Here is a 144,179-nt window from a genome sequence, read left to right on the forward strand (position 1 = left end):
TGATTCGGTTACAACTTCATATCCCCAAATTGAGTTGTTTCGAGTGATTTGAAATAAGTCCTGGCCTCTCGAATAGTACTAGAACTATTCTTGCCTTAGCTTGTATTGTCAGCTTGTTTAGAGGATTGTGAGACGTGAGCTTGATCTCTCGTGTTACCTTCCCGACTACCTCTCAATTCAATAGAGTCCAGTTTATCCCCATTAATATAGATGTACATTTATCAAGAGAGCGCGATTCAAGAGAGGAGAAACCTATGTGAGGATATACCCTTGTTATTTTACATTTTTTCTTTGATGGCAGGTGAAGGACACCTAGACGCGCGCCCTGATCCTCAATCGCAGCGCTATCCGAAGCATTGGAAGCATAATTCACAAAGAAACTTACTGATGAGATGGACACCGTACACTCGATGTTGGTTGATCTTGCTCAATCTATTCAGGAATTGACAATTGAGCATCAGCAGGGCCGACCCGCCCCCGACGCTAGTCGATCTGCAATGCGGAATCCTATATACCGAGGTAGGGAAGACTCTTCTGAAAATTTTGATGAAGAATGGGAACCACCCTCTCCAAATAGAGAAAACCAAAATCAAGATCCTATGAGGAACTTGAAGATCAGCATCCCTACTTTCAATGGGAATTTGGACCCGGATGTTTATCTTGATTGGGAGAGAAAGATAGAGTTGATTCGAGATTGCTTTACATATGATGATGAGCAATGGACGAGAATTGTTGTAATCGATTTCACCGACTATGCCCTTAATTGGTGGGAACAACTGAGTACGAAACAAAGACGAGAAAAGAAGGCCCGGATCACCACATGCGATGAGCTCAAAAAGGCTATTAGGAAACAATTTGTACCATCCTGGTATAGGAGAGAGCTGCACAAACGAGTTCAACAAATGTCTCAAGGTAATAGAAGTGTAAAGGAGTATTACAAAGAGCTTGAGACAGCCATGATGTGGGCTGATATTGTGGAGGACCCTAAAGCAACCATGGCTCAATTCATGAGTGGAATCAACCGAGATTTGAGGGATACTCTAGAGCTACAACCATATGTTGACTTATCAGAATTGCTCCAACGTATAATTTTATTGGAGAAACAACTCAAGAAAAAAGGGCGAGCTGATTCTTTCAATCGACCACCACCCCGGTCCACCCAAACTATCCTGGAGCCCCGAGGTATCCCCAATACTAACCTCAATAAATTTTCTAATGTTGACAAAGGAAAAAGAGTTGTGCATGCTGGCACAACTCAAAACCCCCAAAAGGAATATGTCCATGGCAAGAATCCCCGCAACTGTGAAATTACCTATTTTTGGTGTCAAGGGAAAGGGCATTATGCCTCTGAGTGTCCGAACAAGAAGGCCATGATCTAGATGGATGCGGGTGAAGTCATCACCGATGATGAAGGAGATGTAGATGGTGAGCAAATTCTTGAATGTGAGGAAAGTACTGCTGCAGAAGATGATTAAATTCCAAAATCATGGTGGTAACTCTGCGGTGTCTTAGTACATTTCAAAAGAAGGAAACAACCCAAATGCAAAGGGAGAACATCTTCCACTGTCGTTTCAAAATCGAAGGCAAGATTTGCAGCATGATAATTGATAACGGAAGCTGCACCAATGTGGTTAGTGAGACATTGGTCAAAAAGTTGAACCTTGTCACCAAGCCCCATCCGCGACCCTATCGATTGAAGTGGTTGACCAATAATGGGGAACTACAAGTAAATAAAAAAGTTGAGGTAACCTTCCAAATTTGTGGTTATATGGACCAGGTTCTATGCGATGTTGTGCCGATGTAGGCTTGCCACATACTACTTGGACGGCCTTGGCAATTCGATCACAGTGTCACCTACTTTGGGAAGGAGAATACTTTTACGCTCACACATGCGGGCAAAAAGATCACTTTGACTCCCCTTATCCCACAAGAAGCCCATACGGATCAGAAAATGATACAAAAAAACCATGTTCAAGAAATGATGGCTATGAAGAATGTCTCAAAATTAGCGGGAACTCAAAGCCCCGTACAAGAGGCAGACATAAATTCCATGGCAAGTTCGTCTACGACCGCCCCATTGCATGTTCCAAGAGTTATTCCCTCAGAAAAACGAGAGAAAAATAAGGGAGTACCTACCAAAGATACTCTTTCCCAAATGGGAAGGAACAGTGACCAGACCATATTTCTCACTTGAAAGGATATTAGATCCATTGGAGAGGATGAGAGTGATAGGATTTACATTTTACTTTGTAAGTTTAATTTCCTTACAACGCATGATTTGCAATCTAACCTGCCTCTAGAGTTCTATCCTAAGGAATTTTATGATGTATTACCCAAGGAACTACCAAGCGAGTTGCCGCCAGTCCGTGGTATTGAACATCAGATTGATTTCATACCTGGCGCTCAATTGCCTAATAGGCCGGCATATAGGGCAAACCCAGATGAGACCAAAGAGATCCAAAGTCAAATCCAAGACTTGTTAGATAAAGGTTGGGTGCGTGAGATTCTTAGTCCATGTTCTGTACCGGTACTTCTCGTTCCAAAGAAGGATAGTAAGTGGCGTATGTGTGTAGATTGTAGAGCAATAAATGTGATTACCATTAAGTATAGACATCCTATTCCTAGATTAGATGATATGCTTGATGAACTTCAGGGTGCTGCTCTTTTTACAAAAATTGATCTTAAAAGTGGTTACCATCAGATAAGAATTAGAGAAGGAGATGAGTGGAAAACTGCTTTCAAAACTAAACTAGGGCTGTATGAGTGGACTGTCATGCCTTTTGGCTTAACTAATGCCTCTAGTACCTTTATGAGAATGAATGATGTTCTTAGATCTTGCATAGGAAAGTTTGTGGTTGTTTACTTTGATGACATCTTGATCTATAATAAGGACTTGTCTGCACACATTGAGCATGTGAGAGAAGTGTTCACTTTATTGCGGCAGAATAAACTATACGCAAATGTTGAAAAATGTGCATTTTGTGTTTCTAGTTGTCTATTACTTGGCTATGTTGTTAGCGCACATAGAATACAAGTCGATGAGGAGAATGATCAGAACCATCCAGGAGTGGCTTGTCCCTACTACTGTTCATGAAGTTCGTAGTTTCCATGGCTTGGCGGGATTCTACCGAAGGTTTATTCATGATTTCAACACTATTGTTGCCCCTCTCACTGTTGTTATTCGCAAGGATGAACTGTTATTCGTGAGAAGATCATTACAGAATCAGACCCAATCATAATTCCTCCTGGACCAATCACTAGGAGCCGAGTCCATAAATTTCAATTGGCAATTACAAAGTGTGCCAAATTTCAAATGGATGCCACTTCTGAACTCTACACCGAGGATCTAAATAAACCATGCATTCTTCTGGAATTGGACCATAAGTCCCAAGGACCATAAGCTCAGGAGCACCTTACAAGGCATTGGACTTCCCCTAAATTACTATCCCTAATTGAAGGGATCCCGTGAATCAATATCCCCTAAAAAGGTTCTAAGAAGATGGTCAACACAATGGTTGAGTAAGTGCAATCAATGGAAGATAAATTAATATGGTATAATGCCACAAAGTCATTTGAAGAAGATAATTGAATAAGATGACACGTATCACATAAGGGGAACTCACACACACGAGTCTTTTAGCGCCTCCCTTATATCTCCTTTTCATTCTCAAATAATAGTGATGAGCACATCACGAAGAAAATTCCACTAGGCCTTAATCAAGGCCGGCTCGACCCGGTTTTCCAACCTTATTACTTCGTATGACATGTCACGTAGTTTCACATAACAAACATAAGGTCACAACCCTCAAGGAAAACTCCACAATGTGCATATAAGGGTTTGAAACCCAAAGTACACGTAAATCAATTTATTATTAGTTTGCGAGGGGCGCCAAACAGCCCACAACCCTCTAGTCTCCAATATAACATACCAAGAGTGGATTGTATGCAATCCATCCCTCCATCTATCACGGATGACGGTCTAAAGACCTTTTCGTCGTGAATGACAGGCACCTCGGAATCACCCAAAAAGGGAACCCACCATCTCGATCCCTTGACCTAGCCCATTTGGGTTCTAGTTCGAGGTTAACTATTTATCTTAAAATACCAGTATACCCTCACGTGTTTGCAAGGCACAGAGGTTGAAGGCTATGCCTTATCATCCAAACGATCGACGAGTTGATCGGACTCGATGGGTAGTTTCAATTGCTAATTTGACCAAATACTCAACATGCTCTTAGAAAAATTTCAAAAAGAGTATTTTTAACTCAAAATATTCCAATTGTCAACATTTAACCATGCAAAAGTAGGATATTAGACCCAACAAGTTCGTTATAATCTGACTTTATTTCACCAAATAAACATTTGAAAAATATGTCAAACACAATAGGCATGGTCTAACTCCAAAAATCAGAATATTTAATTATAATTGTAAATTTTTTCCAAAAACCATAACTAGGTTAGGGCAAAACTAGAGCTTCAAACCCATCCCATAAATTCTACGATTTTCAATTTAAAATACAATAATAATGTTCACATAAGCCTTAGATGACATTATAATCAACTTTCTAGAAAAAATTGGTAAAATCTAACACTTTTAGGGCAAATCTATTTGACAATAATTTTGAAAAAATATCAATATAAGGGGTCTAGGAATTAGAACATATCATCTATCTAAGATTAATCCCACTTGCCTTAAGAGAAGAGACCAAAAGGAAGAGTTTTGGAGAAGAAAAATTCCAAGGAAGAAAAGGGGGCTGGCGGCGCACGAGCGTGTCTGCTGCTCTATTCTTTTTTTTTCTTTTTTTATTTTATGTTTTATTAAACATAAAAGACTTGGACTCATCCTCTATATATATAGGCACTTTAACTTGAATACGCTATATTTTAACAAACTATGGATACGCTATATCTTATCAAATCCACACTTGGATATGATATATCTTAACAAATTACGGATAAAGATATCTAAATCAAGAGATACGGATAAACTAAATCTAGTTTATTATTTATTTTACCCCAAACTCAATTTTACTCCTAATTTAAAGCCAATTCCTTAATTTCTTACACCAAAAGCCCAAAATAAATTAGGCCCAAAATAATATTGTCCGACTCCAGCGTCAAACTCCGGCAAGTTTCAGCAAACTTCCAGCGAGTATTTTTACAGGGTATTACAGAGAGGGTCAAGGCCGGTTCATGGAAGGCTGTTTGAATTTCCTCCTGAATCTGAGTTTGAGGGATGTTGACCGAGATGGTGACCAACTTGTCCACGCCTCCCGGAGTTGTGGATGATTCGTCATGGGTAAATTCTCCGGAGATGCGTGGTGCTAAAGTTTCGCTGGTGATTTCTTTTTCCTTTGACATTGTGATTTTCTCCGGAGACGGTAGCTTACGATTCCTTAATCGCATAAAAGGGTGTGAGACTCGTTAGAGTCCCACTAGGCGTGCCAATCTGTTGTCATTGAAATTGATCGATGACGGTCTAATGGAATTAAGTCGATTGAAATCGACAAAGATTCGGGTTCCCCAGCCTACTCAAGAAACTATCCAGGCTGGTCTCGCAATTAAAATAAATCGTCGAAGGAGATATAGGCGTTGCTTTACTGAATTATAAAAAAGACAAAGAAGAAAATGTAGAAGGAAATAATTAAGGTAGAACTTGAATAAATGATTTAAGCAAGAATTTAGGAACAAGAATTTTAAATGAAAAAAAAATGCAGAAATTAGGAATTGAATTATGCAGGCTTTGATTGGATGATGTTCTCTTTTTATCTCTGTTCCCTTTTGCCTTTATATAGGCATTTCCCAAGATTTCATCCACCTTCCCCCATTTTTAGGAACAACTTCTTCCCACTTTTCCACTTTTCTTTATCCATAGCTGCAAGACTCCTTCTCCAAGCTTGGTCTTACTAGGGTTCTTAGGCCTGTTTTAGGGCTTCTGGCTGGACCAAACATCCTGCTTTTTGGGCCTGTCTGCTTGGGCTGCCAATTGGACTCTTATACGAACTGGGCTTTCTCCTTCGGGCTAGTTTTGTGAAGCTTTGGCCTATTTTTGGTTCATCCGGGATGGACTTAAAATTGTTCTTGTAGAATAACAATCACATTAATAACTATTTATATTATATCAAATAACTATTCAAATTAATTTTTTTTTAGTAATTCTAAATTCAAATCCAAAATCCTGATCAAAACAGTGTTTATTAATATAGAATATATTATATAAAATGTTACAATTGCTTGAGTTCAATTTTTTATGTCATACCTGAGTTGGATTTTTGGGACATGTCTATTTTTCCCGTCTTAATTAAATATAATTAAAAATATGGATAGTTCAATACGGTATACGAAAAATATCGAGTCATACCGTATATTGTACTGAATCTTTTATGTTAAAAATATATATTGATACCATACCAAGAATTTCGGCTTAGTAAAATAAATATATACACCGTATCGTTTTATACCAAAATACCGAATTATTGAAAACATTTTTTCATACTGAAATATTGATATTAAAAATATTTATATAATCTTAGAAAAATTGAAAAATAATAATTTTAATACCCAATTATAAAAATCAAAATATATACGGTATTTTTTATATATAGCAAAATACCAAGATACCGAAACAATTTTGGTATTTTGGTATAGTGGAAATATAAAAATAATATTGATATCGTACTAAATATTTTGGTATTTTTCGTTACGATATGTGTGGTATTTCAGCAAATCGGTGTCTTTTCATCCTTAATCAAAAATAAATACTTAAAATAATTATAATTAAAATTCTTATGGTGTGTTGCCTGCAAAAAACTTCTAACATACTTCACACACTACTAAAAAAATTGTCATTTGTAGCGGCTTTAAAACCGCTACAAATGGCCATTTTTTGTTATAAAAAGCTATTTGTAACGATTTTGTACCGGATTTTGGCCGGTGCATATAATTGAGCTACAAAAAGTCTCTGTACCGACTTTTTCCGTAACAAAAAGTGGGTGGTCAACGCACTTATAAAGCGCATGGGAAATGTTGTAACGGTTTTTGTACCGTCAGCATTGTATTTTTTATTTATTTGTAGGGGAACTTTTTTGTAATAAAAGAATCGTTACAATACATATTCATCCATTTGTAACGGCTTTTGTTACAGTATAAATTTTGTTACAACAGTTGATTGTCAGAAAAATATTTTAAATGACATTTATATTTTTTGTACCGGTATCTGTAACGGCCATAATTTCGTAACAAAAAGAGTATCCTTATTTTTCAATAATACCAAAACATTAGTATCGGAATCGAAAAACCTGTACGATGTGAGAAAATACTGCGAACTGACATTACCAAATATAAAAATATTTTAGCAAATTTGTATCACCATCAGTTGCACCTACTACGCACTATCTAGGAACATATCTATTTCGCAATACAGCCTAACATATACAGCCAAACATAGCAACAAACACACAAAATGAAGTAGGAAATGCAAGTTCAACCAACGGAAAAGACTCAGTCAGCATCAATCCATAAACAAAAGTTAATCATCATAGAATCACGTGCTATGCTGCAACGCCAAGTGGCAGACAAAGGCTTCTGTGTTTATGTCAGCCCAGTTTCCGCTTTGAGTAATAAGATTCAATGAGTCATTTTTATGCAGAGACCAACTGAAAGATATGAAATTAATTAACATTTAAACTAAGATAATAAAAAATAAAAATAAGATAGTTCTCTTTCTAATTTACCATCATTCGGTGCTAAGTTAATGTTTGGATTTGAATGTTGCCATGAGAGCTCTTCATAGACAGGTTCAAGTCCATTAATGCTGTTGATAGAAGCTGAAAAAAAGGTCTTTTCTAGCCGACCTAAAACAAGTAAAATACTCAATAATTTGGTTTAAGTTTTAAAAAATTATATCTATATATGCATAGTATTATTAGTGATGCTTCTTAACATAGGCCAATAGATAGTGTTTGTAATAGTATTGTAAGTAATAAATCATAATTTGGTGTATTTAAAATAGTAATGCTTACTATCCAGAACTGATGTCTAAATTGTGAGAGATGCCCTAGTCTATCACGATCAGTTCACTTCAATCCCCTAAATGATTTGCTGCTTTTGTTGAGGTTGAGTTGAACTGTCCTTACTTATTGGCATCATTCTTCTTACTAAACAGAGAACTTTGCAAGGTCGTGTATAAGCTTGTTAAAAGTAGAACCAAACTCAAATAAAGATATATAATTGGCTTGCCACAATCGAATTGAGCAACCACCTGAGAAGATCCAACAAAAACAACTAGGATCATTTAGTACCTAACTGCTTTAAAACCTTGACAACCTTACCTTCCATAAATCTTGGATTAACATAGAAAATACAATTCCAACAACAGATCTTCTTTGCACGACAAATATAAATCCTAAGAAATACGTAGCAACACCACTAAATGATCACAACTAATATCACAATAATTATACATATATATGAAAAGTACAAGTTTGAAAGCATACTAGACTGCAACATTATATGAATATAGTACCTCCTATTTTCACATATTCTACATAGATATATATATAGAATTACAATATATATATTAAGAAAATAGGTAAAAATAATGAAGATTAGTAAAAGAAATAATTAATTATTTATTTAAGTTTGAACTTGGCATCTTTGATAGCGTTGCGGTACACCGCAGAGCCTCGATTATTCTCTTTATGCCAATTAAGCTACAATTGTATAATGCAGAAATAGAATAGTTGAGAAGAAAGGAAAAGTTTATATAATTGTTCCCAAAAATGAAGTTTCAAAATCCAATCAAAACTAAACTGAAGCCACAAAAATCAATTCCAGATGAAGCGCAAAAAAAAAATTGAATGACTTAGAATGCAATGACAGAAATATGAATAGTTTATGTGTGTGTGTGTGCAGAATTCATCATCAAACAACTCTGAAAGTAAAGTTAAGCATCGTAAGTTAATACAAGTACAAAATTTCATCCATTTATAGTTTTACACGTAATAATCATAGAAAAGCATCAGTTTCGAATAATAAGAGACCATCGAAACATACTTGAAGCTTTCCATTGCTAGTTTCAACTACAAGATTCATGCCACGTCCAACCGAGCAAAAACTGCTATATGTTCCCAAATCGCACATCTTAACCACTTGCTTAAACATGAAAAACATCAATTTTAACATCCCAAGTAGGTAATTGAAAGAATAGAAATACAATAAACCAACAAAGTAGTACCTTGTTGCTAGATGTGTGTCATAAACAAACACAATTTCCCAACTTGACACCCAACACATTATGTGAAGATCAATCTACACGATTAAGGTCAAAATCATCTTGCAACACAAGAGCATCCAGAATCTATGCGAAGTGGCCATTACAAAACAATACATCACATCAACAAGTAACTGACACATAATTCAGCATTAGAAACATTATTGAAATACTATTTCCAACAAAACCCTCCAATTAGTGTATGCAAACAAAAATTATCAATCTTAAAATAAGAAACTAACTTCAAATCCTCAAAACCGTGGCGAAAATTTCGAAGCAAGAAACCCAAAAGGTAAATCGTATTTTAATAGAACACCCAAAATGTAAATCATTGCAAAAAGAATAAAATAAAATAAAAACCATGAGACACTATCGACAAGGGAAGAAAATATTTTGGTATACACTTTAAATCGATTTTAACAAAAATCTGAAATATGAAATATTGCAGCAAAAAAAGATAAACTACCTTCAAAGCGGCATGGAGAAGGAAAGGAAGAACATCGATGTTGATTTGGAAGCGATGATGCACCATTAGCACCTTTAGTCGAAGTCGAAAAATGAGTAGGCAAGTGGATCGATCGAAGGGAAGAACTACGGCTGGTGTTTGAGCGTAGTCAATGGCCGAGGAAAGTGGAGAAGGAGCACGTTTCAAGGGTGCAGAGCAGCGCACAGCACCGAAGGTGAAGGAAGACGTATGGAAAGGAGAAGAAAAAAAAAAAGAAGGAGAAGAAAAGAACGAAGAAGAAAAGACGAAGAAGAAGATCAAAGAAGAAAGAATAAACATTGAGGGGGGGGGGGACGCATTAAGGAAAATGTTGAAGTTTTTATTTTAATTTTAATTTTTAATTGTATATAATAATTTAAATTTTAAATAAATAATTATTTTAATTTTAATCTGCATATATTAATGTATAAGTATTATATATGTATATATAATATATTATTTAAGAGTACTTTAGATTAGTTTGAAATTAAAATTAAAATTAAAATTACTGTAGTTGTAATGAAAAAAATACCGCAACAAAAGAAAAAAAGCTGACCATACCAAAAAATTTATTTGTTACGAAAATATTCAGAACAAAAAAGAGCTTTTGTAACGAAAAATTTGTTGCGGATAAGATTTTGCTACAAATGGCCATTTTTTTTTTTTTTTTGTAGTGACAATTACTATTATAAAAATAAAATGTAACACACATTTTCACAATAAATACTTAGAAAATATATACTCTATAAACTCATAAAAAATGAATAATTCAACACAAAGTATTATTATTTATATTACAGACATGATTCTACATTCTTAACTTTAAAAAATACTTCAAACTAAAAATAATAAACAAACACACTCTAAATAGATTAATTTGAATTAATAAAGATTCATGTATTTTTTTTTTCATTTTATAGAAAGTGGTATATTTGGGTGGGACAACTAAACAATGAAAGGTAATATATTTGGTGAGATGATGGAAGTATATTTTTTAAGGGTCAGGATCACCTTACAAGAATGAGTTGTTTGTTGGACGCCTACTAATAATCAAACCTAAGAGTCCGTTTGGATTTTTTTAAGAAAACAAAAATAAAAATAGAAGTAGAAGTAGCAGTCAAAACTAAAATCGATTATATATTTGGATACATTTTTATAACCGCAATGTTTTTGAAAAAAAAAAAAAAACGGTTTGGATATAATAAATTTAAAAGTGCTTTTAAATCATAAAAAAATTACCCAAATGGACATATTGTTAATAAAATTATATTTTTATATTAAACTTTAATAATTATTTTTAAATTTTATTAATTATATTTAAAAATTTTAAGTTATCATAGAAACTATTTCATTCCATCATGCTGGCTTTTTTTTATTGTTAATTTTCATTTTAGCAAAAAAATATGTCATTTTTTGTATTTTTTTACTATAAAAAATAAGAAGTAATAATTATTTTATTTTTATTCAAACTATTTTCAAGTCCTTGAGCATACATTTAAAGTTTTAATTGATGGATAATATGCAAATAAAAAATAAAATTATAATTTAATATTTGCTGCAGCAATGCAACATTGGATTTCTTGATATCATATGTTTGTTGCAACCATGCTACATTGAATTTCTTGAGAGCGATATGGCAAATTTATTATCACAAAATATTGATATTAGTGCATCTTGCTTGTGTTGCAAAAACTTTAGAATTCTTCTGAGCCATACTGCATGAGTTGAAAATTTTGTTGCTGCAATATACTCCGTTTCTGCTGTGGAGAGCTCTACTACTGGTTGTTTTTTAGTTGACCAGATAAAATAGTTGACCCAAGATAAAATGCATATCCAGATGTACTTTTCTTAGTTTCAATGTCTTCAGCCCAATCACTTTATATGTATCCAACAAGTTCAAAAATTTTATTAGTAGAGTAAAAAATTCGTTTTGCTTGCAACGCAGTGTAATTCTTTTGGTTTCTGATAAACCTACTCAGCAATCCAAGTCCAAAGGAAATATCTAGCTTTGTACCAAGTATCTGAAGCTACCAATTAAGCTTTTATATGTTATCGTATCTACATTCCTCTATGTTCCATCCTTGGGCGGCTTTAACTTTTTGGCGATTGGAGTTAAGACTGGCTTCGAACTCACCATGCTGAATTTTTTTAAGATATCTCCTTCATACTTCCTTTGAGATAAAAAAAATTCCAATCATTTTTTTGTTGCACTTCAAAGCCAAGAAACTAGGACACATATTCTTCTGGTGTTTTATTTTGAACAATTTTTGTTGAACACCTATCAGCACACAAACAACACATATTGTAGCCTCTACCAAAAACTCCTTACGAAAATTTTTTATTAAGCATACATCTCACCATATCCATGATTTTTCAATTTTTCCTCTCAACTACTCTATTTTGTTGAAGAGTATATCTTGTTGTAAATTGATGTTATATTCCACTTTTAAAAATTTCATCACACCCAATATATTATGTTCCTCTATCAGTTCTCAAGATCTTTATTTCTAAACCACTCTCTTTCTCCATGGAACACTTAAATTCTTTGAAAGCATGGCATGCTTAGACTTATGCTTTAAAATATAAATCTATGTTTTTCTACTCAAATCATCGATGAAAGTAATAAAAGTACTTACTACCTCCATGTGATGGAACCTCAAATGAAAATAAGTCTGAGTGAACAATATCAAGGTGTTTTGCTGCTCTTCTTGACTTCCCAATTAGAAAGGAATCTATGTGTTTCTTTCCAATCTCAAAAATTTCACAAACACGATTAAGAACATTAACAATTGACAAGACTGACACAAGGTTATTTCTCAAAAGAAATTTCAATCCTGAGAAATGGAAGTGCCCACAACGCATATGCCACAGCCAGTTATCATTGGCAATATCAATTTTAGCACAAAAGAGATATGAATATTGAATATGCAAAGGGAACAACCCATTTTTAGACATATTTACCTTTGTTATCAACTTTCCTTTGTTATCTGCAATGTAGCAAGTTCCATGTTCAACAATAATTTTATACCTTTTTTTGCTAATTGTCCCACTTAAAATATTTTGATGAAGATCTTAAACATAAAAGACATTGGATATAAAATTCAGGTCCCATCTTTTAACCGTATTCCAACTTTGCCCTTTTCCCAAAATTGGGACCTTTGATTTATTCCCAAAGGTTACCTCTGAATGAATGGATTGATCCAATTTGTAGAATAACTCTTTGTTCCCACACATATGGTTACTGCATTTGATATATATATATATAAAAAAATCATGTGTTCTTATTTGCATAAACCATATCACTAGCTAACAATAGAGTTTCAGCCTCTTTAACGTATTCACCAGAGTTCTCGGCAAGATGTTCTTGGTTCTTAAAATTCCTTTTCCAACAATATGCAATCATGTGTCCATACTTGGCACAATTATAACTATGAAAAGAAATTTATCTTGGTTGTTACCTCTTTCCCTATTATGTGATGTGTTATTCCCATGGCCTCGTCCCCAGAAATTTCCTCTTTCTCTTTCATGGTCTCTGTTCAGCCCTTCCATGTTTGAATAATCATTTGAGTCCAAATTAATTTGGAATTTCAAGGCTTCTTCAATTGGTATTTCTGTTTTTGCTGCAATTTGATTGATGTGGCTCTCAATCATGCTTTTCAGCTCCACAACAGATAAGAATTCAGTATCATGGGACTCAATTATAGAGGCCACAACATGATCATATTTCCTCGGCAGGGTTCGAAGAACTTTCTTAACTACAGTGCTGTGTGTAATTTTTTCTTCATTTAACCTCATATTGTAGATGATATCAATGAGATGAGAGAAGTATTGTTCCACTGTCTCTGTAGTTGTCAACTTGCATCGATCATACAATCTTCTCAACAACTGCAATTTAGACTTTTGAGCTTGATCAACTTCTTTGTATGACATCTTAAACATGTCCCATGTTTCCTTTGTTGTTTTTGCACTTGCGATTTGCTCGAAAATAGAGTAATCAACACCTTGATGGATTTGACCTAGAGAAAGTTTGTCTCGTCATTAAGAATTTGCATATGCTTCATTTGTAAGTCCCAACTCAACAAAATACCACGCCTTCAGATGTGTAGAGATGATTATTTCTCAATAATTGTAGTCGAAATTCCTATCTAATTTGGGACCCGTCCACACAATGTTGATGTTGGTTGTCATTTCTTACAAAAAAGGAAGATACTAATGGAGGAAGTATGATTTATGCCTTTTGTGAGTTAAGAAAGGAAAAAATGAAGGAAAAATTCAGATTTGGGAGAATTGGAAGGCAAAAGAAAAATTAGGTTTTTTGTGGTTCTAATACCAATCTAAAGTAATTTAATATCGAATTGCATTTACTCATGTACTAACTCTATTCTAGAATAAATGACTATCACTAAGTTATATATGAAAGGAAGTTACTGATAGTTTCTAAAATAAGCCAATGATTCTGCAACAAATCCACAATTAACATAAATTATTTTGATTTAAAAAATAAAAAGAAAAGCATTATTTGACTTGGTTTAGCACATTGGTAATTTCTAAAAGTACAACATTTTAATTTATTGAATTTGATTAATATCAACATTAGTCTCAAGTTTTTGTAATTATGTCATCATTAGATGGTTTAAAAGTAATATTAATGTTCCATATTGATTTTCAAAATAAATGCATGAAAGGCAATTATCTATTCATTTTTTACGAAACTTACGCATTCAAATTAAAATATAAGTTATGTAAATAATATATCTAAAATAAATTATTGTAAACTATGTAATACTCACCTGTCCTTAAGATAATGTCACAGTTGCTATAAACATGAGAATTTAAAAAGAACATAATTAGTAAATAATTAACAATATATTAATAAAATTGATTATTGTATAATATAAATAATTATATATTAATATTAAAATAACTAATTAGTCTAGTTAGAATTAAAAAATTAGAAATTATAAAATTTAAAATATAATTAAATTGTGCAATTCTTTAAAGGCTAAATTGCACAAAATCCATCCGTGGTTTCATGAAATTGCACCAAATCCTCCATACTTCTAAAACTGCGTCAAACTTCCTCGTGGTTTCATAAACTTTGCGTCTAACCCCCTCAACGGTCCTTATTTAACGGTATTTGACCTAAATGCGCTCAAACTGCAAATAAATTTTAAAATCTCAATTTCTAAACCCCAAAATTACAAATATATTTTTTTATATTAGCCTAAAAAAATAGTAAAAATAAACTCTTAAAACCTGAGAAAAATAACTATTTTTTAGTATATTTACTATTTTTTTAGGGTAAATATAAAAAAAAATAAATATATTTGTAATTTTAGGGGTTTAAAAATTGAGATTCGAAAATTTATTCGCAGTTTGAGTGCATTCAGGTCAAATACCGTTAAATAAGGACCGCTAAGGGGGTTAGACGCAAAGTTTATGAAACCACGATGCAGTTTGACACAGTTTTAAAAGTATGGAGGATTTGGTGCAATTTTATGAAATCATGGGTGGATTTTGTGCAATTTAGCCTTCTTTAAAAGTAAAAAGAAAAAATAACAAGAGATGTACGATGGAGAAAAATGAAAACTATAATATAATATATGAGACGAATAGAGTAAAAAATAAGATGAAAAATACAAACAAACAAGTACACCGTAAAACTAAAATAATGAATCTAACACAAAACTACTCAAGCTAGGTAGGCAAGCATGGCATTATAAAAATAATATTAATTTAAATTTCATAGTTTTTTGCTAAACTTTTGGAAAAAAAAAAAAAAAAAAAAAAAAAATTGGTCCCATTGAAGCAAAAACAATTAATTTTAGTCAAATTTTAAAAATTCATCAATTTTATTCTATTCCAAAAAATTCTGACATGAATATAATTAATTTAAATCAATACGGTCATGTTTACATAAATACGAGTGTGTAAAAAAAATAGATATGAAGCTTCTGTGCTTGCTCGACAACTTGAGCCATTTCTTCAAGGAGAAGAAGCTCAACGCTGGAGAGGTCGTCTCCTTCCAGCGGTGCGTCAGCGAGTTGGAAAAGGATCGTCTCTTCATCAAATGGCTCCACCACCCCTGACATTCCGGAATCCCTCCGGCAGCCCTTTCAATCCCCAACCAATTCTCCTTCCTCCGCTCTTCGATTCAACCATTGACCCTCCTCCTATTTCATTTTCATTGAAAATAGCATCTCTACTAATAAGAGTTTTAAATCCGTGCTTAGATTTTAACCATAATCTATACCCTATAACTCTTTCCAAGTAATCCCACCAAACGCACTTTTCAGTTCTAGGGTCTAATGTGGCATTGTTAACTCATATCAAAGTCGAACACCCAAACACTTGAATATTAGAAATCTCAATTTTTCTACCAATCCACTTAGATTCGGGGCATGCACTATTTAAGGGAATTGAGGGTAATCTATTGACTACATAAACTGTCGTAATAACAGCTTCACTCCAAAATGATTTAGAAAAACCAAATGAAGTCAAAAGGCTTCTAACCCTCTCTAAGATGGTCCTATTCATCCTCTCGGCCACTCCATTTTTTTGGGGTGTGTAAGAGACAATCTTATGCCTATTTATACCAGTTTCTAGACAATATTCATCACATCATGAGTTATATATTTCTAAACCGTTATTCATTCTAAGAATTTTTTTTTTTTTTAGTTTGATCACTTTAATTTTTTTCAATTTTTTAAAATCTCAAATACATTAGATTTACTTTTTTATAATAAATATCCAATTCTTTCTAGAAAAATTCATAAATTATGGATAAAAAATATATATAGACGCACCATGTGTGAGGTCACTAGCTAGGCCCTACACATCATCATGTAAATAATCCAAAATAGATTTAGACAAATCATATTTTTCACTAGAGGATGAGGAAATTGAACTTTATGATGCTTACCATGTGTACAGTTATCAAAAAAGGATATAGATTTAAATTTTACATTTTCAAAATAACTATTTTCATGTAAAATTTCTTAGTTTTTATTGCTTAAGTGTCCTAGTCTTTTATGCCACAAATCACTACTTGCTGAAAAAGAATTTATAGTGTTTATAGATATATTTATTGGTTCAGCACAAGTAACATATAAGTTGTTATGAATTACACCATTTTGACACGACTAAAGTAATTTTCACACAATCATTTCTCAATTTCCCTTAACCCTAAATCAGCTAGGGCTGTAACACCCCAGCCGGTTCAAACCGGAGTGTCACCGCCACGCCACACCGGAAGGTTCGTTCATCGACCAACGAGCCATATGTTGTGGCGCTAAGGATAAAATAATGAATACAAACAACTAAATAGGGATTTAAAATTAAAGCGCACCGGCTTATCAATTAAATAAGTAATGTTCGAGTAAAAAACATAAGTTGGAAACAGTTCAAAAGACATCAGTCCTTAGACATAATTAATGAATTTCAAAAGAATTCTAGAAGATAAATTAGTTATAGTTCCCCCCAATGGATCATATGGTGTAGATACATCATATAGGTATAACAGAAGCACCATCACCCTCAAAAAGGTTGTAGGAAGAGGGTCAACACAACGGTTGAGTAAGCACAATTAATCGAAGATAAATTAGTACGGTATAAGTCATAATTAACGTGTAAATGCCAAAAAATAATTTGAAGAAGATAATTTGAATAAAATGTGACATATCACATAAGGATAACTCACACAGACAAGTCTTTTAGCTTCTCTCTTACGTCTCCCTTTTATTCTCAAGTAATTGTGATGAACACATCACGAAAAAAAAAAACTTCACTAGGCCTTAATTAGGGCCGGATCGACCCAATTTTCCAACCTTATTAATTTTTATGACACGTCACATAATTACACATAACAACTATAGGGTCACAACCCTCAAGAAAAGCTCCACCATATGTACATAAGGGTTCGAAGCCCAAAGTACAAGTAAGTCAATTTCTTTATTAGTTTGAGAGGGGCGCCAAACGACCCACAACCCTCTAGTCTCCAACATAACATACCAAGAGGAGATTGTACACAATCCATCCCTCCATCACGGATGACGGTCTAAAGACCTTTTCATCGGGAATGACGGGCACCTCGGAATCACCCAAAAAGGGAACCCGCCATCTCGATCCATCGGCCTAGCCCATTCGTGTTGTAGTTTGAGGTTAGCTAGTTATCCTAAAATACCGGTATATCCTCACATTTTTGCAAGGCACTGAGGTGGAAGACTATGCCTTATCATCCAAGCAATCGACGAGTTGATCGGACTCGACGTGTAGTTTCAGTTACCAATTTGACCCAATACTCAACATGCTATTAGGCAAATTTTAAAGAGAGCTTTAAACTTAAACCTTTCTAATTGACGAAATTTAACCAAGCATAAAGTAGAATATTAAAACTCAACAAGTTCGTTATAATCTCACTTTATTTCGCCAAATAAACATTTGAATAATATGTCCATCCCAATAGGCATAATATAACTCCAAAAATCATAATATTTAAACATAATCATAAATCTTTTCCAAAAAAAAACCATAACTAGGTTAGGACAAAACTAGGGTTTCAAACCCATTCCACAAATTCTACGACTATTAACTTAAAATACTATAACAATCTTCACATAAGGCTTAGGGGACGTTATAATCAACTTTTTAGAAGAAATTAGTAAAAATTTATCACTTTTAGGACAAATCCATTTAAAAATAATTTTGAAAAATATCAACAAAAGGGGTCTAGAGATTACAACATATCATTTAGCTAAGATTCATCTCACTTACCTTAAAAGAAGATACCAAAAGAAAGAGTTTTGGAGAAGAAGAATTCAAGGAAGAAGAAAAAGAAGATTCCAGGCGGCGGCTAGAGAGGAATCGTTGCTTTGCTTCGTGTTCTGCCTCTCTATTCTTTAAAATAATAGACTTGGGCCCTTCTAAATTTTTGGGCCCAAAATGGGCCAAAATACAAATCTATTTACTACACCACTTAAATTAAATCCTTCAACTCCTAAAATAAAAATATTTCATAAGTCCAAAATAAGTTAGATCTAAAATAAAATTTGTCCGACCACACCTCGAACTCCGGAAAGTTCCAGCAAACTTTCAGCGATTATTTTTACGGGGTATTACAAGGGCAGCACATGATAACAAATTATTTAATAAACTAGGAACATTTCTCATGTTGTTTAATTTCAATAAAGAAATCAGTATTAAATTTTAAATTTATACTACCAATTTCAAGCACATTAAAAACACTATTATCAGCCTTAGAACTAGTGGAATTTTCTAAGGTTATGTACTCACAAAAATTGATTTTAAATAGTCATATGATAAGTACAATCAGAATCAATAAGTCATTCATTCAAACAAACATTGTTTATATTTAAGCAGTCGAAAATAACATCAAACACCTCACTACAATTCTAATCAAGTAATGTCACATTGGCTAATTCATTAATATGTTGTTTTTTACTATTATTACTATTATTATTTTCTTTGGACAACACAAACAAAGCGATTAAGATCACCATAATTAAAATATTTTTTACCTCATCTATTATGGGTTTTAGACCTGGTTTTACCTCTACTTTTAGATCTAAGAACTTGCTTTTATTAAGAAAAACCAAGGAAAATAGATAAAAACTTTCACTATGATTTGGTGGAATGCTCAACCCCTAAATCACCCAAAATGTACAAAATCAACACAAACACAAATCAAAGCGCAACAAACACACCGAAAATGGCCAAAACCCACAAATCAAAGAAGAAAAACCCCACATAAGAGAACTAAGGCTGACGATACAAACCGATAACAATCGAAGGCCAATACAGTCGAAACGAGCCCATTGCAGTTCAAAACAAGAGACACATTGGGGGAGAAAAAGTGCCACGGAACTGAAGACAAAATAGGATGAAGGAACGCCGTCGTTCACCCATAAAAGTCGCCCAAAAGGGTGAAAAAATAGAGGAGTGTATGTGTTTAAAAAGAGAAAGAAAGATATAGAATAAAAATGAATAGATGGAATGACGACTCTCTCTCTATCAAGATATATATATATATATCAAGGGTTAGAAAAATAAAAGATAAGGATTAGAATCCTATAATGAAAGTCCAAAATTGCGTCTCACATAATAGATGTGGATCATGATTGAGATGGGTCGGGCGGCAGCAGGTCACGGGTCATAATCATGGGCAGGGCCATGAATCCAGTGGGCCACTAAATTTGAGTGTATTTGTGTTTGGCGTTTGGATTAAATTGATTGAGGCTCTATTTATCTGGACATAAAAATATAACAAATCCTACACCTAATTTTTGGTCCAAGTGGTTGGGGTCATCATCGTCCAAATATTGGATTACTTTTCTGCACAAAGAAAATATAAATAAAAGCTTAGGAACTGAATCAAACTTTTATCATCAACTAATGAGTTTTTATCTTTTTTTAACATAAAATATTGAGACTTATTCTTAGTATTAATTGTTTTCCTAACAGTCATAGACTCATAGATTCATCCAAATATAAGTCTTCAAACATATTACAAAATAAAGAAGATAAATCAAAATTGTCAAACATATAAAATATTTTTAGAATTATTCCTAACCTCATCTAGATATATTTCTATCTCATTACTATTATCAAAATCATTTCCAAATGACTTTTAATTTCAGAAATTGTATTTTAAATTTTATTCAAAACAGGCTGCCCAACAACAGATAAATCCCGAAAGTCACTAAAAAAATATCAATTTCACTATCTAATACAAGCTCCACTCCATTCTGATTATTATCAGAAGCATAATTATTTTCTCTCTCAAAATTGATATTCTCAATTTCAGCATCAATTTGCACACATTTAGCATATTGAACACAAAGTTCATCAAAGCTTGAATTAATATCATCAATATTAAAAAAAAAATAATGTAGATTTATTGAATTAACCTTGTCAAATAATAGTTTTGTGATCTAACTTGACCGCGATCAGACGGTATACATGAAATCAGTACCTTGCTGACGCATAAGGTAACCGCCACTATTTTGATTTATAACAGTCATCTTGACTAACTCACTTGCTTATGCATTATTATTATTATTGTTGTTGTTGTTATTGAAATATTTCTTAGGACAGTTTCTAACAAAGTGCGAAGGATCACTACAATTAAAATATTTTTTTCCTCTTCTATTAGGAGTTTTAGATCTATTTTTATTCTTATTTTATTTTTATTTTTATTATCAGAATTTCCAAAATTATTATTCTTATTAGATATAAATGGAGACCTACCTCTAATAAACATAATTTCATCAAAATTATTAGATTTATTTACTCGTAAATCTAATCCGTTACTTTCAACATTAACAACCACATCTAAAGTCACATAATCACACTCATTTTTAATTGCATATTTTAAATCATAGTATGAACTCGGAATAGCATTCAAAAGAACTATAGCAATATAATAATCTATATTTCTATCACTGGTAAGCTTAATATTTTGAATTAATTTTTGAAAAACATCAAGAATTTTCATCAATAGTTTTAGAAACATCAAGTTTAAAACTAAAAAGCTTTTCTAACAAATAAAAACTATTAGGTGAAAAAGTTTGAGTGTATAGTTCATCCAATTTATCCATAAAGCCAAAGAAAATTCTTACCTATCAACCTTACGAATCACATGATCAACTAAATTTAAAATTATACTAAATGAAGTCATTTTATCCAACTCAGCCCTCTTTTCGAGAGGGACTTGAGTTGCATGGTCTGACCCCACAGCCCTAACTAAGTTTTGAGAAACCAATATACTTCTCATTTTTTTGTTTCCAAATAGTAAAATCTATTTTTTTTTCATCAAAATGTTAGATATTATAAAATATTTGTATATATTTAGGTGTGTTTACTTTGAATGACGTATAATAATACCTAGATTATTTCAATGGATTATATAATCAATAGACTAATTAATATAATATTTATACTCCCTTCGTCCGCCTCTAAGGATCACATTTACCTTTTGTGTCATTATACTTAACATTAAAAATATCGTTATATTTTTATAATTTTTTGTACAAATGTCCTTCTATTAGTATTATAAGACACTTATGAAAATAGTTTTTCAATTTTTCCTTAATTTGTACTACGTTTTGATATAATAATTAATATTCAAATATCAACATGCAAAAAGTAAATGAGACCCTTAGAGTCGGACGGAGATATTATTTACTTTATTTGATTATATGGTATGATTATTTTTTCTTACCCAAAACACTCTTAATCATGTTATTATAAATTATTGTAATACAATATAATTTATTTTATATATTTTTCCTTTCTAATTATAGCAATATAATATGTAACATTATTAAAATTTAATTGAGTTATTGTCATTACATAATATGTATATAATTTAATATATATTTATTATTTATTTAATTTATTCCTCAAAATTATAAATTAAGTTTTAATAACATATTTTATAGCATTTTTATCACTTATTTATTAAAAAAAAATTAAAAATTACATTTCAAATGAAACAAAATTTGTATATTAATAAACAAAAAAATTGTTATTATATTTATATAAAATATTTTTAAGTGTTTAAAGAGAAGGGTAATTTAGATAATGAAATAAATATGATTAACTAATACTATGGGTTAGATTGTATCAATAATTCTATAAATTAGTATAATTGTAACAAACTTTAATTATATAAGACTCTAATACATTAAAAGAAATATGAGATTAAATCGGATAAAATAATATTATCCATCAAAGTAAATGCACTCTTAATGTAATATTAATAATATTAAAAATAAATATATTATTTATACATACATATATTTCATAACATAACAGATTCACCGATTAGCCTCCCAATTAATTACGCCTACACCACCAGCGTCAATAATTAATGTACTTGAGATTGAGATCCACATCCAGCTGGGCGTGGCGTGGGAGCAAATGGTGTTCAACTCAGTGCCGGTGGTCTAAGCTAAGGAAAGGAAAAGCTGCACCAGCACTGAAGCTTCATATTAAAATCAGTAACTCTTCAGGTAGCGGCTGCGATTCCCACGTCATAAAAAAAATAATAATAAATCAGTAGCTCTGATTGTAACCAAATTAAAGATAAATCACAACCAATATGCTAAATCCATTTTCAAATGATTAAAAGCCACAAAATAATGGAATTAGTTAAAAATCCAATTAAAAATATACATATAAGAACATCACTTTTTAACACTGAAAAAAAATACTAAGATAAATAGGAGAAAATGTCATATTAATTTAATTCAACATGTATATTATATAGTTACACTACAAAAAAAAAAAAAAAATGGCCCTTCACCACGGCCCGAGGATTCGTAACAACATCATAAAAAATAGTGGTTTTAGTTACGTGAGTATCCGTGAAAAAAAAATATCCTCCTGGTCAACGTTTCAAGTTTATTAGTTACACAAAAAAAATGTAACAAATAGGGAGATTGTAGACTTTGGTCAAAATAACATTAGTTATGATAGTTGTAGGTTGGCACCCGTGTGCTTATATTATCTCGTACCGGAGAGAAGAAAGTTGTTGCTGAGGGACTTCTGCTCTCCCCCCTGCACCAGATTCGTGGAATTGTGTCTTAAATTTTTTCTTTTAAACCCTTCAATATGATGTTCATACCGCATTGTCGATGCTGTGACCGTACATGTCTCATAGTCCAGTTGATTATGGTTTTATTGAGTATGGGCATATTTAATTTGACATATGTGGCAGTTAGAATATTATGTATATATAGGTTGTTAATGTAGGGACAGTGGCTATGTTGGTGTAATGCCGATCTGTGCTGATCTTATATTTTTTATCATTCACATGATATTGTTTATGGTTATGTTGTTATTATACTATTTCGGTGCACACTACAGTCCCAAAACTGATAAATGATTGCTTTATTATTGAGTATTTGTGTAGCCCCGACCTGCACACAATAGATTTTTATGTGATGAGGATCACTAACATATAATTTGATTTATCAGTGGTCGATACTCTGAACTTGAACTCATCTGTGGGGGTCTGCTCATATTTAGTGCATAAATGATAATTAATCTCCAATGGCATGATACTACGACACATACATGGAGCAGTCCTATTTAGGGGTAACCATAAGGATTTATTAATTATTGAAATTATTATTATAATATTGTACATGATCTCCTGCTTTACGTAGGTTTTATTGGTGGATGGTTAGTTTATATTTCAAGTTGCAAATGCATTGAAAATTAGAAAGTAGTGTAGTTTGGTGCCTAATTAATGGGTCAAATACCATGTATTGTAGTACATGTCCGAATGTACATACTCGTGCTACATGAGTTGGGAAATATACACTTCAAATGAGTTATGACATGTTTATACATACAGTTTGATCATGTGTTGATATATACGGTGAACTACATACTTTTAAATTGTTCTTGTGAATGTTGTAGGTGACACACTTTCCCTCGTCAAGGTGTTCGTTACATCCGCCTCAGTCCCAGACACACCCCTTATTTTGCCAACAATTGCTGAGGCGACTACCTTTCGCGAGGTTGTCGGTGATGATCTTATTGGGTGGAACTATAAGGATGTACGGATCTACTTTCATAACTTTCAAGTATTGACTTCCAAAATTAAAAGAAATATTACTTAAACTAAACCTTATTCTATTGATAATTGCAGCTCAAGCGCCACCCCTGAAGCATATCGACCGATTCCTTTGGATGGTAAGTTATAATGGCTATGTGAAATAGATATGGAATAGATGCATAGACATTTGGAGTTATCTTTTGTGTGGTGAGAATTGTTGCTATGGATTGATGGATTTTCCCATTTACTTATTACTAGGTTGGATGTTTGAAATGCATGCGTTTTGCGGAACATAATGTCAAAGTGGAGATGTTGCTAGGCTTGTTTGATGGGTTACTTTATTTTTTTGTTTGGTGGTGGACATCGACTAGTAAATACTATTATGTTAATATCCTATGTTGGGATTCCCTTATAGTGTTTATTGTTTGCAGTTATGGCCGATCGTAATATTTATAGCATGGTTGTATACATAATTTCCTTTGGTATAAGAAAGATCACAGCAGGTTAATTTGTTACGCACAATTTCAAGTGTACCATAACTACATTTTGTTTTATGAGACGCTATTTTTTTGTAGCAAAAGGAAGAAATACCATAACAAAATATATTTTTGGATGTTTTTGGTTACGACCGGTTTTCTGACCGTAAGAATGGATAGTTTTGTTAAGGGTTCAATGACGTAACAAAAAAATAAAATGACATAAAACAAATGAAATGACGTAACAAAAAGAGGTTTTTGGACATAACAAATATGAAGGGATAATTTTTTGTTACGGCCGGTTTCCTGACCATAAGAAATATATTGTTTATTACGGCTTCATTGATGCAACAAAATATCGTAACAAAAAGCGTACTCTGACAAGTGGTCATAGTAAATTTTTTGGTAACGCGAGGAGCTTTTTGTAACAAATATCGTGACTAAAAGTCCTGGCACACGCGTGGAAAGCTCGACTTTTTATTATAAGAGAATATTCGTAACAACTATCGTAACAAAAACCTTGTCATAAGGAACATTGACTGAGAGTAGTAGTTACGAAAATGTGCGTGGCAAAAAACATTTGTTACGAGAGTACACATTACCGATAAAAGTCATCACTAAGGCGTAGAAAATACGCAAATTGCACAAAAATTGATTTTTTGTTACGAATTTCCGGCCGTAGCAGAAAACTGTTTTTTTTTTTTTTTTTTTTTGTAGTGTTAGGGTGACCTTTTTATAATATAAGCAAATGAAAATCTTCTAAAAAAGAAAAAATATAATTATTACTACATATAAAAATATTAATATTTATTGTATAAATTAGATGAAGACTAATCCCATCATGATTAAGGTGAGATTAATTTCCTTGAATTAATTTGGAAGTCAAGCCCTTCAACCAAAGAGATGGAGTAAATCTTCCTATCTAATTAATCCCTTTAATTTTTTAATAAGGTGATGATGAGACTTGGTGGAAGAGTTGATATTTCTTTGTAGGATTATCCAGGTTCATGCCAGTTATACATATTGTCATTTGTGAGAAGTAAAAAAAAATAAAATCTGTAGACTTCTTTATCCACATACAAGTGTCAGTTCAATATAATACAACGACATTCTTATGAATGATCTATCTTATATGCATGTGGATTTTTCAGATTAATTAGGAGGTTTGCATCAGTGGTTTTCAATTGAAACCATCAAGCTCGACACCTAGTGATTGATCCAGTATTACTGTAGTATGATTTAATATGGCTTAGTCATGATTTTACATTCTCAATGTACGTAGTATTTTAGGCGATCCTCCCAATGCTCTAGCTGGAAAATCCTAGGCCAAGCCTCGTCTGGTGCAAACTCTTTCTTAAAAAAAGTTCTATTGAACATTCTCCACGTGGTGATGCCCTTTTCCTCACCATGTGCTCTTTCGTTCCTTCTTCGCTAAGTACGTGTCAGTCAATCTCTTCAAATATTAGGAAGCAGTACCTACTTTAGTCTCATCTCCAAGCATGCCAATGTCCTCAAAGTATTTCTTCATGTTATAAAGAAAGTCATTAAGGCTCAAGCTTTCTATTCTTCCACATAACTCTCCCAACACAAAGTATTTTCTGTCGGAGTTGCTGGGGCAACATCATTCATCCTTCTTGCCCTCAATTCAGCTGCACTTCTCTCACTACAGTCAATTCTTTCCGAATATTTGAAGGCTCAGCAACTATAATATTCTCCAACTTCGCAATCTTGACCTTACATCCTGCAAGTTCATGATTGTGACTATTAATGCCTCATTGAGTGTGACAACCTCAATCCTTAATGCATTGCCAAGCTCCTGCATCGCCTATCTTACTTCAAGACTCATCCATCGTGACATTGACTAAGGACAATATATCTTCTTGCAACTCACCTCTCTCGAGTTTGCAGATATGTTGCTCCATCTCGTAATATTTTCTTGTGATGGTCACCCACGTCAGCTCCACATTAGGCAACTTTTTTTTCAAAAGATCCTATGAGATAGTCGAACTTGTCTCTCGCGTTACTCCCCTCTTCAGGTTCTCAGGCTCTAGCACGTAGTTTTTGTACTTTTCGGTGTCATTCCCTCTATACATAGCTCTTATATCATTTGTAACGGACCGGATGATTCATTCTCAAACACCTTTCCATCAATTTGGAAATTCCTTGAGAACTTTTTCAATAAAATCTCATGTTTCTAGCACAAAAAGCAAACTAAGAGTACAAGAAAGCAATAACACAGAAGCTCATTGAATTTACTGACTGAGAGTAATTGTATTTCTTTATCAAATGTGAGTTAAAAATAAAATGAGACTCCCCTATTTATATATATAATTTTTGTCGCTGAAATTCGTCGATTACGGTCTAATAAAATTAAGTCTGTCGAAATCAACAAAGAATCGGGTTCCCTGACCTAAAGTATCCGAGCTAAGTCTCGCGATAAAAATATATTGAAATGCGTAGGATTTGAATTATGAAAATTGAATTACTGGATGAAGAAAGAAAAAAAATATATAAGAATGAAAGAGTTGAAGTAAATTGAAAGCAACAAGAATTTAGGATAAAAGCAATAATTGTGCAGGAATGGAAAATAAGGGAGGGAATTGGGTTATGCTAGTGTTGATCTGATTTTTTTTTTATCTTGCCTTTTGCCTTTATATAGGCATTTCCCAAGATTTTCTCCACCTTTCCCCATTTTAAGGAGTCCACTCAGCCACATCTTCTATTATTTAAAGTTTTAATTGTGCTTTCTTTGACAAAGCCTCATTATTGGACTATCGATGTCTGTTTGAGCTGTTGATTAAGATGGGTTGTTCTTTCTCTTTGCCGGCCTAATCTTCAATGGTTGAGTACTTGTGGTGGGATTCTGGACTGAGTTTAAAATTATTTTTGTAGGATAACAAATGCCCCCATAAAAATATTTTGAATAAAAGTGTCTTTTTCAGTTCAAAATTATTATTATTAATATTTGTGCCCTGATATGATTTGAACAACGCTCAAGCCATTATCGGCTCCTCTGCTCCGTCTCTGGAAAAATTCTTCATTACTCTTCTTTCCATTGTTTCCCCCGGAGTTTTGCTTCCTCTAAATTCCTTTGGCCCTAGGTCATCCAATTTTCTTTTGTTGCCGATTGCTCGCTCCTAAACCGATGCTACTGCTCTTCGTTTATGTAATGGCGAGCACTATTTTTTTGAAATCGTGTGTCGTCAAGGGTTCTTCTGAAGTCCCATCCCGTCCGCCAACCGCCAAGAATGCGAGGGAAAAATCGTCCTTTACTGCTCAGCACGTCGGTCTGTCGGCGGTCCTTTCATCTGAGCTCACGAAGATTCACGGTCATTGGGCTCTTCAACCTAACTCCGAAGATGAAGATCTTTCCGGAGTCGTTCCGGCCGAAGTCTTTGGACGAGGTAACCTTTGCCTTACTCAACCTTTGTTATAATTTTCCCGTATCCCTTCCCGAATGACGCGATTGTTAAACCCGGAGGATTTGAAGTCTTGGGGTTCTTTGGTTGATAGGCTAGACCCTGTTTTTGGCAACATGTGGGATTCATAGAGCATTAGGAATATGATATTATTAAGCAAGGCAATCCCTTTTCAGAGTAGTGTGTTAGCGAAAGCTTTGTTTGGGTTTTTGAGTTCTCATATGAACGCATTTGTCCTCCCGTTTGGCATTCTAACTCCTACCATTTTAGACGTTGCGGTGATTTTAGGCTTGCCTGTAGATGAAGTTGAACCCCCTTCTTCGTCTTTCTATACTATGGAACCACTAGCGATGCCTTCGTCATATGATAGTAACACCAAGCTAGTTGATTTCTTGCAATCAAATTGCATTTTTGGTAGTTGTAGTCCGGAGGAGAATATCGCCCTTTCGTTCATTTGGTTCAATAGGTTTTTTTGCTTGTTTTGCCTCTAAGGGTTTCCTTCAGGAAGCCGAACCTGCTGTTAATGCCATTGTTTCCAGTGCTCCGCTTGATCTTGTGTCGTAGTTTTTGAGCTTTCTTTATCGTGGTTTAAATGACCTTCTTTCCAAACTAGCTAATTCGTTTTCGCGTGATATCCAAGGCATCGGTCCTCTTTGGTTCTTGGAGTTTTGGGCCCATCTTTACTTTCCACATTTAGCCAATATAGCTTTCGATATCACTTGTGTTCCAAGGGGCTCTTGCCTTGGCTTTTCATTGTCTGACTTTCCTCTCCTGAAGGGGAACCTTTCCGGGTGTTTATCTACCCTCCTTCGCGAAACTTCTCATCCTTCTGCTGATTTTTGCCCGTTGTCGACACGTGTTTGTGAACCAACTTTGTTTACCCTAGTTGGCCGAGATCACGACTCTTCCACTGATGTTGTCAACTTTTTAAGTTGTTGGGGAAAATGTGCCTCAGCCCGTGTTATATTCAGTGGACTAAGCTTGGGTTGCCAGTTTAATTCATTGGTCGGAGAAGTGTATCAACCTCAGTTCTGCAGGCGGCAATTAGGATTTATGCAGGAAGTTCCCACCGTTGGTTTTTTGCTATCTTTGCCGAATTATTTATCAGGGGAAATCAAGAATGGATGAAGCTACGGCATGGCACTCGTATGTTTATAGATCTAGTCCGGCCATCCCGTCACTCTACCTAGTTGACCCGCGGACGACGACGGCCTATAATGGATGGTGGCATGCAATGTGGGGGGTGATTGATTTTGATACGTCACGAAGCTCTATTGCTGACCTTACTAGTGATAGTTCTGAGAGTAGAACAACTTCTGATCCGATACCCGCGCAATCAGAGTTGGTTTCAGGACCGCCTGTTTTGGGTAAGTCTCCGATTTTCTCGGGGTATTTGTTTTGCATGATATAGCTTATGTGTTTGTTTCTGAACTTTTCAGCTACGGCCTTGAGATATAAAAGGACCTTACATCCGCTGCCGCTGCCGCTGCCACTGCCCCTGCTGTCATGCCTAGTACATGGAGATCTGCTCGACTTTCCATCCCGTTTGCTATTCTGAAGTCATAGTCTGCAGAACGGAAAAAACATCAAGCTTCCCAGATGTCATCTGATTAGGTAGTCATGATGGTTTGTTCCATAGAGCTTTCAGATCTGACCTAATGTTGCATTGATTGTGGCAGGTTCCGTCGAAGAAGGATACGGTACCTTCATCTCCCGAGATTTCCACGCCGTCTTTGGTTTCCACGGCTGCCTCACCTTCGTTGGCGCCTGCCATGGATTTGGAGACTTGAGATGTTGTTGTTAATCCTATTCCCTAGTTGGGGGACTCACCATTGCGCTCAATTTCCCCGGCTGTCCCAATTGAGGTAGAAGAATACTTCGCCCGAGGTTTGCCCACCCCTTCGCGTTGATCCCTGCCGCAAAGAACATCTGTGGCACTGGGTAAGACTCTGTTGGGCAAGTATTCTTTGTCTCTGCTTGATGATCAAGGAGCTTTTGAGTCAATGCAATTATCAGTCCTAGTTGCAGCGGCACGTGAAGGCTTAGATTCTTCCAGAAAGTGTTGGTTAGAGCATTGGCGGTTAGGTTAGGCAAAGTGGCAGACCGTCTTCAATTTTGCCGAGCCCTCCACAAAGTCACCAGTGAAAAGTTATGAGAGTTGGCTTCATTTGAAGAACGAAGGAAGGCCTATGCTGAGTTTTACGAGAAGGAGAGGCGCAAGGCAGAGGAGGAAAAATCCTATATTGACGGCCTTCGGAAAGAACAGATTTTCCTCCAAGCCGAAATGGAACAAATTCAAGCGCGATTGAATGGGATCCCCCCGGAAATTGAGAGAGCATCCGAAAGCCTGGTTGAAAGGGCTGCCCGCCGCCTTGAGTTGTATGATTTAACGCGGGCTGTCAATGGTCCTTTGTTGGCGTTGGCTGGGTGTCGGACGATGTTGCAGCAAAATTTCGGTCGGGCGGAATGGAGCCTAGTCGAACTTAGGCAGCCCTAGGTTGGCGTCATAACCGATTGGACCGCTCTTCATCCCGTGAGTCCGGATGCTGCCGACGGCCAGGAGCTTCCAGGGAAGCTGCCTTCTGGTTTGGTGTCTCGCATTCTCACGACTATCCAAAACCTACCGTCGTTGGGATGTCTTTGGCCGGGAATAGCTCCTTACATGATATCCAAGTGGATCAGGGTGACAACTGATCTTGTCTAGCAGCTTTCCTTTATTTTATTTTCTTTTATCACTGATATCTCACGCTGCTATAATGTCTTTTGAACCAGTCTTTGTAGGCAAAACTTGACATATATCAGCACTGGTCCTTCTTTTGAATGTTTTTCTTGTTTGTGTGTCCTTCTATATAAATGACGAATATACCTATTCCACCTTTCTGAAATCCCAAGGGTACAAAGGTTTCAAATATCGTCCGTTGATGAATGTTTTTTATTCATCGCCGTCGGGCTCCATTAGTCTATACGCTCTGCGGTATAATTTTGTTGTGACGATGTAGGGGCCCGTCCAATTGGATGACCATTTACCCAGTTGCAGATCCTTGGGACCTTCTGGAAGTATCACTTTCCACACCAAGTTTCCTTCTTGGAAAGACCGTGGCCGAACCTATCATTGGAAGGTTCGTTCGGCCTTCTTCTTTTGAAGCCGGAGGTGTTCGAGGGCTTGAAATTGTTCCTCCAGGAGGCTGTCCAACTCATGCAACAATGCCCGGTCCAGTTCCTCCATTGGCATTTCATTTTGTTTCAGAATGCGAAGTGAGGGTACCACGATTTCGAGAGGTAGCACTGCGCCTTGTCCGTAAGTTAACCTATAGGGCGTGCTTCCAGTCATGGTGGACTTAGCGTTCCAATAGGCCCACAAGGCCTCCTCCAACATCTCATTCCATGCCCTTGGATTATCTTCCATGCCCTTGGATTATCTTCCAGCGCCTTTTTATGATGGCGATGAACGTCTTGTTATTGGCTTTGGCTTGCCCATTGGCTTGCGGATAATACGGAGAAGAATGTACCAAACGGATGACGTATCGCACCACAAAGGCCTTGAGTTTCCTGCTAGTGAACACTATTCCTTGGTCGGTCGTAATGGTCTTTGGTATGCCGAACTAGTGAATAATATTACTCTTGATGAATTGAATAACATGATTCAGCCGTACCTGGACCAACGGGACAACCTTTACCCATTTCTTGAAGTAATTGGTTGCCACAAGGATGAATGCGTATCCTTTCAATGATGGTGGATGGATTTTACCGATGGCGTCCATTGCCCATCCTCGAAAGGGCCACAGTTTGAGAATCGAATGAAGTTCCTCGACTGGGGTGCGTTGTAGAAGTCCGTGGTGCTGGCACGATGGGCAGCCTTGTGCGTAGTCGATGCAATCTTGTGAGATTCGGGGCCAAAAGTATCCATATTGGAGGATGGTCCATCTCATAATTGGGCTAGCCCTATGTGTGCCTCTGATTCTTCCGTGTACTTCGGCCATCATTTTTATTGCTTCATCTCGCCCCAAACATCGCGCCAAAGTTCCATCAGCTCATTGGCGATAGAGTTTGCCGTCAGTACATGTATATTTCAGAAGTTGCTCCCACATGTGTCTCAATCTAGATTTTTTGGGTTATGCCAATGTCTCGAGGAGCTTCGTGCACCAATCTACATCTCTGTTGGTGGTTAGGCATTCAAATTTAGTGGTTGGTTCCTTCATTTGATACCTGGACGCCCATCGAGCGAGATTGTTTGCCTCCGAATTCTTTTCTCGGGAGATGTCATCCAACATCACCTCTGTAAATCGCTGGATCAGACCGTGCACTTCCCAAAGGAGTTCCTGAGTCATGGATATTTGTATTTAAATCCTTAAATGCTTTGTGGATGACCAGCTGGGAGTCGCCCCGGATCAGGACGTTTTTACCTTGTCTCGCGGCGAGAAAATCCAACGCCAGCAAGAGAGCTTCATACTCCGCCGGGTTGTTGGTTATTCCATGCGGGAGCTGATGTGCGAAACTCCAAATTTCTCCTTGGGGACTAGTTATTTCGACTCCAGCCCCTGCTACTCCTCCAGTGCTCGAACCATCGAATGTAACTTGCCATGGTTCCAGTCTGATGTATCCCATAGGGGAGGCTTCGATCATTCCGGGGTAATCGGCCAAAAAATCGGCAATGGCCTGCCCTTTCATTGCTTTTAGAGGCTGATATCTTAAGATGAATGATGCTAGTTTCATTGCCCACTTAACTGGGCGGCCTCGGAGGACCGGCCTGCTCATCAAATTTTTCAGCAAGTCGACTTTGGATAATACAATGGTTTCGACAGGCATCGAATAATGCTCCAACTTCATGCATGCATAATATAAAGATAAGCATAGTTTCTCGATACATGTATAACGAGTTTCATCATTGTTCAGAGTCTTACTAAGATAATAAAATGCCCTTTCACGACCTGACTCATCATCTTGAGCGAGAAGGCAGCAGATAGTGTCTTTCGTCACCGAAATATAAAGTTTCAGCTCATTCTCCGAGATCGGTAGCACCAGCACCGGTGGTGATATAAGGGCCTGCTAGATCTGTTCCAAAGAAGCTTGTTGCACTGTTTCCCATTCGAAAACCTCCTGACTTCCGCACCGCAACACGAAAAATGCTTTCATCTTTCCGGCGGTGTTGGCGATGAATCGCGCAAAAAGTTGATCTTGCCCATCAAACTATGTAATTCCTTGAGGTTACGTGGGGGTCCCAACTCCTGGATCACTTTTGCCTTATTCTAATTAATTTCAATCCCCTTCTCGTGGACGAGAAAACCTAGGAAATTACCTGCTTGAACATCAAACGCGCACTTTGTGGGATTCATTTTAAGGTCGTGCTGCCTTATCAGGGTGAAGGCCCTCCGGAGGTCAGCGAGATGGTGGTCAAATACTCTAAATCTTACAACGACGTCGTCAATATATACTTCCATACACTCGCCGATTAAGTCATGGAAGATCGCATTTATGGCTCTTTGATAGGTTGCTCCGGCATTCTTCAATCGGAACGGCATCATAATCCACTCGAATATGCTGCTCGCCCCCGGACATCGGAACGTTGTTTTGTGGGCATCCTCCTTGGCTAAGTATATATGATTTGATTGTACCCTGACTATTCATCCATGAAAGACAAGATCTCATATTCAGACGTTGAGTCGACAAGTATGTCGGCAATCGGCATGACATACTCATTTTTGGGCATTGCCAAGGTCAGGTTGCAAAAGTCGATACATACTTGGATCTTCCCATTTTCTTTATCACGGGCACGATGTTGGATATCCATTCCGGATATCGGCAAATACGAATAAAACTGGCCTTAAGCAATTTTTTCTCCTTTTTGTTTACCTTCGGCATCAACTCCGGGTTGAAACGCCGTGGGGGTTGTTTGTGAGGTTTGAACGATGGCTTGGTAGGCAACCAATGTTCGACCAATTTTTTAGACAGGCCTCGAATCTTGTGCTATTCCCACGTGAAACAGTCTCGATATTCTCGTATTAAATTCATAACCCGTTGTTTCTGGTCTAGGGGCAGCAAAGAACTGATTCACCAAAAGTTCATCCTATCACCTGAGGCTGGTCGGTTCCTCCTCGATGCGGCCTGCTCAGAGTTTGGCCTATCACCCGAGGCTGGTCGGTTCCTCCTTTGTGCGGCCTGCTCCAAGTTCGGCCTATCACCCGAGGTTGGTCGTTTTTTCCTTCCAAGCCAGAGACCCACCGCATTAATTTGAGTCGGGAATGGCTCCGTATCGATCTTCATTTCTAACTTGTCGGCCAGGCGTAGGTGGCCTTCCTTGATAGCCTTTTTTACTGCATTTCAGAAAGTGATACAGCTCCCGACCTGGTGTCAAAACAAGCCATGCCATATTGCAATAGGCTTTTCCACCCAACTCATCGTCGGATGGCATTTTATGGCCTTCTTTAAATCAGAGTTGATTATCCTTCAAAAAAAAAGTCAAAGATTTGCTTAGTTTTGGATATAGCGAAGGCATACTATATTTTGGGATTGGTCTCCTTCCTCCGCGGTACTTGAGCGCCGGGCAAATATACGCCTTTCCTTGTGATATTTCCACCAGGAACGTCTCATTTCCGGGCAGTCTGATTCATCCTCTTGGACTTGGACAAGATGTGCACCACTTCTGAATTTCTGCCTAGCTGTCTGAGAGTCTCGAAGGAGTTGTTCCTCCTTAACCGCTTTTCCAACAAGCTGTCTGAGGTCATTATATTCCTGCAATGCCAGCTTCTCCCGGAGCTGGTGTGTCATAATATCAATAATCATATTGATAACTTGATTTTCAGGTATCCGGACCTAGCACCGCCCCTGGGCCCTGCGAAATCTCTTCAAAAATTGTTCCACCGGTTCATCGTGCTTTTCTCGTAGGTTGGAAAGGTTTGAGACCGTCACCTCCAGCAGCGGGCTATAAAAGCGTTTGTGGAACGCCATTTTGAGATCCTTCCATGTATTTCATGAATTTAGCGGTAAAGACGCATACCATGTAAATATCGGTCCTGTGAGGGACAACGAGAATAGTTGGAGCTTTAACCAATTGTTGGTCCCGAACTCTCCTCCGGATTAAGCTGTGAACCGCCTAATGTGTTCAATGGTGCACCGTGAATCTTCGCATAAGAACAACGTGATTCTGGGACCCGTGTATTCCGGGAAGCAGATGGTCAATGACAACCTAATCTAGGAACAGCCGTTGATAATGCAGCCGAGCGGGAAGCCGGATAGAATCACCATACAACCTCCAAATTGCTTCTTCGATGACCTGCGGATTAATAATCGATCACGGTGGAGGAGTAACTTCGCCGTATCCTTTAGGCTGTCCCAAGCTTGGCTGGGCGCGAGGAAAATATTGTTGATGGTCCTGTGGAGGGTGAGCCGGAGGTGGACCTCCTCGATTCCCTTTGGCCGGTACTCGCGGAGGTGCTTCCGGTGGAGGGACGTAATTCCCAAAATAGACCCGAGGACCCTGTTGTGCAGGTCCATACCCCTATTGTGCGGCTGGTCTGGCAGGGGGAGCTTCCTGGTATATGTTGTCTGCCCCCCGGGAGGAGGCGGCAAGGTCGGAACCTGTGCACCCGAGCCCCAAGCAACTAGCACAGCCGATGGAGCTGACCCCCACGAACCTGGAGGAGCAAAAGCTGCCCCCCAAGGCAGATTCGGAGGTAGGGCGGATGTCCCTCAAGTCATCCCCGGAGCGGGACGAGTGGCAAGAGATGTTGAGGCTGCGGTTGGCCGTGCCCCCCCAAGGGTTAGCTGCTTCTCCCCCGGCAGGGACGTTACCTTGCCAGTTCGCCCCCGCGGACAATGTGGGCGCGCTCACGCAACCGAACAAAGGATTATTTTTCCATTGGACAGCTAGTGGTGTGTACCCGTTCTTCCTCGGATGTCCTTGATGTGGTGGCGGCCTTAAGATGGTCTGCCCTGAGGACCGCCAAGGTCTTTCAGCCACTGTCTCGTCCGGGAGATTTTTATTTTCAATTTCCTTGCTTAGTATGGTGACGTTACTATACTGGAGCATCGCTGGAGGGTGTCTAGACGTGCCCCTTATGGCACCTTTGTCGGAGGTGTGTTTTCATTATCTCCGGGACCGGCTGCCGGCGCTTTCTTTTTGCACAGTTCCTCCTCTCTCGCCCATGCAATCTCGTTTTGGATAGTTGGTTTCAGGACGTCTGCGAGATATTGGGAAAGTGTCAACACCGACTTATGGAAGACCGTTTGGATCTCCCCACGGATCTGATTTTAGAGGAAGCTTACAGGAATGGACAACTTCCTTTCTCCACTCCCCAGAGCAGCAGAGGACTCATCCTGCGTGAGTTCTCCGGGCGCACGCGACGCCGAAGTTTCACCGGCTGTTTCCTTATCTTTCGACATTGCTGATTTCTCCGACGATGGTAATTTGTGACTCCTCAGTTGCATAAAAAGTGTGAGACTCGTCGGAGTCCAACTGGGCGTGCCAATCTGTTGTCGTTGATATTCGTCGATGACTTCCTAATAAAATTAAGCCTGTCGAAATTGACAAAGAATCGGGTTCTCCGACCTACTCAAAAAAGTATCCGGGCTAAGTCTCGCGATAAAATAATTGAAATGTGTAGGATATAAATTATAGAAATTGAATTACTAGATGAAGAAAGAAAAAAACTTAGGAATGAAATAGTTGAAATGATTGAAAGCAACAAGAGTACCATCACTTCCGGAAGCTAATGCCAAAAACTGCGAAAGCCGAACGGCTCATAAAAGAGGCACAAGCAGCCCAGAATCATAATTTTCAAAGCGGGAACCACCCTGCTCATTCCCAGGAAGAAGCTTCCGAAGCCGAGGATGAACCGAATGAGACTTTTCTAGTTGAATCCCGGAGGGAAGCCATCAAGGAAGTCCTCCACCAGCTGGTCGAGAAGACTAAATGAAGATTGATACTAAATTATTTCCCATAGAAAACACCGTCAGAATAAATCCAACAGGGCCTGGAAGGTCGGCATCAGGATCTAGAAAAAATAATAGAAAGACTGAGCCTCGAAAACCATTGTCTGAAAGGCTTGGAAGGTCAATTAAACCTCCGAGAAGGAGTTCGGTGTGCAACAAACTTTCCCTCGCTAATACGGTTTCCGAAGTGAATTTCGAAAAGGGTGGCGAGGTCTGGCGAGTGACCTCCATGGATCAGGTGGTGATTACACTACATCAAACCTGCTTTCCTAGGAAGGCTCCCGACAATGGAAGCTGGACCAGGAGCAAGTGGTGCAACCTCCTACTAGGACCCACAAGAGGAGAATGCAGCGACAACGCTTGGCCGCTCGCCTTTCCCAGAAGGATCAGGCTGGGAGCCAGCAGGCTTACGACCACGAAGGTCAGACTAAGGGGCAGCAGGCCGAGAATCAGGAAGGAGCTGTTGCTGGAAGGTCGAAATTAAATAGGGAGGACTTGTACCATCAGCTTCTGGCCTGGAAAGAGTGGAGGCTGAATGGTGTTTTACCTAATGATTATTGTCTTGTTAATTCGCAGGGTCAGACTGGGGGCAGCATGTCGAGAATCAGAAAAGAGTTTCCGCTAGAATGTCAAAATTAAAAAGGATGGACTTGTGCCACCAACTTGGGACCCGGAAAGAGTGGAGGCCGAAGCGTGTTTTAATTAACAATGATTGTATTGTTAATTTTCAGGGCCACGCAGTACTTGAAACAGCCGAGACCCCAGGGGATGAGCCGATGATCGGAGCACTCGATTGCGATGTGCTATCGGAAGCCACTTTGGACATAATTGACACCGATCAAGACCTGGAAAGAGCTTTACATTTTGAAGTCGACTTCAAAGTCAAGGTGATTAGATTTTGTCTCACGACCGAGGCCGACATACGGCCCAACAACTCATGCATTCTTCATGAATGACGACCTGATCTTGCAAGATCTGAAGGCAAGAGCAGGCAGGTCCGGCTTCCCATTCTTACAAGCCGGAAATCATGCCGCTTACCTTTCCGGAAGGCAAGCAGGGGCTCCTTCCCAACCGCCTCTTTTGGATCAAGGCAAAGATTAAATTTACTCTCTGATCCGACGAGCTGCTCCAGGTCTCGAAGTGCAAGATTCACTAGAAGAGGTCAACCTAGAGGACGAAACAGCCTCTCGGATGACACAGATCAGCGCCCTGCTGGATGTCGAGAAGAAGGAGCAGGCCCTGTCCCAAGAGCTTGATGCCCTGCCCGAAGAGAGATAGCAGGCACTTGAACGCACTCGACATCAAAAGAATAAGGCTGAATCGACCTTCCAGAAGCGCGTGAGGTCCAGACTTTCCAGGAATGTAACATGGTCTGGAAGGCCGTCATCCCAAAAGGCCCCAAAGATGCCAAGTTGGGGAAATGGTCTCCCACATGGGAATGACAATTTATTGTATCGGCCAAGTCATCCAATGGCGTGTATAGGTTGATAGAACCCGAAAGGGAGGAGCTAAAGACGTTTATTAATGGAAAACATCTAAAAAGGTGTTATCCTTCTCTTTAGGAGCTGAAAGGAAGGCACGATCAGGCTGCGGTTGACTACAACATTACGGAAGGCAAAAACACTGTTGGACAGGCCGAATGAGCAAAAATCGACCTTCCTGTACGCAGATCTTGGATTTTGGCTACCAATGGGTAACCAGAAGGTGGACATAGCATCGAAAAATGAGATTTTGGAGGTGAAAATGACCTTGGTGTGGGGCATGATCCGACACAGATGAATTGGCTATGATGAAAATTTCAAAACTCGCGTGCACCAGTCGATCCAAACACGGGGGATTTTACAAAATTATTCGGACTACAAATTAAGTTGTGTCCAGATAAATTTTGTGGGGGACATTTTTACACACCCAAAATTAATTGGGCTGACCCACTGCATGTGACAGCCCAGGTTGAAGAAGGTTCGCGATCCAGCAGAAGATCCAGATCAACGAGCGGACTTACGGGGCTGTCCAGCCCAATGACCAAAAGAGCCCAGTCTAGGAAGTAGCTTGTTGAGAATTAAGATCAACCGAGTGAATTTGTTGGGATAAAGAGGTTGTTGGGGGAAATTTAAGGATAAGGCTTTATCGAAACAAGATTCAAACTTAACTATTTAAAAATGATTCAAGAGAGCAAAAAGAGAGAACGCCATTCAACATCATCTTTTTCTTCCTAATTTATTTTTCTCTATATTATTTTCTCTGTATTTTTTCCAGTTTTTTTACAGCTTTTTTTCCATTAATTTCAGTTTTTTTTTTTCAGCTTCGTTCTTGTTTTATTAGCCTTAATTTTACCTTTTTTTTAACATTAATTATTCGGATATTGCGAGATAGTCCGGGTCCTTTCTTGAGGAGGCCGGAGAACCCTACGAAAAAATCAATTCCAACAAACTTTTCCAACTAAACTGTGGGTGGCGATTTTCTACGACAACAATAATATACATCAATGTTCAACAATTCTTTTATCACTTAAATTTACAGTATAATTCATTCAGTAAATTACCGTTGAACAATTTAGGATTGTGTCCAATATGTTTTATACGTTATTAAATATTTCTTATATAATTTAATTAATTAGTTAATTCAAGACATAGGATTAAGACGTCGTCCCCTTTGGATGAACTTCTGAAAAATACTTTTAGCTTCTACTTTTAAAAGAATATTTACTTTTATTTATATTGGATTTTGGTCAAAAATAAAAGCAAATTTTGAGCTTTAAAAATTCTTTTTAGAGAAGCACCTTAGAACAAGTGCATGGTTAGTTCTTGTGCTAAGAAAACACACCTAACCCTATGTATTTACACATCAGCAAAAAAAATTAAATAAATTAAAAACTCTTATTGCGTAACGTTCTTGTATCAATATCTCTCCTCCATTTACAGACATAATGAATTTATATATTTCCTCCGTCCGCCTCTAATAGTCACATTTACTTTTTTGTATTATTGTACTTAATATTAAAAATATCTTTATATTTGTATAATTTTTTTGTACAAATATCCTTCTATTAGTATTATGAGACCAATAAAAGTATTTTTGCAAGGTTTTTCTTAATTTGTATTACATTTTGATATAATAATTAATATTCAAAGATCAACACGCAAAAAGTAAATAAATATCAATAGGGTCATTTGATTTTAAAACAGTCTTTCCAAAACACATGAAGAAACTCAATCAATTCAAGAGGAATATCAAACGATTCCTTTATTATCCACAGCATCTTTACAAAAATATATAAGTAAAGGATATAGGTATATACATTTTAGATTAATTCAAGTGGCAGTAAAACCCTTAGTTCATCTAGGAGTAGATGCTCCAATATATTTAGCTTTAAGAGATAAAAGATTAAAACGTTAGAAAACTTCATTATTAGTTATGATACAAACTAATATTTGTAATGGTCCAATATATTTTAATTGTTCACCAAACTTTTCAATAGACTTAACAGATCCATTAATATTAGATTCGTTAGCATTAGATATTCATTTAAAAGGAGACGAATTTGAGAAATTAAGTAAAAATTTTGCAATAATATATAGAATTTATTTCAGGTTAATGACCTCTCAATTAAATCCAAAATTTACTTTAAATCCAACAAACAAAGAAGAAACGGTACTATTACAGATAGAAGCCGAACAATCCTCTGTTTTTATCCCTAAAAGATTAAAATTGAATGAAATAAAAATACCAGACGAATTTCAAATTCCTGCCCCTCATATACCTAGAAATTTTTAGAAAGAAAAGAAATTGATGAAATAATTGAACAACCTAATGGATCAATCCTTCTTAGATTTAATTCCTTTAGAGAAATATCTTCAACAAGTTATTCATCTACTATATCTTCTTTAAAAGTAAATAAACCTCCTAGGCAATCATTTTCTGAAGGAACTAGATCAATTCATTTAGAAAATCCATTACGATTTAGTTATAGAACGCCTATTCCAGAACCTATAAATTCACCACCGTCATCACCAACCCTGTCCCAAATGAAAAGTGAAATAAATGTAATTATAAATCCTAATTTTCAAATACAATTAGATGATTTAGAAGAAGAATTTAATAGTAAAGATAATGCAGAAAAAAGAAATTGGTTTTCAAAACTTAATTCTTTTTGCAAAGAAAAAATAAAAGATGAACGAATTCAAAAAATGCATAAAGAAAAATAAATATTGAATTTTTTACATGGTTTTCATATTGGATAAGTAAAATAGGAATTATAGATCCTTATATTGCCCCTCAAATGGATGTACAAACAAATTTATACAAAAAATGGAATTTAACTAATGGAACTACTATCACTAGTATATATCCACCCCTTCAATCAATTCAAATTGATACTCCGGAAGGTGAAATAAAAGCTTCCCCTTTTAAAAAGGGTAAAGAAAATGGTGAACCTATAGATATAGAAGATATTAGAAAAATATATCAACAAAATAATTATTCAAACCAAATCCTCCACACTATGGCTAATCATTTAAAGTTATTGCAACAAAAATAGATTCGATTCCTAAACAAAATCCTAAACTTTTTAACGATGTATCAAACCCTCATTTTCAACCACGCAGTCTACCTAAAGACACTGAAGATTCAATAAATTTTTCATCCAATAATATGGTTTTAAATAAAATTACTGAAAGTCTTACTAAATTAGAAGCTAGTTTAGCCAGTTCGTCAAAAAATTCAATACATAAAATCGGTTGTCTAGATCAATGTAATCCTAACCAAGAAGAAACCAAGTCTTTGATATCCTCAGAAAAGTCTGAAATAGAATCAGTATTATCAGAGAATATAAATAACAATAGAAGACAACTTCCAAGATGATAATGAAATAAATAAAATATATAGGAATAGAAATAAATTCAAAAGAACCACAAAATGGAAAAATACAAAAACAAGAAATTACTATAATAGGCCTACACGGCCAGACATTCAATATGAAGAAAGATCAAAGTTTCATGCTAGTAGATATGATGGACAATCAGTCTACGAATGGAATATAGATGGTAAATCTGAATATGAAATACTAAATACTCTTCAGGAAATCGGCATGGCTAGGTTAGCATATAAAATTCAAAACATAGAAGAAAAAAACGCTACATGTCTTATTATTCAAGGATTTACAGGACAACTAAAATATTGGTGGGATAATGCAATTTCTCTTCAAGATAAAATTACAATTCTAGAACATACAATAAAAACTGGAGATGAATTAGGACGTATAACAACTAAACCAGATTCAACCGATTGTTTAATAGTTACTATAGCCATGTACTTTGTAGGAAATCCATCCGAGGAATTAAATTCATCCAAAATATTTTTGACCAATTTAAGATGTCCAACCTTATCAGACTTTAGGTGGTATAAGGATATGTTTTTAACATATTTATTAAGAAGACCTGATTGCAATGCATCTTTTTGGAAAGAAAAATTCATAACTGGACTACCTACTTTATTTTCGCAACGAATTATGAGCAATCTTCAAAAGGAGCTAGGAAGCGAATACATAAACTTTGAAACAATAACTTTTGGTCAATTATTTGCTTTTATTAAACAAGAAGGGTTAGCCTTATGTTCCGAGCTTAAAATACAAGCTAGATATGGATCTGAACGTAGAGAAGTAGGACCCTTTTGTCAAGCCTTTGGCATAGGTGGAATAAAAGCTCCTTCGCGTAAAAAACCTAAACATTTAAAATTCAAACGCCATAAAAAATCTCATCATGAATACAAAAAACTAAAACCTTATTTTAAAAATTACAAAAAGAATAATAAAAATATAATAACATGTTGGAAATGTGGAAAGATAGGACACAAAGCAGATAAATGCAAATTAAAGAAGAAAATTAATGAAATTTTTCAAGAAACTGATTTAAAAGAAAAAATGGCTTCATTATTAATACAAAGTTCTGATGAGGAATGAGAAGAATCTGATTCAAGTAGTGAAAATTCATGTAATACTATATCTAGAATATATAAACGTGATTACTCAAAAGAAGGATAAAGAATGTCTTTTTGATATTATAGATCAAATTGAAGATCCTAATATCAAAGGAGATTATTTAAAAAGACTAAAATATTTAGTTCTCAAAGAAGAAGAACCAGTTAAATTAGTTGAACCTTTTAGTTTATCAAAAGTATTAGACAAATATTCATCAAATCCTTTAGCCAAAAAGAATTCTTCAAAAGATATTCAAAATGAGATAAATATATTTAAAAATCAAATTAATAAAATAAAAGAAGAAATAAATTCACTCCAGATGAAAGATCTAGAAATTGAAGCTAGAATTGCATCTATAATAATCAACGAAGATACCCCTTCAGCAAATACGCCTTGTACAGAAATAAAAATAGGAACACAAATTCCCCCCGAATCTCAATTTTTACAAGTAATAGAAAAAATTAGTTTTAAAAAATGGTATGCTATGATTACTCTAGCAATAGATGATTTTAAAGAAACTTTTTTTGCATTAATAGATAGCGGGGCAGATCAAAATTGTATAAAAGCCGGTCTTATTCCAACAAAATATTGTGATAAAACTAATGAACAATTATTAACTGCGAATGGAGCACTTTTAAAAGTAAAATATAAACTATCTAAAGAATATATATGTAATAATGACTATTGTTTCAAAAATACATTTTTTATAATTAATTATATAAGTCAAGATATAATTTTAGGAACTCAAGATTTTACGGAAAAAAATATTCCAACCAAAGTTAGACCAATTCAAATGAGCCAAGAATTATTACGAACATGCAAAAAAGAAATTCAAAGTCTTTTAGATAAAAAACTCATTAGGCCTTCAAAGTCACCATGGTCATGTGCTGCTTTCTATGTTATGAATCATGCAGAAAAAGAACGTGGTGTCCCAAGGTTAGTTATTAATTACAAACCCCTAAACAAAGTTCTTCAATGGATAAGATATCCTATTCCAAATAAAAGAGATTTATTAAACAGGTTATATAATGCAAAAATATTTTCAAAATTCGATTTAAAATCTGGATATTGGCAAATTCAAATAGCCGAAGAGGATAGATATAAAACTGCTTTTACAGTCCCTTTTGGTCATTACGAATGGAATGTAATGCCTTTCGGATTAAAAAATGCTCCTTCTGAATTTCAAAACATAATGAATGATATTTTCAACTCATACTCTACTTTTACAATAGTATATATAGATGATGTTCTAGTTTTCTCAAAAAATATAGATCAACATTTTAAGCATTTATAAACATTTTTCAACATAATTAGAAAAAATGGTTTAGCAGTTTCATCATCTAAATGAAATTATTCCAAACTCAAATTCGTTTCTTAGGGCATGAAATTCATATAGGAACTATTAAACCAATAACTAGAGCCATAGAATTTGCAGACAAATTCCCCAATGAAATAAAAGAAAAAAACCAATTACAAAGATTTTTAGGATGTTTAAACTATGTAGCTGATTTCTTTCCAAATATGAGACAAATTTGTCAACCTTTATTTCAAAGATTACAAACTAACCCCCCCCCCCTGGACTGATCAGGGTGTGTTTGTTTGGGGGTTTGGATTTTAAGTTGGGATTTGAATTGTAAAAATTTTGAATTTAAATAGTTATATGATGTGATATAAATAGGTGTTGATGTGATATTTTGAATGTAAAATTGAATTTTAGTATAATATAAAAAATGAAAAATAAGTGTTTGATTTGATGTTTTTTTGAGGAAAAAATGGGATGAATAGTGAAAAGTAAATCCAATCCCCCAAACAAACACATTGTTCAAGTCTTAAAAGAAAAAGTTAAGCCCTACCATGTTTAGGTATTCCAAACCCTCAGGCATTTATGATAGTGGAAACAGATGCATCTGACATAGGTTATGGAGGAATACTAAAACAAAAAATAGAATCAAAAGAACAGTTAGTTAGATTTCATTTAGGGGTACGGCTTGGACCACAAAAGAGTTATTCAACAATTAAAAAGGAGGTTTTATCCATTGTCTTATGTATTTCAAAGTTTCAAGATGATTTATATTTTTAAAAAAATTTATTAAAAATTGACTGTAAATCTGCAAAAGAAATTTTACAAAAAGATGTTCAAAATCTTGTTTCAAAACATATTTTTACTAGATGGCAAGCTATCCTATCTGCCTTTGATTTTGAAATTGAATTCATTAATGGTTCATTAAATTCATTGTCTGATCTTCTTACTCGGGAATTTTTGCAAGGTAATGGTAAACCATAAACCAAAATCCATTATTCCTCCTAAATATATTCCTTTTAACCATACCTTCAATATATATAAGCTTAGAAAAACAAATTTTTTATCCCAACTCAGGGAAGAAAAAGCTCACTTACTTCATTTTTTACAAATAAACACCCTAAATTATTTACAAAAGACGATAGAGAATACTGGAACACCTTAAATTCAAAAGCCCGTACAAAATTAAAAAAACTAAAAAATATATCAAATTATTTTATTGCCTAACTATAATTTTCCTTCTTGTAGGTATGAACACTCCAACTCAACCTACAGCTCAAAAGGCAAAAGATTATGAACTCATCCCCAAAACAATGATTCCTACAAACAACAGGTTTCAACCATTTTACAATTTTACCCCACTAACCTATATTCAAGCCACCCAATCTTCTCAAAATCAAACTATTTCAAAACCACAAAATCAACCTATGGACAAAACTCAAGCTCCCCATACTCCACCTAGACAACCAACTAATTCCTCATATTTTACAAAAAATATTACTGAACATATCACATTAACCCGATTCAAAGAAATCCTTGATATAGATACCCTTAAACAATTCACTCAAAGACTGTTTTCAATGGGATGTAACTGGAGCACAGATGATCCCATCAAAACCCAAAAGTTTTATGAACTCATTTTAGTAAATTCTGATTCAATTGAACTCACCCATACTAAAGATTCTCAAAATCCAGACCGCGTAGCCTATTCAAACTACATAATAAAAAAGGTGAGTTCCCAACGGGAATGGGCTTCCCCCTTTTCCACAAAAATGTTTTCAGTAAATTTTTCTCCAAAAGGGTATACATACCATGACTATCGGATGGCATGTAATAGAACATTTCTATTCCGACCATTTGATCATTCATGGTTTTTTACTTTTCATTCAAATTGTATAAAAAATTTTCCAATATGGTTTTACCATTGGTGGGTATTCTACGGCCCAGAAAAGGATATAATTCCTCTCGAGGTTCAACTTGGTTTTCAACTCTTCAACAAAAAGTCCAAAGATGAAGAATTTCAGAAGCCAATACTATTCCATGCCGAATTCAAAGTTCCATGGATATTTTGTTGGTCTTTCAAATTTTTGCAGACTTTCGACAAACCCAATCCATTATCACTAGTTCAAGAATTCAAAATCAAATTGTGGAACCAATTCAACACCCAGTTTTGTGATCAACAAGCAGTAGCCCATTTTTTCCAGACGGGTGAAAAGCTAACAAAGGCACTCAAGAAATTTCGAAAAATCCGCCAGCCACTACTCAAAGCAACAAATCACTGTCCATTCCACAGGGTGAAAAGAACATTCCCGAAGTCTCAAAGGAACCATCTGCTCCAAAAACCCCGAATACTCAACAACATCAACAGATACTCAAGTTCATGGAAATAATCGGTAGCAACCCCCAATTCATGGAATTCATTACAAATCAACAAAGCAAACCTCAAGTCGATTATGATGCGACAGAGGGATCAAGTTGTGATCCATTCGGAGGACCATTAGCGCAAGATCCATTTGATATATAATTAAAAAATATATAATAATAATAATAATAAAATAAAATAAAATAATAAAAATAATATACATATATATCTTATCCATAAACTTAAAATAATAAATTCTAGATCTAGAAAATAAAAAATCATATCCTAGATCTAGACTTGCTATCTTTAGCTATTCCTAACCTATAAATTGGGTGAATGATTTCATTGTAAACACACTAGCTAGAATTAAAGCATAGATCTTGAAAGAATTCTCTCTTTGTGTACTTGTTCACCTTGCAATCTCAAGAATCAATAAAGAAGTTTTTATTCAAGTAAGTTTGTTCTTTACTTTGTTCTTACTATTATTTTTATTCTTAATTTTGTTCTTCTAATATATATACCTATAAATATAACTATGGTTAGTATATACAACATGGTCGGCTCCGCCACCTATTCCTAATTTTTGGGTCGACTCCGCCGCCTATTATTCTAACTTTTGGTCGGCTTGCTGCCTATTTCTAACTTTTGGGACGGCTCCGCCGCCTACGTCTAATTAAGTATAATGGGGCAAAGAAAGATTTATTGGAAAAAGTTACTTAGTTTTAGCATGGTAGATGATCTTAGAGCATGTGCAGTATAATATATGGATGTTTGTTTTGCTCAAATTGAATCCAAACAATTTGAATCCACCAGCTGTCTGATAATAATAATAATAATAATAATAATAATAATAAATAAATAAATAAGATAAAATAAAAATAATTAATTTATAGGAGTATATATTATATATACATTTAAATTTAATTAAAATGGTATTTTAATTATTAATTTATATATTATATTTAAAGTAAAATTTAAAAAATAATTAAAATATCAAATTTTGAAAATATAAATTGAATTATATAGTAGATTATTTAATATTTTTAAATACTATAATTTATAAATTTATTTAAAGTTCATTATATTTTTAACTTTTAATTTTTGAATCAAAAATTAAAAATATAATTTATATAAAAATTTTAATAAATATACATTCAATTACATTAGATAATTTCAAATGCTTAAAAATAATTTATAAAATTTTAAAATACATTAAAAAAATCTAATAAAAATATATGTTTACATAACTATATTCTATGCGGTAATTTTAATAATTTAAAAATACTTTTAAATTTAGAATATTTGAATAAGGCTGCTTGTTCCCACTTTATAAAAGTATCTACTATAGAGTATATTTTTGTTTGGAGGATTGGATTTTAAATATAGTATTCATTCTATTTTTTTCTCCAAAAATATCAAATCAAACACTTATTTTTTATTTTTTATATTATACTAAAAATCAATTTACATTCAAAGCATCATATCAATACTTATTCATATCACATCATACAACTATTTAAATTCAAAACTTTTACTATTCAAATCCCAAACCCCAAACAAACACACTCATATATATTTACCCTCGAATTTAATTTCCCCTTGAAAATAACAATAATAAAAAATAAATAAAAAAAAGGAAATGGGTTAGGGGTGTAGAAAAAGCGGATGTATTAATTGGGTGTGTTTGTTCGGGAGATTAATTTTAAATATACTATTCATTCATTTTTCTTTCTAAAAAATATCAAATTAAACATTTATTTTTTATTTTTATGTTATATTAAAAATCAATTATTACATTCAAAACATAGAATCAACATCTATTTATATCACATCGTACAATTATTCAAATTCAAAATTTTTACTATTCAAATCCCAACTCAAAATCTAGACCTCCAAACAAACACACCCATTAATATTTATTATATATTTTCTCCATCTCATATCTATATATTTATTTACTTTTTGTACGAAGTTTTAAAAATATTAGTATTATATTATAATATGGTAGAAATAAAGGTAAAAAGATTAAACTAATTTTATTAGATGGTAAGATACAAAGATAGTGTTGAGCACAAAAAAATGGTAAATAGGGTTTTTTTAGAATGGGCCTACCAAATTAGGTTAAGATTTATTCAAAAGTGTAGTGGGCTTTCGAAAGTCCAAATATAGCTGTAATGACTTGGTCGGGTCAAGCTTAAGGTCGGACAAAATAAGGTCGGGTAATAAAGCCAAACTTGGTTGGGACTTAATAAGGTCAGGCTCTGAAGTCGTACTTGGTCGGACATCGAAGTCGGGCCTGGTCGGGATAAAATCCAAAGGTCGGGTGTGAGAAGGTCGGACACAAAATTGAGACGGTATGAAGTCGAAGGTCGGGTGCGATAAGGACGGGCGCTGAGGTCGAGTACAATCATGTCGAGTTCGATGGTCGGGCACAGTTAGGTCTACTATGGAGATAAGGCAGTATAAGGTCGGGCCTAACAAGGTCGGGCAGTGAAATAGCTAATCTGTAGGCCAAGTGAGAAGGCAGTTCCTGGTAGAGGAAGGTAGTTTGAACTGGCGAGCGGTTTTCAAAGGTCGGACGTGGTAGGACGGTTGACACACATGTCAATATAAGAGAATTTCTGGGGTGGTTAACAGCGGTTATGGTAACCGACCAGGCAGCGGTTCGAACCGCATCTTCAAGGGGTTATTTAAGGATTCCGTACTGTACAGAGAAGGCATCTTCAACTGACAAAAATTCAAGAGAATTGCTTTTGGGGATTACCACTTTATTTTCCAGTCTTTTATTTTATTTTTCCTATTTTATTTTATGTATTCTACAGTGTTTAGAGATTCCTAATCTCGGGCACTCATCTATCAAATTCGAAGATATTTCTCTATTTTCGGATTTTACTTTTTATTGTTGAAAAATTGCATCAACAATTTGGCGACCACAGTGGGAGAAAGGCAAAATTGTTGATCCTACGTCAACAGAGAGTTTCATACGACTGAGGTCCGGCCGAATCATCAGAAGGATCCACATGGCAGGCTCACAGCCTCAAGCATCTTCAGCACCAGTGGGAGAAGCAGTTTCACCACCCGTCATGCCAAATACAGGGGAAATGCCACAAGCACCTACCGACTGGGTTTCTTATGTTCAGCAATTGAACAATCAGCATAATTTGGCGATGCAGAATATGTTGCGTGAGCAACAAATGTTGCGGGAGCAACAAAATCTTATGCAAAATACGTTAAATCAGGCGTTATCAAGGGTTACTTTGCAACCTATACAGACGCCACCAGAATTATCACCATCCAGACTACAGGCAAATTTTGCGGGGCCCTCGTATGTGGATAGCACTTTTCCAAGTGTTACTGCCCCTAGGGTTGACAGGGGGAAGACTCCTCTTACATACCCAAATAATATTCCGTTGGGTGTTAGGACCGAACCAACCGACCCCAGAGAGGAAAGAATGGGAGGTCAGGCTCACAATCTCATTCCTGTGTTGAATCTTATCCCACCTAGGGTAGATCTAGAGGACATTGCTCAGGTCTTGAGAGTGCATTTTGGAATGAACCCTCAGACGGTCAACAGACCTGCATACCAAAGGCCTTTCCCAGAGAGAATCATTAATGAGCATCCGCTTCCAAGGAATTACAGACCACCCGATTTTCACTCATTTTCTGGAGGAGATGGGGCATCAACCATTGAGCATGTGGGACGTTTCATGGCTCAATTAGGGGAAGTAGGCAATAATTCGTTCTACAAATTACAGTTGTTTGGATTATCGCTTACAAGAACCGTTTTTTCATGGTTTGCAAATCTGCCGCCAAGGCAGTTGCAAAATTGGGAAAGTCTGGAGGCTGCATTCCATGCAAGATTTTTTAATCCCCTCCCAACGGTCTCACTCACAGATCTTTTAGAGATTCGGCAGATGCCAGAAGAGACTGCGTATCAGTTTATCAAACGGATACGTCTCATGAAAGGACGGTGCCCGACAATCATCGAGGAAAGTGAAATGACCAATTTAGTGGTCAGAAATATGCATTCCAGACTTCGAGAAGCGTTGACAGCCCATGATGTTCAGGACTTGGCTAGTCTAGCCTCCAAAGCAGGGAGATTGGAGTCTTTGTTTAGAGAAAAAGATCACAATTTCCGTCGGAACAGGGTACAGCAAATGGCAAGTGTCGATACAGAAATATACTCGCCAGATGATGAACAGGGAAATATCATTGAAGAGATGGCAGCTGAAATTGTGAGTGGCAAACCATACGTGTGTTCGAAACTAAAGCCCCTGCTGGGAACAGAGGAGAGGGAACAACCGACCTTCGATGTATCCAAAGCAGATGAAATTTTTGATATTCCTGTTGGCAGATGGGCAAATTCGCATTCCTAAAGGGCAGCGTTTGGCAACGAAGGAAGAAATAAAGGGAAGGCCATATTGTAAGTGGCATAATTTTTTTACGCATTACACTAATCAATGTACACATTTTCAAAAGGAAATACAGAAGGCTATCAAAGCAGGAAGATTCAAGTATGTAACAATGGGAGTAGAACATCAGCCCTTCCCAAAAGTGACTACTGCAATGATCTCTTTGCGTTCTTCACAAGATGTGCAAAGTGATGATTAAGATACCAAACGAAAAGAACCCAAGCCCAAAGAGCGGGAATACAACCAGGAAGTGAAGTTCAAAGTTTGTGAAACCAGAGTGGCGGAGAAATGGGACAGAGAAGATGGGTCTTTCAAAGTGGAATTGAAAGATAAAGTCGTGGTACGAGACCGACCAACGCGCAAACCACATCCAGTCCAGGAGAAGTGGAGCCGAAATAGAAAGCCTCTGCCAATAGACATAGATCCTCGATTTTCAGGTATGAATCGCACACAAAGTCGTAATGCTAAGCATAGGTATGCGGCTCGGCATGGAAAGCGAGTAGATAAGGGTAAGGAAAAGAAAAAATCATCGCCCAAAAGGAAAAGCTCGAGTGAGAGACCTGAGGAGCATTGGCAGACCAGCAAGCCTATCAAGAAGGCCAAGTGTTTCCGATGTCAATACTGCAAACGGATCAATATTGATCCCGAAATAGAAAATGCAGAGGAAGAGACTCCTGATATAATTTTCGGGTCTTTTGCCCCGAAAGAGACGAAAGTTTTGCGCAGCAAGATAGTGAAGCTTGATAAAGCAGGGTTCGAAGTCAGGATGACGGATATGCGAAGGTTCGCTGAAGAAGAACCCATTTGGGCAAAGTTCGAGGAAGAGGAAGAACCAGAATGGGCAGCGATGGTTGGCAGACCCCCACCTATGGTTTTTCCACCTATACCAGAAGGAGCGATCCCGCACTTAAAACCACTGTATATTAACGCTCACATATGTGGTAAGCCGGTTAACAAGGTTTTCATTGATAATGGGGCTGTTTTCAATGTCATGCCTCTCAAAACTTTAAGAAAATTGGGCAAAGGGGTTGGCGATTTATCTCCAGTAGACATTGAGATGACAAGCTTCACCGGACAACCAACCAAACTAGAAGGGATGATGGTGGCACCCATTGAGGTCAGACCAAAGGTGATTTCGACAGTGTTTTTTGTTGTAGACGCCAATACCACCTACTCAGTTTTATTGGGGCGAGACTGGATTCACGCTTCCAAGTGCGTGCCTTCTTCTCTCCATCAACAGATCATGTTTTGGGAAGGAGATCAGGTTTTCACCATGGAAGCCAGTACCAACCCGTTCGGTTCTACAGAAGGAGTGGAAGAATCGGTTCTCTATTCGGAGTACGTACCACCGATTTCATGGACAACTATGGTAGACGAGTATCCCTGGAAGGGCTGTAAGCTGACTACACAGGGTTGCGTGTTTCATTAGAAACAGTCTTCTGTATTATGGCTCTGTTGTTAGCCAAAATAAACTCTTATTTATTTGAAGTTTAATTATGGAAGAAATAAATAAATGTGATAAATTTATTAGGCAGTTTTATTTAAACCAATTAATGGTTAGACTACATAATAATAAAGTTTTCAACAATAATGTTGGCGAAGAAGAAGGTTTTCGTTGGCCTGATCTCTTGGAAAAAATAGAAACTTCTTTGTCAAGTCAGGATCCTCTCATTGAATATAATGTGGGAACCAAACAGATACCCAAGATGGTCAGGGTAAGTGGTTTATTGACAAAAAACCAACAGGAGCGAATGGTAGCGTTAATTTGAGATCACAAGGAATGTCTGGTATGGGATTATTCCAAAATGCCCGGATTGGCACGCAGTTTAATAGAATATAGGTTGCCTATTAAAAAAGGGTTTAAATCTTATAAGGAACCACGAAGGAGAGTGAGTCCAGAATTGATGCCCCAGATTAAAGAAGAAATCGAGAAGCTGTTGAAGGTTGGTTTTATTCGTCTATATCGATATGTAGAATGGTTAGCCAATATTGTTCCGGTAACCAAGAAAAATGGAAAGATTCGAATCTGTATTGATTTCAGAGATCTCAATCTCGCTACTCCAAAAGATGAATATGTCATGCGCATAGCAGACATGTTGATCGATTCTGCAGCAGGGCATCGAATTTTGAGTTTGATGGATGGATACGCAGGGTATAATCAAATTTCCTTGGCAAAGGAAGATATACCCAAAACCGCATTCAGGTGCCCAGGAACTTTAGGGATCTATGAATGGAAAGTTATGCCATTCGGTTTAAAGAACGTTGGAGCAACTTACCAACGGGCAATGAATACCATTTTTCATGATCTGATTGGGCAATCAATGGAGGTATATATTGATGATGTGATCATCAAATCTACCGACTTTGATACACATTTGGTTGATTAAAAAATGCTTTTATACGAATGAAGCAGTACAACCTGAAAATGAACCCAACGAAATGTGCCTTCGGAGTTTCGGCAGGTCTTAGGATTTTTAGTACATGAAAAAGGGATAGAAATTTATGCGAACAAAGCCAAAGCTGTTCTGTCAATGTGGCCGCCTCAATCGGTCAAAGAAATACAGAGTTTGTTGGGAAAGGTAAATTACTTAAGGCGTTTCATATCAAACGCCGCAGGGAAATTAAAACCTATCACGAAGTTGTTGCGGAATAAGACCATTGATTTTGCTTGGGGTCAAGAGCAACAGAAGGCGTTGGAAGAAATCAAGGAGGCGTTAATTAATCCGCCTGTGTTGGTTCCTCCAAGAGGCGACCGACCTCTCCGGCTCTACGTGGCAAACAGTTTTGATGTTGTGAGTAGTCTGGTGCAAGAATGGGAAGATGGTAAGGAAAGAGCCATCTATTATTTAAGTAAAATTTTGGTAGGACCAGAGTTGAATTACAGTATGCCTGAAAAAAATGTGTTATTCTTTAGTCTTTGCTTGCACTCGGTTGGAGCATTATATTCTGCCAAGAGAGACCGAGGTGGTCTCTAAAATGGATTTGGTCAGACTAATTCTGCACAGACCAACCATGCAAGGAATATTAATGAAGTGGGCTATTAAATTGGCTCCCTTTGCGTTGCGGCACCGACCCCTCAAAGCTGTGAAAGGGCAGGTCGTGGCTGATTTATTGGTTGAATTTGCAAGCGATGAGTCATCAGAAAACAGAATAATGCCCTATGTCGGCACCAGTCCTTGGAAAATATTTTTTGATGGTTCTCGTTCAAAAGGAAGGTCAGGAGCGGGAGTAATATTAGAAGGACCAGGAGGCGGCAAAATTAATTTGCAACTTCAAATGGAAGAGATGACGCATAACTCCGCAGAATATGAAGCACTGATTTTGGGTTTGGAAGCACTTATCGCTAAAGGATTGCAGTCTGTTTTAATCTATGGGGATTCTCAACTTGTTATTAACCAAGTGTTGAAACGGTACGCTTGTAATTTTCCTTATTTGCGTAGATACGGAGATGTAGTACTTCATCTGTTATATAGAATCGCGGAGGTAGTTTTTGAGCATGTACCAAGAGCAAAGAATCGGTTGGCCGATAATTTGGCTCAGAGTGCTTGTCAGCAAATGATTGGCAGTGTTGATTCTGGGATTGATTGGAGAACAAAGATTATAGTGTATTTGGAATCCCCAAGTTCTGCCACTCCTATAGGTATTCGGTTGAAAGCTTTGCGTTTTCAACTTATTGATGGGGTTCTGTATAAAAGAACCTTTGAAGGGGTTTTATTGAGGTGCCTGGGACCTGAGGAATCTATTAAAATAATGGATGAGGTCCATGGAGGAATATGTGGCGCACATCGGGCAGGTTTAAATATGCGATGGGCTATTCATCGTATGGGATTTTATTGGCCGAAGATTTTTGATGATTGTATCAGATTTTCTAAGGGATGTCAAGAATGCCAGAAGCATGGTCCTTTAAATCATCTGCCAACAGTAAAATTGCAGACAATGGTTAAACCTTGGCCATTCAAAGCTTGGGCGTTGGATGTAATTGGGAAAATTCATCCAGGCTCGTCGAAACAATATTCTTTCATTTTGGTAGCGACTGATTATTTTACCAAGTGGGTAGAAGCAGTTCCATTGAAGAATGTGATGCAGAAAGAAGTGATTGAATTCGTACTCAATCATATAATATATCGATTTGGAATTCCTCACACTCTCACAACTGATCAAGGGTTGATGTTTACTGGGGAAAAGTTTGTTGAGTTTTTGGCTGGATTCAATATTAAGTTACACCATTCTTCACCATATTACCCACAGGTGAATGGGTTGGCCGAAGCAGCAAATAAGATTATCATTGGCATTATCCGAAAAATGGTAGAGGAAAATCCAAAGAAATGACGTACTTTACTGTCTCAGGCATTGTGGGCTCATCGAAATAGTAGAAATATTTCTACTGGATTCTCCCCATACCAATTAACATTCGGGCAAGATGCAGTATTACCTACAGAATTTGTCGTGCCTTCACCCAGGGTAACCAGTACAACAGCCTATATTGATGAGGTGTACTTACAAAAGATGTGGCGACAGTTGGAAGAGTTAGATACAGATCGATTGAACGCTTTGGATCAAGTGGTTAGACAGGGCGAGATTATGGCGAAATACTATGGGAAAAAGGTGTTCCCTAAGTTTTTTGCAGAAGGCGATTTAGTCTGGAAGACAATTCTGCCTACCTATAAGAAGGTGGACCAATTAGGGAAGTGATCTCCCAACTGGGAAGGTCCTTTCATCATTCATAAAGTAATTGGAAATGGAGCTTTTATTATCATAAATCAAGAAGGAAAACTGGTACATGAGAATATTAATGCTAAGTATCTGAAAAGGTATTACCCTGCCTTTTCGGAACTTTGTCATTAATTTTTATTGTAAAAAAAATGAGAACCCTCCAAAGGGTTCGAACCTATTAATAAAAGGGTTCTCTAGTCATCAGAGATGTTAATGGTGTCATCCCAGCCTGCCGAAACCATTTCAGGTTCTTCATCCAAGAGGTCATCCAAATCCAGGCGGTAGCGATCCCATTGGTCTTGCATGTCTTGAAGATTTTGTTCAGTCCGGGCCTTCATATCTTGCAGGGACTGGCTCTCTCGTTCGGCAAGGACACTCAGTCTGGAGAGTGTCGATCTTTGTGGTTGAAAATTGTTGTTCCAACTAAGGTCTGGGAGAATGGCAGTTACATGATGGTTTATCATGTCCAGATGGTGGTCAAGATCCGATATGCGTGTAAGTATGTCGGTATAGGGTTCGTAACTGGTGGATATACGTTCCATTAATCGAATAGTACGATGAATGGTTGTCCTGCCTCTTTCGGAGAACCTAAATTTGAAATCCAATTGTTTCAGAACCTGTACCATGTCTTCAGCATGGTGACCTATGGGATGTTTTCCTACTAAGAATGGTTGGAGAGCACTTTCCCAGTTGGAAAGAGGAACGCGAAGGCGAGGAGAAACCATGTTGAGTAAAGGAGAAACGATGATGACTTTTGAGGTTGGAGGTATGGAGTTTATATAGCTATGTTGGTTTCTAATCTAGGTAGTTTATTAATAGGCGATAAACATGGATCTATGTTTGTATGTTAAGACTTAGTATAAATCCAAGGAAGGTAGGATCTATGTTCTGTAAATAGGAATTATATACAAGTTAAGGCTGGAGCTATATACATGATATTTGGATTACATAGAAAAAAGAGCCCTTAAAGCAGTTTTGAGGTCGGTCCATTTTAGTTCTGATTTGATGGCCCGCCAACATTGATAAGCTTCTTGATGTTTCTGGACGAGTTTCATTTGTATAGCCGTCTGAAGTTGCTCACAAAGACTTGTTTGGTTAAGGCAATGTGGCTCAACTAGACGACTTCCTTCCTGAATGTTATCATCTAAAGATTCCAGTTGTTCTTGGAGGCGTCGAAGTTCTTCTTTCATGTGAGAGATTTCAGTAGCTAATATATGTCTTGCTTGTCGGAGCTCGTCCAGTCTGGCCCTGGCAATGTTAAGGTCCTGATCGACCTTCTTCAGATCTGCTTCAAGATTGGTGGGATCCATAGCCAATTGAGATGAAGTTGCCTCGGATGATGGGGGTCCGATTAGAGGGAGTTCGGCTTGAAGTTCGGTGATCCTGGCCATCATCCAATCAAGAACAGGGGAAGCTCCCGACTTCAAGGCGGGCTGAACCAATAGGGTTATTGCGACTTGAACTAGTGCCGAGAGGTCAGCTACTTCCAAGTCAGCAAAATCCAAGTCGGCGCAACGTTCTATAATGGTTCTGACGGAGGTCGGGAGGTTTATTCGAGCTAAAACATTCATCTCCTGGGTAGCCTAAGCCAGGAAAACGATAGTAAGTTAAGAAAACCTGGTGAATTCTTTGAGATATAAAATTTTACCTGATTTAGGGCGACCATAGCCTCAGAAGGGGCCATGAGTTGGAAAACTGTAGGGTTGATGTGGCGAATGGTCGGGCCAGCAACCAACTCATCCCCTGGTTGAAGGTGTTGGGCGGCTGCTAGTTCCATACCCTGAGCAAAGAACAAAAATATTTAGCACCATTGGAGGGAGGAAAAAATTAAAAATGGATAAGAGAATACTGACCTAACCCCGCGGGGCAAAATTGACGGAAGCTTCACCCGACTTTGAAGAAGAAATTTCCTCTATATCGTGAGGTGATAGGTCTGGTTGGATTGGTTCAGGGTCAGCAAGAGGAACCTCCTCGATTTGTTGAGCAACAGGGTCGGGCAATTCCACGACCTGATTAGGTTCAGGCAGTACCACATTTGCAATAGGTGCCTGGTCGGAATAGGTTCTAAATATTAGAAGTTCTGTAAAAGGGAAACATCGAAAAAGATCTGGCGCTCACTTGTTGTGGTTCCGCAATCTGATCGGGGAGAGCAACAAGTTGGTGGGCATCGCCACGGCCACATCAGATGCTGGAGGCAGTGGAAGAGGAATTTGCCTTCCCGTTGAGTCTTCCGGTCGGTGTGCCTACAGTAAAAAGTTTGGAGTTAATGGTTAAAATAGATATTCGTCTTTTCTGAGGAATATAAGAAACAATTTTACCTCTATTTGCCTGGGAGTTGGTTGTTCTGTGGTCGGGACCACAGTCAGTGGCTCTGTGGTCAGGAACACAGTCAGCTGCTCTGTGGTCGGGACTACAACTGGTTGTTCCGTGGTCGGGGCAGCAGTTGATTGGGATGAAGTTAAATTGATGGGAGATTGCGCTACGGGTGACTGATGGTCGGTCGGTTGATGGTCGGTCGGTTGAGAGATAGACGGAGCAGTGGTCGGTGGCAATGAATGACCTTCTGAAACAGAGGAATTGAAGTTAAAGAGGACCGCAAGGAAAAATGAAATAATGAAAGGAACAAGAATTACCAAATTGTTGCTTAAATACTTTGGCATCCCACTGGTGTCTATTGGCAGAGATGCCAAGTATTCTTCAATAGCCTGCCTATCAATGGCAGGAGTGGCCTTTTTCTTTTGCCTCTTCGCTCTAGACCCGCCTGCAACAGGTGCCTGCCTTTTTCTTCCTATGGCTGCTAGACGATGAGAGCCAAGGGCCAAGGCTGGAGGTGGAGCAAGTTTTCCGACCAGTTGGTCAGTTGAAAGGGCAAGCAAAGACCAGGTAGCTGACCACCAGGCAGGGAAAGTTTCAGTTGTTGAGGATTTCGGGCAGAAAGGTAAGTACGAATTGGAGGTGATATAGCTGGTGAGATGGGAGATATAGGTCGGGGATCACTAGTCCCTCTGGGCTTTGAAATATCAGGTGGGGACTGGCCAACGGTCCCGGTATGCCTTGGCAGCAGCCAAATTGTCTGGCCAAAAATTGGGGTTGATAATTGTAAGTATAAAATGACTTGCGGTTTTTCTTATCCGACCTCCTACTGGAAAAAAGAGATCGGGGTTTCATTGCAACGTCCCATGAAAAAGAGTAGGTCGGATGAGGGATAGGATCGGGACGAGTTAGAGGATGAGTTGGGTTAGGATAGAGAAAGAAAAGATCAGTCGAATACTGTATTAAAGCTGTGTATACATGGAAGCGGGAATTGTTGCGATCCTCAGTTAAAATTTGGGCTATTACAGGGTCGGATGATTTTAGACAAGAAGAATTAGGGGTTAGTCTGGCTAGGGCATAACCAATAGATCTATAAGGATTGGGAGAAATAGGGAGGCGACCAAAAAATACGAAAGGAAAGTACAGACGGAGCCACAGTTCTAGGACCCAAAATGGTCCCGAGGCTGCAGTGTTTGCCTTTTTAGTATCAGTTAGACGGAAACTCACTCGAGTTAAACCTTCAAAAAGGTTAGCTAAAAACAAGGTGCCCAATGAGCAAAAATGGCCACAGGCCAGTTGGATGGCTAAGTCAACTTGAGTAGAAAGAACAAGTTTAGAAGGGGAGATAATGATGTACCTATGACGAAAGAGGAAAGAAATTTAAACTTGAGTACCTAAACTTCGAAGATACAAAAGAAATTAAAAGGGAGAAGATATACCTGCAAAGCCAAAAGAGGAGGAAGGCTGTGTGTTCCAATTCGGAAATAGGGGTACCCTCCTTACCCTGATATTTGTTGACGAAGTTTGTCCATCCCCTTTCTCTTTCAGGAAGTTTAGCTAGGGCCCAACATTGATGGTTGGGAGAAGGTTCTTGACCTCCGAAAGAGACCAGAACAGGATCCTCGCCTATGATCGGAAGATGCGCAATAACTGCTACATCCATCAAGGTTGGTCCAATAGGACCTGAGGGGAGGAAGAAGGCACCTGCCTGAGAATGCCAAAAGGCTGTCATGGCCAGTAGGACTTTGTCATGAAGATAGAGAGATTGTGTTGAAAGGAGGATAGCTTTATCAATCCCCTGATTTTTCCATTGGTCCTCGAAATAGGGAAGAAGCCTTGCGTACCATATGCGATAGGCATCTTTCGGATCAGTAATGTGAGTCTTGATACTGTTTAGGAGGCGTTCTGGCTTGAACGCATCGTTGTTGACAATAATGGGAGAAACTTGCGCAATAACGGACCTCATGCGCTCAGCGTCTACAGTGGTAGTGCAGTAAGGGCGTATGGTAGGAGTAAGAACTTTCGAAGCCACAGAGGGCATTGAGGGATCGGGCCTATCGAAAGGAAGCGCAGGAACATACTGGTTAGCCATTTACGTGAAGGTGAAGGAGACGAAGAGGAAGTAAATATCAAGAGGGGAAGTTAGATAGAGAAACAGAAGGGGATTTTCAGAATTTTGAATGCGTGAGTTTGAGAAGATGAAGGTAGGGTTTAACATAAACCCTTTGATTTGACACGGCACAGTGTGATGATCACACTCTGTAACCCCAAAACATCACGTCTTCCGTAGTTCAAGGAGTGACGTTTCGGCGGGAGGAGGCAAGTTGTTGAGCAAAAAAAATGGTAAATAGGGTTTTTTGAGAATGGGCCTACCAAATTAGGTTAAGATTTATTCAAAAGTGTAGTGGGCTTTCGAAAGTCCAAATATAGCTGTAATGACTTGGTCGGGTCAGGCTTAAGGTCGGACAAAATAAGGTCAGGTAATGAAGCCAAACTTGGTCGGGACTTAATAAGGTCAGGCTCTGAAGTCGTACTTGGTCGGGACCTAATGAGGTCGGACATCGAAGTCGGACCTGGTCGGGATAAAATCCAAAGGTCGGGTGTGAAAAGGTCGGACACAAAATTGAGACGGTATGAAGTCGAAGGTCGGGTGCGATAAGCACGGGCGCTGAGGTCGAGTACAATCATGTCGAGTTCGATGATCGGGCACAGTTAGGTCTGCTATGGAGATAAGGCAGTATAAGATCGGGCCTAACAAGGTCGGGCAGTGAAATAGCTAATCTGCAGGCCAAGTGAGAAGGCAGTTCCTGGTAGAGTAAGGTAGTTTGAACTGGCGAGCGGTTTTCAAAGGTCGGACGTGGTAGGACGGTTGACACACGTGTCAATAGAAGAGAATTTTTGGGGTGGTTAACAACGGTTATGGTAACCGACAAGGCAGCGGTTCGAACCGCATCTGCAAGGGGTTATTTAAGGATTCCGTACTGTACAGAGAAGGCATCTTCAACTGACAAAAATTCAAGAGAATTGCTTTTGGGGATCACCACTTTATTTTTCAGTCTTTTATTTTATTTTTCCTATTTTTATTTTATGTATTCTACAGTGTTTAGAGATCCCTAATCTCAGGCACTCATCTATCAAATTCGTAGATATTTCTCTATTTTCGAATTTTACTTTTTATTGTTGAAAAATTGCATCAACGGATATATTGTAAATTGGAAAAGTATTTGTAATGTTAGATAAATAGTACAATTATTAAAAATATTTAGAGGTGTTTGACAATTACTTGTTAGTTGATAGTTGGTTCATTTAACCGGTTTAACTAGTTGTTACATATTAGCTACTTGTGCTAAAATATTTAGTAAAATAGTTGTTTGATATTAGTTGTTTATACATAATGACAATTAAGATAATTTTATATTTTATTGTTAAAATGATTATTTGTATTCTTTTGGTGTATAAAATTTTTAATTTTTATTATTAATTGTTGAAATTTATGAAAATTTTAGCAAAATATTGATTTTTTTTGTTTTGAAAAAAAAAATTAAGAAAATGAATGTATTTTATTAAAAAGATATGACTATTTCTTTTATTAGAAATAGTGTAAAATATAAGAGAACAAATTATTTGTATATGTATTTTTAATTAGATTAATAATTAATTATTTTTTCTTAAAATTATAATTTTAAATAAATTTATTTTAATATAGGCATCTTTAATGTAAAAATATATATAATATACCTTTATTTTAACACATTTATAAATTTTACAAATAAAATAATTTACATATAAAAAAATAATATATTTTTAATTACTAGAAGCTTATAAAACTAAATTATTTAAAGTCATAAAAAAAATAATTAATACATACTGTTATAAAAAATACTCCCTCCGTCCCACCAAAATTAAACTCTTTGATTAGGGACACGGTATTTAAGGTGACGATATTTTATTAGTTAATAATAATTAGTTATGATATTATTATATTATTTTTTTATAATTAATAATATTTATAGTTTTAAAGTAAATTTAATATATATGATTAAAAAAATTAAAATATATGTTTAAATATTTAAAAATTATATAGTAATTAAAAAATATATTTAATATAGATATCATTTTACAGAGAATATTAGGAGAGGTAGAAATAAAGGGTTTTAAGTGGTCCTATGTCATTTATGATTTTGTATGTTACGTATTTAAATATATTTTGATTTAATAATTTTTACCAAAAATAGAAAGGTATCAATTATTACAGATAAAAATAGAAATGTTATCAATTGTGATGTGACGGAAGGAGTATATTTTATGGTAATTGGTAAAAAGTATAAGTAAAAAACATTTTAGAAGATAGTAAAATTTATGTAATAATAATGAAAAAGTAATGAAAGTCTTATTGTAATATATTTGTTTATAGAAATAGGACTATCGTTTTAAGACAAACGAAAATGAAAAAGTGACTATTATTTTAGGACTGAAAAAATAAAACTTAAATGTTTTAAATATAGATCGAAATATAAATAAATTATGCATAAGTTAATCCATAAAAAATATGGCGTATTATCTCAAACAAAAAAATTATTTTATAATTTAATTATAGTAAAATAATAGTGACAAATTAATGCAATTTGATTTTAAAAATTGCTTATAAAAATATAAATAGACACTACTAATATTATATATACATTATTTTTGCAATATCTATATTTAATTGATAGAATCCATAAATCTCCAATATTTAAATCGTGTGAAATATTTTAATTTATTCAAATAATTCTCATATTAAAATATTATATACTCCGTCCATTCGCCCTTTGTCTATTAGTATTATAAGATACAAATGAAAGTATTTTTGCAATTTTTTCTATGATTTGATATTATAATGAATATTCAAAGATCAACACGCAGTAAAAAGAACTCTAAAAGCCGGATGAAGATAGTATTTAATAACCACAATCAATTTTTACAATTCAGTAAAATTTATAACTACCCCGAGTAGGGGAAGTTCCCCTACGCTATAGTATGTATATATCTATTTCAATGTGACTTACCAGATAGGTATCTTTATCTATTCTGCTGTGCTGCGAGTAATTAAGGACAAGACAAACAAACCATTTCTCTTCTTCTGTAGTCTTTCTGGGATCAAAATCGCCACATAATAAGATGGATGTTCATACAAATTAAAACTATGCACTCCAATCATACAATAATTCCATGAAAACCGAGTTATCTTTCTTCAGCCTAACAATTTGATGACAAGATATATATGGAAGATTGCATGCTTAGGAAGAACCATAGCAAGAAACTATTCTCCAGACATCATCTGCAAAATGCCAAAAGAAACAAATAAATAAAAGTTTAGATCAATATGGCAAATAGGGGAAAGGGTAGGGACAGGACGGGACGGGACGTAACAACAATTATGCCTAGGTAGGTAACATCTATGCAAGTGCAATGGGTAAACTGCAATTTACACCTCCAAAATACAAAATAACTTTTAAACCATCTGGAGATTAAGAAGATTCTTTTGGGGTGTCTTAAGATTTAGTTTTAGGGAATTTGTTTCCTACAATATTTTTGGAATTCTGTAGTACATGAGCATTGATTATAAAATTAAGAAAACCACATAACATATCCTACCTTAAACAACTCCCCAAACATTCCTGGCATAGCATTTCTACGCCGGACACCATAAAACTTCTCGGCAACTTCATCCAGCAACTAACAAACCATGAAGCCAATAAAAGCATTAACTACCAACTGAGTTTTTATCGAAAAGTAGACCCAAACATGTGTGTGTATGTGTATGTGTGAAGTGTAGAAACTGCATACTTCATTGAAAATAGATTCTCTGTCTATACTAGGTTTGTAGCGCTGTCGCAGCATATTGAAAAGAGGCAAAGCATCTCGTTGTAACCTGCATTGCCATAATGAAAGAAGCTTTTATTGTTCAAGCTGTTTCTACTTACAAAAAGTGCTTTGATTGCTTCAAATTTGCAGCAACGTAACAGATCTTATATCAGCAATGAAGTAACGAGATAAGACAACATACGTCCTCAGGAGATAGCCGATGAACTCCATTAATTCGGATTGTGGAAAATCCACCTCTCGTGATTGCACTTGCTTCTTTATGTCGTCCATAAGGATGTTGGCATCTCTCAGGTTACCTAGAGCCAAGTACCTTTACAGAGGGAAATATATTTTGATTCAGATAAAATGCAAAACAAGGAATCTTCTCAGGGAGACAATATTTGACAAGGCTTCAAGCAAACAAGGAAGAAACAGACATAATGTATGTCTAATACTTTAGTTATACAGAAGCACATAAATACAGTGGTATACTAATTTATTTTAGCAAACATCTGACATCCAGGTGAATTAGTTAAACAGGTTTTTTTTCGAACAACACTACCAATTGATCAATTTATCTAAAATTTTACATGGAAACAATATAAATATTTAAATTTAATTTGTCCAACATGAAACCTAAATAGTTTTCCAAAAACTTTGCATATTGGACAATTTTTCATGAATAATTGACAAACTAATATGGGACCTCCACCACATAACTACATAGAATGACTACTTCACTTAAAAGTGGTCCATTCAGCAACAACAACGATATAGATATATATATATGTATTGTTAGAATTAGAAGAGTGAAAGAGATCAATTGCTTTCACATTATCGTTCATTGAGATTAAATGGGTACATTAAGCTATTCATTGAAATAGATAGACACAGGTCACAAATTAATGCACAAAAATTATAGGCACTAATCTTGCTAATAATAATAATTATAATATCTATTTCCCGCCCCCCACCCTCTCAAGCCGGAGAATACATATTATAAGCTCTAAGTTTATCGAAAGTGCACCAAACTTATGAAACTCCAGAGGCCCTTTATGAACAAATCAACAAGTTGATCTTTAGACTAGATGAGGGGAGTTCGAATGAACTTTCTTGTAGTTTTTCTCATGAAAAAAGGAAAAAGGACAATCCACTTCAATGAGTTCAATTCTTTTAAGAAATATTAGATTTGAGGCAATATGAATCGTCGCTTGATTGTCACAAGTTAATTTAATGGGAGATGGATCGTGAAAACCAACTTCAATAAGAATATTCAATGACCAAATTAGCTCGATATTCAAATTGTGCATGAGAACAGAAACACAATCCATTTCTTACTTTTCCTAGATATAATGTTGTCACCAAGAAACATGTAGTAGCTTGAAGTGGATCTTCAATCATGCAAACCTACCCAAACCGCATCATATATCCTAGTACTAGGAAATGACAATGATTTTTATTTGAGAGATCTTGTCCAGGTGATCTTTTAGAGAGAGTAAAAATGCATATTACAGCGTCACTGTCGGATTTTCAAGGTGATGCCAAATTGACTTATGACACTTTGTAGACTATTAAATAGTTCAATTTGCCAACAGATCTACAATATCTTGCTGGGTCTTACGAGCAATCTTTTTTCTTTGCATCATATTTAACATTAGGGTCCAAAGAACTATCTATTGATTTTGAGCAAAGCAGCCATGTTTCTTTCAACAAATCAAAAACATACTTATTGTGTGACAGGCAAATCCCCAACCTGGAGCGAGCATAGTGGAAAATATAGTTTGACCCAAAAGCACAAAATAGTTTAACGTACAAGAAAGCATGCGTTCAAAATAGCATAGAGTACAGACTCAAGGGAAAACTAAGTGACGGACAGGCACTAGCCACAGCTTGATATGTTTTATCGCATTAGCTCGAGTAACAGGGGTGAGCAAGCTTGATAGAAGAAATGAAGAAAGTAAAAAGAAATTACCAGATACATGGTCAATAGCACCGGATCAAAAGCCTATGGACCAAGAAAGGACTGACCAACATGGGAATCGTGGCATCAAAAGAGGAGGTCAACTGCTAAGATGCCTTGAACAGAAGATATGCAGTATAATTGGCACGACTTATGGTGTTAGATAAAGAACAAGTAAATCAAATCAGCAGCAACTAGCAACATACTTTAATATAACCCCTTTTGTGACAAGTCACTACAATTGGCTTTCAGAACAGATTGACTTAAAAGAGTCAGCCATAGGCAGCGGATAGCCCAGCAAGGCATGACTGCAACATGTGTGCCACATGCACGGCGGGAGGTAGCGACAGAGATGGATGCGGTGTGGCATTAGAAACTCTTCAGTGTGGAGCGTGACAGAAGGCAGCGTTGGAAATGGGCTGGAAATAATGGGCCTAAACTAATCATAAGTAATAGGCCTAAGCTAACATAGACAATAATCTAATTAGGAAAGGAAGATATGGACCTATTTTTAGTTGACACACTAATTTACCCCCAAATATGAGACTGAAGAAAATATTCCACAAAAGGATAAGTAAAGAAGAAACACACAAATCGCAAACTTCAGCAGATGATCCCTCGGCAATGGTAAAAGGATTATTTTGAGAAGTGGACAAAGGAGAATTGTGAGGAACAATTTTTTATTACTTGAAACATGATCCAAAGGCCTGGAATCAAATATCCAAGGATGACTCAAGGAGGTAGAAATATGGCAAGCCATTGGGTTATCTTCATGGGTTATTGGCACCATAGAGGATGTCTAAAACTCAAAACATTTGATGTATTCTTCAGGAGAATCTGTTGTGGGGAAGGCTACACTTTAGTAGTATCACTCGCAAACGACTGAAACTGGATTGGCAGCCATGGAATCAGCAATTGATGGACACCTTGGCTGGGCAGCCATGGTGCACAGAAAGAGAACATAAAATATTTCAATTTAAATTGAGATTGCAACAACTGAAGTAGAAATGAAACCGCCCCAAAGTTGATCTTAGATGGGAAACACAACCTAACCCACTAATTTTTCTGAGATTGGTGGCAGACGTTTGGTGTGTCTCTCACACACCAGTGTGTGAAGAGGACAAATTAGGAAATAATATGCTAGGGAAAGATTAATTGAAGAAAATGACTGAACCCAAGTTGAAGCAGGGTATTCTGCTTCTGCTACCATGTAACAATTGAAGTGAAGGAGAACAGTTGCATACAGTTTATCCTTCATTGAGATTACATAGGTACATATATAGATTCATCGAAATCGATAGAGACGAATCACAAGATTAATGCACACTAGTTCTAGTTCCAGGAACTAATATAACACTATTTCTAGGCACTAATCATGGTGCTTAATGCTATACATCACAATAATAAAATAATAACAGGATAAACGTTCAATAAGTAGTTAGAACAAATACCTAGATTAAGTAAAAATTACTCCATTTCCTAGACTCTTATACCTAAATCTCACCAATTATACAATGCATCAAGTTGAACCATTAGTGCATCCAACATAATGCACTAAGGGGAATGTTTTCATATGGTTATGCTACATTAATGTACTCAGAACTATGATTTACTGGACAAGGATCATTTTTCTGCAACAAAACATGCTGAACTTATCATAAGGCAAACATTTTCATTCCTTAACAAGTTTACAAGGTCATAAATTCATATTCCATGGCAGAAATATTAAATTCATTTCAATTTTACAGAAATAATAACAAGGTTGATCTGTATACTATTGATCTTGCCATCTTGGGATGTTTAACAAAACAAATAAATAATCGAAATAAGTCTAATATATTTAATTTCAGTCATGCTGATTAAAGTCTGAAAGAAGCCCACATATATCAAACTTTCTAACTCTCGTGTACATTCAATGTGGGATAATAAAAGGTGCTTTCCACATATATGTCCACTTTTCAAAATAACAAGACCAATCACAAACTGAAGTATAATAGAGCGATATAATCAAATGAGCTAAAGAAATCAGTAATTAGAAACTTAAAATTATATGCAAAACTACTTACATCAAGACAGCACGGGCAACAGCAAGATCATCTTCACCTGGATAACACTGCAAAATTAAAGATACTTAACAGATCAATTGTGGAATTATCTCAAATGTTTAGAGGGCTTAAAACCTTCTAAATTGTATTAAACAACTTAAGTTTCAATATCACAAAACATACTCCATCGAAATAATCAAAACAGTTATTCAAACATAACTATGTGATGCTAGTTCATATACCATTTCCTCAAACTTTTAAAGAAATCGTAAGGCATTTTCATATAAATAAATAAATAGACTAACCTTGCCCATAAAATTTACTAGAGTTGAAGAAAATTTATGTGGATTCTTTCCCCGCACAAAATGAAATGATACTCTGGCCATATCCTGTAAAAATTGAAGCTATGTTAGAGCAGCGTTAACAACCAATACCACAAGAAGTGCCACATTCCAGGAAGATGATTTTTATTCCCACACAATGAAAAAGAGCAAAATTATTTGAAATCATTTCCAATGATGAAGAAAGATATTGCAATCCTAGGAAAACAGATAAATGACTAAGCTGACATTTTAAGCCTCTATCTTTGATTCCTTATTCTCAAGCAAGTTTTGCGCTGTGTAAAAGGTGCTGTCTTTTTGAGTTATCATCAAACCAGCAGTGCGTCAAATGAATAGTCACATGTTTCCTTAAACAAACTTCCACTTCCTGCAGTCAAGTATTTCTCTCCAAACTAATGTAAACACAACTCCAAGAACTTCACTGAAGTTCACTAAACAATAGAGATCTGATAGCAACACGCATTCCACAGCATTAACTTAACCTACAACAGTAACAAGTTGACAACTAAAGGGAAAACAACAACTATATCAACTATGCACATTTTGGCAACCAGATTGAATTCTTCAATCTTGTTATTAATCTACAAATAGAAAATGTTCGAATTCTTAGAATTTTACGAATGAACCTTAGATCGAAATTTTTCTACCTTTTTTCATAGAATAAGACTTAATTTTGAAAAACCCAAAATCATTGATATTGGCTTACTACCACAGAGGTTCAGAAAGAGTGACCCCAAAAATGAGTGAGCACAGCCAAGGATAAGTGACTCACTACCCATTGGGCCAATCACTCTCTCGCAAGCTAAGAAGTCACCAACTTGCTTTCTATCTCACCGCGCAACTATAATCTAGTTACTATGGAAACAGCAACTGTGGAATGAAAGAAGATGAGATGTTAATCCAACTATCTTTTAATAAGTTTCTAGCATTCTAAAACCCACATACCCTTTACCAAATGACTTCAGTGAGACACAACCCAACTCCGATCTAATGTACAATACAAAGAGAAACAATCCAACTCACGATGATCCAGGGATTGACTGTGAATTTGCCTCACTGAATAAGGAGCTAGACTTCCCACTAAATCCACGCAATAACTACGTAATATTCATCTAATAATTGCACTTGGATTGTTTAATGGTTGCACCTAAATTACCTCGGCCATTAGCATTAGAATGGCTTAACTCCCCTTCCATGATGTTGTAGTATTTCTTTATTTGCAAGTCTTTCATTTGCCTATATACTAAAGGCTCAAACAATGTATTGCAAGAGAGATTAATATCGGGTGTTTCGTTCATCTTGTAAACATTTGTGCTTGTGGCTTGAGTTAAAATTCGAGTTGGCTCTGCCTTTATTTTGCAATTGCTTGTCGTTTATTGACCGCTGACAATTCGACCATTGCTCAATGCCAGTAAATTCCTTTAGTTTAGAGTGTTCACGTTCAATTTGGTTTGTTCCAGTTGGGCTCTTCACTGACTAATTCAGTTTCCTAGTTCTGCCCTTGTCCCTCCTATTTCCTTCTTGTGAAGATATTGGGTCGTTGGTGGCTTTGTTCTCCTTGGATTCTTGTCCAAATGATCAATAAGTGTGGACTCCATTTCACTTATTTGCCTATTACTTAGCTGCGGTCTTATTTTCTGCTGCATCTTGCACGCCCAACCATGCCACTTACTTCCACAACACTTGGTAAGTTCATAATCATAAGGTAAGGACATTATAGCTTTAACTCATTTATATCGCTCAACTCAGACCATCTGAGTTGACAGTAACCATCTTGATCTGCAACCATTTTGATTGGTTCTCTCTGTCAATTATCATCAATAGATGACCCCGATCAATTTTGGCTTTAATCATTTTTATCTGCTAAATTTCATTTAATTTTTTCCTTGGCTTCTCTCCGAATCTCACCAAACAAGAAAGCTTTCTTCAACTCCCATTTGTGTCCTAAACTAATAAGTGCACGACTGAAACACACTTGAGAAGATAGACCATAAAGTTATAAACAGTACCTGTAAAAGAAATGAAACCGCCTTCTCTTATATAGCAGTCAAGTATAGTCCTAGAACTCTAATAGCTAGAAGAAACCAAAGAAGAAGGATGAGACAACTGACACGTATAAAGCTATTTAATAGAAAATTAATGGGGGCAAACCAGCAGCATGAGAAAAGACAAGAATATTATAATCCAAAATAACCCATCAAACTAACCAACTTGATTTATTTCTCTATATGCATGCAATGAAAGGGCTCGATAGTTAATTCTGAGTAGTGGATCTGACATGTTTTAAAAAACACTCTTAAATAATGCATTAAACTCCAAAAAAGCATTAAAGAAACAAGGCATACCACTTCAGGAGATTCCGAGTAGATGTAATCAGCTAGCATGTCGTGAATTTCAGGAGAACCATTCTTATGCGCTCCAGATTCAATAGACCACCTGCACAGAGAACGAATGTATTAGTTCCATCCAGCAAAAAAATAAAAGAAATAAAAAGTAATTATTAATCTCACTTCTTCTAGCACATCAAACTTCCAAAGAACTAGAATCTCAAACCTCAAGAACATTCATGGGACTTAAATTTTTTAACTACTTTTACTCACATCATATTACTTCCCTAAGCTCCATCTAAGCAAAGATACACACCATATCCAGAGCCTTGCTTTCACCTTGATTGTCTACCTAATATATTGCTATTATCCTTATGTTGGATCCTGCAATTCGGAGGTTCCAAGAATGTTTGTCGATTTGTCGGTGTGTGTTCTAAAAGTACTCCAAAGAGCCTGTCCGTCGTCAGATTGGAGGCGGCTCCTACGATGGAGCCTGCACAACTTCGATCGTCCACGAGGCTTTGAGCCTAAACGACCGATTTCGATATATTTAAACTAACATCTACTAAAACTCAGATAAATCTACTGGAAAGCGGATAAAAGTATGTAATTCAAATTAAAATGCATTAAACGAAAATAAAACATGAAAGAAAAGTAAGAAAATAGACGAATTGTTCTGTTGTGCGTGTGTGTGTTGTGTTTCTTTTTCCTACTTGTAATCCTAAGCTAGCATAACCACTTCTCCCACTAAAAGGGGCGGTTACAATTATTTCTCCACCACTCTCAACCACTTGGTAACCTCCCACTACTACCTCCACCTTCCTGGTAACCTCCCATTACTACCTCCAACTTCCAAATCACCTCATTCCACTACCTCCTAACCACCTCGTAACCCCCTTCCATCAGCTCCCTGGTAACCTTCTTCCATAAGCTCCTAACTACATGGTAACCTTCTTCCATCAGCTCCCAGCCGCTTCCATTGCCTCTGGACCGGGTTCCACTTGCTCTGAACTTCTTCCATTGCCTCTGAACCAGATATATTGTTTACTCCGACTTGTTTCCATCGTACTCCTAGCCGGTCCACGGGGATGTATCCCCAACAGCCTCGAGTTAAATGAAATCTTCGGTTTTCCTCTTGCTGGTTTGTTCCATGGAGCTTTTTGAATAAAGCATAAGAGTGCATAGGTCCTCCACTAATGTTAAGTACGAAATTATTAACCCAGGGCCAACGGAGGTAGTTATCACATGATCTGTGGAAGCTGTTGCTTTCTATCTTGTGGAGGCAACCTTCCTCTGCTTTCGGCCCTGTGGAAGCACCACAATCCAATGGAAACTGTTTCCTTCGGTTCTGTGGAAGCAGCAGTCTTTGGCTCCGAGGCTTGAAGCTCCATTGCTGTTGAGCGGCTCCGTGGCCAATGAGCTCTGGCACCACTTTTGTCTTTGAGCCTCCTTGTTCAGGTGCTTTTGGACCTATGTCCAACAATGCCCTCCTCAAAAGGGCTGGGCGATTGTTTCCATTGAGCCTATGTCCTTTTGCCTTGAGCCGTTTACTTGAATCAATTGTGGTCACTTCTGTCGACAAGGGATCCTCCTCGGCCTTCACTTCTTGGACTTCATTTCCATCCCAAAACATCAACATTTGATGGAGTGTCGAAGGTACACACTCGCATGCATGAATCCAACTCCGTCCCAATAGAGCCGAATAGAATGGCCTACCGTTAATCACCATGAAATTTGATGATATTTCCTTTGTCCCCACCTGCACATTCAAAGTGATCATACCTGCCGGTATGTAAGAAAATCCCACGAAATCGGTAAGCCGCACAAATGTAGAAATCAAATCAGCACTAGTCTTTCCGAACTTCCGTAGGGTCTCAATTGGCAACACATTCACAGAAGCTCCACTGTCCACCAGAACTTGGTCAAGAGGATAGCCATTCATCGAGACCCGAATGTGCAAAGGCTTGACATGTTGGTTTTGGCCAAGCCCGAGCCTCTTATATTCTATCATCATTGCCACATCATTCCATTCGAAGATAGGCTCTTCGTCAACGAAAACTTCCTCTAACTCTTGAACTTCTTCTGGAGGCTCCTCTATTTGTTTCTTTTTAGGAAAGGATTCCATAGCCTGGTTCCTTAGCGGCTCCACAACCTGCTTTCTTTCTGGAAGTGGTTCCACAACCTGTTTCCTTTCTGAAAGCGGCTCCACAACCTGCGTCCTTTCTGAAAGCGGCTCCACAACCTGCTTCCATTCCGAAAACGACTCCAGAACTTGCTTCCTTAGCGGTTCCACAGCCTGCTTTATTTTTTGAAGCGGCTCTACAACCTGCTTGTTCTCTGAAAGTGACTCCACAGCGTGATTCCTTTCTGAAAGCGGCTCCACAGCCTGCTTGTTCTCTGAAAGTGACTCCACAGCGTGATTCCTTTCTGAAAGCGGCTCTACAGCCTGCTTCGTTGGCGCCTCCATGGCCTGCTTCCTTTCTGGAAGCGGCTCTACAACTTGCTTCTTTTTTGGAGGCTTCTCCATGGCCTGCTTCTTTAGCGGCTCCATAGCCTGCTTTTGTTTTGGATGCGGTTCCATTGTTTGCTTCCTTGGCGGCTCCATGGCCTGCTTTCTTTCTGGAAGCGGCCCTACAATTTGCTTCTTTTTTGGAGGCGGTTCATGCGACCTTTCCTCCTCCATACGAGCCTCCAACTTTCTTCTTTGAGCTCGCCTCTTTTGGGTCCTAGTGAGTCCACTTATTGCCCCCCTAGTGGAAAGCTTCGGCTCATTCACAATCCATTTTTCGTTCTCTTTTATGATAGGAGGCTTTCGTGTCACCTTGGGAATGATGGTGATCTGGTCAGCCGTGGTAATAGTCCAAATCCATTTCCCATTTATGACTTTCATTTCTGCTACGATGGCCTCCTGCTTGGGTCTTTTGTATACTTTCCTCTTCTCTAATCTTGAGACTTTCGGACTTGGGATGGTGATATCGGCATTAGGCTCTTTCTTGGCCGTCTTTGGTCGTGCCTCCTTTATGTTCAAACTTGAGCCTTTAGCAAATGTCATTCTTGTAAAGACGGCTTCTTTAGCGGGTGCCTTCGGTCCTAGATAATCTTGAACCGAAGGTTTTGACGGCTGAGTGCTAAGCCTGTCTTTCATCAGCCCTTTAGCCGACATGGTATTAGCAAAAGGAATAAACCCTTTGGTCGGTTTCAATTCCGGACACAAATAAGTCTTTTCATTTGCTAATTTTGTGGCCAAAGCTTCTGCCTTCGCAACGTCCTTTTCGTTTGAAGTCGCTAGGGTTTTTACCTCTGCAAGCTCCTTTTCGCATTGAACCTCCATAGTCTCTTGAGTCTATTGAGTCTCTTCCCCTACAAATTTTGGAGCTTCCACAGCTTCTGGAAGCTCTGCCTCCGCAAACTCCTTTTTGTTAGGAGCCTCCATGGTCCCTGGAATTTCTGCCTCGGCGAATTTTGGAGCTTCCATGGCTTCTGGAACCTCTACTTCCGCAGACTCCTTTTCAACTGGAGTTTCCACAGCTTCTAGAGTCTCTGCTTCCGCAAACTCTGGAGCTTCAATGGCTTTTGGAACCTCTGTCTTTGCAAATTTTGGAGCTTCCATGGCTTTCGGAACCTCTGCCTCCACAGATTCCTTTTCGTATGAAGGCAAATTTTCTGCGCCCAAACTAGGCTTCTTTTCAAACCTTTTTTTTGAAAATGCCCTCCTTATGCAATCTGCGATGACATCAACGTCCATCAAAGGCTTGGCCTCTCGTTGATTTTGTGTCAGCGGCTGCACTTCGGCTGTCTGCTGATAGAAGGTTGGCGGCTGCATCTCTGCGGCCTGCCCTCCTTGCCCTTGTGTTTTGATGATCCCCTTCCATTGGAGATTAGACACGTCTGGACCATGACATCCCTATGGTAGTGTTGGCGCATTCCCCATCGGCTGTGCGCTTAATCGCCCTAGCGGGGTCATGCCAAATGTTGAAAATTTGCTTGCCCCTCGTGGAGACTCAGCATTGCTCTTCAAAACTCCAACGGCCACGGGGTTCCAGCCCTCCGCAGCCTGTTGCCTCCAGCGCTCCGTAGGCTGTCGCCAGCCTTCCGCAAACTGGTAGTTCCAGCCTTCCGCAGGCTGGTGGTTCCAGCCCTCCGCAGGCTGTTGCCAGCCTTCCACGGGCTGTTGCTTCCAGCTTCCTGCAGGTTGTTGGTTCCAATCATCCGCAGGCTGTTGGAACCAGCCTTCTGCAGAGTGGTGGTTCCAACCCTGTTGGTTCCAGCCTGATCTTGCTTGCCCCGGCCCTAAGGCCTGAAGCATTGGATGTTTTGAAACAATTCCGTAGCTTTTTTCAGGCGGTACATATGAACCCCATGTCAACCTCGACATCACTCTTCGAAAAAATCCGACTTTGGTCCCACTGGGCGTACCAATTGTTGGATCCTGCAATTCGGAGGTTCCAATAATGTTCGTCGATTTGTCGGTGTGGGTTCCAGAAGTACTCCAAAGAGCTTGTCCGTCGTCGGATTGGAGGCAGCTCCTACGATGGAGCCTGCACAGCTTCGATCGTCCACGAGGCTTTGAGCCTAAACGACCGATTTCGATGGATTTAAACTAACATCTACTAAAACTCGGATAAATCTACTGGAAAGCGGATAAAAGTATGTAATTCAAATTAAAATGCATTAAACAAAAATAAAACATGAAAGGAAAGTAAGAAAATAGACGAATTGTTCTGTTGTGCGTGTGTGTTGTGTTTCTTTTTCCTACTTGTAATCCTAAGCTAGCATAACCACTTCTCCCACTAAAAGGGGCGGTTACAATTATTTCTCCACCACTCTCAACCACTTAGTAACCTCCCACTACTACCTCCACCTTCCTGGTAACCTCCCTATACTACCTCCAACTTCCAAATTACCTCATTCCACTACCTCCTAATCACCTCGTAACCCCCTTCCATCAGCTCCCTGGTAACCTCCTTCCATAAACTCCTAACTACCTGGTAACCTTCTTCTATCACCTTACCATGATATCCTCTCATATTTCTGGTGATTTCCTCTCATATTTCTAGTGATTTATATCACTTGCTTGATGGCTCACTAGACTAGCTCTACAGTTATGTGGAGATGTTCCAAGGATTCAATTTGTATGAAAATTGGAGGATCAACTTGATAACTTTAAGAGTAAGCTCCTTCGAAATAGCACTGATATTTTTCGCACAATCAATTTCTTAAAACAAATCAAACATCACGATGAAACTATCCACATATATAGAAAGTTTGGCAACGTGATTATATGTGTATTGTCCTTTTAACCCATCTTATACATAGTATAGTGTAAATATATAATCTATATTCTAAATATGGTGTACTTGCTAAGTAGGACAAATAAATATACATGGAAAGTAACATAAACAGGCTTCATCTAACACTCCCTCTCAAGTTGAAGCGTACAAGTCATATGATCCAATCTTGTCATATACAAACTCAGATCAAGAACTTCCAAGGACCTTTGTCCATGTTCCCACAAGTTCATCATCTAAGGACATGTACTCGGTGTCTACACACTCAGTATTATATACATTCCCCAAAATGAAGGGAATATCAATCTCAATATGATTCATCCGTTCATGAAACACTTTATAGATTTGAGGCAATGTGCAATGTTGCTTGATTGTCACACTGCAACTTCATGTTCGTCGCCCTACAAAACTTCAGTTCAAAAAATAATTGCATCACTCAAGTAAACTAACACATGGCTAAGGTCATGGCACAATATCAGCTTCAGCACTAGAACGGGTAATCGCATCTTGTGTCTTACTCTTTCAAGATATAAAATCAGCTCCAACAAAAATACAATACCCAAGTTAGAACACCTTTCGACCAGAAACCTTGTCCAATCAAAAATTTGAATATCCAAGTATCCAGCAATCTCAGAGTGGAGGCACAAAATTGAATCACACAGAAACAGAAAAAACTAGACTCACTACACTTTCAGCAAATGAAATATCCAGTCATGTGATAACTAAATAATTAAGCTTTCCAACTAATCTTCTATATCATCTAACATCAATTAAGGGTTCTCCCTACTTAATAAGTACTTCAATTTTGGGCTCATAGGAGAATCCAAAGCTTTACACTCATGACTCAGCAATGCCAATTTCTTCCAGCATATCAAGTTTATACTTATGTTGTGACAGAATAACACCATTGTTTGATTAAGAAATCTTAATCCCTAAGAAGTACCTCAATGGTTCCAAAGTCCTAGTCTGAAAATGGTTAGGCAAGTGCTCTTTCGATCGTGTAATCATATCAAGTATATACTTACACACTGACAGAATAACAACATTCTTTGATTGAGAAATGTCAATCCCTAGTAAGTATCTCAATGATTCCAAATTCCTAGACTGAAAATTAATTATGCAAGTGTTCTTTCAATCATGTAATCCGCATCATCCCAAGGAATAACAATATTATCGACATATACAACCAAATATATGAGACACGTTTATAGGATACCGTGTGATGCAACAGACATCATCCTAAATTCTTGAATTAAAAGGAAAAATTATCCACATCATGCCCATAGAGATTGTTTCAAGCAATAGTGTGAGCAAAATGCAATAAATGAGACTGGAGTCCAATGAAAAAAAAAAAAAAAAACGATTCCTGTGCATATTTGTCCTCCTGAGTTGATGCAAGACATATTTATCATATCTAAAAGCAAAGACCAGCCACACATAGCCGCATAAAGAGAGAACCGAACCGAAGACTTCTTGGCAGTTGGAGAGTAAGTTTCCATATAATTCCCATCATACACTTGAGTGAACCTCTTCCCACAAACTGAGCCTTAAGGCAATCAATGGAAGAGAAGAACAGAAACGGCAGGTCAGGCCAATGATGCATAACAGAAAAATAAGAACCGCAAGAAATTGGATAAGAACACGATAGAGGAAGGAGAAAGTTCTATTGAAATAAAAAATAGAGAATTGCAATCAAAATTTCCAAAGAGTGTCCTCTCTCACAACCACTAAGTTGGAGCTTGAACACATAAACCCAAAATGACAGAATGAAAATCAATTCTAGACCTCCACCTCACTTATTCTTCTCTCTCCTGTAACAACCTCTAGCTACTTTGATTATTTACCCTTTTAGCCCTTCTAGAATACACGTGTAGTATCCTTTTCCTACCCATATTGCTAATAAATTCTGGTTCTGTATCAAAAACATAGAAGAATTACTAGATCCATGGTCGGTGGCACCAAAATCAAGAATCCATGAACCACTAAAAACATAGGTATCAAACAATGTACTAGAGCTGAGGGAATGATTGTTGAGATGCCTAGAACTAGAGGAACGCAACATGATCGGCAAGTTGATGGGCAATGAAGTCGGAAAAAAATGGTGTTGAATCAACAACATTTGTTGTATGAGAAGGACATCCATGTAGGCTATAACAATGTTCCCGAGTATCTTCTGTCATGTAATAGTAAGTACACTGCAAATGGGAGTACGGTTGCAGTTCCCGCAATCACCACGATTTTCATCACAATTAATTAAATCAAAACTTTGAAAAACTAAAGAAGAGCCATAAAGGAGCAATACCAGCAAATTGGGTAGCCACAAGAGTGCTACTGATAGCGAAATGCCTGAAATGCATACACCTTGTTACCATGTTTCTCCGCTGAAACGCATTGTTGGCAACCACCCAGTCCAGCCAGAACTTTCCATCTCTTGAGATCACGGATTTAACCTTATATGAACCTGCTAGAATTCTCGGTCAACGAGCATCAATAGATATAGGGAAAGACCAAGTTTTGGTGTAACGGCGGGGCCTTTCATCGCATGATGCAACTTGGGTTGACATAGAAGAGTTTCATGCACAAATTCCAACTTTCCGCCTTGAGGACAAGGCAGTTTTGGACCCGAAGAGAATTGACAGCGAATGCTTGAGAGAAACAACCATTACATGTTTACATTCGTCAATCTAAGATGGGTCTAAATTACTTATGCCTAGTGGCTGCCCATTAAAGTCTACTTTCTATTTCAAACCTAGTAAATAAGCCCAAAATATTTAATGGCAGAATAAGATGAGACCCTGTTTCCACTCATTTGGGATTGCGGCTCTTGCTGAAAAGCTTGTTCCAGCCTTCCGGTAAGTACTAGATATTGGATCGGTTTGTTTCTTTTTCTTTTCTTTTTTTTTTTTTATCTATCAACTACCAATACAGAAAATGCACAAGAACATCAACTGTACAGACAGTGAAACCACTTACTATCTAATCATAAACATGAGCAAGTTCAGTTCAAAAATGAACAAGAGCCAGAACAATGAAAAGCTTGTCCCATGCAACCTCTGAATCTGTAGAACTAGTAGATATATAAGAGACCGAAGTTCTTGCCAATTAGATTCCAACTTACTCACATACATAGGCAAATCTAGAGTGATCTTTAAGATGGACAAGCCTAAAAACAATATCATAATCGCATTGAATGCCATTACTTCAATTGAAGCCTACGTCCAAACTTCATGACAAGTTTCAAAAGACTAGTATAAAGGAAGTATAGCCGAGTCCAGAAAGGTCCATAGTCTAGCACATAGTTGAGCATCAACTTTGGACCATTTAGATAGAATCTCTCTCTCAATTTCTAATTATGCTTTAGTCAGATGATCAGACTGCCCTTGGCCCTTGAATGAGTCATATAGATGCATCCCACAATCTATAGTTTGATAAACTAGGTGGGCTTATCATTAAGTGGTTTAAATGAGTAAGACATGGAGACAGCAATAGAAAATTTTTGGAAGAAAATATCTACAGGCAAGTGGCGAGGCAGTTGGCACATGCACAGCTCTAACGAATGGCAAAAACGGCAATCAAAAATTCTTGACGTTAAACCATGCCAAACCGGCACATTTCGTAGGGCGAAAATGGCGAAAACAAGCCAGAAATTTCCCAGAAGGAAAAATATGGAGCCTCGGATTAGCAATGCATAGAGGTGCATATGGTGGTGGCCGGTAATCATCAATAGTGGGTGGCAATGCTGGTGCCTGGTGGAAAGGGAACAAGTATTAACTGGATTGAAAATTTGTCTAAATGAGCATTGAAGAAAATTAAGATTTCGGCCAAAAATTAGGGTTTCAAGGCAACAGCAGCATTCTTTTGTCATAAATGCAGCAATGATGGTGGCAGCACTGGCAAAAACAGCATGGTAGGTTAAACCCCAATGATGAGTAGCTTTGTGACTATATGAATATGTATTCTATGTTCACAGTAGTGTGTAGTTGCTAAGAATTAGCAGAAATAAATATATATACAGAATAATCAAGGTAAACATGCCTAATCTAACATATAGCATAGAACATGCTTAATTCATATATTTAAGTTAAAACAGTCAGCCAAAAATCCTGCCAATATCTTCTACATGATCCAAGCAATCCAACCATTATATCCCAGTTAATATTTACCTCGTCGAAACTAACACAATCTTTCCATAATCACAATGTTCTATCCCTTTCTCATGAACTTGCACAGCCCTAAGGAAGATCCCAATTCCAGCAGCTATCTATAGTGCCACTGCACCTTCCTAAGCTGCCCTCTTCCCAAATATTTATCTTTCCTTGTCTCAACGTCCCCCCTATAATGATTTTTTATTCATAGTAGTACTTGAGTGTCCTTCAGATCTATTTTCATATCCACTGTGGCCCTTGCCATGAGTGTTGGAATATTCCAGGTTCCAGAATAGATCCTCCCATCTCTCCCCCTTTCTCTCATTTCACCATGTTTTGAATATAAATGAACATATGAAGACACAAACAAGATAAAAGAAAGTCAAATTAAAACATTAGGAATGCCTTAACCTTTGATGCCTGTGGATTTAGGATTCCTTGGAAATTCATAAACTCCTACGGAGAATTATACAATTCAATCCAAGATTATCTATGTCAAGATAATCGAGATTGTTTGGCACACTGACAGCAATATAACTTAAACATCTAGAAACCATACTAAAAATATCCGAAGAAATTGATAGAAAACCTATAGAAAGTTGAACACATGCATCTAACATATTCTTGTTTTCTTAAGATGTCCATTTCTCATGCTCTACCAATGCATTTTATAGTCAAACTGAAGTTGGTGAAGCATAAATCCATAGGTAATAAGCCTTATCGGTAATAGACATCAGATAATATAAAGAGAATAAACGTAGAAGGAACCAGAAATCATACTTGATTGCAGCCTTCAAAAAGGAAGAGCAACCCTCTGCACGGGTTTTAGCAGCTGCAAGAGCTTCAGAAAGTTTATGCATATCATCATCATCAGCCAGGTCCAAGTTTTGGGGCACTGGTATACGGGGAAATTTCATATATATTTTTCCAACACGGCCTGCAATAGACACCTGAACTTAAGTAAGACAGATAAAATATGATTATGAGTGTATATGGTCCATGTTAAGTGCTTCCCTCATTACACTATGTGTCACTCCACAAGGGTCTAATCAGAAACCAATTCAACCATGCATAATTAGGATTATATCAAATATAAGTATAGCTTGACAAGCACTAATATGTTACTGTATACTAAGGTAATTTTGTTATTACCCCCGCCCCCCCACACTCACACACGCACCCATCCAGGATCAAATCAAGGTCATACCCCCCAAGGGGATGGCTCTCCACTTGATATACAAGGATTTGGCAAAATCTGCACCTCATTGTTGACCCATTTGTCAGAAATTATTATTTTGACCAGTTTGTAACAAAAGAATAAGAACTAGCGTAAAAGTTTGCCATGTCAAACATCAATGCATCTGAAATTTCTTGATAGATGTGGAACTGCATACGCATCAGCATTTCAATTGGAGAACTTTTGGTAATTTGGCTCTTTGCCTCAGTGAAACTTAAAAGGCCGGATATAACAAGCTTCACCTACCTTACAATTGAAAAGTTTCCCCTCATCACTACCATATATCCTGAAGCACTAATGGAGTTGCAAACTATTTTGGTATTTGTTACATTGAGTTGGTTATCGGATTGTAGCTCTAATTTTCTATTGAAATCTCTATAGATTCATGCACTGTTGAGCACATGTAATATATATATATATATTGAGTTATACAAGAAATCTATTAAATCGCATATGAAATGTGCATACATTATTCAGCTGTTCTGAGTATTTCTTTTCATACCTGATCCACATCATTAAAAACAGCCATATCCTAGATGTTAGAACATTTTATAGGTATCCAAAAACTAGTAAGATCTATTATCCTCAGACCTCTAACGTAGATTACAGGATATTTAATCATTCTGGTTTTTTGCTTTTGTTTGAGGAAACTAGTTAAGCAGTTGAAGATCTCCTTAGAAGAGTTGTGACCCATGTAGGTCACAGTTGGAACTTGGACAAAGATGATGTCTAATGACAAGAATTAATGCTCACAAAAGTCAAATGTGGTAGAAAATTATCATCCTAGTTCCCACGGTCCATTCATGTCATCTTGTCTATGACATATTAAGAATAAATCAACTTGTATTGTAGGAATTTCAATGGTCTTCACCAATTTTTGTAATTCATAGAGTTTCTGTAGAACTTCAAACTTTTTTCTCAGGTAAAACTTAGGGTGCGTTAGGATGGATTTTCAAACCAATCTTGCACTTTCATATTTGTCTCCCCAAAATAATCAGCACATTAAACACCTATTTCCATTAAAAATATTACATTTAAAACATATTTTCTACCCAAGACATTATATCAAAAGTTCAAAAACCTATCTATATTCAAACTTCTACTATTCCCAAGGCACCAAATCGCATCCACATAAACACTTCAAAAAACAATGGTAACCCTTACCTTTAATAGTCAGTAAGCATCATTTCTGAAGAAAACACCAGATAATGTCAACTTCCCACCAATTTTGATCCCATAGCCTCTATGTTTTGAAAAAATGTTGTAACAGCAAAGATATATTTCTTGACTGAATCTTCTTTACGATCTCACACATGGGCTATTGTGATCAGATGGTATTGGACAAGCTAAAGATTCCATCATAGATGATAAACAAAAGTTTGATTGGGCATAAATTTTAAAAGCACTGTGTGAATTATATTGTTCACATGAAACTGCCCAAAAGAAAACAAAAAAAGATTGTGATATATGATTAAAGACAAAACATGGATCAGAGCATGTTTATTTGTGCCACATCATTGGGAGAAAACATTTTGAAATAATATATCTATTAGGGTGCTTTTGATATGTTTTGAAAAAAAGAGAATATGGGAATAAGTTTCTGGGTATGTATATAGAAGAAGGGTTCATTGGAAGCACCTCAAGCTCAAGAAAGATTTCCTCATAAACAAAATTTAAAATTTCTGATGTGTCCAAGTAGAAGCACTCCCCTCATTTACCTAGTAGAGCTGACTAAATCATCTCAAATTGTCAGCAAAATCTTACTTTGAAAGTACTAAACATTATTGCTATTATATAATGTTAAAAGATACCCCTCACATGTAAGGGGTTATACTCCACCATACAAATCTTGCACGTGGACGACGACGAATAGGGACAGTAGGACTCGAACATGAAATCTATGACTCTGATACTAGATTATATAATATTAAATGACCATCTCACTTAAAAACTTGTGCTAGTAGGGATACGCATCATTTATTTATTTATATTTCACGGGAGTCAACCAATAGTTGCATGTCATTGCAGCCACAATTCAAGATAACCAACAACTACCAATTCTGAAAATAAAGGGAATTTAATATTAAAACAAGTAACTAACCAAGAGTATCTTCATTGTAAGGAAATTTTCCTTTAACAAGTGTATCCACAAACATCCCTGCAAGCTCAGACCCACATGTGACCTAAAATTGAGGATTGCAAAGTACATCAATAATATGAACTTTAGAGATTATTGAATAAACATGCTACTTTTTTCTTTTTTTTCTTAAAAAAAAAAAAAAAAACACCTCAAGATGCTAGAAAGATTAACAAGTATATCAGAAGGGACTGATGTAAGGAAATGTTCCCTCCAGTTTTCAATGATATAAATATAACCTGCCCATTCTCCAGTTGTATGCAAGCACCGGATTCAAGAATATCCAGTGCTTCTGAATACCTCTCAGCTGAAATGTATCTGAAACGAGTTGACAGAAAATATATATGTAAGAGTTGAAAATAATCCCAGCATGAAATATCTCATGCTTATATGTACCATACATACCGTGCACTAAAAGATTTATACATCTGTTGGGCGCCATAGCAGTTCCCTTCATGTACTACTTTCTTAATCTTCTCAATATTCTGCAGCAGTGCATTAAATAAATAAATTTCATATCCAACTACTACAGCACTATCAAAGGACAAAAGTTGCAAGATGCAAGTCAACAGAAGATCATCAGGATACATATATTGAACATAAAATCTACAATCAGAAAACTTAGGGAATTGAGCTGTATTTGGCAACACACCTCTTCAGCTGATGCCAGTGCAATTCGCTTAGCCCTCTCGCGTGACATGGCTCAGTATTACAGAATGTAATCTACAAATCTATTTTAGCCCGTGAACTCGATCTGCATCGCCACAACATAAACTCATCAATGCAAATTTGTACCATTCAACTCGAAACCAGCTAAGTTCAAAAGCATTCACTGGATCACAAATCTGGATTAAAAAAAAAAAAAAGGAGAGAGCGAGAAGAATTCGACATTTTGACCGAAATTCAAAACAATAGTAAAGATATATCTTGCGAATCGATAGAGGGAGGGAATTGCAACATACATGCGATGCGATGAGATGAGAATCGGAGGTGGGTCGATCCTGGAAGACCTTCGCCCTTTCTTTGGTCTTATTATGCAATTGGAAATGTCTCGGCCAAGTTGGCAGGCCAAAGGATTTATTTAGAGGAGTGGTTGTTCAGGTTTTTAATATTATAAAAAATATAGAGCATACATTGTGGGTGGGTTATTTGTGATTTGTTAGGTAAGATTTTGGTTAGGGTTTTGGATTGGAACGGTTTGATCAAAAGTAATTTGATAGTTAATGCTTGATACGATATAAATGTCATTTAATAAATATAAGGATTGATATAAGGGAAAGTTTGATTAAAATACATGTAAGATAAATTCACTAGTTCAGTCCCTATTTGAAATCAATTAGATTATAACTGCTTTATAAATTAAATACGTTATAGCTCCCTATTTTATATTTTTCCCTGAATTAACGGTGTATTCGCAATATGTATTCGAAATAGGTTGATCAATACTTCAAATGTTGTCATATATACCTACATTACTTCTCGTTCTACTCTCATTATAACTTTATATACTTCTATTTAAATATCGCGTATCTTTTTTCACAAATTAAAAAAAAAAAAAAAAACAATTACCCACGATTTAACAGAGTTGGGTTGAGACAGGAAACCTTTCATAACTCCCCTTACCCTAATTTTAAACCTTACATCTTCCATCTTTAGGCGAACCGATGTTCTCCAACCCAGCGATCAAGTAGCAACCAATCGCAGAAAAAACAGTGAAGAAAACAGTTGACCTGCTCCCATCCTTTGGGACGAGCTCGAAGAAGTAAGTGCTTGGTCAGAATTTTTCCGATTTTTTATTTTGTTGAAATTAGTATTTTATATTATAGTTTGTTCGATTATTTGAGGTGTAAGTTTTGGTCTCGTGTTTGTATGTCTCGGTTCCGTGTTGAGGAACCCTGGGTGATTGGTAAGTTGTATTTGTTAATCGGATTTGAAATTTTTTGTATGTTTGCCCACGTAGATCGGATTTGATGTTTTATTTTTGCACTGATTTGGGTAATTTTATTTGTTTAATCTGTGATTTTTGTAAATTTTGTAAATATACATTTTGTTTTAGTTATCCGAAGTTGCATATTTTAGTTTTGTGGTTTGATAGCTTGATAATTAGTCATGTTTGTGGGTCGAAAAATGTAGTATTGTTAGGTACCCCGAGTTTCATCTTTTAGGTCTAGTTTTCTAATCGTATACTTCTAGGGACTATTGTGTACTCGGAATGTATTGTTACGTATTTATGATAGATTCTGATAAATTTTTAAATAAATTTGAGATTTGGGTAATATGGACTTATGGTGTTTATTTATCGTAGGTTGGATTGTGCTTGAGTGCAATTCACTACGTGATCCATTCGGACAAGGGAACATGAAAAAATTAGTGCGTTATGAAATAAATATAAATAATTGACTGTGGATAAACCGAATTACATAATAAATATTGTGCTATTTTGCAGACGTGATTTTTATGCTTGTACCTTAACACAATACACATACGGCCCATGGTGAAAAAGACGCTAGAGTACGTAAGATGTCAGCATCAAGGTGACACCATCGACTGCAGCCCTTTGGTCCGCATGTTCGCCAAAGGTTACACCCACATGAATCCGGCAGTTCATCTCATTGGTGGCATCGGCGGCGAGTTTGATATGTGAAGTGCTACTACAGTAAAATTGCGGCAGAATACTGAAAGGTCCATCATCCGAACCGTGGACTCCGATGAGCAACATAAGGTAAATGAACGTTTGTAATGAATTTGGATGGATTTGGGGTTGATTTGAGCTGTGTTATTTGTGTTTGATTTGGGTAATGTGTAATTTTCATATTGAATTGTTGGTTGAATTGATTTGATTGGTCTCTTATTCAATGGGATTGTATTAAGATTGATTGAGAGATTGAATCGTTGGTTGAATTTGGTGAAATTTAATGTTTAGAGTAATGTTATCAATTGTGCAGTGAATGATTGTATGATTAATTCTGCACATGGTTAGAATTGCAATAATGCACATGTTATACCTCCACAAAGGATAGATATGCCCGACTAGCTAGATCGAAATACCTTTAAAGTACATACATATGCTTATATACATGTTACCCATTAGTTAAGAAGGTTATCCTTGTATGAAGACAACAACAAGCCAGAAAAATTATGCATACTTCTCTTAAATTTGAATTAACTAATTCATTACAAGATCTTGCAATTGTTGAAGTAATGTCTGCAATGAACATAAGTGCATTTACGGATACTTGAGTACATTAGTGGTGCACATAAGAAAGAAAAACATATACATGTATTGCAAAGGTTTATGCCTTCCCAATCGCTATTATTTCTCTAAACCACCAATGAAGTGAAGAAGTGCTAATAGAAGAAGTATTTTCATCAAGTTCCTTAATTTCCTAATCCGTCAAAGGATTGAGTGAAGTTGACCACATTCAAAGATACATGTTACTACATAAATAATACCTAAGCAGTCATCAATCATAGCTTGATTGTCAATGCATGTATCCAAACACATTGTTACATACCTGCGTTAAATAAAAACATACCGCATAGTAGTTTTTACGTACCTATAATATGATCTTATATGCTCCAGCAACGAGTATCTATGCCCGGGTAACTTGTTCTTGGAAATCGATCATTTTGAATTTGAAACATTCAATTGTTGTTACTAATCATGGATGAATTCATCATTATAGTGTTCTTGCGCCTAGAACTATATAAAAAGATTTTAAAAAACACATATTTACTACGGATTAATAAACAAGATAGAAAATACTCGGTTGGGATGACATTGAAAATATAAGAATAATACAAGTTCTAGGATGCAATCTATTATGCACCAATATACCAATAGTTCTATTGTAGTCCAAACAAGTCTCATTCTTATATAATTGTGTCATTGAAAGTAAATTTAATCTCATAATAATACTACTGACACGATCAATAATTTTAATAAAATAATCTTGGAAAGTACTTTATATCCACATGTTAATGGTAACCGGGGATAAATTAAACAAGATAATTGTTTTTACCAATTTCTGGAGAGTATTAGCATGCAAAGAGTACATGTTTACAAGAATCCAATGGGGAAACACTACCATACATCATTGCTATCACAGATTGATTGTTATTTAAACCTATTACATAGTAATCCATAGCGTAGCACACACAACAACATTCAGTCCACCGAGGCTAAGAGATGAAATGCTCTCACCAAGTTTGCGAATCAATCTCTCTGTGTGGGATTGACTGAAATCAACTAAATTCGAGGATACCTAATACTACACAAATAATACCTAAGCAACCATTATTTATACATCGCTAGTTGGTGGTTGTACTTGGATAACACACATACATATTTGCATAAAAACTCTACATACCTTGGAACAAATCTTATGTACCTATAATAATAGTTTCATATGCTTCAGTAACGAGTATATATGCCCCGGTAACCTGTGGTTGGAGAATAAGTCATTTTTAGTTTGAAATATTCATTTAATGTCAGTAACCAGGGATGAATTCATCATGGTAGTGTTCCTATGACACTCTGAATTGCATAAAAGGGTAAATAATATATATTTACTATGAGTGGTTAAACAAGTCATAAATGACTTAGTGTATGATATATGTAGTCCAACCTCCACTTATAGATGTCTAAAAAAGTCGCAGTGACTAAGTTAAATTATATTAGTTGTTAGAGTACATAATTGTTGCCACAAATTAAAAATGTGACTAAGTTCAATTATATTGGTTGCTATAGTACATGACTGTTGCCACAAATTAAAATTTTTTTAGACCTATTACATAATAATCTACACTGTAGCACACATAACAACATTCGGTTAGGAGCATATTTGCAAAGAACATGACTCGACTAATAAGACGAGCACTCCAGAGTAGCTCCGTCGTACCCAAAACTGGCTTGGTGTACGAAATCCTACTAGTTGCGTACCTACTGCTACTTCATTTAGGGAATTATCTATCGCTGTAGGAACTCAAATAAATTCAAATAAACCTGCTACTTTACAAATAATACCTTTGTAATGTAAATATATACTCATAAACTCAGTGTTAATACTTGAGTACTTTATTCATGTAACTATATACATTATCTTTATGTCTTGTTTCATTTTTCACATATCTATATACACATATTATATACTCCAGATACACATACTTATGCCCGCACTTTCCTTTCATGTACCACGGTGCAATTAATTTATAAACAAGTTTCAAAGCAGCTTTGGATCTTGTTGTTGTATATTTACATGATACACTTTCAAAGTGACGATGATATGGCCGGATAGCTTGCTGGGCATAAGCTATTCGATCTCAAAACCAACTGATTGAAGTGGAACATCTAAATCCTTAGTCTTGGATAATGATGACGATGATTGTGGTTGCCTTTCTCGATCTATCCTTCAATTGTCTTCGAACACAACAAAACAAAATGAAGATTCATCTTATCTTAAATTAGATCCAGTTATTCAAAAAAACTTTTATATAGTACAAAACTGAGAAAGATCAACAAATGTAGACAAAGAAAACACACGAGCAAAACATCCAAAACCATGTTTTCTAGATAAGAAAAGTAACAAAAAGAAGAATATGACCGGTTGACGAGGACGTCCAATCTTCAAGCATTCAAATGCCCGTGGGACCCATCACTCGAAGCCGAGCTCGTCAATTTAAAAAATCCGTCACTGCATTGATCAGACGATTTTTCATGGAGAATCAATTTAAGGATGATGCTTGGAGACCACTTAGCCCTCACCTGACGCTCCTTCAATGGGACCCGCAAGAATCCCAATTGAAAGATCAAGAGAATCGCTAATAATGGAAGGTTATCAAGGGAATCATCACTTATGGAGAGAATCACTAATCATGGAAGTATATCAAGAGAATCCTCATTTATGGAGAGAATCACTGATCATGGAAGTATATCAAGGGAATCATCACTTATGGAGAGAATCACTAAATCATGGAAGTATATCAAGGGAATCATCACTTATTTCCTTTTATTATAAGTTTCCCTATAGTATAATTCCATATCTAAAACTTCCCTAATTATTTATTTCCTTATAGTTAGACTTACCTTTTGGTTTGTTTCCTTTATTATTTGTTGCCTTTTATTTTCCTCAAGGACCTCTGTATAAGGTCCTTGCCTATCATTGTAATGCGAACCTTTTTTTACATCTTGAATTGAATTTCACTTTTATATTTTCTAGTGTTAGGGAGTGATTTCCTCGCATTTAGAATCTCAAATCGGGTCTTTGGAGTGATTCCATCGGTTCGTGGCTTCCAATCCTTTGCAGTGGGATTTAGCCTATTGTTTGTGTTTTACCTATGGATTGATTTCAGGTCCGAGACTTATTATCGTGGTTGGTTATCATCCATACTAATTCACATTCTCTGCACTATCTTTCTTCTTCCTTCTATTTTCTTTTATACATATTCTTAATCCATTTGTTCTATTGAACTTTGTGGGTAAGAAAATTATGTTGGTTATAATTATACGCGGACGGGCCGTGTCATCTGGTATCAGAGCTAGTTGATACAATCTCTTGATTGATATCACGGTTCTTATTTGAAAAAAAAAGCAAAAAAAAAAGTCAAAAAAAAGCAAAAAAAAAAACACAAAAAAAGAGGCAAAAAAAAAAACGAAAAAAAAAAGTTATTATCAAATATAATATATTTGTTATTTACTTCTAGTTCTCGAATCATCTTTTCTTTTATCAAAAAAACAAAAGAAATAATCTATTTAGATTATTTGTCTTCTACCTTCATTCTGAACTTATATTTCTTTTGGTTTCCCTACTGTTTTGGATTTTTTGGCTATCATCTTTGGAAGAATTCCATCGATTTGATTTGAGTCCTTTTTGCGAGACGGAGAGGTACATAAGGTGTGGAGTGATACTCGAGAGTTCTAGTGAGGTTATTTTCTTTTTTTTCTTTCTTCTATTTCTAATGGCAGGGGGTGAAGGATACAATTCTCAACAAGTTGATGTACAAGGTCTTCTCAACACCATTCTACAAGAGTTCAAAACTCTTCACCATTCTCGATTGGAGTTGATGAATAATAGGATGGATCAACTGGAAGAGAATCAACAAAAGTTACAAGAGAATATCCGACCGTTACCTGAAGCTCAGAGGTGAAATAATGTTCAACCGCATTTGAGGCCAAACGCAACATCCGACCCCCATCACCACACAACACTGACGAACCCGATGATGAGGAGTTTGGAGGAAATTGGGAACGACCTAGGCATCATAATAACCATCACCGACGGGATGGAGATGAGGCGATCAACTCGATCAAGTTCCAAGTGCCACCGTTCCAAGGAAAATCCGACCCTGAAGCATTTTTGCAATGGGAGCGAAGGTTAGAACTAATCTTTGATGTTCAACAATTAACTGACCAACAAAAACTCCGTGTGGCCGTAATGGAGTTTTCAGATTATGCGCTTGCATGGTGGGACCAATTGAGCATCAACCGCCGCAGAAATAGGGAGGCTCCAGTGCGTACTTGGACAGAACTTCGTACACTCATGCGAAAGAGGTTTGTTCCCCCTCATTACCATCGTGAAGTATTGCGGAGATTGCAGAGTATACAACAAGGGTCGCGGTCAGTGGAGGAGTACTATAAGGAGGTTGAAGCACTTCTTCTACAAGCCGATATCCATGAAGATCAGGAGCAAACGATGTCTAGATTCTCGAATGGACTTTAAAGGGATATTGCTGATGCAGTAGAGATGTACCAATACGTGGACCTTGAGGAGATGATACACTTGGCCATAAAGGTGGAGAAGCATCTAAAATCAAAGCGGATGCAAGGTAATCAGTTTAAACTTTCTCCAACTGTAGGGTTTCCTAAAGCGCCGCTTCCACAACATATCAACAAAGGAAATGAGATAGTGGGAGTTGATTCGACGCGCCCTAAGCCGCCAACATATGCCCCCCCAAAGAGCACCACCCGTAGCCGAGATGTGTTATGTTTCAAATGCCAAGGCCGAGGACATTTTGCGAATCAATGTCTAAACAAGCGTACTATGGTTCTTACAATCTCCGGTGAGTACGAATCCGAATCAGAAACTGAAGAGGTCAATGAGGCAAACTCCTACCACCAGGAAGCTGTAGAATCCATACCGGAGTCCAATTTGACGTTAGTCACTCTCCGAGCTCTTAGCACTCTTCCAAAGGAGGTTGAAGACACCGAACAACGCGAAAATTTATTCCATGGAAGGTGTAAGATTGCGACTAAGGTATGTAGTCTTATCATTGACGGTGGTAGTTGTACTAATGTCATTAGTGACCTCGCAGTGAAAAGACTTAATTTGAGGATGAATTTGCATCCGAGGCCTTACAAACTACAGTGGCTCAATAATTGCGGGGAAATCAACGTCACCAAACAAGTGTTGGTGGAAATTGAACTACAAGGTTACAAGGATGAGGTAAAATGTGATGTAGTTCCAATGCAAGCATGTCATATTTTGCTTGGGAGACCATGGCAATATGACAAAGAAGTTGTACATGATGGCCGCCGTAATCGATATACTTTCACACATGCCGGACGGACCATAGTTCTAAGGCCGTTGAGTCCTCGAGAAGTAAATGAAGATCAAAAATACTTGTACAAGCAATTTGCCACTGAAGCAAGAGAGAAAAGGAACCAAAGGAAAGACAACAAGATGGTGGGCTATGTCGCTGAATCAACTCTATGTGAGGAATCCAACTTGAAGCCCTCCTTAGAATCACCCGCAACAAAAGGTACTCCGCATACAAGTGCATCTACTCTTTCATATAGCCTAACTACCCCACAACCTTTCAAATCTTCATCCTCACCAATAAATACGTCTGCCCCGAGCCACTCTCAAATACTCTACCCTTCTACTAAAAAATCAAACACGAGTGTAGTGATTCAAGGTGAAACCAGCTGGAATCTTAAACATGAGAGTGAGAGGTCTAATCTTTTTATGTGTAGGAAGGAAGCTTTACGCTTAGGACATGGAGTTCATTGTCTGCTATTACTTTCTAAACCTTCTTATTTTTCCATGAATGACTCTAACAAACTTCCATCGAGTTTTTCTAAGTTATTGCAGGCGTATGATGATGTTTTTCCTGATGAAGTACCCCATGGTTTACCACCCACTCGTGGAATTGAGCACCAAATTGATTTTGTCCCGGGAGCATCAATTCCTAATCGGCCAGCCTATCGAGCCAACCCGGATGAGGTAAAAGAAATACATAGGCAAGTGGAGGATCTACTGAGCAAAGGTTGGATTCGTGAAAGTCTAAGTCCTTGTGCTGTACCTGTCCTATTGGTGCCAAAAAAAGATGGAGGTTGGCGCATGTGTGTGGATTGCCGAGCCGTCAACGCTATAACAGTTAAGTATCGTCATCCCATTCCTAGATTAGATGACATGCTTGATAATTTGTGTGGTTCTGTAATTTTTTCAAAAATTGATTTAAAAAGTGGCTATCACCAAATTCGGATGAATCAAAGTGATGAATGGAAAACTGCCTTCAAGACTTCTTTTGGTCTATATAAGTGGTTAGTTATGCCATTTGGACTTACTAATGCCCCAAGCACATTCATGCGATTGATGAATCATATTTTAAGGAATTTTATAAATAAGTTTGTGGTAAATTACTTTGATGACATACTTGTTTATAGTACTTCTATTGAAACATATGTTGAACATTTACAATCAGTTTTAGATGTTTTACGGACTGAGAAGTTATATGCTAACTTGAAAAAATGCGACTTTTGTATCGACAAGTGCAACTTTTTGGGTTTTATTGTAGGAAAAGATGGAGTATGTGTAGATCCTGCGAAGGTTGCAGCCATCCAAGAGTGGCCTACACCTACTAGCGTACGTGATGTCCGCAGTTTCCATGGCCTTGCAAGTTTCTACCGTCGATTTGTGCGGAACTTCAGCACTATTGCAGCACCCTTAACGGCAATTACCAAAAAAGAGGATAAGTTTGAGTGGGGAAGTGAACAACAAAATGCTTTTGATACTTTGAAATCGAAACTTACATGTGCACCCGTACTTGCCTTACCTGATTTCTCTAAACCGTTTGAACTTGATTGTGATGCCTCTGGTGTAGGTATTGGCGCCGTCCTCTCGCAAGAAAAGAAACCTGTTGCATTTTTCAGTGAAAAGATACATGGCGCTGCATTGAATTACTCAACCTACGATAAGGAATTGTACTCCTTAGTGCGGGCGCTGCAAACATGGCAACATTACTTACGTCCTCGTGAGTTTGTTGTGTACACTGATCATGAATCCCTCAAGCATATCAAATCCCAAAGTAAGTTGAGTACGAGACACATCCGATGGATCTCCTTCATTGACACCTTCCCCTATGTTGTTAAATACAAAAAGGGTAAGGAAAACATCGTTGCGGATGCATTGTCACGCAGGTATGCACTTGTTACCACATTTGAGTCTAAGCTATTAGGTTTTTCGTATTTGAAAGAATTATATGCAACTGACCCTGATTTCTCCGATATATTTGCCAAGTGTAATTCTCATGCATTTGAAAGGTATCATGTACATGAAGGGTATTTGCTGCGAGAAAATAAATTGTGCGTTCCTAAATGCTCCTTGAGAGAATTGTTGATTTGGGAAAGTCATTCGGGGGGTTTGATGGGACACTTTGGTAGGAACAAGACACTTAACTTGCTGCAGGAACATTTTTTTTGGCCACGAATGAAAGCCGAAGTTGAAGCCGCAATTCGTCGGTGTACAACGTGCCTCTCGTCGAAGCCTACTGTTCATCCACACGGTTTGTATACTCCGCTACCTATTCCTGAATCCCCTTGGGTTGATATTTCTATGGATTTCATATTAGGTTTGCCTAGGAGTAGGTCTGGTAAAGATTCAATATTTGTTGTGGTTGATCGATTTTAAAAAATGGCACATTTTATTCCATGCACAAAAACCACTGATGCTTCGCATGTTGCTTCATTATTTTTCAAAGAGGTTCTTAGATTGCATGGTGTTCCAAGATCCATTGTTTCTGATAGGGATTCCCGATTTTTAAGTTATTTTTGGAAAACACTTTGGGCTAAATTAGGTACAAAACTAATGTTTTCCACATCACACCACCCTCAAACTGATGGTCAAACAGAAGTTGTTAATCGAACTGTGGGTAGCTTGTTACGTGCCTTAGTTAATGAGAATTTGAAGAGTTGGGAAGAATGTTTAGCTCATGCTGAATTTGCATATAACCGAACGGTTCATAGCTCTACGAATTGTTCTCCATTTGAGGTTGTTTACGGTTTTAACCCATTAACTCCTCTTGATCTTATGCCATTGCCACGCAATGAGCACGTTAGTTTGGATGGCAGAAAAAGGGCTGAATTTGTACAACAACTTCATTCTCAAGTTCGGGATAACCTAAGAAAGGCAGCTGACAATCATGCAAAACAAGCTAACCGTGGGCACAAGAAAGTTGTTTTTGAGATAGGAGATTGGATTTGGCTACACTTAAGGAAGGAAAGATTTCCAGAATTGCGAAAGTCAAAACTTACTCCCCATGGCGATGGACCTTTTCGAGTGTTGGAACGCATTAATGATAATGCCTACAAACTTGAACTCCCAGGTGAGTACAAAGTCCATGCTACTTTTAATGTTTCTGACTTAAGCCTTTTTGATACAGCGGATGAATATCTTGTTCGGGAGAACAAGAAAGCTTTTCAAGAAGGAGGGAATAACGAGGACGTCCAATCTTCAAGCATTCAAATGCCCGTGGGACCCATCACTCGAAGCCGAGCTCGTCAATTTAAAAAATCCGTCACTGCATTGATCAGATGATTTTTCATGGAGAATCAATTTAAGGATGATGCTTGGAGACCACTTAGCCCTCACCTGACGCTCCTTCAATGGGACCCGCAAGAATCCCAATTGAAAGATCAAGAGAATCGCTAATAATGGAAGGTTATCAAGGGAATCATCACTTATGGAGAGAATCACTAATCATGGAAGTATATCAAGAGAATCCTCACTTATGGAGAGAATCACTAATCATGGAAGTATATCAAGGGAATCATCACTTATGGAGAGAATCACTAAATCATGGAAGTATATCAAGGGAATCATCACTTATTTCCTTTTATTATAAGTTTCCATATAGTATAATTCCATATCTAAAACTTCCCTAATTATTTATTTCCTTATAGTTAGACTTACCTTTTGGTTTGTTTCCTTTATTATTTGTTGCCTTTTATTTTCCTCAAGACCTCTGTATAAGGTCCTTGCCTATCATTGTAATGCGAACCTTTTTTTACATCTTGAATTGAATTTCACTTTTATATTTTCTAGTGTTAGGGAGTGATTTCCTCGCATTTAGAATCTCAAATCGGGTCTTTGGAGTGATTCCATCGGTTCGTGGCTTCCAATCCTTTGCAGTGGGATTTAGCCTATTGTTTGTGTTTTACCTATGGATTGATTTCAGGTCCGAGACTTATTATCGTGGTTGGTTATCATCCATACTAATTCACATTCTCTGCACTATCTTTCTTCTTCCTTCTATTTTCTTTTATACATATTCTTAATCCATTTGTTCTATTGAACTTTATGGGTAAGAAAATTATGTTGGTTATAATTATACGAGGCCGGGCCGTGTCACCGGTTATTGTAGAATTTCTTCAAAAATTGATATGGATATCAAACCAAATGAAAACCAAACAAACATCAATAAAGGATCTGGATGAAACTTCACTAATTAAACCTATATACATACATAAATAGAGTCAATGTTCATTAGCCTTCAAGTATCTCAACTCCATATATTTTAAACAGAATTTCAAATATCTCAACTCAATATATCCCAAATATTACAAAACTAAATAATTAAGTAAATAAAAAATAAAGTATAATAGAGATAACTTGCAGATTCATCTTGTCTATAGCCAACAACAATTCATCAAAATGTTCCAAAGGAAAAGAAAGCATTCTGTCCAACCAAATCTGATTTTGTAACAACAACTAAACTTAAGAACAAATCCAACTCAATTTGAATTTTATCAACATAAAAAACATAACATCATCCCAAATCATTTTCACCTCAAAAATATCAAATCAAAGTCTGATTACATTTACAAAAGCGAAACACAAACAAACAAATCATTAGCTAAAATACGCACCACACAGAATCAGAAAATAAAACCGCACCTCTTTGTAACCACTTTACACGCGATTCATCACCAAACTCAACATTGCAATCAACAAGAACGATGAAGCGCGACTAAAAAAATCAATTATATGAAAAATTCCAGCAAACTCAGGATTTGGTGTGCAATAAATAGAAACAACTAAAAATTAGGGGTATTGTGAATTTATACCCGGATTGATGGATTCCTCGGATTAAACCTCGTAAACAAATATACAAATTATTAACGGAAGCAAAATTTGAATAAACCCAATAATGACACCGAACCGAAGTTGAAATTAAACCAAAATATTAAGATTAAAACATAATTAAAAACACTGCATCATTGGAATTAAGAGTGTAGAAATCATGAAAATTAAATCAAGCAAACATCACTCAATTCGTTAATGCTAAAAACAAGTAATCTTGAATCAAAGAAACCAAACAAACAAAACCTAAAATTATATTGAGAAATCAATTCAACTCTCATGCTTGTGCTTTGATATTGCCCAACCGATATCAAATTTCGATTCTTCCTGGTTCGGTTCTAACTCTCCGACGGGACTCAAAAGAAAAAAATCTTTCCAATCGATGAACCCTTGAGTTGATTTAATCATCTATTTTAACCAAGACAAGGGGAATGAGAACATATTCACAGTGCCATGAATTGCAGAGGCTTCAGGGAGAGAATCATTGAACCTATAAACCCTTCGTCGATCTTTGATTGACGGAGGACAACCGGAGTGATGGCGGGAGATATGGAGAGAGAAATAAGACTTTGAGAGCGTTGTACACTCACCAACCGGAAAGTAGTGTTGATTTTGCGATCTTCAGTAACTAGTTGCCAATTTCTTTTTTGTGTCAATTTTGCGCGAAAAATAACAGGAGATTTAGGAAGACGAAGAGGAAATTGAGATGAGGAAGTGAGAAAGAAGTGAAATGGAAAAGAAGGGAGTGCAGTGTAAGAAATTAATAACGGGGACTGATTTTAAATAAATTTGTGGAATTGGGAATTTAACTCCAATTGCCCGTTGATATAAATACTTAAATCATCAAAGATAAATAAACTCATCTTATTGTTTTTCTTTGAAATTTTTTATGTTTTTGTAGTGTTCGATCAATACTACATATTTAAAATAGTTTGTCCTTGTTGTTTCATATGAAAATTGATGATGGAAGTGAATTTTGAAATTGTAAAAGTGTACGTACATGAAAAATGACGTTATATTTTGGGAGATTTTTTTTTGAATTTATCGTCTGTATATATACATATATTTACGTATACATTAATATATATATATAATTATATATACAATATTTATAAACAACTTTTATAAATAAAAATTTATTTATATTTATACTTACTAATATTTATAAACAACACGTATATATATATTTATATATACAATTACAACTTTTATATTTACATATCATTTACACTTGACATGAAAAAAGGACATTGTATTGTCGAAGTTCTTTTTTTTTGTAATTTGTTGAATGTGCGCTCCTAGTTAAAGTATACATACGATTGTACCCAAACACGGTGGAAAAGTCCAAAATATTGAAGTACAAATTTCTTTTATTACAGGTTGTGCCTACGAAGGGTCAAGTGCAACATGATACTATGTAAGTACAAATTTGAGCTTGGGTAGGTATTGTTTTTTATTTTATTATTTTCTTTTTATAACATGGAAACCTGCGCTACTACTCGACGAATGTGTTCTGAGTAAAATTCCGACTAAACCTAATAGCCTGCAAACTAGGTCCGACAAGGCAAGTCACAAACCTTATGTGGCAGACAAGACCTAGAGGCGTCGGGGGTTTGAAGTCATGACCTCACGGTCACGAGTTCACCCCCACACCACGAGGTCATCCCTTTCGGGATAGATATTGTCTTTTATTGTAGGCACAATGCGTACCATTTTTCAAGGCGGTTACAATATATATATATATATATATAAAATTATATATCCAATATTTATAGATAAATTATTATTGACAGATATTTATTTACATATACATTTACATCAGGCCGTCTCGGACTTTTTTGAGGGCCCTCAACAAAAACAATATGTAGACCCTATAAACATGTAAGTAAATGAATTTTCAAAATAATATCATCGATAAATATAATAATTAATTCCATAAAAGTAAAAATTATTTTAATTATATATTAATAAAAGCTTGTAAACACAAAGTATATCATAAAAAATAATAATAATTTAACTATTATAAAGACAATAATTCAATAATAATGACAAAGCCTAAATGTATGATTGGTTACAGAATCTTTGCACAAAAATTTATATAATATAATATAACTAAACTAAAAAGAAGTAGGAACAAACCAAATTTAAACAAGCTTCCCAAAAAATTATGTAGCAGACTTGACATGTTCATCAAAAGAGGTTTCAGACTGCAAAAAAAAAAAAAAAAAGGAATTTAGAAAATAACATAATAAAAATAAATTATAAAATATAAAATTAAAGCACTTACAATATTTTCTCGTCTTTCGTGCATTCTTTGAAGCAAATCCGTTAATCAAATTTTCATAATTTATTTTGTCTTAAATTTCATTTTCAATTGCTACTAAAGGTAGACTGTTTAGTCTTTCTTGGGACATAGAACTAAGCCTTAAGCAACTTTAATTTTGAAAAACTTCTGTTGCAACACTGGGATGGTTAACAATATCCTATAAACAACAATTGCTTGGGAAAACAATCCTGCAATCCATAACGTAATCAAACAATTTATCCAAAAATAATTGAATTGAAAAAATAATAAAAATATTGTATTAGAATTAATAGATGAGAGAATTAAAATTATTAAATTAATTCATACAAAAAAAAAGGCACGGTGTCGCCTGTATGTCGGTCTATGTCGCTGAACCGAAGGAGAACATAAGAAAAAGATGGAGGGGGATTGTCTGTCTATCTATATCGTTGAATCGAGGAAGAAAAGAAGAAGGAGAGGGGGAGATTGTCGGTCGGTCTATGTCGCTGAATCGAGGGAGAAAAAAAGAAGAGAAATGAGGATTGTCTGTCAATCTGTTTGTGTCGCTGAACCAAGGGAGAAAAGAAGAAAAATGAGGAGATTGTGAACGCTGGCTAGTTGGAGGGAAAAAAGTGAGAAGAAAAAATGGGATTATGAATGCGACGATTGGCTTTGGGATTAAGGTTTAAAAAATAATTTTAGAATTAAAATTAAATTAGATAATTATGGAGAAGAAAAAATATAATTTTAAATTTTAAATTCAATTTGAAATTTAATATATCTAATAATAATATATTAATATTTTAAAATATAGGCCATTTTTTAAAATTGGGCCCTGAGCGATCGCTCACTGTGCTCCTGTTAATAGCCGCCCTGATTTACATTTATAATTGACTAATATTTATAAACAATGTTTATATACAATTACACTTTTTACATTCACATAGATTTACACTTCACATGAAAAATGACATTATATACGTACGATTGCATCCGAATACGGTGGAAAACCCCAAAAATATCGTTTTGATCTCGAAATACAAATTTTTTCTAGTACAAGTACAAGCCTAACAAGGGTCTAGTGTAACATGATTCCTTTGTATGTACAATTTTGAACTTGTAGGTATAATTGTCTTATATTGTAGGCACACTATGCCGCGTACCATTTTTTCGAGACGGTTACAACATATATATACATTTACGTCTACAATAATATATATAATTGTATATCTAATATTTATAAATATTTTTTACGAATAGATATTCATATATATTTATATTTATATTTGACTAATGTATTTATAAACAACACTTAGATATACATTTAGATATACAATTATAATATTTACATTTATATTTATATTTGGCATATAAAAATGATGCTGTATTGTTGAAGATTTTTCTTATAACTTTGGAGATATGTGTTTCTTATTGAAGTATACGTACGGTTGCATCCGAATACAATGGCAAAACCCAAAAATCTCGACTTTAATATCGAGGTACAAGTTTCTTCTAGTACATATACAAACCTAGCGACGGCCAAGTGCAACATGATTCTTGTGTAGGTATAAATTTAAACTTATGTTGGTACAATAGTCTTATTGTTGATGTGATTTTTTCAACAATAAAAAGTAAAATCCAAAAATAGGAAATTATCTTCGAATTTGATATAATTAGTGCCTAAGATTAAGAATCTCTAAATACTGTACGGTACATAAGAAAATATTGGAAGATAAATGCTATAGACTGAAAATTAAAAGATGATCCCTGAATCACTGACTTTGCCGTCGTTTGAAGATGATTGAAGATGCTCTGCCAGTTGCAGATCCCAATCCTTATATATTCCTCTGAAACAGTACCTAGAACTGTCGCCCGAACGGTTACAATGCCTTCTCTCAACCGTCTGCTAATTCCTCTTTTATTGACACGTGTTCTCAACCGTTTTGTTACCTGTGTAGCCCAACCGACCAAGCTACTATTCTCACTCACTCTCCGCAACATCCGACCTCCACTACAACCGACTTGCTCATCCACCTGCGGATTAACCGACCTGCCTGTCCGACCGCAGCGCTTCCGACTTGTTTATCCGACCATGGACCTCCCGACTTACATATCTAACCACAAACCAACCGACCTGTTTGTCCAACCGTAAACGACCTGACCTGTTTGTCCGACCGCAGACCTTCCGACTTGTTTATCCGACCGCAGACCTTCCGACTTGTTTGTCCAACCGCAAACCAACCGACCTATTTGTCCGACCGCAGACCTTCTGACTTGCGAATCATCCGACTTATGAACCGTCCGACCCACGGACTATCCAATTCACGGACCATCCGACTCGTGAACCATCCGACCTGCGGACCATCCGACTTGCGGACCATCCGACTCGCGATTCATCCGACTTGTGAACCGTCCGACCTGCGGACCATCTGACCTATGAATCGTCCGACCCACGGACTGTCCAACTCACGGACCATCCGACTCGCGATTCATCCGACTTGTGAACCGTCCGACTTGCGGACCATCCTACCCACCTATTTCCTCAGAAAAATGTCCAGTTCACCCGATTTATCTTAAAATACCCTTTAAAAGTCTAACAGACCCAATTACAGGCTCACATCTACTTCTAACTTGGGCCTTTTAACCTAATTATAAATTTCATACGTAACAACTTGCCCGCCGCCATCGGACTTTCAAACACCATTCCTCAATCGCCGTTTGGAAGTTCGCAATCTATATAACAATACCCCTTCCTGCAAAACCACCTCTACAACTGCAACCAGTTACTGCAACACCATATTTGCCCAAAAACTCTTCACCTTCGCTGTTAGCTTTTGCTACCTCTCAATCTCTGCAACTCCAAATCATAGCCAATCAATACATACCTGCACTTCTTTTCGACGGATCAGTTCCAGAAATAGCATTTGCTGCTACGAAAATGCTCACTCCTACCATTCGCTCATACTGCACCACTCCGGAAGATTCCAACCGGATGAGAGAAATCTTGGAAGCAGGCAACCCCTTTGCTGTCAATAATCCTAATTACCACACTATCCGTCTCTATGACAGTATCAAAACGCACCTGACAGATCCCAAAGACCCCTACCGCACCTGGTACAAAAGGGTAGCATAATGTTTTCGAGATCAATGGAAACGCAACAAATCGATCAGGCAATATTGCTATCTACTCTCCCATGTCATTTACATGAGAAAGTTCTTTTAGCAATGTCGGCGTTCTGGTACTCGGAGATGGGTTCTTCCTCCTTCCCATAGCTCCCATCGGCCCAACGCTTATGGATGTGGCCATGATTGCCCATCTCCCAATTGTGGGTGAGGACCCTATAATAGGAGCCCTAGAAGGACAAGAGCCCAATGCAGACCACTTGGGTTGGTCTCTGTCTGGCGTAAAGGTATGGGGCTGGATAAAATTTTTAACCGACCAACATGGAGCAGCTGGGACTCCTGTGACCGACCGTGAGCATGTCGCCTTCCTACTCTTTTGGCTTTGTAGGTATGTCATAATTTCCCCTTCAAAATGTGTCATTCCTTCTCATCTTGACTTGGCCATACATATAGCCTCAGGTCGTTTCTTTTCTCTCGGTACCCTCTTTCTTGCCAATCTGTTCGAAGGGCTATCCAGGGTTAGCACCCGCCTTATAGATAATGATGGAAAAAATTAGATACTGCTGCATCGGGCCCTTTTTGTTCCTGGAATTGTGGTTCCGTCTCTATTTCCCAAAAGCTTTCCAACTCGGTCATCCCCTGTTGCTCCAACTCCTGACAAATCTTTAGGAATAGCCCTTAACCGACTTTGTTTGGGTCGCAATAACCTTCAAGCATCCGACCCCATCATAACTGCCATTCTAGCCGATAACCGTAGTAATTCCCTATTTTACATGTACAGAAAGTATGTCGGTTACGCGTCTGACCTATTTTGGCCATTCCCTGAATCTTCACCTTTGTCTGAACCGGACCCGCTTCCTCATCCTACTTACTCCTTCGCCTTGGACGCTGCTCTTAAACCCAGGTCTTTGTTTGTCAGTAAGAAAATTGAAAAAAAAGGCCACAAGGCATTTTATACCTTCAGTTATCAGCCTCAGTTTTTGGCACGCCAATTTGGATACCAACAAGGTTTACGTGGCCCCATCGCCTGTCCACATCAACGCCAATTTAGAGTTATCCCTGAATTGATTTCTCCTTACGAATCCCAATTAACCAATTACATAACTTCCAACTCCTATATTCCCTTCCGATCTTATCCAGACTCTGTTGAGTCCTTCTGCGAATGGTGGTCGGTTACCTGGCCTTAATTGCTCCTGACAAAGATTGCCTGCTGGGCATTCTCCTACCCCAGCCTGCGTTGGTATTAGGGGTGGCCCCATTGACCAACACCTGAAGGAAAATAGTCACCCCAGGCACCAGATCGGGCGCCCCACAAAGGAAAAGAAGAGCTTCTCAAATTCAAACTATCCCAGTTCCTGAAGAAAATCAACAGACTTCAAAAGACCGCTCATCAGGTCAGGCGCCTGTAAAGACCCGACCTCGCCCAGGTATATTCCCATAATTCTAACTTAATCTGATTTCTCCCTTAACGTCTTATTAATCACCATTCTTATATTCAAGTCCGACCCCAGCCAGGGCGACCGTCCAGGCTGCTTCAAACCCAAACAAATCACCAGAGTCACCAGCCGACCAACTTCATGAACCTGAACCCCCGACCAAACGACGGACCTCAATACAAGCGCCTTCACCAGCCGAACTGGCAACAACAAGGGCTTCATCTGACAGTGAGGCGACTGCCTCACAGATGGGTAGATTGCCTTATGTTGCATCAGACCCGTCTCTTCCGAACGCGGAGCCAATGGCCACGCTTGTATCCGCCTCTGCTGCAAACGCTTCTGGTGCGGCCGCCTCTGCTGCAGTCGCTCTCGAGTCGCCTGTCCCACCTAACAGAGATATCTCTGGTGCGGTCGTCCGAATTGCTCCCGACAGACCCGCTGCAACTGTCCTAGACGCATCCGACCAAAGAGCAGCCGACCTGAGGGCAGCCGACCCGAGGGCAGTAGACCCTCCTATAGAAGCAGCTAGACGGGAAGAAGAACCCGCAGTTGTTCAACCGAAGGGTCTTATACAAGAATTACAAAAAGTCCCTTCCTCTGAATCAGAGACCTCTGTCAACTTGGTAAAACTCTAAATTCCTTTCTCCAAACTAAGAGCCAATATTCACCTGTTTCCATAATGCAGGGACCCCGATCAATACCACAACGTCCATTTGAAGCAGCCGATGAATCGGCCATTGCAATACCAGTCGCCCCTCTTTCCAGACCCATAACAATCTTGGCACCTTCTGCGACCACAATCCATCCAGAAGTAAGTAAAGCTTTCACAAACTAAATCTCGATATTTGTGCTTCAGTTAATCTGAAATAAAAAGTCCTTTCTCCCAGGGATGTCTTGATCTCACCCCTTTGTCAGCTGTTCCAATTCCGACAGACCTCCGAACTATAATTGCACAGGCTATTGATCAACCTTTCTCCGACCTGGGATCAGTCTTGCTAGACGGTCTTCTTCAAGCCATTGGTGGCCTTCTATTTCAAATTTCTTCAGAATCAGCTGCCGCCCCTATTTTTCACCGGCTGATGGAGTGACTATCCGAACTCTGAAATGACGTCTTGTTCACTCAACTTCTGACAGCTGAAACGACCCTGCCCAATTTGGATCAAATAAATCTGGAGGCTTCCTTGACTAAAACCAAATAATCAATTCAACAAGCGACTGGAAGACTGGAAGGCCTCTCTAACGCCAAAACACAAATAGAAGAATCAATTCAACAGAAAGAGGTAGAATTGAGAGCACTTCATCAAGAAAAATCTGTCCTGGAAGACCACATAAACGACGAGCAACGCCTCATTGAGCGGTACAAAAAGAATGAAGCCGACTTGGACCAAGCACTAAAGATTCATGCCCGATCTCAACTCATAAGACGGTATCAGTCGGCTGCTAACACTAGGCGACATTCAGGACAGAAGATAGATAGTCCCAGATAAGACCCGCTTTAGAGTCTCTTCTGTAAAATTTTGGAAACCTTGATTTAGTAAATAAATTTTTCTCCTATTGTTAAGGATCACTTTCCAAAACTCCGACCCTCCAGGCAACAAATGAAACTTATATCCTTTATATACATTTGCAGTCCCTCGTAAATCAATGAACAAATGCTTAACCATAAATTGAAACTTGAGCACGCCTGAAATATTTATTAAAATGCCACACAATCGTCCTCATGTTCCTGTAAACAATTGGCAAGGCGTTATTCAACCCTTCTTCGTGGGTAATCATCCAGTTGGAGGCCATGCTAAGGACTTGTTATGCATACTTAAACAATTGGATTTCAAAATTTGATTTTCCCAACACGGAAGATAAACCATTCATTGTGTTATTCGCCTGATGGAAAACGTGCTAGAAGGATATGAGACTCTTCGGTATATACAAAATCGCCTTCCTGACATTGATCATCATATGGATTTGATTGAACACCACGTGACAGCCATACTCCCAGACCTTGGCTGGGATCATACATTCTTTAATCAACGCGTAGTCTTTTCGAGATTACGCACCCTTGTTGATCGTGAGCGTCAAGCGGTGACAGACATGAAAGCTCGCACCGACTATGATCTAGAAAAGATGCAAGATCAATGGGAAAAGTACCGACCCAACTTATAAGACCTTGTTGATGAAGAACCAGAATTAATCTCTAATCACTGGAATGAAGATTCTGACTCAGAAGAAATGAATTCTCTGCATGACTCAACATCTGATAATGAATGAACCCCTTTTTGGGTCCTAACCCTTGATAATCGGGTTCTGAATAAAATTATTGTTTCATGCGTTTCTGTTATGTGAAAAGGCAAGAAAATACATCTTCAGATATTTAGCATTAATACAATTATGTACCCTTTTACCTTCTTCATTTATAATAATAAAAGCACCATTTCCGATCTCCTTTTGAACTATAAATGGTCCTTCCCAATTCGGAGACCACTTCCCTAATTGGTCAATCTTCTTATATGTAGGAAGGATAGTTTTCCAAACCAGGTCTCTTTCTTGGAATGTTGTATAAAAAACCTTCTTTCCATAAGTCTTAGCTCTGATTTCACTCTGTTTCACAATCTGATCAATTGCCTGGAGCCGATTGACATCCAAACATTCCAATTGTTGCAACATCATTTGCTGATATTCCTCAGTAAACTCATCAGTAGTAAGGCTTGTACGTTCAGACGACACTTGAATTTCAGCTGGCAACACAACATCTTGTCCAAAGGTGAGCTGATACGGTGAAAACCCTGTGGCAGAGTTTATGTTATTCCTATGCGCCCATAAGGCTCGAGAGAACAACAAATGCCATTTTCTTGGGTTCCCTTCAATCATTTTCTTTATAATCCCAATAATAATCTTATTAGCTGCCTCTGTCTGCCCATTAGCCTGGGGATAATAAGGCGAAGAATGGTTCAGATGAATACCAAACTCTGCCAAAAAGCTTAGAAATTTCTCCCCAGTAAAGACCAAACCTTGGTCGGTTGTTATTGAATGAGGAATACCATACCTATATATGATCTGATTCAGCAAAAAATCTATCACCTCTTTCTGATCCACATTTTTCAAAGCAACCGCCTCGACCCATTTGGTAAAATAATCTGTCGCAACCAAAATGAAACAATGATTTTTAGATGATGAAGGATGAATTTTACCAATGATATCCATAGCCCAAGATTTAAAGGGCCATGGTTTTACCATAGCCTGCAATTCAGTGACTGGCAAGTGATTCAACTGTCCATGTTTCTGATACTCTTGGCAACCTCTAGTGAATTGTATATAATCTTCAAAAGTCTTTGGCCAAAAGAAACCCAAACGAGGAATAGCCCATCTCATATTCAAACCTGCCCGATGAGCTCCACAAATTCTACTGTGTACTTCCATCATCACCTCCAAAGCCTATTTGGACCCCAAGCATTTCAGAAGTAATCCTTTGAATGTCCTTTTGTATAAAACTCCTTCTATCAACTGAAATCGCAAAGCTTTCAGCCGTATTCCAATCGGTACATTCGCTCATGGATCTTGTAGATATATGATAATTTCTGTTCTCCAGTCGGTTCAAGCTTCTAATTCAGAGCTGACCTCCACACATATATCTTCTGGGATTCCCTTACAAGCTTTTTGAGCTAACTCGTCTGCAAATTGATTTTCCTTCCTAGGGTTGAACTCAATTATCACTTCGAAGATTATTGATAGCAACTGACTTACAATATCCCTGTATCTGCGTAGATGGGGATAATTGCAAATATATTGTTTTTTTACCTGGTTGATTACCAATTGAGAATCCCCTCTTATGATCACGGACTGAACATTCTTGGCAATCAAGGCTTCCAACCCCAAGATTAAAGCTTCATACTCTGCCGAATTATGGGTCATGGCTTCTAATTGCAACTGTAATCTGGTCCTTTGACCATCTGGTCCTTCCAAAAAAACACCCGCACCCGATCTGTTTCCTGAAGTAGAACCATCAAAAAACATTAACCAATTTTGGGTACTTACATAAGACACGTATCCGATTGGTTCCTGCTCATAACCTGCAAAGTCTGCCGAAAAATCTGCTATTGTTTGGCCTTTCACCGCCCTCAAAGGAGAATGACATAAATCAAAAGGAGCCAATTTAATGGCCCACTTCATAAGTCTGCCCTGCAGAGTAGGTCTTTGCAAAATTAATTTGACGAGATCAACCATTGAAATAACCTCAATTCTCCTGGGCAACATGTAATACTCAAGTTTGGTGCATGCAAACACCAATGAATATCACATTTTTTTTGTCATGGTATAATTTAATTCTGGTCCTGTAAGAGTCTTACTCAAGTAATAAATTGCCCTTTCCTTTCCATCATCTCCATCTTGTGCCAATAGGCAACTGACCACTTCATACGTATTTGCCAAATAAAGTTTGAGGGGCCGACCTTCTTTGGGAGGCATCAACACAGGTGGTTGAGCCAATGTTTGCTTTATAGTTTCTAAGTTGTCTGTTGATCTGGTCCCCACTCAAAAGCATTTCCTCCAGCCTTCAATAATTTAGTGATTGGTCTGACCTTGCCAGCAGCATTGGAAATGAACCATCTGAGATAATTTACCTTTCCCAAAAGACTTTGTATTTCCTTAACCGTCTTGGGTGGTCGGCTGGCAAGAATTGCTTTGGCTTTATTAGCATCGATCTCTATTCCCCTCTCATGTACCAAGAATCCCAAGAAACTTCTGGCTGATATACCGAAAGCACATTTAGTTGGATTCATCTTCAACTTGTACCTCTTCATCCGCTTGAAAGCCTCTTTAAGATCTCTCAAATGTTCCTTAAAACTAGAAGATTTGACGATAACGTCATCTATATATACTTCCATAGATTTACCAATAAGATCATGAAAGATTAAATTCATAGCCCTCTGATAAGTTGCTCCTGCATTCTTCAAACCAAAAGGCATGACCGTCCACTCGTAAATATCTAAAGCTCCCGGACATCTGAATGCTGTCTTATGAATGTCTTCTTCTGCCAAAAGGAATTGGTTATATCCTGCATAACCATCCATCAAACTGAGAATTTTGTGTCCTGCCGCTGAGTCAATTAGCATGTTAGCCATAGGCATCATATATTCATCTTTAGGAGTGGCCATATTAAGATCCTTGAAATCAATGCATATCCTGATCTTACCATTCTTTTTAACCACTGGTACAATATTCGTCAACCAATCTGCATAACGGCAAGGCCGGATGAAACCTACTTTAAGAAATTTATGAATTTCCTCTTTGATCTGAGGCATTAAATCAGGACTCATACGCCTTGGAGGTTGCTTGTAGGGCTTAAAATCCTTTTTAATAGGTAATCGATACTCTATGAGACTTCGCTCTAGACTAGGCATTTCTGAATAATCCCAAGCTAAACAATCAATATTGTTTTTTATAACCTCGAGCATCAATATTGTTGCTCTTCAGACAAATAACCACTCATCCTAATTATTTTTAGAACCAGGTCGGTTCCTAAGTTAAATTCCAATAAAGGATCTTGTGCCGAAAAAGCTGGTTCTGTCTTCTCTAAATAAATCAGGCCAACGAAATTATCCATCTTCTTAGAAATGAACATCATGAATCTTTTTGATTTTTTCTACTTTTTTCAAAAGCTGATCTAAATAAAATTGATTAATAAGTACACTACAATCTTGTAAATTTGCACCTTCCATATAAAATATATTATAAAGTAGGTTTGGCTTCCTCATGAGCCATACAGTAACATTGTTCTTTTAAAAGAACATTGAATTCTGGATGATGAATTGAAAACCCTTCTTTGCGTATTCATTACGCATAAACAATTGAGACATTGGGGGTACATGATTGGAATAAAAAACTGTTTCTTCAACTTGTTCTGATGCTCCGAAAGGGTTGTCATTTGCTTCCATTTTGAAGACTTGATTGCCTTCCCAGAACATTAATTGTTGATGCAGTGTCGATGGTACACATTTAGATGCATTGATCCAGTCTCGTCCAAGCAGGATTGAATATGTAGTATCCGCATCCACCACAAAGAAAACAGAAGAAATCTTTTTAGGACCGACTTCAATTGTAGCGACCATCATACCTTCTGGTCTGGTCGGTTGCCCTGTAAAGCTGGTCATCTCTAAATCTACTGGAGACAAATCATGAATTCCCTTCCCTAACTTCTTAAGAGTCTTTAATGGCATCACATTGAAGACGGCTCCATTGTCTATAAAAACCTTCGTGATTGGTTTCCCGCAAATATGAGCGTTAACATACAGAGGATTTAAATGAGATGCCGTGCCTTCTGGAATGGGAGGGAAGACTATCGGGGGAACCTCTGATTGAAAATCAGGATCTGAAATCTTTGCCCATTCTGGCTCTTCTATAAAATCATCCACCAGACTTGCCCACAGGGGTTCTTCTTCAATCCAATTAATTCCTGTCATTCGGCAGGGAACTCGTGGCCCTAGTCGAGACTTGATAGATCTTGAATCTGCTTCCAGAATTTCGTCTCTGATATCAGTTTCAGGTTGAGCTGTTAAGGACTCCAAACAAAATTCCTCAAGAGACGGATTAATGTTAATCCGTTCACAGTACTGACATCTGAAACCCTCAATTCTTTCATCTGATACTTCTTTACCCCTCTTTTGTATGGACCGACCTCCTTCATTCCAATCAAAATTGCCCTGCACGCACTTAGGCTGCCTTGAGGAGGAGACCATTATGGATCGACCTCCCTCAAGATAACTAGCAGCGCCTCGGATGTCGTTCGGGTGCTTTGACGAGGCGACCCGTATGGACCGACCTCTTTCTGGATAAATGGTAGCCACTGGTACATCATTCGGCTACTCAAATGAGACAACCCTTATGGACCGACCTCCTTTTAGATTATCAGGGCCTCGGATGTCGTTCGGCTGCTTTGATGAGGTGACCCGTATGGACCGACCTCCTTCCGGAGAATCAACAACATGTTGCATATCATTCGGCTGCTTTGATGAAGAGACTTTATCCCTGTACCTCGTAGCATACCTGCGCTTGGCATTACAAATTTGAGTATGAATCATGCCTGGAAAACGAGGATCCACATCAATTGGTAAAGGTTTTTTATTTCGAGCCCATTTGCTCCCGACCAAGCCAGTCCTTCTAGTCGGGTGGTCTCGAACCAAAACTTGCTCCTTTAACTCCATATTAAATAAACCATCTTGATTATCCCATTTCTCGGCCACTGGTTTATCATAGACCTTGAGTTTCTCTTCTGGTCGGCTACTGTTTGATGGGTTTCCTTTTCCCGATTTGGGACTTACTTGTATATTAACCATTGCTGTGGTTACTTTTGGAAAAGATTGTTACTCTACGCCCAAAGTGATATATTTGAGCCGACCTGCCTTAATGGCCTTTTGGATCTCATTTCGAAAATGAGTGCATTGACTTGTATTGTGTGTGAAAGAGTTATGCCACTTACAATATGGTCTTCCTTTGATTTCTTCCTTAGTAGCCAACCTTTGCCCTTTTGAAATTCGAATCTGGCCATCAGTTAGCAAAATATCAAAAATTTCATCTGCCTTTGAAATGTCAAATATGGGTTGCTCTCTTCCTTCGGTTCCTGACACTGGCTTTAATTTAGAGCACACATAAGGCTTTCCTGAAATGATTTCAGCCGCCATTTCTTCTGTCTGATCAAAATCAAAGTCGTATGCTTCTGTTTCCATACTCGCCATATGTTGAACTTTATTACGCTTGAAATTCTGATCCTTCTCTCTGAAAAGGGACTCTAAACGTCCAGCCTTGGCAGCGAGACTTGCCAAATCTTCTACATCATGAGCAGTGAGTGCCTCTCTTAGGCGGCCATGCATATTTCTAACCACTAAATTGATCATTTCTTTTTCATTGATTATAGTAGGACAACGTCCTTTCATCAATCGCACCCTTTCAATAAATTATGAGGCTGACTTTTCTGGATATTGCTTCAATTCCAATAAATCGGTTAGAGAAACAGTTGGTAAATGATTGAAAATTCTAGCATGGAATGCCATTTCCAAACCTTCCCAATTTTGTATTTGCCCAGGTGGTAGATTTACAAACCATGAAAAAGCTGTCTTGTAAGAGATAACCCAAATAATTGCAGTTTATAAAAAGGATTATTTCCAACTCCCCCCAACTGTGCTGTAAAGCGACCCACATGCTCTATGGTGGAAGATCCATCTTCCCCTGAAAAAGCATGGAATCAGGTGGTCGATAATTCCTTGGAAGTGGATAGTCGTTAATGATCCTTTCGGGGAAAGGTCTTTGATAAGCAGGGCGATTGGCCATCTGAGGATTCAAACCAAAATGCACCCTCAACACTTGCACAATCTCTTCAGGATTCACACGGGGGTTTTGTTGATCAGGGATAAAGATAGGATCCTGAATATGTGCTCCTTGCCTCTCTTCCCTGACAACGTTTGGCTGCAGATTGTCAACGCTTGGTCCCAAAGGAATATTATTAGGGAAAGTTAGAGGAGTCTTTCCCATATTTGTTCGGTTGAACGTTGTGGCGCTTGGCAATGTACTGTCAACATATGATGGCCCTGCGAAATTTGCTTGCATTCTTGATGGTGATATTCCTGGTGGCGTCTGAGTGGGTTGAAGAGTAACTCTTGATAAAGCTTGATCCAACATATTCTGCATGAGATTTTGTTGCTCGCGCAACATGTTCTGCATAACCAAAGTTTGCTGATTGTTCAATTGTTGAACATAAGACAACCAATCGGTAGGTGGTTGGGAATCTCCCATGGATTTGGCATGACAGGTGGTGGAATATTTTATCCCACCGGTGCTGATGATGTTTGAGGTTGCGAGCTTGCCATATTAATCTTTCTGATGATTCGGCCGGACCTCAGTCATATGAAATTCTTTGTTGATGTAGGATCAACAATCTTGCCTTTCTCCCACTGTGGTCGCCAATTTGTTGATGTGATTTTTTCAACAATACAAAGTAAAATCGAAAAATAGGAAATTATCTTCGAATTTGATATAATTAGTGCCTGAGATTAGGAATCTCTAAACACTGTACAACATAAGAAAATACTGGAAAATAAATGCTATAGACTGAAAATTAAAAGATGATCCCTGAATCACTGACTTTGCCGTCGTTTGAAGATGATTGAAGATGCTCTGCCACTTGCAGATCCCAATCCTTAAATATTCCTCTGAAACAGTACCTAGAACCGTCGCCCGAACGGTTACAATGCCTTCTCTCAACCGTCTGCTAATTCCTCTTTTACTGACACGTGTTCTCAACCGTCTTGTTACCCGTGTAGCCCAACCGACCAAGCTACTATTCTCACTCACTCTCCGCAACATCCGACCTCCACTACAACCGACTTGCTCATCCACCTGCGGATTAACCGACTTGCCTGTCCGACCGCAGCGCTTCCGACTTGTTTATCCGACCACGGACTTCCCGACTTACTTATCTGACCACAAACCAACCGACCTGTTTGTCCAACAGCAAACCAACCGACCTGTTTGTCCGACCGCAGACCTTCTGACTTGTTTATCGGACCGCAAACCTTCCAACTTGTTTGTCCGACCGCAAACCAACCGACCTATTTGTCTGACCACAGACCTTCCGACTTGCGAATCATCCGACTTATGAACCGTCCGACCACCCGCGGACTGTCCAACTCACGGACCATCCAACTCGTGAACCGTCCGACCTGCGGACCATCCGACTCGCGATTCATCCGACTTGTGAACCGTCCGACCTGCGGACCGTCCGACCTGCGTACCATCCGACCTATGAACCATCCGACCCGCGGACTGTCCAACTCACGGACCATCCGACTCGCGATTTATCCGACTTGTGAACCATCCGACCTGCGGACCGTCCGACCTGCGGACCATCCGACCCAACTATTTCCTCAGAAAAACGTCCAGTTCACCCGATTTATCTTAAAATACCCTTTAAAAGTCTAACAGACCCAATTACAGGCCCACATCTACTTCTAACTTGGGCCTTTTAACCTAATTATAAATTTAATACGTAACACTTATATTATAGGCACATTATCTCGTGACTATTTTTACAAGATAGTTACAAGATATATATACATTTACGTATATAGTAATATATAATTGTATATACAATATTGATAAATATTTTTTATGAATAAATACTTCTTTACATATATATTTATATTTATATTTGACTAACATTTATAAACAATACTTACATATACATTTATATATATATAAATATTTATATTTGCATATATATATATATACATTTGGCATGGAAAATGACATTAAGGATTTTTCTTGTAATTTTGGAAATATGTGCTCCTTATTGAAGTATACAAACGGTTGCATCCAAATACGATTGCAAAATCCGAAAATCTCGAATTTGATATTGAAGTACAAGTTTCTTCTAGTACAACTACAAGACTAGCGAGACCCAAGTACAACTTGATTCTTATGTAGATACAACTTTAAGTTTGTATAAGTACAATTGTTTTCTATTGTAGGTATAATTGTCTTTATAATTTATTGTTTCTTGCTAAAACAAAGTGTGTTTCCACAACCTCGCGGAAACATAGTATATTTCCGCAAGAAAGGTCATCTCGGGTCAAGCTCACGGAAATATTTATGGTTTCTACTGAAAATATGTATTTTTTTGTGTGAAAGGTAATAGCTTCCTATTACACACTTTCTTCATTCTTTTATTGGAGTTACAATGATTTTGTTTTCGCCATTATTTTATAAATTGCTATATTACGATAAAAAAAATAGAAACAATGTATTAGAACACATTAACCTTAAAGATCTTATAAATAACAAATAAATAGTATAAAATATACCAATAATTTACAATTTCAAGTGTAGAGAATGCCCGATTGATGAGAGAAAACTCAAGCTACGAATTTCTAGCAAAAATTTTATGCAAATCGACGACCCAACACGTCCGATTATACTAGGTGGGAATGGTGAAATAATCTTGTTTTATGTTTATTTAAAATTTTTTGGATTCTAAGATGATACAAGTCTTTTGACATGATAGGAGTATTTAAGTCATTTTAATAATAATAAAAGTTGAAACTAATATTAAGTAATTTAGAATGGAGAGTTAATGGGAAGAAAATTAATAGTGGAAAATTATAAGAAAATTAATTTGATCAAAAGAATTTATATAGAAATGTCCCTAAATATAATAATTTATTTAAATTTAAATTAAAAAAATAAATTTATTTGACAATTGACGTATGATTGCCGCAATTGCACCATATTTTCCTCTATCTCTTCCATTTCTTCTCTCATGTTTCCTTTTTTTTTTCCCTTATTCTTTATGTTCCTTGTTATTTCTTCTTTTTCACCCATCCTTCAGTAACTGCTAGTGCAATCGGGTCCGGTGATATTGATATATATCGTTTTTCTAAAAGAATATTAAATTTTGCTACCTGGTACACAACCCGATTCGATAATGTTTCCGGTAAGAGACCCTTCTTCCAATCAACTATGCATTCTGTCGACGACCCATTGCGATGTTGGGGAGTTGGAGAATAGGAAGATTTGTTTAAGTAACTGACGGGGTGAAATATTGTGGAGGGTACATGGGGGAGGAAAGGGAAGGATAAGCATTGGAGCAAAAGCAAGAGAGAAAAATAAGTTGATCAAAGGCTACGATGAGTAGGTGACAGGCTTTGTTCCCCATTAGCATGGTGCAACATCATTTACTTGATCTATAGTACCGAAACAAGGGGTTTGGAAAACCTGGAGTCAAAGCAACACATGCCTGTGTTTGTTTGGGAGTTTGATTGAGCAATTTTAAATTTGAATATTTATTTTATGTTATATAAATAAAAATTCATGTGATATTTGTAATGTAAAATTAATTTTTAATATAATATAAAAAATATATATTTAATTTTATATTTTTTAAAAAAAATATGTAATAGTAAAAAGTAAATAAAGTTATTTGGACAAACACAACCATTTTTATCACATAATATTCTATAAAAATATATATATTTAATCCTATCACATAACATTCTATAAAAATATATATTTTGTCATTTCATCTGTCCAACTCAAATATATTTGCTTTCTTTTTTAGTAAAAATATTTTTTTACTTTAATAAAATAAAAATCCTATATTTGACATAATATTATAAACAATATCATTAAAACGTAAATAGGTTTTAAAGAAATTTCTCTTTTTTATCTTTCTATTATACTATTATCTATAAAATACTAATATACTAAAATCTACGTGTAAAAAATAAATGAATACGTATGACTCAGACGGAGTTAAAAACTAATTTGTCCAACCTTTTAATTTATGATAGAATATGGTAATGTAGCGTAATGGAAATTAATTCAGAACATACATGATCATGTATTGCTTCAATTAAATAATACTCTTTCCGTTCACCAAGTAAGAATATATTTTGTCATATTTTTATTGTCTAAACACAAAAAGATTTGTTTACATTGGCTTCGTTCACCCAGGATTTTAGATGAAATAATTTTTTGAAATTAATCCGGAACATGTAGGTAATGTAATGTAATTCAGGAATGTCGTCCTTATTTTTATAAGGGGATACATCTTCAAAGAAAATAATTTTTATTGATTCCATCATCATATCTTCTCTTAGGTTAGAGATTCTTGACTTATGAATGAGAAAACAATATTCGCAACTATTTAGAGCGTAGCTTATGAATACACAGTAAACCATCTTTGGACCGATTACGACTTTATTTGTCGTCTTAGCGCAACACCCTCAATAATTTGGGGGTTGTTGGATCCTGCAATTCGGAGTTCCAAAATAGCTCGTCGATTTCATCAGTGTAAGTTCCGGAAGTACTCCAGAGAGACAATCCGTCGTCCGGTTATGAAGATTTCACGAGATTGATTGAACTAAACTACGATTAACTATGAAAAACGAGTAAGTAAATTGCAGAAAGCATGTAACTAGAATTATATTACATAAAAATGAAAATAAAACATGAAAGAAAAGTAGGAAAATAGACGATTTGATCTTGTTGTGCGTGTGTTGTGTTTCTTTTTCCTAATTGTAATCCTAAGCTAGAATAATCACCTCTCCTACTAACAGGGGCGGTTAAAATTATTCCTCCACCTCTCTTAACCGCCAGGTAACCTCCTTCCACCAGCTCTTAGCCACTTTCAATGCCTCTGGACCGAGTTCCATTCGTCTTGAGCGTCTTCCGTCATTCCTGGACCAGGTTCCATTCGCTCTGAACTTCTTCCATTGCCTCTGGATCAGACCTGCAGCTTACCCTTATTTGTTTCCACCATACTCCTAGCCGGTCTACGGGGATATGTCCCCAACAGCCTCGAGTTACATGGAATCCTCACTCTTCTTTCTTTCGTTTTGACCCATGGAACCTTCCATATAGGACATGTAGGTGTCGTGGTCTTTCATTAATATTATGAGGTTGCCAATTCAGGGTTGATGGAGCTTGTCATCCAAAGGTCTGTAGAAGTTATATCTTCTTGCTCTATGGAAGCTCCGCAGCCTGATGGAAGTCGCTAACTGCAGCTGCAAAATATTTTGGACTTGGGGTCCGACAATTGCCCTCCTCAAAAAAGGGATAAAATGCAAGCCGTGTAAAGCTTTACTCTTTTTTGGGATTTCCTTTGTATGGAACTCACCCCCGTGGACCCTAGTATAAGATTTACCACATCTTGATGTATCACATAAAACCTTCCAACCTTGATGTGACAGCTACTCTCTTTGATTGCCGCATCGCCTGAAAGAAAAGATATTTATGGGTTTTTCTAGGGGTTTATCACCATTTCCATTTTCCACCCTCCCTCCCCTCGTTTTCTCTCTCACTTTCCTCCGAAGGTTCGGTTTTGGTTGGTGAGCGTAGGTACCAATCCGTATGGCTTCTTCGACAGTTCCTCATTCTGGTAGTGTAGACGAGCCTTTGCCACTAACGGCAATCCCACGTCCGATCCGCTACTCGATGCCGGTTGGAGTTTGTGGATGTTAACACCATCGGCCGAGATGGATTTCCAAAGAGAGGAACTTCAGCAAATCCTCGCCGGCGACGGGGTATCTCCCATGTTGATCGCGAAACCCTTTTATTCGTTGGCTCTTCGACAAGGTAGGGTTTTAACCCGATATCCCGACAGTACAACCTTCAAGGAATGGACGGCGAACCTCGGCGGCTCAGTCGACACCCAATGGGAAGCTTGGGGGATTGACGACATGATTATCATCAGCACACAAGTTTCTCATTCCAACTCTGATCTCCTTTTCGTACTCCTAGGGTTTTGGTGTCCGGCGGTGAATGGATTTTGCTTTCCTTTCGGGATGATTTCACCTACGTTACTTGATATTGCGGTGTTGTTGGGTCTCCCCGTAACAGGGGACGATTATGCTATAGACTATTCAAAGTCTAGTTCGAGTGCCCTGTTTTACGAAAAGTATGGTACGCCAAACTCAAAAACCAATTTGCTAGATAACCATAGGACCTTTTTAATGCTCTGGGTGAATCGTTTCTTCATAGGCGCAGCTGGTAGAAATTTAGTTAGGGAATACGAGCCCTTAGTATCGTCGATAATGGAGAGTGACAACTTGGCGCTTGCTCAATTCTTCTTAGGACATTTGTATAGAACCCTTAACGATCTTCATACCCGCCTATGTCGTGAGGAGCATGTATCCACTGAGAGGGGACCTTTGTGGTTTCTTCAACTCTGGGTTGCTTATATGTTTCCTGAGTTGTTTGACATACCGTGGCCATTCCAAATTCCGAATGAAGAACGAATCGGTGTGTTTTTAGCCGGGTTTGAATGTTCCCGCAACGCTTTCCAAATCGCTAAATTTTTCTTGTCATCGAGTAACCGTGAGGACACGTAATTTTTCCCTTTACTGGAGCGATCTCATGGACCTGATTGGTTTTCTAAGCCCCAGCCGGTGAAGGAGGATGGTTCCCTTGATTGGTCTTCCATCACTTCATCATGGAATCAAGTTTTAACCGCGAGGCCCTTATTGTTGGGTTTAAAGCCTACGTCTCGTTCTTTACCCGGGTGGAGGGATACTTCCCATAGTTGTATGCACGCCAGTTTGGACTCCAACAAATGATCCCGATTTACCGCTTCCATTCTTGAGGGCCCTTTCCTCCTGCAACGAAGGACCTATCCTCCGAAGCTCTTGACATGTTTCGGGGTCTGAATTGAGCCATTGAGGATTCAACCATTCCTGTCTTCGAAACCTTGCCCTCCACCGATTTGGCATTTGTAGGCTGGTGGGATTCCTTAAAGGATATCCTCTTTGCTGAGCCTCCGGCTTCATGGCTACGCCGTTTTATTGATACCGACTCTGACCACCAAAGTAAAACAACTGATATTACCGCTGAGGAGGTTGAAAGTGCGGCTCCTGAGATCATCGAAGGTAAACTTTCATCTTCTTCTTGGGTTTTACTCATTAAATACTCAACTAACTTTGTTTATGTTCGCAGTGACGGATTCCTTCCCCGTACGTAGATCAACTCGGCATGCTAAGGCCAGAGCTGCTGCCCGAAACCTTTAGAGAAGCGTCGTGCAACTATTTCTCCCAACACCCAGGTTCATATTCATTTCCATGTACTTTTCCACGAACACTTCATGATTTTCTTATTTGTATGTATCATTGTTTCCAGCCTACTAAGAAGGTGCACAAAGGTGTTGATGCAACCCCGGTGACGAGGACTACGGCTTATACTATGGTGAATCTTCTTTCAAAGGTTCATCCACCCAAAGCTTCGGTATCCAAGGTATTTCCATCACCCAAGTTGCATTCCTCTTCACATTCAGATTAAAATGTTATTTGCTAACATCTTTTACTAGCATGTACCTTCGAGGACATCGGGGACTCCTTTTCCGCCTCCAGATCACACTCTTACCACACCTCGTGTGGGTCGTATTACTTCTGATTCAAATATCAGTCAAGAGCGCATCCGGGAGTATTTCATTGAGCATCGGGATGCAACGTCTACCTCGGCACTTTCGAGTCAATTCCCTGAAGTTCTGGACGGAAAATTCATCACCATCTGCTTGGAAGCATCCCGAGGAGATCCTGAATCCTTAAGTTCCATCCAATTGGCTTTACTGAATTTAGCGTAATCCCCTTCCTATGCAAACCTTCCCAAGTCCATTCGCGCGCAATGGGTTGGCTTATCTTCCAAAGTGAACACCTTCGCTCAGCGCCGTAGGATGGCAGAGGAGAACCGGGACTTCGGGAGGACGCACTTGGATCAGTTAGGAACATTAAGGAACCAGAAGAAGTCTTTGCAAGATGAATTTTTGCACACTGAGGATGAAGCTTCCAGTGCTTCAAATCAGCTTGAAGCTTCTCGCGCCGAGCAATTAACAAAGCAAGCTGAAGTGGCTCGTCTCCAAGCTCGGCTCGCCCAATTAGGTCCTAAAATTGCATAATTGGAACGGCTATTGGCGGAGAAGCGCCGAATGCAGGCTAATTTATATCGGAGGTCCCAGCGCCTAGATGCCCCCCATAGCCGCTTTGTCGCAAAAGAAAGTTCTGTATGAGTTCAATGCCGCCAACATGGAGGCGACTTTGAAGGGCCTCTTTGTGGGCATTTTTGCAAACCTTCAGCACAGGTAATCTCTTCATCATCCCCATACCCTGACGATGAATATGCAGAGGATGCACGACCTTCTGTTCCTGTGACAGACACCCCCATGGTTTCCAAATCTGAACCTTCGCTACAGACTGTTGCCAACGTCCAAGCATCTATTGCTCTTGTTGTGAGGGATTTGATATCGGCCTTAGAAGTGGCAGCAGACCATAGCGTCTCCGACTCACCTTCGACTTCAACCGTTCCCATCTCTGAAGAGGCAACATTGATCCCAGAGGGCTTGGCTCTAGCAAGTGTAGCTTTGAGCTCCAGTGGAACGGCCTTGTCCTCGGATGACCTCATTTCTGCAAGTGTGGTTCCAATCGTTGATGGAGCAGTCCCGATTCAAGAAATTTGAACTCCAGTGGAAGCGGCGCCCGTTCCTGATGGAACAACTCCAGCTCTGGAAAATCCGATTCCACCTCCGATAGATCTAGTCCCCGTGGAAGCAACTCCAGGACCTGATGGAACAGCTCTAGTTCTGACAAGTCTGATTTCAACTCCAACGGATCCAGTTCCTATGGGAGCAGCACTAGGCCTCGATGGAACGGCTCTGTCTCTGGAAGATCCGATTCCAACTTCAACGGATTCAGTTCCCATGGAAGCAGCGCCAGGCCCCGATGGAACAACTCCGTCTCTGGAAGATCTGATCCCAGTTCTAGCAGATCCAGTTCCCATGGAAACAGGGCCTGATCCTAATAACTCCGAGCTAAATGTGGACCCAGCTGCAACGGATACTTCTCCCGCCACACGTTGACTTTGGGAAGCATTCGCCTTTCTTCAAGCTATTCGAAATTTCATCTAGATTTTATGATATGCTACTTATTTAGCTACTTAAGATAACTTATTTTCATTTTTTTTTAGTTTGCACATTAGCGGCTTAATAGCCTGCTTTCATTTTGTAAGTTTGTGGCTTAATGGTCTGCTTTCATTTTGCACATTAGCGGCTTAATGGCCTACTTTCATTTTGCACATTAGCGGCTTAATAGCCTGCTTTCGTTTTGCTTTGTATCTAGCGGCCTAAATAGGGCCTGTTTTCATATGTCCCTTGCATTTCTTTATCTGAACTCAAGTGGCAACATGTATCCCTTAAGGTGTTTAGCATTGATAACATTTCTATATTCTATCACATCAATACTCATTAATCTATAAGCACCGTTAGGCAACACTTTACTCACTTGATATGGACCTTCCATTAAAGCTCGAATATACAAGGGCTTCACATGTTTATTCTTCCCGGATCCAACTCGATCAAATGTGACCATTGTCACTACATCGTTCCATTATCTAGCTGGCTCTTCATCTACGGTCACTCCCTCATAATTTTGCTCCCTCTCTGGAGCCTTAAACTCAGACGGCAGCAACCCCACAACCGATAATTGGCCACCTTTAGCATCACACTCCTTCGGTTGTGTAGTTTTCGGCCCCATCGGTGTTCCCAATTTGGAACGGGTCCGGCGTTTGGCGTAGAAATAATCAGGCATGGTTGCGACCCTTGATTTTTCCGAGGCCTTTTGTTCTGTTTGCAAAATTTCGAGGCTTTCTCGTTCCGATTCGTCACTTGCTGGACCTCTGATTCAACGTTCTTACCCTTTGCCCCCGCACTTTTCTGATCTAGCTGAATACCTTCAGCTTCCAGCTTAGCCTGTAATCACTTCCTTTGTGCCCTTCTTTTCTGGGAGCGCGTGAGGTCACCCATTGCCCTCCTGGCATTTGCCTCCGACACATTAATTGTCCATTTCTCCGATTTTACTGTTGATGGAGGCTTCCGCATCGTCTTTGGAGTAATGGTAATCTGATCAGCTGATGTAATGGTCCAAACTCGTTTTCCACTAGCGACTTTCACCTCAGCCACAGTGGCATCCGGCTTGATGTTTGAGGCTGGAGCTGTGGCTTTAGTCATCATGTTATTGCGCTCCCGAATTTCCCGGGCATTTGGAATCATCGTTTTCAGATTAGGGCTCCTCTCTACGACTCTGAGTTTCTTACTTCCAATATTTCCATTAGGCATCTTTCCTATAGACAACCTGTCGAAGACTGAACCTCATTGTGGTATTCTAGGCCCGATTCGCTCATGAACCGGCTGCCGAACCGGTTGATTTCCTTTGTTCTGTCTCTTAGGACCTCTTGTGGACTTAGTGTTAATAGACGGAGCAGGAAACGGATTTGCATCCACTTGCATACTCTTTTCTGCTAACTTCAGTCTGCCCTCATCTAAGGCCTTCTGGATTGTATTTCGTAGGTACGTATAATTGGCGGTAGCATGTCTATAACTCCCATGACACTTGCAGTACACTTTCCCTTTCAGTTCCTCTGGTGACGGCACTCGCTGCCCGTCCCGGAGTTAGATTTGTTTTTCCTTCAACAAATGATCAAAAATCTGTTCGACTTTAGACACATCGAAGGTATACTACATACCTCCGATCTCCTTACCCCTTGTAGGCTTTAATGCTGAACAAGAATAAGTTTTTCCTTTCAGCAACTCAGCCGCTAACACATCTTGTCCCTCACAACAATCCTCATCGGCTGAGATTTTGTCATCCGCACAACAAGTTACCCCAGCTTTTCCATCTTTCTTCCACCTTCCGACTGTAGCATACCGTCTCTCTCGGATGAGCTTTTCTGCTCTCATTGCTAGTGCACTTAAATGCGAAAAATCCTGGAAATCCTGAACTCCTAACCGATCTCGAAGATTTGATCGCATGTTATCTACTGCCATCGCAGTTGCTTGCCGTTCAGGAATTTGCACTGTGCACCGTGTCTTAGCTTGTCGACATCTCTCCAAGAATTGTGTCACAGGCTCGTCATACCCCTGTTTTACAGCTACTGGGTGGGATATTGTAGTCTCCATTGGCGGCGCATAAAAACGGTCATAAAAAAGCCTCTCCAAATCTGACCAAGACTGCACGGTACCTGGAGCCAATGACGTATACCACAAAAAAGCAGTACCCATTAGAGATAAAGAAAATAACTGCAAACGATACCAGTCATTTCCTCCCAAGTCTCCGCTCTGAGTTGTAAATTTTCCAATATGTTCTATCATTGATCTCCCATCTTCACCTGAGAACAGTGTAAAATCCGGCGCTTTATTTCGAATAGGCAATGGCATCATCTCACTTACCCAAGTTGGATAGGGTCTTTGATACACCGGTCGCTCTTCAAAATTCATTCGTAGGAAAACCCTTCGGATACTTTCTTCTATAATATCTGTATCTATCAATGGTCGGGCATCCTGCTGATTAGGAATCAACGGCTGCCCTACTGGTCCCCAAACTTCACCAGCCATTCCTCCCTGAGGGACAGCGGCATATGGAGCCTACTGAACCCATGGTTGTGGAGGTGTGTTCCAACTAGACTGACCTGCGAACTACCCCGGAAATGTTGTCCCTAGATGGGCTCCGTAAACACTACTTCCCGCGACCTCCTGTCCTCCTACTGTCTGAGGGCCAAAGCCTCCGCTGGTTTGCCCTCCTTGCGGGTGTAGGAAAATCGTTACATTGCCGAACTGCAATCCTGCTCCACTCGTCGGCCCCCTAGGCGATCCAGCGTTTACACGACCTAAGCTAGAACCGACATTCCCTGCGAGGGATGGAATCCCTCCACCATATGGAGCTATTCCTCTCGGACCTCCATATGTATTTCCTGAAATTCCAAAATTCTGGACTCCGCTAGCAACTGCTTGACGTTCCTCTTTGCAAATCTGAAACGCTTCATTCCTCACAATTGGCCGGATCACATCAGCCAATTGCCTAGAGATTTCGTACGCGATATCCCCGATTCCAGCCTGATACATTGATTCACTTCTTTGCGTACCATGGTCACCATCGTTTCGGTCGATGATGATTCTTCTTCTTTCCTCAACCCTGGGGTGATGCTTCCACTGGGATGAACCGGCGTTCCAGTTCTAGTAATTCCTGCACCGATATTCAGACCTGAGCTCTGATTATGATTTTCCATGGTGATCACTTTACCACTACGAGGTTGCATACACGAACACGAACCCGACTTAGTCCTACTGGGCGTGCCAATTGTTGGATCCTGCAATTTTGAGTTCTAAAATAGCTCATCGATTTCGTCGGTGTGGGTTCCGGAAGTACTCCAGAGAGCCAATCCGTTGTTGGGTTATGAAGATTTCACGAGATTGATCGAACTAAACTACGATTAACTATGAAAAGCCAGTAAATAAATTACAGAAAGCATATAAGAATTAAATTGCATAAAAATGAAAATAAAACATGAAAGAAACGTAGGAAAATAGATGATTTGATCTGGTTGTGCGTGTGTGTTGTGTTTCATTTTCCTAATTCCTAAGTTAGAATAACCACCTCTCCCACTAACAGGGGCGGTTACAATTATTCCTCCACCTCTCTCCACCTCTCTTAACCGCCAGGTAACCTCCTTCCATCAGCTCTCACCCGCTTTCATTGCCTCTGGACCAAGTTTCATTCGTCTTAAGCGTCTTCCGTCATTCCTGGACCGGGTTCCATTCGCTCTAAACTTCTTTCATTTCCTCTCGATCAGACTTGCAACTTACCCTGATTTGTTTCCATCATACTCCTAGCCGATCTATGGGGATATGTCCCCAACAGCCTCGAGTTACATGGAATCCTCACTCTTCTTTCTTTCGTTTTGACCCATGGAACCTTCCATATAGGACATGTAGGTGTCATGGTCTTCCATTAATATTATGAGGTTGTCAATTCAGGGTTGATGGAGCTTGTCGTCCAAAGGTCTGTGGAAGTTATATCTTCTTGCTCCATGGAAGCTCCGCAACCTGATGGAAGTCGTTACCTTCAGTTGTAAATCATTTTGGACTTGGGGTCCAACAGGGGTATTAGTTGGAAAAGCTCATACCCTTTTCAAAACTTGAAAGGATTTAAATCTTTACTTTTTAGGGGGATTTTATTAACAATTTAACTCACCGTTGATGCAACTCCCCCTCACGTGCTCTAAGACATTTATTGAAAGGCTCGTGGCCTTTACACGACTCGTAAGAATTACATCCTTACATTTTTGGAAAGTTATAACTTGTTGTCAACATGACTTCTCCCATATTCTGAGACATTTTGTAGAGAACTTAGGGCTTTTCTATAAGAAATAAGGCGTCACGTTCTTATTTTTATGGGAATAATTTTCTGTCAAGAAGGCTTTCTCTCACATATTTTGAGATAATCCAGAACTCATTAATAAAACATTCATAAGCCCTTCAGTATTCGACTTTTTCATGTTGTAATATTCGAATGCCAAGTTGATTCTCGGCCCTATTCTTGAAGTTCCTAAATACTTCACGAGCTTAATCTTTGCTCCTCAATAAGAAGAGAAAGCAATATCAAGCACAATTATCTATGAAGTTGATGAAGAGAAAGCAATATAGAGGCATAGTGTTTCTTTCGACACTCAAAAATTGTTGTTTTGTAGATTTGTTTCAACTCAAACCTCAATCAAAATCCATCTCCCTATTAAGTTAAAGATTACTAATTTCTTTACAAAACTTTTATTTATATGACTTAAAATAAGTTTCATAATTCACATGATTGAAGCAAGTAGTGAAAGCATATATATATTTATTACTATCAGCATTCTGGCGATTGGCCAATGTATTCCGTTTAAAGAGTCAACTGGTAAAATAGTCTTAAAAAATAATTTATTTTTATATTTAATATTAATTATGATTAATTCATAAATTATTAAAATCTTTTTTTTAATCATTCTTATTTGATTTTTTTTCTCCAAGAATTGTTATATTTTATCATTTTGGAGAAGATGAATGATTTTATTTTTACTTTCTAAACATATAAATAATTGGATATAGTTTTGTTTTTGATATATTTTAGTATTATTATTTGTTAGGGAGATAATTTTTTTATTAGTTGATCTTGTAAGTAATTCTTTTATTCACTTATAGTTAATAATAAACTATATAAAACTCCCTCGAATTTTAAAAGAATATTGTACATAATTTTTCTAAAAATTACATGAGAGTCCTTCATGTTTTCGAAAATATTGCACAAAAACATCTAAAAGGGGATTTTGTGCAACAATTTTAAAAATATGAGGGAATTTCATACAGTTTTTAAATTATGAGAGAAAATTGTGTAAAGTTTATAAACCAAATGTGAGTTATAAACAAATTTTTAAATTAAAATTAAAAAGTAATTAGTTTTATTTTAAGATTAATCATGTTTTTTTTTAGTTGATACTCCTTTTATCACCTAAAATTGTGTTTATTTTTTTTTTCCGGTCACCTTAAAACTTTTTTTAGTAAAAGATTAAAACCAATTTTTGAACCAATTTTTTATTTTTTACCATAAAAAAAATAAAAGTAATCAAAAATACATTTCTATATTGAAATTTGTGCCCAAAAGTTTGACCATATTTGTAGGTTACGGAGAGAATAATATTTTTATAGGTAAACTGAATTTTTAGTCTCGTAACTGGATTCATTTATCATTTTAGTTCCGTAATTGGAGTATGTCGCAAATTGGTCCCCCCTAAGTGGAAAATTTTCGCACTTTTAGTCCTCCGGCGCCGGAGATGCACATGCCTATGTGGCACTCGCGTGGCTCGCCGGAGGACACGTGTCTGCCAGGTCAGTGATACCTGACGAACACGTGAATTTTTATTTTTCTAATTATATTAAAAAATTTATTTATTTATTTATTTATTTTTGTAAAAATTTAAAAAAAAATTAAAATTTTAAAAATAAAATAACAATAAAAATGCACGTGTCCGTCATATGTCGCTGACCTGGTGGACACGTGTCCTCTAGATAGCCACATAGATGCCATATAGGCATATTTGGCACCGGAGGACTTAACTTGCAAAATTTTTTCACTTACAAGACTAGTTTACGACAGGTTACAATTATAAGACTAAAATGATAAAAAGGTCCAGTTACATGACTAAAAAATTAGTTTACCTATTTTTATATATAATTATTCCTTTAGTTTATTTTTAGAATCTTTGAAAAAAAAAATCAATAACTATTGTTGATGTTTTCAATTGCAATTTTTAATAGTTACGAAGATCTTTTGGTTGTTTAAGTATGTTGCCATTAAGCTTGGAGAAGTGTGGGCTGGAGAAGCACTAGCCTCTTATGTGCTTGATCAATTTATCCCAATATCTAGTATTAGAGCAGTGTATTTTTACCTTAGTATGTAGTTTGGTATTGTGAGTTAATGTAACACCCCGACTCGCAAACCATGCAAGATCGGGCGTATCGGGATCATAAATTGATCCTACAAGTCGACACGAGTCATTCTAGTACATTTCTATTCTCACTCACGCACACCTTAAGAGACTTCTCAGATGTCATCCATCCTCAAATTACTCTAGGGCAATCACGTTTAGTTATAGAGTTCTTTCAATAGGGCTCTCGAAAAGAAATGTGCACATTGTTAACATGAGTAGTCTATTCATTCCACTTAATCTTTTTTCACTCTTGGATGGCTAAGCACCGGCTCATGCATATACGGAAGTTGGCCTAGCACCGGCATAACTCCGGGGTATTACAATTTATTTTATTGTACTTTATCAATTTTTATCTTTTATTAGATTTGCTTTATTTTCTATTAATTAATACTCCTTTTGTCCGGGATTTTTATACTACAAGATCTAGGTATGAAGACTAAATAATAGTATTTTAATATAAAAATGAGATACATAAAAAATAAAACATACGTATTATAGGAAATTTATTGAAAATTTAATAATACAGTAGTGAGGTAAGTAAAAAAATAATGAAAAATTATTCATTATTTGCTAAAGTATATGTAATAAAATTATAGGTGGATAAAATTGTTTACTATTGTTGATGCAATTTTTCAACAATAAAAAGTAAAATCCGAAAATAGAGATTATCTTCGAATTTGATAAAATAAATGCCTGAGATTAGGAATCCCTAAGCACTGTAGGATACATAAGTAAACTAGGAAAATAAAAACTACAGACTAAAAAAGTAAAGTGGTGATCCCCAAAAGCAATTCTCTTGAATTTGATGTCGATTGAAGATGGTTTCTTTAGGCCATGAACTGACCTATTTAAAACCCATGTCAACCGCCACAACCAAGTCGGTTGTAACTTCCCTCAACCGTTGCCCAACCCGCACACCTGCTGTTCCGTCTCCTCTAGCCCGTCTTTCACTTATTTGACCTCCGCATCAATCAACTCCTTGCCCGACTTCATCTCGCCCGACCTATCTACCGTCCGACCTGGATGCATATCATCTCCTTCATCCGTCCTCTCCTTGCCCGACTTCATTTTGCCCGACCTTATAGTATCCTACCTCAGTGCCCGACCTTAGCAGGTCCGACCTTCATGCCCGACCTTGTCACGTCCGACGTCCGTGCCTGACCTTGTCGTGTCCACCTCAGTGTCCGATCTTATCAGGTCCGTCCTTCGTGCCCGACCTCATCACGTCCGACCTCCGTGCCCGACCTTGTCGTGTCCGACCTCAGTGCCCGACCTTATCAGGTCCGACCTTCGTGCCCGACCTTGTCGTGTCCGACCTCAGTGCCCGACCATATCAGGTCCGACCTTGTCACGTCCGACCTCCGTGCCTGACCTTATCTTGTCCGACCTCCGAGCCCGACCTGATCACGCCGACCTCAGTGCCCGACCTTATCAGGTCCGACCTCCGTGCCCGACTTTATCACGTCCGATCTCCAAGCCCGACCTTACCAGGTCTGATTTACGTACCCGACCTCAAAATCACAGTTATCTCCCGAGGAAACCTTTTGCCTTAATAGCACTCGAACTTATTCTTGGACCCCCTTTTTCCTTAAGGTCCTACTACTGTTAATAGGCCCATTAAACTCTATACCAATCTTTAACCCAATTTAATAGGCCCATTCTCAAAAACCCTACATATTGATTTTTTCTTGCTCGACAACTATCAATGAATTGTGTATAAATTTAACGGATAGCTAAAAATAAAATTTAATATAGTTATCCCGGACAGAGGGGGTATATTCTATTGTATATTATTTTATTAACTTATTATTATATTTAAAATAAAAGTTCACGCATTACATTTATTTATTATAAATCATGTTTGGTGATTGTATATAAATAAATTGATATAAATTTTTTTTTGTATATATTACATATTATTCTATTGTCATTTGTTCAACAAGGAAGGGGGTGTTCTTTTTTTGCAAAAAGAAAAAAAAACACATATTTTTCGAAAAACGTAATATATTACACATTCATTATTTTTATATTACTTACACGATTCCATATACCTCACATAAAAAATATTCCTTCAAACTATTTCATAATCAAACACACCCTAGTTCTTTTATTGGTAAAAGTAAAATAATTCATTTTTATATTTAATATTAGTTATGAACTATGATTATAATAGAGAGTTAGAGCAGGTACTCGAGTGCACTCGAGTGCGAAGAAGGAACAAGACCCATTCTCATGTACAAGAGGCAGGGATGGAATTAGACTTGCCGCGGAAAACTTGGGTTTTAATAATTAATTCATTTTGATATATTCTATTTTTTTTTACTTATTTGGTCTTTTATCTTATATTGGGCTTTTATTGTTACTAGGATATTTTAAATAGGATTAGGGTTTATTTATGAAGGATCATTATTTTATCTCATTCAGAAAACGACCATTGGGGCTATCTTGGGCAAACAAGAGTTTTTTTTATTATTATCTTGAACTATCAATTGCTCCGACCTGCTGGATCTCATTTCTGCCGAAATGATGAGGTTGAATAGTGATCAGTTGGATAGGTTGGAAGATAACCAGGCTCAGGTGAAGAATAGGTTGGAAGAGAAGAATACGAGATTGGCCAAAAATAGTGCACAGTTAGCCAAGATTTTGGCTTCTCTGGAAACATTATCAAAAGCAATTAAGAAAGTGACACCAAAACACTTTTTCCAACCTTAACCTCCCAAATGACGGGGTTGTGTTACCCCTGGTGTGCAATCCGAGCCACGAAGGTGTGGCTATAACGATATTGCTATTGTGTGACAACGGTGATCCAATTGGTTGGATAGAGAGAGCAGAGCAATAGTTTGAATTAAATCGTACCCTACCAGAGATGAAGGTGGCGTCGACGGTGGTGGCCATGGAGGGTCCTGCCCTATACTAGCTGATGTGGCTGAGAGTGCAAAAACCATGGATATTATGAGAAGAATTTTCACAAGCATTGATGACACATTTTGATATGCAATTCAAAGGAAGTCAGTTTGAAAGACTATCAAGGGTTAGACAGACTGAAACGGTGGAGGTGTATGTGATACTTTTTTTTCAGTTAGCAAGTTAAGTTCCCAGCCTTTCTGATGAGCATTTCCTAGGTTATTTTATGAACGGGATTAAAAAGGTAATACATGATTCCCTATGATTATTGCGCCCGAATGACCTAAAAATGACAATAAAATTGGCCAGGGATATCGAGGACAATTTCTCCTTCTTGAGCACTGGACAAGGAAATTAGTCTTAAAACGCCTCTATACCATGCTAGGAGTCCTTCTTGTGGCCGTCCATGGGGGACAGATCGGTGGCAATAGGTGCTGGTGTGAGAGGGGTGAACAACAATTCCTCTAAGGTAGTGAAGCATTCTTCGAGGGGGTACTGGACTATTTGAGCAGTAATTCAATCATATTTTACCTGTCCACCGCTTAAGGCATTGGAAGAATTAACAACAAAAGGGACTATGTTTTTGTTGCAGGACATCATTCACTCCTAGTCATGATTGTCCCTCAAAGAAATTTCTAATGATGGTAACTAAGAAAGGTGAAGAATTAGACCTCCAGCAGTACGAGTATTGTGAGGTGACGAGACATGAAGATTCTCTAGAAAACCATCAAAATTTGGACAAGGACTCTAATTTTCAAATTTATTTTATGGCTAGAATTTTTAGCCCCCAAACTATGTGCCTATGCGAGATAGTTGAAGGATGCACCATCACGATCCTAATTGACAGCGGCTCTAGCCACAATTTCATCTACGCTTCTATGTTTTTGCTGCTATGGGTACGTGGGATCAGACATGTCTCAGAGTGCAATTGGGCAATGGTCACATGTAGGAATCAAAAGAGATATGCAAGCAGCTCGCAATTTTACTACCAGGTTGTGATATCAAGGTTGATCTCTATGTGTTTGCCTTAGGGGGCATGGACATCATCCTCGGAGTCGCATGACTTGCCACATTGGGTGAGGTCCACACCAATTGGGAGGCACTGACCATGAAGTTTGCATAGAATGGGTAACAAATAAAACTAAAGAGGGATCTGGAAATGTGTCAGAATTTGGTTAGCCTACGTGCCTTGATCAAGACTAACGCAGTCGAATTTTGGGCTATAATTATTGGTGAGGAGCCAGGAAAAATTCTCAATGCAATTGTAGAGGGTTGAATGATATTATCGACCAACACCTTGAAGTCTTCACGGAGCTGCAAGGGCTGCACCCTTAAATCTTCATGAATCATCAGATAGAGTTGTCCCTAGGAATCAGACACTTATCCATCCGACCCTACCGATTCATCTATTTAAAAAAGGATTAGATCGAGCGGCTGGTGGAAGACATGTTGAAGGCAAGCACCATCCGCCCGAGCTCTAGTCTATTCTCGAGTCTAATTTTTTTTTTTTGTTAAGTAGAAGGACAGTAGTTGGAAATTTTGCATAAGTTACCAAGAGCTCAACAAAGCCACGGTGCCTAATAAGTACCCAATTCGAATGATCAAGGTCATGTTGGATGAATTGGTAGGAGTGGTCGTATTTTCAATAATGATCTGTGCTCCGGTTACTACCAAATTTAGGTGGTTGTTCCCGACACTCTAAGATAGCATTCCATCACATAATGGGCACTACAAATTCCTAGTAATGCCCTTCGGATTATAGAAAGCCCCAACAAGGTTTTATTACTTTATGAACGATTTGTTTCATCTCTATTCATGACAGTTTGTACTGGTTTTCTTAAATGATATTTTGGTGTACAACCGATCCTAAGACGACCACCGAGATCAGCTCCGGTTGGACTTCCGCATCCTTTTGGAAAATTAGTTTTGCACTAACCTAAGGAAGTGCGCCTTCGGGATGTCTTCAAGATGGATAGTTGGGCTATATTATTTCATAGGGTGGAGTGGAGATAGATCTTGTGAAGTTAAGTGTTGGGTCTGACTGACCACAACTTCCTCTATCCAAGAAGTTCAAGGATTTTTGGATCTAACGGGTTACTACAAGCAGTTTGTGGGAGAGTACGGCCTGATCGCCTACCCATTATATTTGTATTTATTCTTAGCTCGATAAATTTGTGAATTCCCTATTATTGTCTAATTAAGGACATAAATGATTATTTAATTTTGGGATTTTGTTGTTGTCCATGGGCGAAGGCGGCGGTAGTCAACGACGACGGTGAACTGATTCAGGAATCAATTAGAGGATTTTAGGGTTCTTGGGGAAAATGATGATTTTTGTGGTTGGGAGTGGATGGATCGATTGATAGTGTGATTTGTGGTGTTTAATTGCGTGTTTATATTAATTTGAGCAAAATTAGAATTTAAAGAAAAATTAATTTAGTTTTATTAAAAAACTAATTATAATAATGTCCATGTCACTTGCAGTCGACCAACACGTCATGTTACATCTCAGCACCAATAGGTCCACGTCGGCAACGGTATGTCCACGTATCAGCACATGACTGGCATATGACATTTTCCGGAGCTGGAGGACAAAAATAAGGCCGGCGAAAAACATATTGTCCTATTTTTTAAAAATAAAGAATATCTAAAAATGATAATTTGACCCACATAATGAAAAAATTTTACAATTTTTCCATATATAATTATTTCGAATAATATAATTATTTTCTATATCTTTTATAATTAAAATTTTATACTCCCCCGTCCTTTAAAGAAGTATCCAAATACTTTTTAAATGGAGTTTTATGTATATTAGTTTTATATTGATATGAAGTATGAATAAAGTTAAAATGACAAAAATAACTTTATTAGGGTTGTATTATTAAATTGTAATGATATTTGTGTAAGAATATTTTTTTATGTTAGAGTATTTTTTTTTATGTTAGGTAATAATACAATTACTAAAAAAGAGTAATGAATACTTTGAGATGAGTCAAAATAAAAAAATGGATAATTTGTTAAAGGAGAGAGGGGTATACTTAATTTAGTTTTTCTCTTTAATCACAATCAAAACTCATTGTCCGATGGGGTGTTTGGTACAGATAAATAAAAATATTCTGATTTCTCTTATTTTGTTGAGACAAAAATTGAAAGTTGGAAAATAAATTATTTTTTATTCTCTAATTTCATTTCTCTCTTGTATGAGAAATAGATGGAAATGAATGAGAGAGAGTTATGTGTGTGTGTTTATTTATTTTATTTTTTACATTTAACTTTTACAATTTAATTTGTATTTATTTGTTATTTTTTACTATTATTTATTATTTTATAAATTTTATATTATACAGATCTCATGAAATATCATATTTAAATTATTATTAAAAAAATAATTTATCAAATTTAAAATAAAAATAAATAATACAATATATATATTTTTATTTAATTTATTATTTTTTAGTTGACTGATTCAATTAGTAATATAGTGTATTCTTTTTGTGCGTTAGTATTTTTGTTAGTATTTATTTTACAATATTTCTCAACATGAATTCGCTGTTTTATTAAACAAAAGAATCAATTTTCATTCTCTGCTCAATTCATTCCTCTACATTTCCATTCTCTATTGTCATTTATCTGCATTTTCATTCTATATACCAAACGCACCCTAAGATTCGGTAAGCTTTTAATTATGATTTTTTTTTCTTTTTTTTTTTTCTATTTCTCTAAAGCATTCTATTTTGGATATGTTTGGCAATAAGGTGATTTAGTAGTTTAGTTGTTATCTGATTCAATTAGTTGATTTAACTAACTAAATATATTAGTTGTTTGTATTAATGTGTTTGGTAAAATAATTTTTTTACATTACATGTTTATATGCAAAATGATATTGAGGATATTTATATTTTATTTTAAAAATATTGTGCTCCTTGGAGTTTCGGATTTTTAACAATTTTTTTATTGGTTTTAGAAAATTGTAAACGTTATTTCGTTATTAAACCTAAGTCGAGTTTGTTGATCGGATAAAAGAATCTATGGAATAGAGTTGAGAGACCCTTTAAAAACAGAATGAAAGACATAATAGGATAAGAGTTCTCAGAGCAGACTTCAGAGCTAACCATTCCTTTCTGGCTAACCTACCGGTGGACTCGAAATAACGAAAACCTTAAGTCGAGTTTGTTGATCGGATAAAAGGATCTATGGAATAGAGTTGAGAGACCCTTTAAAAACAGAATGAAAGACAGAATAGGATAAGAGTTCTCAGAGCACACTTCAGAGCTGACCATTCCTCTCTGGCTAACCTACCGGTGGACTCGAAATAACGAAAACCTAAGTCGAGTTTGTTGATCGGATAAAAGGATCTATGGAATAGAGTTGAGAGACCCTTTAAAAACACAATGAAAGACAGAATAGGATAAGAGTTCTCAGAGCACACTTCAGAGCTGACCATTCCTCTCTGGCTAACCTACCGGTGGACTCGAAATAACGAAAACCTAAGTCGAGTTTGTTGATCGGATAAAAGGATCTATGGAATAGAGTTGAGAGACCCTTTAAAAACACAATGAAAGACAGAATAGGATAAGAGTTCTCAGAGCAGACTTCAGAGCTGACCATTCCTTTCTGGCTAACCTACCGGTGGACTCGAAATAACTCAATTACATTCTTGCACAGGTGAAGGAGCGAGCCGTAGAACTTGCTAAGGCCATGGAAAATGAAGATGGGTTGAAGGAGCTGTGAAAGCATTCTTGAAACATTTTCCATGCAAGAAAATCGAGCCCGATCCAGAGCCTAGAGAGTCCAGCCCTTTCTCAATGCGAACATGCTTTGGTTGCTCCTAAATTTGTGAGCATATTGATATATATATATATATATATGCTATTTTCAGATATTTTGTTAAAAAATAATATATTTATACTAAAACATAATTTTTTATGTAGAATATATATAAAAAAAAAAAACAAAGTTTAAGTATATATATTTTAATTGTGTTAATTATTAATTAATTTATTATTATAATTTTTAATAAATTTAATATATTTTATTTATTTTTAATAAAATTTATATAATAAAAAGTATATAAATAAATTAATATTTTTTATATTTTGATTTAATTTATTTAATTAATATATTGTATATATAAAAAAATTAATAATTTCACTTGAAATTTAAAAAATAAAATCACAATTTACAAAAACAAAATTTTAAAATAATAATATATTAATGTGTCTTAGAAACTATAATTTTAAGGACAGTTATGAAATAAATAAAATTGAGTGAAAATGCTCTTATAAAACTCGTATAATAGCTTTTTAGATTAGTTTTAGAATCCAATAAAATATTTAAAAAATATATTTATCGAACATTTTAATTAACTTTTTTTTTTATCAAACAATTTAAAATTATTAAATATATTATAAATGGTTAAAGCACTCATTTTATATTTTTACTATCCACGTCAATTTAATCACAATCAAAACTCACCATTTGATATTTATAAGATTTTGTAAACTTTTAATTATGATTTTTTTTCTTATTTATTTATTTTTGGATAAAATATATTTTTGGTATCGTTTATCACTTATATGTCAATTTTAATTTCTTTATTTTTAAAATAATAATTTTGGTGTCTTTTATTTAACAATGTGTCAATTTTAGTCTTTTTTTTAAAATAACAATTTTGATCACTTATTTATTTAAATAGTTCAATACTATTCTTTAATTATTGTTTCATTTAAAAAATATTAAATATAATTATTACTCCCATCTTTACCTAAAATATGATCAGTTTTGTTTTGTTTTGTTATCATAAAAGAAAAATTATTTTTATTATTAATTAAAAATCACATTTTTATTTTCTATAAAAGATAAAAACAAAGAAAAAAAATACACATCATATTAAAATTTGTGTCGAAAAATTTAAGCCTATTTTTTTTTTATGATCGAAGTAATATATGATTTTCATCCGAAAATTTTATTTTTATTTATTATTTACATTAATTTATGGAGTATTATTTTATTTTAAAAATCTTAACATAAATATTTTCTTGTAAACAGGTCGTTTTAAAATAAATTAAATACCAAATTTAAAAATAATTCATTTGAATAACATAACTGCAAGTTGTTTGTCTTAATTAAATTATTAATGTATAAAAATAAGAGAGCCTTTACTAAAAGAAAAATAATAATAAAAATATGATATTAAATGTAAATATATATATATATATATATTCGTAGATACTATAAAAAGAATAATTTTAAGAAAATAATTTTTTAAGAATAATATGTTTGAATGACAATGCATATAATAAGTATATATACTCCCTCCGTCCCTTTGGAAGGGTGGCGTTTGCTTTTTACACGTAAATTTTTGAATATTAGTATTATATTGGATTGTAGTAAAAAAAACAAAAATACTCTAATAGGTGTAATATAAAAATAATGATATTTGTGTAATATATTGTAAGTTGATAGGATATTTATTATGTGAAGTATGTAGTACAATTACTAAATTAGGAAATAGTAAGCTTCTTTTGGAACGGACGAAAATGAAAAATAATAACCTTTCAATGAGACGGGGAGAATATTATTTTTTTAAAGATAAAATCTGAATTATATTAATTGATAACGAATCAAAATTATTATTTTAAAAATAAAAGAACCAAAATTGACACAAATAAGAATAAAATGAATTTTAAACGTCATTTTAATAATATAAGTATAAATTAAAATTGATACATATGTGAATAGAAGAGACAAAGACATATTTTACCTTTTACTTCTCCAAAGCATTCTATTTTATATATTTATTATCTAAGTTTTTTTATTATATTTATTTAATTTATACTTCCTTTATCCCATCAAAATATATAATTTTTTTTATTTATTTTTTATTTTTGTATTGTCTCATCCAATTATGTTATTTTTTATATAAAAAATTTTAAAAATTTAATAATAATTAAAACTTAACTAAGTCAAATTAACCTAGTATATTTGTTTTGTTAGTAGTGTTTTATGTTTGGTATTTGAAAGCAAGTGTGTAAAGTGTATATATTATGTGAATGTGTTATACCAAATTATGAAGCAGTATATATCAATATACCAAATTATTAGTACGATATGATATATATTTTTTTATTGAATTTTCGGTATATTGATTTTTCAGTACGGTGTTCATATATTTTTTAACATAACAAAATTCTCAAAACAGTAAACGGTATGGCTTGACATTTTCGGCATACCATATCATAGCGAACCATCCTATTTTTAATTATATTAATTAGAACAAACAAAATTTGGTATAATTCGAAACCTAACTCAAGCATAATACAAAAAATTGACTAAGTGCTCAACTAAGTTGAATTATTATTTTTTTTTTAAAAATTAAATTTTAATATTTTAGACAATATATTCTATAATTAATAAGAACTAACGACGTATTTTTTAATTTTGAATTGAATTTTGAATGCTAAAAACTTTAAATTTTAATAGTTATTTTATGTAATATAAATAGATATTGATGTATTATTTTAAATGTATAATTAATTAATTTTATAATATAAAAAAGAGGAGGTCAATAAAAGAAAAAATTGGTGGTAGTATTTTTTTGAAAAAAAAAATTTAACCAAACAAAAAAAAATTATATTTTAAAAAATTACGCAAATAATTTGTTACAAATTTTTTTATATATCTATATTATTAAACTTTTAGTATTGCAGTAGATATTTACACCAATAATTTATCTAAATACAAAAAATATTTGTATTAATATTTATTTCATCCTCAAAATATAAAAGGTCTATTTCTTTTTTACAATATTTTAGGTTCCGCATTGTACAGTCACTTTTTGTTTCGACTTGGACGCGAATATGATAGGGTATGGACAGCTTCTGCAGGCCATGAATAGTGCTGACACTGACATTTTCACTTTTTTATTTTTTATTTTTAAATTTTTTAAAATAAAAAAAACGTGGCGTGCAAAATAACAACAAATTAATTATTTAATTATTTTAATAATAACTATTTAATAAAATATATACAATATATGCCGGTTTGTATAAATAAAATTTTATATAATATAATAAATAAATAAATAAAACTTAAATATTTATTTATAATTATGACAACTTAATACTCAAATCATACAATTATTAATTTTATGATATTTATAAAACGGACAATTGGGCATTCAGTCCCTAATTGTAAAATATTTGTCTGCACTCCCCCATTTTTCCTTCTTCGTTCGTTTTTCTCCCTACTCGTTTTTTTCTTCATTCTGTTTCTCTTCGCGCAAACAATTCTTCTCAATCCGTTGTCCTCTTCCGTGAGCTCGAAAGCCACATCCCGCACAGGTAAGGTTCTTAATTATTCGCCCGATTTTACATCACCGCTTCTTGTCTGGTTCGATTGGAAAATTCCTTAGGGCACTCTCCGAATTCTGTTCCGGTTCCCTGTCGTCGGCGGTCGGTTGATACGGTCGAAGAACTACCGAAGGCTGTCACCGGTTCCCTGGCCTGTCTTTCTTGTTCTCCGGTGAAATTAGATGTACCAGGTGTGTTTTTGTATCGATATCTTAGTTGGAAAATTATTATTTGGAAGAAAATGTTTGGGTATCATTTTGGGTGATTTTTGATAATAAATTCTGTTGCTATTTAGGGTTTAAGGGTAATATTTATTTTGTGAAATGGGTAATTTGTTGCTATTGAGGATCAAAACATTACTAGAATTCCGTAAGAACATATGATTTTAGTGTATTCTGTGTAAGATTGTCTAATCGCCCATACGACCTAATATAGTTCATACATCCATTGGTTAGATCGTTAGGTTCCGATGGACATGGAGCAAAGTAGTCTGAAATTATTAATTATATGTTCCTACGAACGTGAGCATCATGTAATTGGTTTAGAAGAGGGCACCACGCTGGAGGATCTTTACCGGAATATATCGAAAAGATGGAATAAAGTGAGTATTGAGGCGGTAAAACTCCAATATATTGCACTTATTCAGAAAAGCTACGTGACGTAATTGTGTGACGATGATGTCTCCAATATGTGGAGAATGCATATCTTGTTAAAGGTAATGTTTGTGGATATGATTGCACGGTGTAGAAGCGAGCACCAGAGCGTGCCTCTCCGAAGCACGGTTGGACGCAGGTACGTTACTCATCATTTGTAATTAAGTAGTCTTTATTCAACTTTGTTATAGAATGCAGTCACAATTGTGCCTTATGAAAGAATGCAGTCTGTAATAATGCAGTCTGTAAGCATTTATAATGTCATGTTCAACACATCTAAAAACATTTTGTTTATAGGTTACGTTAGTAATAATTCTTTCATGATATTAGCATACAACAATACTGTGGTATATTGTTGCGATGTTGTTTGTAGGTAGTAAGTATCCACCTCCGCGATTTTGTAGTAGCGCGGTGCAGAACGAACCACTGAAGAGATTGTAAAGATATGTAGTGGGGATATAACGTCTTGAAGGTATTTAACGATTTTCACTCCTTCTTTACACGCCACTTTCAATATCCTCTAGCAATCCGGTTTAGGTAGGTGTACCATGATCGATGCGTTGAAATAGCCCGTGGCATTTACTACATCACGTAGCCTGCTGCGGTGAATAGATGCAGTTGTTCTTTTAAATACCTTGGATGACACGGTAGGTAACCGTAGACACCGTGGACATACTCGGTTAAGTAAGATGGGTACCCATGTTTTTCTATTTACGAAGAAAATATCTATTACCATATAGAATTAGAACTACTTACACCTGACAGAATTTTCATTTTTATTATTGTATTTGTAATGCAGGGGTGAGGCCGAATGTTCGGGATTGAACGAAGATGGCGTATGTGGTATCTTTATTCCCGACGGAAGTACTAGTCTAATTGCATTGCAGAGATGCATTGTCGGGGAAGGTCAGACATTCAAGGGACCGCAGGAGTTTAGAAAGTTACTGAAGAATTATTCTATTGCCACTTAGAAACACTTCAGGTACAAAAAGAATGATTCGAGCAAAATTATTGCGGTGTGCATCGACAAAGGCTGTGGTTGGCGTATTTATGCATCCTTCCATGCTCGTGATGGATCATTCAGCATTCGTAAGTGCAATTTACATCACACATGTACTATGAGTCTATTGCAATCAAGAGATCATCCAGCAGCCGATGCGAACTGCATTTCTGAAGTCTACAAAGATAAGATACGTTCTATGCCAGCGTATAAGGCATCTGACATCCGGGAGCATATCCAAACAGATTATGGGATTGACGTGAAATGTCATAAAGTATGGCATGCGATAAGGGCAATTAATGGTGGAGGTAGAGACAGTTTCTCACAACTTCCGTGGTACTGTCATGCACTTCGAGAGTCAAATCCGGGAAGTATTATAGACTACGAAGTTGAGTAGGCAACCAGACGTTTTCAGCGCCTTTTTGTTTGTTTAGGTGCATGCCGGCTGGGTTTTTTGAGGGGTTGCAGGCCCCTACTCTTTCTTGATAGGACACATATAAAAAACAAACACAAAGGGTGTCTGCTAAGAGCAATTGCAGTGGATGGGGATGATGGGATGTTTACTTTAGCATTTTCTGGTACGTAATTTGATATTAGCTATGGTTGTCACTTTGTTAGAATGCTGGGTATAGCTGTTCGTGTGTGCTGTTTTCCATGCTCTCTTTAGGCACGTATGTACCCTTATACGTTGGAAACCTTTGTAGTTATTTGTGTTCTTATTTGTTGACTTGCAGCTGTGTCTACGAAAAATGATGAAAATTGGGAGTGGTTTTGCTGGAAGCTGCGATATGTTTTAGAATGTGAGGGACGTACGGATTGGAAACAGTACACATTCTTCTCGGATCGGCACTTGAGTTTACTAAAGTCAATCTCGTGCGTTTTTCCCAGAGCACATCATGCGTACTGTCTCCGACACTTGGTGGACAACTTCCGTACCCAGGTATACGTACGTCAATTTTAATTTGTAATGAACATCACTGGTTATGATCAGCCAAAAAATGTTTTTTTTTTAGGTTATGCGGAGATACCCAATGCATAATAAGAAACGATGGACCGCTGTCTTCAACAAGGCCGCCTATGCTCCGTTGAGGAGAGATTTCGAAAACCACATTAGTTCTGTGGTCGAATCAATGCCATTGGCCAGAGACTTCATTACCCAATCACACCCAGAATGTTGGGCAAATTCAATATTCAGAGGCACTCATTGAGGAATAATAAATAATAACATTGCTGAGTCATGGAATAGTTGGGTGAGATCCGCGAGGTCAATGCCATTCGTTGGGATGTTGGATACCATTAGAAGGCAAGTGATGGTAATGATGAATGAACGCCGCGAAAAGTCGGAGATAATGCACGGAAGGCTCTGTCCAAAACATGAGAGCAAGTTGGAACTGTCGTACATGGCGTCTCGACAGCTACAGTGCAGTTCATCCTCTAGAACTGTATTCGAGGTAACAAATTGTAATGAAAGATATGCAGTCGGTTTGGAGGCGCGCAAATGCTCTTGTTGAGAATGGCAAATGTTCAGATTGCCCTGCAAGCATGTCTGCGCTTGCATTGAAAAATGCAGTATGTCAATTTATGATTTTTGCGATCTTTACTATAGCATTGAATGCTACAGAAAAACGTACCAGGAACCAATAAATCCTGTACCGACGCATGATATAGACGTGATTGTTGAAATTCAGGCGGACCAAATTCACCCTCCTGCGTCGTCTGTCTAACCAGGCCGGCCAAAGAAGCGAAGGTTCGAGTCCCAGCAAGTAAAGAATCCACGAAAATGTGGTCGTTGTGGGCGTCTTGGACATAATAGAAGAAGTTGCAAGCAACAAATAGATTAGCGAACCTTTTTTTCATTGTACATCTTTTTGGCTTCCAGGAGTATATATTAAGACAGTAGGTATGTATTCACTAGCTGTATTGTAATTGCTTTTTGTTCCTCTAGGATGTAACCGGTTGGATCCACCGACTTATTTGCAGTAGTAAGTGGTATGTAGCCCTCTCACGTAGGTATATGATGAAGTTGTGGAGGTTCATAGTTATATTCTGCAGGTATATTTTTCATGTACTGAGGCATTTGATGATGTAGCTCTGTAGGGACGGATGGTTAATGTAATATCTAATTGTTTTGAAGGTACATGCTATCCTATTTTTTGGTTATTACTAGGAGTTATAGTTGTTGTATTAAACTCGTCATACTAAACAACTGCATATGTCATACAACTTAAGTATTTGTTGATGCCTTCTTGAACCATCAGTAGTAAATACATGCTATTTGAAGTAAAAAAAAAAACGTTTCCCCAGCCACAGGTAACCAGGGCATACATAATTGCAACTGAAGTATAATGTCACGGTTGTTGTAAGTATGCAGTAGCTTACTGAGGGTATATGCATTAATGATTCCAACATATAGGGTTGCGGACCGAGTACAAACCATATCTCATTTTATTTCTACGGTATTTAAATTGTATTACCGTGTAATAACTTGGAGGCGTAGTATTGATTAAAATTCAGCACACAGCTAAGTACTAGACTTCCATATACCACACAACTATATTGTGGTTATATTATTGTGTCTATTCTATTGTGTTCTAATTCAATTAACGGGTAAGCGATGTAAGTTTTATCTGTGGCCTAAAACACGCCATTCAAGATTATGGGGTTGACGAGAAACACTACCATGGTTAAGCCAATACACTCTTACCATCATTTCGTGAATATTTTAAGAGAAAAGGCCGAGTCCCCACCCGCAGGATACCAGAGCATTTGAAATGGTAACGGAAGTATAAAGTCTATTTCCGTAGGTAGATAATAGATACTATAGGGTATTTGTATTAATGACTTCGTTACTTATGCATCTGAGCCGAGTACCGGACTCGTTGAACGAGGTACACAGATTGCATACGCGAGTATCTGTGTTGTAGTTGTAGCTATCCTAGTTGTAGGTATAGTAGCACTTATCTGTAACCACGTGTTGCTTAGCATTCCGCAGGAAATAGTTGATTGTAATCTAGAAGTTGGCCCACACGCAATTACCAGACACCTATGTCCCGCACAAATATTTTTTTTGTAATATTATCATGTTGTTTTAGTTGTGTTTGTTTTAAATTAACGGGTAAGCCCTTGCAGTTTCACCGGTCGATTAAAACATGGCGTCCAGTAGGGTTTCATGAGAAACGCCGACACGGTTGAACTGATTCAAAATGAACGCTATTTCAGTGATCAATGCAAAAGAAATGGCCGGTCCCACAAACGCAAGTGACTGGAGCATGTAATATATAAATGGAAGTACATACTAGTTTAACGTAGGCACATAAAAGCTATCAACGGGTATCACCACACAATGCAGGTATATAGTGAAGATGACAAATCAATCCACATAAAAGACATTTACCAATTCCATCACCTCGATACACAACGCAATAACTTGCCAGATCAATCCATAATTGAAGACATTAAACAAATCCATCACCTCCACACAACACAATAACTTCCCAGATCAATCCAAACTGAATACATTCAACAAACCCATCACCTCCCCACACAACGTAAGAACTTCCCAAATCAATCCAAATTCATTACATGTGTTAACCTGCCTTATTGTTCCATCGAGGTCTACGTTTCAGAGGGGGGACCTTTCAATATCTTCGCCGCAATCGTGCCTCGGTAGCTCTTGACATCGCCGAA

General features: G+C 37.1%; 6 protein-coding genes across 7 annotated transcripts; 2 read left to right on the forward strand and 4 right to left on the reverse strand.

Annotated features, from left to right (window-relative positions):
- Positions 1 to 13,003: 13,003 nt before the first annotated feature.
- Positions 13,004 to 19,750, reverse strand: LOC127257596 (uncharacterized). The gene is made up of 2 exons (XM_051284038.1): positions 19,550 to 19,750; positions 13,004 to 13,771 (listed from the first exon to the last, which is right to left on the reverse strand). Exons 1-2 carry the CDS (start codon positions 19,587 to 19,589, stop codon positions 13,155 to 13,157), a joined length of 657 nt encoding a protein of 218 aa, XP_051139995.1. The 5' UTR covers positions 19,590 to 19,750; the 3' UTR covers positions 13,004 to 13,154.
- An 8,075-nt stretch (positions 19,751 to 27,825) lies between these two features.
- LOC127257660 (uncharacterized) lies at positions 27,826 to 31,104 on the forward strand. Of its 2 annotated transcripts, XR_007840046.1 has the most exons (4): positions 27,826 to 28,219; positions 29,343 to 29,601; positions 29,674 to 29,848; positions 29,914 to 31,104. XR_007840046.1 is itself a non-coding variant. In XM_051284122.1 (3 exons), the coding sequence occupies exons 1-3, from the start codon at positions 28,064 to 28,066 to the stop codon at positions 29,790 to 29,792; spliced, it is 534 nt and encodes a 177-aa protein (XP_051140079.1). In that variant the 5' UTR covers positions 27,826 to 28,063; the 3' UTR covers positions 29,793 to 31,104. The 2 variants fall into 2 exon arrangements, 1 of the variants encoding a protein (XP_051140079.1); XM_051284122.1 differs by having other exon boundaries at positions 29,674 to 31,104.
- Positions 31,105 to 31,343: 239 nt separating this feature from the next.
- LOC127257608 (uncharacterized) lies at positions 31,344 to 32,214 on the reverse strand. The gene is made up of 3 exons (XM_051284048.1): positions 31,888 to 32,214; positions 31,744 to 31,836; positions 31,344 to 31,643 (listed from the first exon to the last, which is right to left on the reverse strand). Exons 1-3 carry the CDS (start codon positions 32,212 to 32,214, stop codon positions 31,344 to 31,346), a joined length of 720 nt encoding a protein of 239 aa, XP_051140005.1.
- A 17,604-nt stretch (positions 32,215 to 49,818) lies between these two features.
- Positions 49,819 to 51,174, forward strand: LOC127257609 (uncharacterized). The gene has a single exon (XM_051284049.1). It carries the CDS (start codon positions 49,819 to 49,821, stop codon positions 51,172 to 51,174), a length of 1,356 nt encoding a protein of 451 aa, XP_051140006.1.
- Positions 51,175 to 63,163: 11,989 nt separating this feature from the next.
- LOC127257659 (protein GET4) lies at positions 63,164 to 84,659 on the reverse strand. The gene is made up of 13 exons (XM_051284121.1): positions 84,526 to 84,659; positions 84,216 to 84,317; positions 83,969 to 84,048; positions 83,803 to 83,881; positions 83,528 to 83,609; positions 80,970 to 81,126; positions 70,775 to 70,865; positions 68,394 to 68,477; positions 68,110 to 68,156; positions 64,286 to 64,414; positions 64,066 to 64,150; positions 63,874 to 63,954; positions 63,164 to 63,556 (listed from the first exon to the last, which is right to left on the reverse strand). The coding sequence occupies exons 2-13, from the start codon at positions 84,261 to 84,263 to the stop codon at positions 63,539 to 63,541; spliced, it is 981 nt and encodes a 326-aa protein (XP_051140078.1). The 5' UTR covers positions 84,264 to 84,317; positions 84,526 to 84,659; the 3' UTR covers positions 63,164 to 63,538.
- A 36,076-nt stretch (positions 84,660 to 120,735) lies between these two features.
- LOC127257610 (uncharacterized) lies at positions 120,736 to 121,655 on the reverse strand. Its single transcript, XM_051284050.1, has 2 exons — positions 121,569 to 121,655; positions 120,736 to 121,164 (listed from the first exon to the last, which is right to left on the reverse strand). Exons 1-2 carry the CDS (start codon positions 121,653 to 121,655, stop codon positions 120,736 to 120,738), a joined length of 516 nt encoding a protein of 171 aa, XP_051140007.1.
- Positions 121,656 to 144,179: the final 22,524 nt, after the last annotated feature.

This window comes from Andrographis paniculata, unplaced genomic scaffold, assembly GCF_009805555.1.
Source record: "Andrographis paniculata isolate CXL003 unplaced genomic scaffold, ASM980555v1 Contig58END, whole genome shotgun sequence".
NCBI classification, from domain to species: Eukaryota; Viridiplantae; Streptophyta; class Magnoliopsida; order Lamiales; family Acanthaceae; genus Andrographis; species Andrographis paniculata.

Bases quoted from the DNA above. Each gene is read 5' to 3' on its own strand.
- LOC127257596 (XM_051284038.1), bottom strand. From the start codon at position 19,589: ATGGGCTCGTTTCGACTGTATTGGCCTTCGATTGTTATCG. The intron at 13,772-19,549 runs GTTTGTATCGTC...AACTTTCTCTAG, and splicing joins TTGGCCTTCGATTGTTATCG to GTCAAATCCATCAAGGTGTT.
- LOC127257660 (XM_051284122.1), top strand. From the start codon at position 28,064: ATGCGAGGGAAAAATCGTCCTTTACTGCTCAGCACGTCGGTCTGTCGG. The intron at 28,220-29,342 runs GTAACCTTTGCC...ATTATTTATCAG, and splicing joins GGCCGAAGTCTTTGGACGAG to GGGAAATCAAGAATGGATGA. The intron at 29,602-29,673 runs GTAAGTCTCCGA...TGAACTTTTCAG, and splicing joins TTCAGGACCGCCTGTTTTGG to CTACGGCCTTGAGATATAAA.
- LOC127257608 (XM_051284048.1), bottom strand. From the start codon at position 32,214: ATGGCCGAAGTACACGGAAGAATCAGAGGCACACATAGGGCTAGCCCA. The intron at 31,837-31,887 runs GTACGGCTGAAT...ATTATTCACTAG, and splicing joins AGGTTGTCCCGTTGGTCCAG to TTCGGCATACCAAAGACCAT. The intron at 31,644-31,743 runs GTACATTCTTCT...AGATAATCCAAG, and splicing joins TGCGATACGTCATCCGTTTG to GGCATGGAAGATAATCCAAG.
- LOC127257609 (XM_051284049.1), top strand. From the start codon at position 49,819: ATGGCAGGCTCACAGCCTCAAGCATCTTCAGCACCAGTGGGAGAAGCA.
- LOC127257659 (XM_051284121.1), bottom strand. From the start codon at position 84,263: ATGTCACGCGAGAGGGCTAAGCGAATTGCACTGGCATCAGCTGAAGAG. The intron at 83,610-83,802 runs GTTATATTTATA...CCTCAATTTTAG, and splicing joins TACAACTGGAGAATGGGCAG to GTCACATGTGGGTCTGAGCT. The intron at 64,415-68,109 runs GTAAGTAGTTTT...CCCTCTGTAAAG, and splicing joins GTTGCCCGTGCTGTCTTGAT to GTACTTGGCTCTAGGTAACC.
- LOC127257610 (XM_051284050.1), bottom strand. From the start codon at position 121,655: ATGGTCACATTTGATCGAGTTGGATCCGGGAAGAATAAACATGTGAAG. The intron at 121,165-121,568 runs GTGAGTAAAGTG...GCTTGAAGAAAG, and splicing joins TAATGGAAGGTCCATATCAA to GCGAATGCTTCCCAAAGTCA.